Genomic DNA, 119,814 nt, shown 5'->3' with positions numbered 1-119,814 from the left:
TCCAAGATGTCCAATACAAACATTTATGCGAAGATTGGTTTTTAAAGATACGTGTTGATTGTGCGGTTGATTTACGAACATCTGAGCTTACAAACAGACATTTGCTCTCTGATAAAAATGTTTAATCAACATGAATGCTTACATGTGCACAACTGAAATATGTTTGCTTTCTAGTGGCAATTCTGAAAGTGCTCATCGATAAAATGAAGGTATTTTAGACATCTAAAGCATTTTGAGAAAATTGCATTGTAAAATTTGTTGGCTAGATGTTTGCTCAAAATAATTTTCAAGCAGAACGTATCCGAAATCTTGACCTCTTAGCTATGGACTAGGGTCACGTGCATGATACGTTATCAATAATGGTTACCAATTTAATCCAGTTAATTCAAGAACAATCCATAAATACCAGAGATTTAAGATTATCCTAGTTGTGACATTGATATTCCGCGAAACAAATCGTTTAGATTAACATATTTAATTTGCTTTGTACACTACGTTTGATATGCTAAATGGTCACATATATTATAATATATAGGTTTTATATTATAGTATGTTAAGAGGTAGATGACGTGTTATAAGAGAAAGAAATACCTGTCATGGCAATCAGAACGTCCGAGAGGAGAGTGCCAAGCTCAACAAGTTAAAGTTGGTCGTTGTGCGCATGTTAGCGTGTTTGTTTTTTTTTTTAATAAAGAAGCACGTGTACACGTAAACAAGCTCAACCGAAAGGAACACAATCACGTAGGTGGTGAGCAACACGATGAAAACAAAAATATCCTTCCATCTAGGCTCTAGTCCGTCTTCAAGACGTTTTCTTTCAGTGACTTTCCGTTCCGTAAAATGGTATGTTGCTCCCACTATCAGCATGTTTACATTTCTCGCGACACTACAGTTCAACGTTTTACATAAACATTTTAAATATTTCCAAATTTTAATCAATTCAAATGCACATTTTTGTAACTGGATGTGTTTCACTCAAACATTAATAAATTAACTGTATTTAATTGATACCATATGCATGCAATACTAAAATAGACATTTAAGCGATGATTTTATCATGTAGTTCATTGTTTGTATGTGTATGTGTGACAGGCTATCGTTTCAAAATATAATAAAAAACGAATTGTACACAATATAATTTTCTTAAGTGTACTCACCATACACTTAGCACCGGAGTCAACATATGACCTCAAGTAATCATGTCCAAGCGCAATGTCCAAGTCCAAACACCCATCCAATTAATTGATCTAAGGCCTCAGAGAATAACCCTCCGGAGGAAATCGACCATTGATTTCTCATCCTTCTAAGTGTTTTTTGACGATGCTGGAACAGCAGCGTCTAAGGTTTGATATCCAGTAAAAAAAAATCTTTACAATATCGACCTATGTAAAAGACCGAGCCAGTCCGATTGAGATAACTCGATTTTTCAGTTACTTCCCTTGGCATTCGCCACTGCGTAGGAGATTGCTCGTTGATTTTCATTGATAACATTCTCCTAGCAGAGTTGTCGTTCGTGTTGATAAAGGTAAATATTAATAGAACAGCATATCCTGGGGAAACAGATTCAATAAGTTTATCAGAACGTTAATTTCAAATTAGTAATTTTACATCCATTTTATTTTTATGGACCAATGAAACAACTATATATTTTCTCTATTTTGTTTGATATTTGTTCTCGATTTAGTAAATAAATTGCGAATAAAAACATGTAAAATTAACTTTTTACGTGATCACAAAACTAAAGAATGCGAACAATTTCGAACCTGCAAATTGTAAACGCTGCACTGCTATGATATATATAGATAAAACAACATTTCTTTGCGTTATTGTCCGTCTCGCTAGCGCAGTGGTAAGGCCGTCCGCTTTTTCACCTTTACGACACCGGTTCGATTCCCGCTCCCGGCGCAATGTTATATTTTGTATGTTTTGTGGTCACCATTCCGGACAGGTGTTTTTTTCCGGATAATATCATCCCCCCGCAGCATTTGACCATATAAAAAATTAAAAAGTATTGCAGTACAAAACAAATAGCTGGAAATTGCAGCTATCATTCAAAATTCGTCCCAACTGTCGTCAATCTAATCTTATTAGGTAGGACTGCTGGACACACTCCGGGTCCCAACATTATTCAGCCTCAGCGCGGAGATAACTCATTACCTTGGAAAAACACAAATAAACACACTGGGTGCAGCCTAGGCGCGTATAGACTCAAACAAGGCAACAAACTCAAGTGCGGGCACAATCATTTAAAATGTACATATTGAATACGATATTCTAACAGAAATTACACAACCACATAAGTGTACATACCATGTTTGATATTTCGTCCGATCGTTAGATTTCAGCATATACATGTATAAGGTCATTTCGCTATTAGTTAACTTATCCATATGTTCGTGGGCAAACTCGGATAGTCAAGTGCTCATACGATTGAGCTCACATGGTCCGGCTATGTGCTCATACCTACTTTCGAGAATCATCATGAAGGTATTGCCATACTTAATGAACACAATGTGACCCGCCTCCCAGTTTCGCTAAATGGGTCAAGTTACCCACAGGTACTACTTCCCCGTACCCCTAAACTTTTTTACGTACCAAAAATGTTTCGAACGCAAATTTTTTTCGCACCATTTTTTTTTCGTGCCCAAAATTTTCGTACCCAAATTTTTTATCGTACCCAAATGTTCGTATCAACAAACACAATTGTGGTGATATAGATAAACTTAAACTAATGTTTTATATCCATCCTCTTCAAAAGCATCGTCACACCAGTACTGCCAGTGCTTTGATTTTACTTGGAAATACACTCTTAATAAATTATTTAACGAATACATCAACATGTCTAATTCCAGTAACTTTACATCACTTCGTGATGTCTTTATATAGTATACATATACAATAATGACGGCAACAATTGTCATTCTGCAATTTTATTAAATAGGCACTAACACCCGCTTAACTACATAAGGATAAGCAAATTGGCATAAAAAGTCTGCGTCAAGGGTTTGCAGTATAATTATCTTCAGTGTCAACAGTTATTGGTGGTTTTACATCAGTCAGGCATAGTAAAGAAGAAGGTATAAAAGATTGGCAGGCGTTGTATCAGCTTAACAAGTCGAACTATCCCTTTAGGGAAGTTCATCTTTATTCAGTTAATCTATTTTAAACGAATAAGTATTGGACATTTTGGAATCATGAAGAGTTCCACTCTATTTATAAATCACGTGTGTGAAGTAAGCCGATTAAGCCTATTTAGCCGGTTTAGTCCATAGGTTGATACATATATTATTTTAGCCTATTTAGCCTATTGAGCTGAATTATTAAGCTTATTTAGCCTATGTAGCCTATGTAGAAATGTTTGATACATGAAAGAAGAATATATTTTCGAATTGTGCAATCGTCCCATGGCGAGTGGGTATGTACCTTTAAGGGCCCAAACAAGAGATATCCCCCGGAAGCCACCTAGTGCACGCTGAACTCCCGTCGGCTGCCTGTTGGGCTGATATAGTTTCGGCCCGGGGTTAAATTAGGGTCGGCGTCACCTGCGTCCTATTTAGCGTATTTTTTATGCACTATTTACATGGCGAGTGGGTATGCACATTTTAGGGCCCCTTTCGGACGAACAAGAGTTTTCCCGAGGAAGCTACCTAGTGCACACTGAACTCCCGTCAGCTGCCTATCGGGCTGATCTAGTTTCGGCCCGGGGTTTTAATTAGGGTCGGCGTCACCTACAGCCAAATTAGCGTATTATGCTATATTTACCTGCCTAGTTGGTATGCATCTTTAAGGGCCCCTTTCGGACAAGCAAAAATTATCCTCCGGAACCGACCAAGTGCAGGCTGAACTCCCGTTGGCTGCCTGTCGGGCTGATACAGTGCACTAGGTCGCTTCTGGGGTGTTACTTTGGTTTTTACGAAAGCGGCCCTTAAAGGTGCATATTCAATCGCAATGGTAATAGCTCCTTATACACTTAATAGGCTGTATATGACGCCGACCCTAATTCAAACCCGGGCAAAAACTAGGGTAGACCGATAGGCAGCCGACGTGAGTTCAGCGTGAATTCGTCGCTTCCGGGGGGTAACTCTTGTTTGTCTGCAAGGGGCCCTTAAAGAAACATACCCACTCTTCATATAAATAGCGCATAATACGCTAAATAAGCTATATGTGACGCCGACCCTAATTAAAACCCGGTCCGAAATTAGATCTGCCCGACCGGCTGCCGACGTGAGTTTAGCATGCACTAGGTCGCTTGGATGACTCTTTTTTCCTAAAGGGGCTCTTAAAGGTGCATATAAACTCGTTGTGGAAATAACGCAAATGGTTTGTAAATAGCCTGCTTAATAGGCTTTATATTTTATCCTATTTAAATTTTGCTAAAAATGCAAAATAGGTTGAGCATGAATTATGATACTATATAGCCTAAAAAGGTTTTATCTGATATGTGTTCTAACCTATTTAATAAACTTTCGAAAAGACCTATTAAGGCGCTATTCAATTAATTCGCTAAATAATCTGAATAGGCTGCTCAATAGGCTTAAAGTGAATAAAGTGAATAATATGTTGTTTGTCTCAACCTATTTAATAAGAGTTCTTTAAAACTAAGTGACTGAATAGGTTTCTTAATAGCCTAAATATGATGTATGTTTCAACCTATTTTTTATACTTGTTAAATAGACTAAATAAGCAGGAAATGCTTAATTGGATGTATTTTTAAAATATATGTACTGAACTTGCAAAAATGGCTTAACAGGCGGAAACTGCTAAATATGCTAATTAGAACGTATTTTTCAGCATATATACCAAATTTGCTTAATAGGTTAAATAGACTGAAAAGGCTGCTTAATATGCTAAATATTCTAAGAATGATGTATATTCCAACCTTAAATAGGCTTTATAGGCTGAAAGGGGCGCTAAATAGGCTATATAGGCTAAATAGGATGCATGTGTCAATCTTTGCACGAAACATGCTAAATAGGCTACATATGCTGAAAAGGGCGCTAAATAGGCTAAATAGGATGCATGTTTTAACCTACCGGTATGAACTAAACTTATAAAATTGGCCAAACTAGGCTGAAATGAGTGCTAAATAGGATATATACGCTAAAGAGGATGCATGTTTCAACCTATGCACTTAGCTTGTTAAATAGGCTGAAAAAGGTGCCAAATAGGCTAAATAGGCTAAATATGATGCATGCGTCAACCTGTGTACACAACTTGCTAAATAGGCTTAATATGCTGAAAATGGCGCCAAATATGCTAAATAGGATGCATGTTTCAACCAACCGGTATGTAATTAACTTGTAAAAAGGGCTAAATTGGCTTCTTAGGCTGCTAAATAGACTAAATAGGATGCATGTGTCAGCTATGTAAAAAAAACTTGTTAAATAGGCTAAAAAGGCAGAAAATGGTGTTAAATAGGCTAAATAGGCTTAATAGGATGCATTTGTCAACCGTTTCACTAAACCTACCGGTATGTACTAAACTTGTAAAATATGCTGAATAGGCTGAAAAGGATGCTTAATATGCTTAATAGGATGCATGAGTCAACCTATGTATTAAACTTGTTAAATAGGCTAAATAGGCAGAAAAGGGTGTTAAATAGGCTAAATGGATTCATGTGTCAACCTTTGTACTAAACATGCTAAATAGGCTAAATAGAAATGGTTGCTAAATAGGTTTAAAAGGCTAAATAGGATGCATTTGTCAACCTTTGTACTATACTTGTTCAATATGCTAAAAAGGCTGAAAAGGGTGCTAAATTGGCTAAATTCGTTAAATAGGATGCATGTATCAACCTATGTACTAAACTTGTTAAATAAGCTAAATAGGATGAAAATGGTGCTAAATAGGCTCGATAAGATGCATGTTTCAACCCATGTACTAAACTTGCTAAATAGGCTGAAGAAGGTGCTAAATAGACTTAAAAGGCTAAATATGATGAATGTGTCAACCTATTTACCGAACTTGTTAAATATGCTAAATAGGCTGAAAAGGGTGCTAAATTGACTAAATAGGCTAAATAGGATGCAATGTTTTAACCTATGTACTAAACTTGTGAAATAGGCTAAATACAAATAGGCTAAATATTGTGCTTAATAGGCTAAATAGGCTAAAAAGGATGCATGTGTAAACCTATGTACTAAACTTGTTAAATAGGCTAAATAGATTGAAAAGAGTGATAAATAGGCTAAATAGGCTGAATAGGCTAAATAGGATATGTCAACCTATGTACTAAACTTGCTAAATAGGCTTAATAGGCTGAAAAGAGTGCTAAATAGACTAACAAGGCTAAATGGGATGTATGTTTTAACCTATGTGCCAACCTTGCTGAAATGGCTAAATAGGCTAACTTCACACACGTCATTTTTGTTTGCATATAAACATTGTTCGTACTTAACTAGTTCGACACATTAAAGCGTATAAATAAAAGAATACATGGACATTCACCAGAAAAGTCTATACAGAAAACAAATCGCTTCAGATTTTTAATGTCGTGTCTACGATCCATCCATAGTCAGGACTTTATAGGGACTTGTTATATTTTTCGGTAAATGCATACTGTCAACACTAAGTCTTATCTAAGGCGAATGTTTGTTTACAATTACTACAGCAGACTGCGGACAGCCTCCTGGTGTTGCAAACGCTAGCTTATATTTGACGTCAACAAGGGACGGTGGAGTCGCCACATATACGTGTATGTACGACTTCATGGCTCTCCAGTGAAACAACAACCGCATGTGCCTGTCTTCTGTGCACTGGTCTGGAACACCACCAATTTGCATAGGTATGTCTCTGGTCCTTAGTAAGTTTATAAGTTGAAAAATAACTTTACACATGAATTATAATCGTTTTACTTATTTTGTGGAAGGAGAATCACCTATGATACAATTATACATATACTTAATTATTTCGACAAGTCATTCTTCAGGCCCTAAAAATTCTCACGCCAGTGTTTTGCACTTGTTCCAGCTGCTGTTATAATGGCAGATTTGAACTTTTTGGTGACTCGGTTGATATCTTGTCCCTGTAATTGTATAACTGTACAGCGGTCGTCAGTGAGTGCTTTGTTTTATTGTTCAGTCGTCATTCTTGTAATTTCATCGAGGGAGGTTTTATTCTGCATTGATGCTATATCTATCGAGGCGATGTTCACTGATCCCTAGTTGTTCTACTTCAGTCCTTGTGAAACAGCTGTTTGTGTATTGTGTTGAAGCCTCTGTCAAGAGCTGATGTTGTGCCAGTTCATGAAGCGAAAAGTTGGATGGTCGGCTGGATTATTTATCAGTAGGATGTTGTACTCGTCCTGCAAAGTCTCAACTTCTTCTCCACACTTGTCTAGATGATCTAGACAAGCGTGAAGAAGAAGAATATGGTAATATCTCCAGCCATGGGAATAACTTTTGAAGTTTCAAACAATAAGAAAGTATTAAATGCGAAATTTGAATAATTTTCAATGAGAGATATATGTCATTTTTGGTAGAAATATTGGTTGACAATGTGGATTACCTTATCATTCAGTCTGAGGCGCAGTGCCTGCTATTCGGAGTCTTCTTTATCGGTGCTGGTTCGGGTAACACAATTTGTTGTAATTCAGTGTCAGACTTCCTGCTTACCTTTTTTAAGCCACCAACAAAGTCTCTTACTATAACAAAAGTTATACTTCGGAAAGAGAGCTAACGGAGGCAGAAATTTGTTCCACGGCTTTCTCAACCAAAGTCGAAACCGGGTCTTGTGGGATCATGCACTTGACAACTTCGTCAAACAAAACGCTTGTCAATAATCTAAGGACCACATTTATTATCCAACCTTCATAAACTTGGTGAAAACTTTTTATCTCAATAATATCTCGGTAGAGCTTTTAACCGGATTTCAGATGGTTAAAAACTATGTCACTAGGTCAAATTAGAAACAGAAAGGCATGTTAACACATTAGAAGTCACATTTGTGTTAGTAATTTTCATTAAACGTGTTTAGAATATTTGTTGAAATGATTTCTCCGCCGAGTGAGATATGGAATTAGTCCATTTAAAAACATGGCTTCAAAATGGAACTTAAATGGCTATAGTAAAACCATTTGATCACTTAACAAATCACGTTTATGACGAAATTATAATCAAACTTTCTCAGTAAATATTAACATGATGCCCCTAGGATGTCGGGGCTGAGTTCGAGAATGATTGTGCTCTTTTTTAACTTAACTGCTAGGTTTTGGGACAGTTTTTATAACAAGCCATGTTTAACCATTTGATCACTACCTGTTCAGAACAGTTTAGTTCTGTATGTTCATATATATATATATATATATATATATATATATATATATATATATATATATATATATATATATATATCATACAGGTATTAGTACAACCTTTAAGTCTTAGCTACGACGAACGTTCAATTTCTACAGCTGACTGTCGGCAGCTGACTGTCGTTTGTAATGCTAACTTACTTGTGACGTCAACACGGGACGGTGGATTCGCTACGTATTCGTGTATGTACGACTTCTTGGTTCTTCAAGCCAACAGCCTCCTCATATGCCTTTCTTCAGGAAATTGGTCAAGCATACCACCCACATGCATAGGTAGTTCTCATTTTGTCCTTATTATTTTACATTCAATAGTATTTGAACATGTAATTATTTAGTCAATAGTTTTTTACTGAATGTGCTTAGGTGTGTTATGTGGTAAATTTGAAAACATATCGCTTACAAAGTCAATACTGTTGCAAATTTAAAAAAAAAATTAAATTGTCGCCTTTTACTCTTAACTAAGGCGAATTATTGTGTACACTTGATACAGCTGACTGCAGATCGCCTCCTCGAGTAATTAATGCAACCGTACACGTGACATCAACAAGGGATGGTGGAGTCGCCACATATACGAGTATGTACGCATACATGGTTCTCCAGGGAAACAACAACCGCACGTTCCTGTCTTCTGGGAATTTGTCTGGAACACCACCAATTTGCATAGGTATTTCTCATTTGGGCTTTAGTGATTTCACTATTGATTACTTAAAAAGAACTGTATATAAGACTTATAATTATACATTAACTGAAGTATTTCTGATAACAGATTAGTCATTCTGCAAGCCTTGCAACTCTTCACTCCAGTGTTTTTGTGTCTTTTCTAGCTAGTTTTATTATGGCGTATATGAACTTTTTAGTAACTCGGCTGATGGCTTGTTAATGTACTCTAATATTTTTTGCAGCGGTCATAAGTTAGGGATTTGTTTTTTATCCAGGCTGCACTCTTTTACTTCTATCGAGGAAGGTATGACTCTGATTGATGATCAACGGGACGATAGTCGAAGCCCCCTAATATCCTAGTCTGTTCCATCGAAACTTGTGACAAAGCTATTTTTTGTTTTCTTTGTCGAGTCAAGTGTCAAGAGCTGATTTTGAGTGAAAAAGCCTACAGTAAAACGTTGGGCAGTGGATAGGAATATTCGGATAATAATCAGTAGGATGTTGCGCTTGTTCTACCTCTTTTCCACGCTTGTCTAGAAGGTCTCATAGCCAGGTCTGACAACGACTATTAAAGCCCCAAACAATACGGATATTTGAATCTTCAGTTTAAATTGTGTTCAATGACAGAGATTTGACATTTTTGGAGTAAAGGTTGACAATATGCATCACCTTAACATTCTGTCTGATGCGCATTACTTGGTATTCGGAGTCCTTCTTACTTATCGTTGCTGGTTCAAGTAACATAAACGTTATTATTACCAGTGTCAGAATTTCTCCTATCCTTTTCATATATTCTCACAGCGAAAGCACAGGTAGTTACTTACCTTAAAGAATTTATCCTCCTGAAAGTGAGTTGTTAGTATGATGCATCCCGGGATGTCGACTTTGAGTATTATTGCCTATCTCTGTCTTCCTATTATAGAGTCATTTCTGTATTCCCATGCATAAATGTTAAATGTTCTTGTTTTGTTTCTTTGGAGTGTTTTATTACCATTAGAATTCCTCCAATGTCTTCTGTTTGCATGTCGAGGTAAGGGGAATCCAATAGCTTAGTGTAAGTTCTTTCGAGATTCAGAACCCAACGCTGTTTCTCCTGGGTCTTCAAAACAGCGCCACAAAGGAATGTTCTACACGAAAATGTACATATGGCGTTTGTAGATATTACTATTGTTGCTTTGGAAAGCGAGAAAGAGCACATCAACAGAATTAATATTGGTAACCGTATAAGTGTCACCACTAAGTCTTAACTCAGGCAAATGATTGTGTACACTTGATATAGCTGACTGCGGACAGCCTCCTGGTGTAATTAATGCAACCGTACATGTGACTTCCACAAGGGACGGTGGAGTCGCCACATATACCTGTATGCACGAATACATGGTTCTCCAGGGAAACAAAAACCTCACGTGCCTGTCTTCCGGGATATGGTCTAGAACAACACCTTTTTGTATAGGTAGGCGTCAATTTTATCTTATTTTTATATAATTTAAATTCAAATGAATATCCATTTTACTAATTAACTGAGTTAATGTAGATTAATTAACAATCGCGGTTATTAACTAATTATTCATGATAATACATGCACTTAGTACTTGCTATGCAAATGTCGGTGTATACTTGCTACAGCTGACTGCAGACAGCCTCCTAACGTTGAATATGCTAATGTAAATGTGACGTCCACACTGGCGGGCGGAGTCGTCATGTATATAAGCATGAACGACTATATGATGCTCAAGGGCGCAAAGAACCTTACATGTCAATATTCAGGAATATGGTCTGGAAGAGAACCTTCTTGCGGGTATAAGTTTTTTTTCTTCTTTGTATTGTATAATGTTTTTAACAAAGTAAAAAACATATATTTTGATTATTTTAAGTGTTGTTTTATTTTATATTATTTGTCTTTAAATCAATTTGATGTACATGTCCGTGATATGTACTACAACAAGTTTGTTACGCAATATTGGTGTTATTTTATTAACGTGTACATAAACATAAGTAAAATGCTGATAAACGTTCTGTTTTGCACTTGAACATGTGCAGTAGTCTACGTTAAGCTTTTTAAATATATATTTTTTCTTGTTGTTAATGAAAGGGCCTGGCGTGTTTTCATCGATCAAACAATCTTTATTCACAAGTTAACTGCTGTCACTGTTGTAAACTGTTGATAATTCTCGGATCTTTTAACTGCGATGAACATGTTTTGTATCTCCACTTTAAGCAAAAGTCATCATAAACGTCTATACATCGTTCCGTAGACAAAAACTTTACCGAAGAAATTAAATAATTTTCAATAATTTATATTGCTTCAAGTTTTGCATGTGCGATTTTTTATCATCCTACGTATAACAGAGGAAATGTTATGCCATTTTTTTAACTTCGAAATTTTATAGCATGATAATTAAAAATAAAGACTCATGAAGCAAAATATTAATAAAAAAAATCTCTTATGAAACCAAAAATTTCGCACTTGGTATGTAAATTGCATTGTGGTCCCCAAAATTTGTAAAAAATATTGCTCCTGGTGTAAAGTCACTGTAGGGTCGCATGATGTCCTTTAGGAATATGTTTTGGTTTACAACAATAAATAGTGATCCTCTACAGAGATGTTTTCAAACATGTCGCTTGGGTCAAATGTGGCAACGTCCGAGTGTTAAAATGGTTTTCTACACTTATTGAACAAACATAATCAGCCATTTGAACATCAACATCTTTAACCTGTGCACATTGATTTGCATTCGTTCATGATAATATTACAGTTCCTGAGTCAACAGCGTTCATTGTACTTGGTTCGTACGGACATGTCAGAAATAGAGGTCATTTTGTATCAATCTTGCTCAAAACGGAAGCTGGTGTAACAAACGTATTCAACGAACATTCATTTACGATCGGGTATGGTAACTTCATGGAACAACCCATGAGCATAGACATCGACTTTTATCGAAAGATTATGTATATCTTAAACAAATACACTGGATCTCTGCAAAGAATTGAATTTAACCCTGAAAACAGAACCGCAGGTGCAACCTTTGAACTTTTGCACTCCGGGATTTCAAGAAGCAATGTGAAGATTGCCGTGGATAGGATTTCAAACAATCTATACTGGACAGATTCGGAATTCCAATGGATAGGATTGCAATCTTTGAACAACATGAAACGGCACAAGATACTAATACAAACTAATGTAGTTATGCCAACTGGAATAGCCGTTGATCCCATTCACAAGTTGGTGTTTGGTATACCCACATCTTAAAGTGTATTATTTTATGTAACAATTGATATATTTTCTTCACAAAAGATGGTGTTATGCCCAGTTGGTTTAGACCTGGTTTAGACCTCACAATTCTTTCCAAAAGTTAAAAATGTAAATAATACACATTCGGAAAGATAATATGTTATAACTTGTAAAGTAAAAAATGCTTAAATACTTCATGCCATATAAATCGTTGTTATATTTGTTTTCACTAAAGCTACTTGTTTTGGAGTGACGTTGGGTCCTTTCCCAGAATCGAACGTTCCAGCCTCACCGGGACGTACCGAAAGACCATAATTACTCAAGGTATCGCTTATCCAGTAGCTTTAGACGTCGACATAAAAGTCTCCAAGCTGTATTGAGTGGACTCCGTTCGTGAAACTGTGGAACGGTCAAATTTGGATGGGACAGGCCGTCAGACCATTCGGAGAATCCTATATTCTGCTTTGGGTGACATACACGTGCATTCTGTAAGTATGTTTAAACATTCATAATAACCGTTTATGAAAATATATACTTAGACTATTCATAATAAATGAATATTTATTGATGTTAAAACTTTTGTTAAAGAAATAGTAATAATTGTTGTAATTGTGGTGTTCTTTGCTTGTGTCCTAGGACCTTGTTGCCGTAGTTTCCCGAGGAAAAGTAAAACTTATGAACAAAGAAACGGGACAAGATGATGGGAAATTGCCAGTTCTCAAATACAGTACTTCAGATCTGACTTGCTTAGCGTTTTATGGTCCTTCACAGACAACATTTGGTGTGGCAACTTAAGCAGTCTTTTTTGTTCTTTAGTAATGTATAGGACTGCATTATATTCAACTTGAAATCTCTAACCGCATATTTTTTCTTATTTAAAATAACTTAATTTGCTAAACTTGACAATTCTCGCTTTGATTATTCCTGCCGCTTCCCTGGATGACACAGAATCAAAACTATTTTTGGTCGCTTAAATACATAGTGTATCATAGTGTTACCCTATCATTAATAAGTAATACTTTTAGGGTTATAAGGAACAAGCATTAAAGTTTGTTATAGAATAAGTCATTTACCAGTTTGTCATGTATTTCTGTCCGCCCGCAAAACGTCATCATGCGAATGCTCTTAAAGAACTGATACTTTGAAAAAAACAAATATTTTCATCGGTGGTAAAATGTGAATGTTAAAACATTCGCAATATTGTTGTGACAAATGGGTATTGGACTTAATCATGTCAAAGGTTTAGACAAAGAACATTCTGACAATAATGACAAAACTGTATTTGATTTTTGTTTTCTTAGGAAAAAAGGCGTATGTATTGCTTGCAACACTTTGAAGATGAATATTATTGGTGTCATGTTTGTAATTTGTGCTGTTCATCCCCAGATCATTGTGCAAGCAGTCCATGCGAAAGCATCTGTGTAAGTCAGCAAACGGGTCCTGTCTGTTTCTGCAGTGAGGGGTTTGTGTTAAACTCAGACGGAACCACTTGTTCAGGTGAGTGTCAATACAACCATAGCGTTTGAAATAATATGATTGTACACGTATGGTGTTTGTTCAATTTATGTTCTGTTTTTGGATCAAGATATGGATGCACACAACAAATAACTAGACTTACACTCAGACATAAGAAACAAAGTAATAAAGAAGTGTCGTTCATGTAAATTGCAATATTGCAATCATGTGAACGTTTTGGTTTGTTCACAAAATATTTCAAATTTATATTTGCATACGTTAATGCATCTTAACTGTTATAGGGATCACAGGCGCTCTCGATCGCGCACTTGTATGGTCAACGTCAACCGACATATGTGCGGCTGATATTAGAGGTATCCATGACGAAATTGTATACATAATGGCAAACAAGACATGTTTTGCAAACATTGGGTCGCAAATAAAGTGGATTGCTGTTGGTGAGTTTTTTTTGTTAAATGTTTTTTTATGAAATGAACAGAGAGGCAGCATTTTGACAGAGAGGCCACCGATATACATCTACACCATGAGCATGGTTAGAGACATCGTTAATATGATTCGTCTTATACAGTTGACTTCGTTAACTATACGGACTTTTAGTTGTTCGTTTTTCTATAATAGTATATAAACGCATATTTATAATTAGTATTGACGTTTGGTTATGGAAATTCTGTCTTTTTCAATCATTATCTATACATTCGATAAAAAAGCTAAACTTCAATGCTGGTGATTATTTATATGTTGATTGTATTTTTAGAACTAATTATCACAAATCATAAGCATATACTTTTAAATAAATAGTTTCATTTACAATTTACAATCACGTTAGTATAAATGTGAGTTGTTTTTTAGATTCCAGAGATCGGAAAATATATTTTTCGGACGGAAGTGACGTCTTTAGTATGACCATCGACGGAGCCCATAACAAGCAGCGTGTCATGTCTACCACTGAACCAATTACTGGTATATACTTAACAAATTTGTAGTTTACAATGGGGCAACGATTAAGTCATTTGAATCAGTTTGAAGAACTAGTTATTGACAATTGTCTTATAATATATGCATATCAGTATTTGTATTTGTTCATTAAGTTTTCAGTAAAATTATTCAGCATGGTCACTTTTATTGTGTAGTATATGAAAGCATAACCAACATCATTACATTTTTATTGTCAATCGCTTCGTGAAATTATTTTTGAACTCTGTACACAAAAAGCGCTGAACCGTAACATGCCGGCGATTTTGTTATGGCCGGTGCAAGAGGCTCAGTAACTAATATTGTTGCTCGTTTTCTTAAGTTTCGTATAAAATTAAAATAAAATAGTGTCAGATTCTGTGCATGCATACAGGACTTGCAGTCGATTGGGGAGATGAAAATGTTTACTTGAGTCAAGGCAAGCAATCCAGATGGGGGAAGATTATCGTATTTTCGCCGTTTACAAAGAGCAGTTACACGCTGATTTCAGGGCTGGATTCTCCGAAGGCTCTAATCATTATTCCGCGGCAGAGGTTAGTAACGTTAATTAGAACTTAATAGACATATCATGCATTTTTTTCTCGTATGCAAACAAAGCTTTAAAATAAAATCCGCATCGTCACTCTCGATGTCGTCAATATCAATGTATTAATAGTAAAGTCGGATAGGATTAATTATGACGAGTGTTTCCTGTGTTGGTAAATCCCAATGGCCAGATTTGTAAAGTAAGTTTACGGTATTCTTAATTGTTGTATCGTTCATAAAACGTATACGTAAATAGTCTACTTATCATAAGTGTTTTGATAAATCATGCTCAATTAAACTGTTCATTTCTGGTCTCACGACTTCAGTCAAATGCGTAAAGCGCTGTTCAGATAAAATTGATTGTATCAAAACATTCCACAGACCTACTGGATACATTTTGTTTAAATAAAAAAACGTTTTCGTCATCCAATTTCATATAGATTATGGGGAGGTGTGACCTAAACGTTCAACTGCATTGTCAATTGTGGTATTAATGTGATATAATGATTTCAATACGTTTAGCATCATGGTGTTCATCAACGGAAATCAGATCCAAAAAGCGTCCATGCATGGTACCGGTATTACGACCATCGTAAACGCGACGTTCTTGTTGAACCCCAGTGACATAACTGTAGATATGCAAAACAACAGGTAAAGCAATAGGGAACAAGATGTCCATACTGTTTTAAGTTAGTGGTATGAGTGAATAAATATGTTAAACTGAAAAATGTTCAAATGATAGACAAGTATTTAAATCGTGTTTTATCTTAAAGGTTCATTTTCTCAAATAATAAAAATAATGACGATTATTATAATAATAACAATAATAATAATAATAAATCAATATCAACATTATAAGAATTATTACAATAACAATAATTTTTAGTAGTAGTAGTAGTTGTAGTAGTAGTAGTCGTAGTAGTAGTAGTAGTAATAGTAGTAGTAGTAGTAGTAGTAGTAGTAGTAGTAGTAGTAGTAACATTTTACGGCAACTAAATGGTACCGTTTCATAAAGTTGTTTTCATACAGAAATCCTTTTGTAGCTTGTAACATAAAACTAATGCTATTACATTCCAGGATATATATTATCGACAAGAATGGAATTAAAACAGTGGATTTAGATGGATCGAATTTAGCAACAATCGAAGTGTCAGGTTTTAACACGATTCTACCATTGAATATTCATGTGTACAAGGTAAAAAATACACTAATTTTAGCCAAATGGTATAAGGCTCTTTTGAATGTAATATAGTTTAAGTTGATACATTATTATTAAGTTAAGTTAACTGTGTGATAAACTTATCAAGGCCAATTCTTGAAGAATATTTTTTATATTAAATATCATAAGTTGTAACACATATAATACTGAGTGGCAAACAGTTATATACGAAAACATATGTTGGTTCGGATGCTCTGTCTTAACACATTGCTTACTTGTTGCCGAGGGTCGCTTTAATTTAGGACTAAATATGCTTTTGAAATTCCGTAACATACTTTTATGACAGAACAGTATTCCAACAACTTATACATATCGTTTTCAATTTAGCGGGTGAAGAAAAAAGTACAGCTAAATCTGAAAAATGCGTGTTTAAACAAATTAGAGAAAACGGCAAGAGTATTATAATTTCAGTGTATACAATATTTTGTTTCAGAATCACCTTTTTGTGTCCGACGAAGCAAAGGAAAAATTAATAGTTTCATTAACGGACTCGGGAAAGATCATCAATAAGCTAGATTCGCTCCGAGATGTGACGGATATCAGTACTGTTGATGACACAGATCAAGCAGATCAAAACGGTAATTAGCTTTCTTAACACAAAATTTCACTCCTCTTTGAATATGTCATAGAATATTATCGTATAGAAATTCCGAGTCGTTATTTAAAATTGATATTATTTACAGTTTATAAAACTAACATTTACGTCGCAACGCTGTGTATTTGTAATAACAACCCGTACATGTTCAATCATTTCAAATGCGTTTACAATCTCAGTAAAATGGAATCCTCTCGTCAACAAACATTCGCTGGATGGGAAAACCTGTTTTGTCTGCAATACTGCAATCAAAGTAGTGACAGTACTGGTGCGACGATGCTTTTGAAGAGGATTGATATAAAAGCATCTATTTAATTTTATCTACATCACCACAATTGTGTATGTGGGAACGAACATTTTGGGTAGGAAAAAAAATAGGTACGAACATTTTGGGTACACAAATTATGCAAAAAAAATGGGTGCGAAAAAAGATTTTGTTACGAAAAAAAATTTGGGTAGGAAAAAAAATTGGGTACGAAAAGAATTGAGTACGAGCAAAAATTAGGTACGAAAAAAATTGGGTACGAAAAATGTAGGGTACGAAAAAAATGGGGGTACGGGGAAGTAGTATCCGTGGTGAACTTGATCCATTCAGCGAAACTGGGAGGCGGGTTACATTCTCGATCAAATATAACAAGAAATATCTTTAAGATATTCGACGTGTATTTTCTGTACCACTTATCTTAAAAAAACGTTATGTTACAGTAAAACGTTTGTGGGTTATAACATAACGTTTCAGCATATAAATTCTAAACTTGACATGGTCTTTAATTACACCATGCTCTTTTATTTCACATGTTTATCATACCAAACTTTATATTTCGTTGTTTCCTTTCCTAAGTTAATGATGCTGTACGGACGTTATTTCACATGCCCATGTGCATGAACATATAATTTTTATCTTTTGATTATTATTTTTTCCTCTAATTCAATAAGCTTAGGCAGGTGTGTTCGTTAAGTACAGCAATAATTTCATGATGATTCCGTAAAGTAGGTATGAGCACATAGTCGTAAGAGCACTTGAATACGTGAGTTCGCCTATGAACACATGGTAAGGTTAACTTAATCTCCGCGATATGACCTAATATGTGTTTAAAACAGCAAACAATATCCAACAAACGAATGAATTATCAAACAAAGTATGTGCACTGATGTGGCTCTGTAATTTCTGTTTGAAAAGTTTATTAAATATGCAAAATGAAAAGCACGCATAAGAGCGAGTTTCTCAGATGTCACATGGCTATTATGCTGTGTATATACCATAGTCGCTACAACGTTTACAATTGGCAGGTTCGAAATAATTCGTTTTCTTTACACTCATGATCGCGTCTAAAGTTAATTATACACGTTTTAATTCGCAATTTATTTACTGAATCACGACAAATGTCAAATACAATACAGTAAATGCATAGTTATCTCATTGATCTACAAACATATAATGAATTGAATATAACTGATTAAAAATTAACGTTTTCAAACTATTATTAAATCTTTTTCCCAGAATATGCTGTTCTATTTATAGCTGAGCTTCCTATACCTTTATCAATGATAATGAGCGAGATATGCCGATTAGAAAAATCGAGCTATCTCAATCGGACTGGCTCGGTCTTTTACATAGGTCGTCATTGTGAATAATTTGTTCATGGTATGACACTTAGACGAGCTGCTTCGCAGCATCGTCAAAAAGCCGTGATCTTAAATGTTCAGCAATTTATGCATATCTTTTATTTAATATATGGACATGCATAATCTTCGCGTCTTTGATAAGGAGCATGTGACGTTAACAATGGCGGCTGTGAGCAAATCTGCAATCCTCTGGGACGAACCAGAATCTGCCAGTGTGGTTTTGGTTTCTCTATGGATGACAACAGGGAGACGTGTTCGAAGAGTAAGAAATTCATTTAATGCACGTTCTTCTAAAGAAGTCTTATAATTAAAAACGTATTTAGGTATCATTTAGGTATGTAGTCAGTGTAGTAAATATCGTTATGTTTTGGTACCTATAGCATTCACTACATCAGCTGATGACCGAGGATATCAGATGAGCTTTGTAATTTAACTCCATTAACTTATGTGATAAACTTAGTTCGGTTACATTTATTACATTCAGTTTAAGTATCAGCCACAAGGCTAAACATCTGACAATTAATATTAATTCTATGTTACAGGTCCCTTCTCGGACAACTTTATGTATGTCATAGACATAACACATTCGAAAATATATCAGATGTCGCTTCTTGACAGCGGCGTAAGGGCCTTTGATGTTGGAACTACCCTTTCGCCGACTGGTTTGGTCTATAATCCTCGTAGAAGAAAACTTATCTGGGGTGATTCAGACAGCATAATCTCTGCATATACTAACGGGTCAGGATATTCGGTTTTTATGAACCTCGGTAAGCAGAACATACCAAAAACGCTAATTTAGTACTTCATACTAGACAATTTTTATTTTCTTATTGTTCTATACCATATGATGTACGTAAAAATTCGGTCTAAGGCTTCTTGCTAAAAAGGTGAACATTTTAAGAAAACATAGTCACATAAATTTGTCTTTCAGGACGCAATTCCTCTAAATAACTGATGTGCACTTTCAACCTTATCTGGCAATTTTCGTGTCGCTTACAAACGTTTCATAGCTCTCTCGTTAGGTTATGCACTGAATTTAGGGCTTTATGGAATGATATTTATTATTTTGCCTCTGGTAGAAGTAGTTAATTTTTTATTAATGTATTGTTACGATTTATAAAAAAGTAACTATTAAATACATAAATAATAGTGTTTGTGATTTGCATACCATGGTGTTGTTTGTGTTTTATTAATTCGATTTCATAACCAATACTTATTGAAATTGTTTTCTTCCGATCGGAATGACTCCATTCTTATCAGTTTGATGGCCGTCCACATCAATCAGAGACATGTCAAACCGATCACAAGCGAAACCGGCCTAAAGGCGAAACCCTTCTTAAAATTTGAAACTGGCAACACAACCACATTGCACTTCACACTTTTATGGTTAACGTACTTTCTATAAATTTAAAAGATATATTTAAAAAGCATGGCCAGATTTCAATGTGAAGTTGAGATGTCAGGCTTGATGGGACTCCATTAAATATTCACTATAAATAGACATGACTTTAAAATGAGCAGATACTTTTAAATTTACAAAAATTTAATGATTATCGAAATGATTTTGAATTTGATTGTGTTTTTTCCGTTCTATTCATGGTATATAACCTCGCGGAAAATAACGCGATAACAGAATATTTCGTTACCTGATACATTGACACCAATACTCGAGTTTATACAGTTTTTCGAAATCTTGAAAAACGTTTTAACAGCATGCGATGTAATCTTTTCTTTACGGATTTGTCTATCCAATTTGTTTATTGACTTTAATTGCTTTTGTTTAAGTTGTTTCTAACGTCCTTTTAAAATGTCAGAGGATCGAAATCTATATTTGTGTCCATACCTGAAACTCTTCAGCCCCGTTACCCGTAAGGGGGTTTCGAATTAATTTTCGTATTTATGAAATATTGAAAATGTTTACCGCTTATTTGCATAGGATCAGAAATTGCACTCCATAATTTGCATGACATCCATTATGGTACATACATATGACTGATTTTTGCCACCACCACCTCCTCCCACCCCCTACTTTTTAAAATTTGCTTAAAACAGTCGATTGTTTGTCTTTGTGTCAACTTATTTCAAAGTTCATTATTTTAAAATTAATTGTAAAGTAACCAACCTCCACGCAGAGATTTGACTTGAGCCAGCATAGCTGGATAAAATCCCTGCCGATAACCAACCAAGTGATGATAGCCGAGCCACGTGGTACAATAACTTTTTCGTTTTTATTTGAACTTTTTTAATTTAGGTATTTTTTATCATGAACCTAAACGTATACACTATTTTCAAAATATAAAAGAATATGATACAACTTTCCATATTATACTACATAAACAAACATAATAACATCCTTCCAGATCTGGAAGTATTTTCTTGTGATGGTAGCGATTGTGTGTGAGAACATGGAACGTCAACACTGCGTGGAGATTGGTAAAGTGACATGTCGAGAGGCAATTAACACAACTAATATTGTTTAAGTACCTGTAAAATTGCGCACATTTTATGCATCGCATCAATGGATGACTTTATCGTATTAGCTTTGAATTCACATATTTTATAAACACAGGAGTTTTTAACTCACGCCCGGGCAGACTTATGCTAGACATGAGCACTGGAAACATTTACTATATTTCTTCTGCATCCATCGGCTTCACCGGAATAGCCGTTCTATCTCGCGATGGTCAGCATAGAAAATTGATATCCGAACTATCAACACCGAAGGCTTTAGCTATCGATCCCATGAAGGGGTGGGTCATGTCAATTAATATGCGTTGAGTATAAATGACCTCTTTTTTAATATTGGAAGTGTTTCTTTTTATTCGTTTATTATCAATTCTTACAATAGAGAAGGTTTGCTTGTTTGTATTTCTGTATTTATCGGTATAGTATTGGACTTTTTATATTGCAAAGAATACTGTATTAATTGCATGCACAAGTATGCAGTATCAAGATTTTGATTACAACACTTAGGTATCTGTTTTGGACGACTCAAAGCATATCCTCCTCCGTTTTGAAGCGGGCCAATATGGATGGAACGAATAGTGTTGTCCTGAAGAGAAACCTGGGATGGCCAAATGGAATTGCGATTGATACAGCGGGTGAGTTCGGATCAAAGGCCATGTTTGTTTATGAAAAATGCATCATATTCATGTTACAAATGCTGATTGGAATGTGAAATAATTTGATTGTTTCATCTCTGCATAAAATAAGATTAGATAAACGTCAACCTATATATTTGTATGCTGTTACACTCAAATGTGATTGCATTTGGCATCGAAATTGGGGTGATCAATTGCACAAATCTTCAAATTCAATGCCACCAAATACCGGTCAATCATTTCAATGAATGCGTTAGGTCTATACAAAAAAAATCTTAAGTGATTTTAAATGTTGGAAAGATGATAGCAATTCTTGATTTGGATGATTGCAAATATTTAACACCATGATGACACTTCCTTTCCAAAGATTTATATCCTGTTTACTCCATAAAGTAACACAGAAGTAGTTAGACATGCTACAATGCAATAAGTAGTGTGAGGTTGAGCGCTCTATAACCGGTTTAAACCCCCAATGCTTTGCATTGACCGTTCCAAGGCGGTGACCCCAGCTTTATTCTTATATGTGTTTATGTTGTTTTGTATTGTGCTGTTTTGTGCTGTTTGGGCAATCGGTCACTTGCCTTAAATAAAGGACCAACTAATTGTTTATAATAAGAATTAAATACTGCTCCAGCAGCTGGAGTTTAACTTCTTTATATTGAAGGAAAATTGATTTGGTTTGTTTGTTCGTTGAAACATAACTCAAAATTTAATAATAATAGTCTTTTCTTTTTATTTAATTCGCTGAAACATTTAATCATTTATTAGTTCAATTTATATCCTAAATACTGAACCAAGTGCATTAATATGGAAATGTTTCATAAAAATACGAAATAAAAAAATACTCCGCCTATTGTTATTATACATACCCAAACTCCGCTCAGAGAGTTTACTGGAACCAGCATAGCATTGTATGTGAGAGCAAGGAACGACTACTCTGCGTGGAGATTGATACATATCATACAAAATTACAATCTCTTGCACGACGGTTACATTACATTCACCTCTGTGCTCATTCTATAGATGGTGACGTCACTACGTTATTGTCAGTAATACCGTTGTGTGTACACAATGCCTCTGTGCTGGGCTCAGAACGGACTATTTTTATGAAAGCGTCTCATTCATGTCATGATCATTCCAAGCATTCGTCATTGAGGTTACAGTATACTAAACAATCTCTTGCACAACGGTTTCATTACATTCACTGCATTAAGGAAAACCATCTCATACCATAATATCTTATATAAGTATTGATTCATTACTATAAAATTGATGTTGTTTTTTTATGTTAACAAACCTACATACATACATACGTCGAAGCAATGCCTAACGTCACTCAATAAAAATTATGTCCAATTGTTTACATTTGTTAAGTGCGTGGAATGATTCGATCTGCGTAAATTCGCAATACAATAGTTCCAAATAGTTGCATTAAAACTCGCAAGTTTTTGCACGATGTATCGTAAATTTAAAATTCCTATTTCATTATTTTACGCCTCTTATCCTAAAAAAATCCAAATCTACTTTGAATGCGTTTGTTCGGTTTTGCCCAGTTTCTGGGCATTATGGCATGCCGAGTTGTATGTGAGAGCAAGGAACGACAACTCTGCGTGGAGATTGACAAAATTGTGTCGTGTTCTGAGAAAACTGGGCATAATGCATGTGCGTAAAGTGTCGTCCCAGGCTAATCAGCGACGACACTTTCCGCCTAAACTTGATTTTCGGTAAGGAGGGACTTCCTTGAAACTAAAAATACCATTAAATCGGAAAGTGTCGTCCCTGATTAGCCTGTGCGGACTGCACAGGCTAATCTGGGACGACACTTTACGCACATGCATTAAGCCCAGTTTTCTCAGAACGCGGCTCAATAAGTCAAACACCAAAGTTGGTTACACAATACTATAATTGTGATTGTTTATTTTCGTCTAAGTTTTATGCAATATAAATTTTATCAGAGAAATCATAGTATATGCTCTATATCATATGCATAGTTGTATATACTATACAGCAAACAAACTGTACGTCACTGACGGCCAAACGAACGTGATATACCGTTGTGGATATGACGTGGACACCTGCGTTCAGTACCATGAAGACCCAGATGCCCATCTGATGGACATTAAACTTCTTGGAGATTTTCTCTACTACTCTGCTTGGAACAAACTGTCGGTTATATTTTCGTTTAAAATCCAATAATTACTGTAATGTTCTGTCTAAAAAACAGCGTCCGTGATGAGCCGTTTAAGGTGAACGTGCTATTCATAGGATTGGCCAAATGTTCAGATATTGCCAAAGTAAACATCGCTAAATAGTGACAGAGTGCCTTACATGTATTTCTAATTGCATAACCTGTGCATATTAAGCCAAAAAGTCGTGCCTTTCAATAGTTTACATCTATGCATGCACATGTGTTCCGTTTTAGATACATCACAAAGTTACATAAGGCCAACAATAACGATGTTGCGAGTTTTGCTAGTCATCCAGAGTTGGGAAAACTTGATGCCATTGAGATATATAGTTCATTTCTGGTGCCTGTTAATGGTAATTATATATTTCGTTTGCCTTTTGTTGTTGTTTTGTTTCGTAAATTGTCATTTAGGTATTGTTTTTACAGGCTCAAATGTTGTTGTCGTAATGTAGTCTTTTCTTTTCTTTGTCTATGTACATCAAAATTTGTAAATGTGTTTCTCGTGAATTTATATTTGTGATAAATTTAAACATAGCTTTGAGTTTATTAATTTTGATGCTGAAACCCCATTCATGTATACGATAAGTAAGTGAAAATAAATTCTATACATATTTAATATAACAAAGGATCATTTTTTGTTAAATAAGTCTTTTAATAGTCATAGATTTCATATCTGAACAGAAACAATGTTATTTATTTTAAACAATCAATTATTTTCATGAACTGATTTTATGTTAAAAAAAATAAAGTCGAGACAGGCTGCAGTAGTAACAACGGGCGGGGAGCATGCAGCACGTTCTGTCACCCGACTCCTGGAGGCTACACATGCGGTTGCCCGGATGGAGAACAGCTGCTTTATGACGGAAAGACCTGCCCTAGTGGTGTGTGAAAGTATTCAGTATAACAGAATATTTTTAAAATACGTAATTTACGTCCATAACAGTTAATGATAATTAATATATTACAAATAAGTATACATTCAATAGAAATGTTGACGTTTCGATGGATGGATGAGAATTGTTTTATGTTTGTAGGAACTACAGCAGTGACAACTACGTCAACTACGATAACTACAACTCTACCACCGACAACTTCTAGTCCTACCACTGCACTTTCGACAACTACTCAACTTACCACTGTACCATCGACAACTACTAGACCTTCCACTGTACCACCGACAACTACTCAACTTACCACTGTACCACCGACAACTACTAGACCTACAACTGTTCCACCGAAAACTACGTCGACTACAAGACCTACCACAATACCACCGACAACTACTAAACGAACAACTGTTCCACCGACAACTTCGTCAACTAGTAGACCTACAACCATACTTCCTACAACAACTGGGCCTGCTACTGAACGCCCTAACACTACAACATCTTCTGAACCTACCGATGTTCAACCGACAACTGCAACAACTTCTAGACATACCACATCGAATACTGAAACAGTGTTTACCATTTCTAAATCAACAATCGGCTTGGAAAAGTCAAACAAAGCAGACGAATTGGAGAACAACATACCAGAACATTCTTCTTCTAAGGCTCAGTACATTGGAGCTGCTGTCGGTAGCGCCCTCGGGATCATCGCAATTGCTGTCTTTGTTCGCACTGTCTACACATGGTATGTCATGAGCATTTATGTTCATTTATTAAAATGCAAGAAATTAAGAAAATGTACGTTTTCGAGAATTGCATATCAATACACAGACTATTGTCAACTTAGACGCGTATGTTCTAAAGTGAAATAAAATGTAATTATTTTATCATCAATACGTTATACTAGAACATTCAACATTTTGTGATACAACAGCTCTTATTTCCTTCACGTCGTTAAAATGGTTGTGTGGGTAATACAGTCTTCAAATTTCAAAATTAATTATTTCAGATTTGTAATTTAATTCTTATATCAAATCTTTTTGCTAGGTTGAGGTGCAAAGTGAGATGGCAGATATGGCGAAACAACTACAGGGAATGGCAAGATTCGAGAACCAATCTCGCTTCCGATGAATATCAAAGTGATCAAAGTAGCTTCGAGGTAAAAACGTGTTTCCTCTAAAAGCTTGACTGTTCTGTTTTCGGTGATAGGATCATCACTTGATATTTAGGCATATCAGTTCCAGTATAAAACTTCGCTATGAAGTGAGACGTGTGCCATCTTATTTACATATACGTAATGCATTTAACAATTCAAAAGTTATATCTGATATAATATTTTTACATGAAAACAATGTTGATATTAAAGATGCATCTAATTCAAATGTGCAATCCGACACTTGTGTAAAATAAAAATAGACAATTTCTTCACTGAACAACTGTATACCGGGGTAGCTGTGATTCATTATATGAATAAGGTTTATTAAAATACATTCTCTGCTTGTGGAAAAAAAATACAAGCTTGCGACTAGACCCTTTACAATATAATGCATTTGTAGAATATTTTATTCTTCACAAGTTAAAGATATTTAAATATTACAAAATTATTTTCTTTAACAACTGCAAATTATTTGTCTGTATTTTTTACAAGTGGGGGGGAATTTCCTAATATATGTCACTGAGAAATCGATATAATAAAGATACTTTTGTCTGAGAACTTCAATCAGTCAAAGTTAATTACCAAGTTCTACTCTAACTGCATCAAATAAAAATGCAAGTTTATATTTTAGATAAGTGCATAGACTACAAACTAGCGATATATATCACACAAAAACAACGTGAATATTCCTGACTGGTGACTCTGACGCACATTAAGCTCGCGGGTGGATTGGCGGACATGCAGAGTGACTACGACAGCGAAGCGAATCGGAGCTCGTATGTTTAATGACATTTTAAAAGAAACTCAAACTGTGCCGAGCCAAGTTATAACTCACTATTGAAAAACTTATTTAGACACAGTGATCTTTAGTGTCAACATATTCATTAAAAACTCGATTCTACTAAAATACTTCGACACCGTTCTCGAGCCCGCGACTTTAGTAGACCAAGTACTTGGTGTCTTTGGTGAAGATTTCGGGGACGCTTCAATTTGTCCGTACGCCTGTTCTTACTGAATTCTTGCCGGATTAATTTGTTGTTTAGCATTCTTGAAACCTGATTTTTGAAAGAAAGTTTGACTTAGATTGTAAAGCAAGATTTGGACTCGAGTCCGATAGACACATGTACAACGCTTAGATTGTATCGAATTTCTTTGGACCATGGCCAGTTAATGATATTATATACCGAAAGTACTCGTTGATTTCATTAAATGCAATATACGAATCTCACATATTATGAACCTCCGGCAGTTGTTCATATATGAACTCAGATGCTCCTAGTATTCAGTTGTATATTTATATGCACAAAAAGTTCTATATGTATGTACAAAAATGATGAAAGAATTCCATTGTATATTTATGTACACGAATGCTCAAAATATTTAGTTGTATATTTATGTTCACAAAGCCAATTGTATATTTAGGTACACAAATACAGCTTTATATGTATGTACTCAGAGACAGATGTATATTTTATGTACCCAAAGACATTTGTAAGTTTCATACACAAAGACACTGGTATATTGATGTACACATATAAAGTTGTATGTTTACCTTCAAAAAGACTGTTGTATATTTATGTCCACGAAGACAGTCAGTGTATTTTGTGCAAACTAACAGTTTGTGTATTTATGTGCATACAGACAGTTGGTGTATTTATGTGCACACAAGCAGTTGGGTGTATTTATGTGCACACAAGCAGTTGGTGTATTTATGTGCACACAAGCAGTTGGTGTATTTATGTGCACACAAACGGTTTGTGTATTTATGTGCATACAGACAGTTGGTGTATTTATGTGCACACAAACAGTTTGTGTATTTATGCGCATACAGACAGTTGGTGTATTTATGTGCACACACACATGTGGTGTATTTATGTCAATAAATGTAAATATTCTGTGAAGCGCATATTGCAAATATTGTATAGGGTTTTCAGTCAATAGTTTCATGTATATATAACATTGTATACACTGCTTCTACCTGTATTTATACAATTATATTTTACATTATAGTAAGGTTATTCAAGTTGTTCTATTATAGTGATGTCCGGATTTATGCTTAGTTCAAATATCCAATAAGCAGTGTCCTTTTCTATCAGTTTATATAACAAGAAAATATAACATGATCGCATATTAGATGTTTTAACATCAAAATATAGAACTATTATTTTTATAGTTTGTGATGTGTGGCATAATGTATAAATACTTTTTTGTGAGATAGGCTTTCATACTTTTCTTTTTGACACTTTTGAAATAAAATAACATAACTCAAGACATACCTTCAAATTGTTTAATCAACAAACAATTTAAATTACACTACAAATCACATTGTATTCAATGAAAACGAATGACAGCTAAATTATTTGATAACATGCATACTGTCATATTTATACTGTTTTTGTACGCCTATTACACACTTATTACACTCAGTTTTGTATAATATTATAGCATGCATATATTCACGTTTTCATTGTTCATATTGATGTTTGTACTACCTTAGTTATCATATTGTATTATAATTGATCACTTGATGTGCCATGACAAAAGAGTATTTTCTGTAAATGACTTCTGAAAGTTACATTCTTTGGAGAATCTTACTTTCGGTAAATGACTTCTGATAGTTACATACTTTGGAGATTCTTACTTTTGGTAAATGACTTCTGAAAGTTACATTCTTTGGAGAATCTTACTTTCGGTAAATGACCTCTGAAAGTAACATACTTTGGAGATTCTTACTTTCGGTAAATGACTTCTGAAAGTTACATACTTTGGAGAATCTTACTTTCTGTAAATGACTTCTGTAAGTTACATACTTTGGAGAATCTCACTTTCTGTAAATGATTTTTGAAAGTTACATACTTTGGAGAATCTCACTTTCTGTAAATGATTTTTGAAAGTTACATACTTTGGAGAATCTCACTTTCTGTAAATGATTTTTGAAAGTTACATACTTTGGAGAATCTCACTTTCTGTAAATGATTTTTGAAAGTTACATACTTTGGAGAATCTCGCTTTCTGTAAATGATTTTTGAAAGTTACATACTTTGGAGAATCTCACTTTCTTTAAATGACTTCTGAAAGTTACATACTTTGGATAATCTTACTTTCGGTAAATGACTTCTAAAAGTTACATTCTTTGGAGAATCGGACTTTCTGTAAATGACTACTGAAAGTTACATACTTTGGAGAATCTTTCTTCCTGTTGAAATATGTTTTCATATTAAAAAATAATCTTTTTCTACATTTATGACTTGCATTATAAGCGTTATGAGCAAAAGATATGATCATGTTGATGAATCACTTATTATCGGAATTACTATATTATTATATTTTATATTCAAATATACTCGTATGAATGTACAGTATTGTTGTTTTACATTGTCAGTGGGTCAGTGTATTGTTTTTCTCTTTCCCTTTTATGTCACATTTACTGTTTATTTTCAGGAAAAGGAAAACAAGAGGGCCAAGATGGCCCTAGTTCGCTCACCTGAGAGGAGTCGGTTCATTCAATCTTTGCCAAATGTCAAACTTGACCTAGATATTGTCCAGACAAACATCCTGGTCAAGTTTCATCATTATTTCATCTGCGAGTCATGATCAATATACCTATGAAGTTTCATGATCCCAGGTGTAAGCATTCTTGAGTTATCATCCAGAAAACATTTTTCTAAGTTGAGTCACCGTGACCTTGACAGCCATTGTGTGAATACATTATTTGGCCCTGTGACCTTGACCTTTGACCTAGTGACCTGATAATCAATAGGGGTCATCTGCGAGTCATGATCAATATACCTATGAAGTTTCATGAACCTAGGCATAAGCGTTCTTGAATTATCATCCAGAAACTATTTTACTATTTCAGGTCACCATGACCTTGACCTTTGACCTAGTGACCTGAAATTCAATAGGGGTCATCTGCGAGTCATGATCATTGTACCTATGAAGTTTCATGATCCTAGGCATAAGCGTTCTTGAGTTATCATCTGGAAACCATTTTACTATTTCGGGTCACCGTGACCTTGACCTTTGACATAGTGACCTGAAAATCCATAGGGGTCATCTACGAGTCATGATCAATGTACCTATGAAGTTTCATGATCCTAGGCCTAAGCGTTCTTGAGTTATCCGGAAACCATTTTACTATTTTGGGTCATCGTGACCTTGACCTTTGACCTAGTGACCTGAAAATCAATAGGGGTTATCTGCAAGTCATGATCAAATTTCAGAGGTGTCAATTGGCCAAAATTTAAAATCCTGAAAATAGGCCTATCGTTATGGGGCCAGAGCAAAAAAGTGTTAATAATTCATGTAACTTTGTTTACTATAGTATATTACTTATGTAACTTTGTTTACTATTGTATATAACTTTGTAAACATTATGTCAAAGTAAAATAATTTGTGTTTAAGATGACATTTTGTGACAATAATCTTACAATTCCAGAAAAAAATCCTCTGATTTATACCAATATCAAAATTGGTCTTTAAGGGCCAAAATCCTGATTTCAGGCATAATCCTGAACTTTGACGCCTCTGTAATGTAGCTATGAAGTTTCATGATCCTAGGCATAAGTGTTCTTGAGTTATCATCCGGAAACCATTTTACTATTTCGGGTCATCGTGACCTTGACCTTTGACCTAGTGACCTAAAAATCAATAGGAGTCATCTGCGAGTCATGATCAATGTACCTATGAAGTTTCATGATCCTTGGCATAAGCGCTCTTGAGTTATCATCCGGAAACCATCTGGTGGACGGACAGACCGACATGAGCAAAACAATATACCCCCTCTTCTTCGAAAGGGGGGGGGGGGCATTATGAGAAAACTGCCCCCCTCCCAGCAGCCATGTTATTCAACTGACCGGAACCATTTTTGAACTCAACTCTTGTATCAAGGAAACAAATGTTCTGAGCAAATTTCATGAAAATTGGACCAAAAATGTGACTTCTACTATGTTCACATGTTTTCACTATATACATAAAGAGAAAAATGCCCCGCCCACTGGCAAACATGTTTTTTCACCAATCCCCACATTTTTCAAACTCATCCGAGATATCAATAAAACCAATGTTTTGAACAACTTTCATGATGATTGGGCAAAAATTGTGACTTCTAGAGTGTTTACAAGGTTTCTCTATAGCCAAATAGGGAAAACTGCCACTATAAACATATAGGGAAAAATGCCCCGCCCACTGGCGGCCATGTTTTTTCACCGATCTCGACCATTTTCGAACTTGTCCAAGACATCAATTGAACCAATGTTTTGACCAACTTTCATGATGATTGGGCAAAAATTGTGACTTCTAGAGTGTTTACAAGGTTTCGCTATAGCCAAATAAGGAAAACTGCCCCGCCCACTGACGGCCATACTGGCGGCCATGTTTTTCAACGGATCGGAACCACTTTTTAACCCAACCAAGATATCATTAAAACAAACATTTTGACAAAGTAACATGAAGATTGGGCATGAAATGTGACTTCTACAGTGTTTATAAGGTTTTTCTTTTTTTTGACCTAGTGGCCTAGTTTTTGACCCGGCACAACCCAGTTTCAAACTCTGCCGAGATTTCATTGGGACAAAGCTTCTGACCAAGTTTCATGAAGATGGGACAAGAAATGTGGCCTCTAGAGTGTTTACGAGCAAATGTTAACGGACGGACGGACATACGACGGTCACAAAAGCTCACCTGAGCAATCAGGTGAGCTAAAACTATATATAACAGTTCAACCAGCTTTTATTACTGACCACAGATATTAACATCTGGCATACAGCACAGTGAGAGGGTCAGTAAGCTGTGTGGTAAATAGTTACACACTGCAATGATCAATATCTGGGGTGTAACAAATTTTAGAGCAGAACTAAAAATAGATTGGGAAATATGACCCAGCAGGTTAAACAATGGAGATAGATACTGCAAAACTGTGTACATGTTGTCTTCATTTCAGCTTTCTCTTAGTTGATAGGCTTACCATAAGTAATAATGACTAAAACAGTTGTAAATTATGAAAATTCTGTGTTATGAAAAATTAAATAAAACAGTAAATGGTACATAATACTGACATAATAAAACCAAACTTTACTACACAGGACGCAAATGTTCTGACCAAATTTTATGAAGATTGGGCAACTGAATTAAATAAAACTAGAGTGTTAACAAGATTTTACTATAGCCGTATAAGGAAAAATGCCCCGCCCCATTTGAAGCCATGTTTTTCAAGCAAACATAATTATTTTCGAACTCATCCAAGATATCATTGAGACCAATCTTCTGACCAAATTTCATGAAGATTGGACAATAAATGTGGCCTCTAGAGTGTTAACAAGGTTTTACTAAAGCCATATACAGCCATATAAGGAATAATTCCCCCCCCCTCTGGTGGCAAGTTTTTTAAGGCAACAAAAACCATTTTTGCACTCATCCAAGATATCATTCGGACATATCTTCCGACCAAGTTTCATGATGATCGGAAAATAAATGTTACCTCTAGAGTGTTAACAAGGTCATACATTTCAATATAGTTTAAAATAAAACTTAAGAAGAACATGTGTTGAAAAATGCGAAATAAGCGAGGTATATAATTCTAAAATCGAAAATGTCTGTTCAGTCGAATTCGCCAGAATGTATATCATGCATGTACGATGTGAATCTTAATTTAGTTTAATGGTTGTTTTTAAATTCCTGCAGCGATGTCGATTCATTCGACACACAAACACTAACTCCAATCCTAATAAAAAGACGAATTCTGTGGTTATTGTAGGAAAACATGTACGAAATATCTTCGTCACCATCAGCTGGGGGCGCTAATTTGTCTTTGCTGCATTTTATGAAATTCATCTTCAATATCTTGCCTATTTTGTGTTATTGTAACATGTATTTATCAATATATTACAATTTAACACATATAAAAATCGTATAGTCTCGCTTTAATTGTTTGACAAAAGAATGCCATATTGTACAGAATCATCAAACAATAAAAAAAATATTCAAAAGTTTGCTATCTTCCAGAATGTAAAACTATCATTTATAATTAATTCCACTTAATCTTCTTGTGCTTAAAACAAATATTTTAAAAAGGGAGACAACTCTGTCAATTCAACAAAAAAATTCATTTGCAGTTACTTCCCTTGACATGATAAACTATATAGTGTTCAAAACCTGTTATTACTATATAAATATAAGGAAAATGACCCCCTCCCCCAGCGGCCATGCTTTTTTACCGATCCAAACAGTTTTCGAACTCAACTGTCATATCCAAAAAACACATGTTCTGACCAAATTTCATGAACATTGGACCAAAAATGTGACTTCTAGAGTGTTCCCATGTTTTCACAAAATACATATAGAGAAAACTGCCCCGCCCCCTGGCGGCCATGTTTTTTTACGGATCTGGACCATTTTCGAACTCGTCCAAGAAATCAATAAAACCAATGTTTTGACCAACTTTCATGATGATTGGGCAAAAATTGTGACTTCCAGAGTGTTTACAAGGTTTCTCTAAAGCCAAATAAGGAAAACTGCCCGGCCCACTGGCAGCCATGTTTGTCAACACACAGGAATCACTTTTGAACACAATCAAGATATCATTAAGACAAACATTTTGACAAAGTTACATGAAGATTGAATATAAAATGTGACTTCTACAGTGTTTACAAGGTTTTTCTTTTTTTTTACCTAGTGACCTAGTTTTTGACCGGGCACAACCCAGTTTCAAACTCGGCCGAGATTTTATTGGGGCAAAGCTTTTGACCAAGTTTCATGAAGATGGGACAAGAAATGTGGCCTCTAGAGTGTTTACGAGCAAATGTTTACGGACGGACGGACATACGACGGACAAAGACCAGTCAGAAAAGCTCACCTGATACAAAATAAAATTATAGTCAAATATACTATGTTTTAAAATTGTAATGTAAAGTGTAATATGCATACATTGTTGTTTAAGCGATACTATTTTACTACAATACATGAATATAACTCAATGTATTGTAAAACACAAAGTTGCAAATAAGTTTTAAACTTTATTTTCAAGAATCGTAACTTTTTGCTTACCAGCCAATATTACAATAAATATATATTTGGAGGTAAAAAATCTCGACTTAAGACTGTTTTGTTTTACTGTAAATTTAATTATGTTGCAACTGATATTGTTAGGCCAAATAAAATTACTATTGCCTTCTGGTCAAGGACGCTTCTTAGTCATGCCTCAGCTGACTGGTGACACAATATGAGAAGTTGACTGTACAGACACATAAAACTGACATTTCATCTAATGCCATCCGTTAAACCTGCTGACATCAATTGGGATCAATTACTGTGTACGCTATCAAGAAGATTGATCACTTTCGCCAACAAACTAGCTATTTATAAGGTTTTATTATAATTCAAAAGACAACATAAACACTCATTTAAGAACACTAAACATTATGCTAGTCATTAACAAAGTACACACAAATATTGCCATAACACTCATATCTGTCCCTTCACATTTGTAACTAAAGAATTTTAAGGTTTGTAAATATATCCATAACAATTTAAAGACATCATCATCTGAACAATAAAACAACCTAAGACATCTTGCCCCACTATTCTACAAAATGCTGCAATGTATGTTTCACCTAATTTAATGACAATGAAGACATGTTTGAAGCTGAAATTCTGTATCTGTAGATGTTCGATAGATAGTTATATGCAAAATTAAACCTGAACATTTGTGTCTTGTTCTGAGAAAACTGCACTTTAATGCTTGTGCGTAAAGTGCCGTCCCAGATTAGCCTGTGCAGTCCGCACAGGGACGACACTTTCCGCTTTTATGGTATTTTTAGTTTGAAGGAAGTCCCTTCTTACCGAAAATGAAGTTCAAGTGTCGTCCCTGATTAGTCTGTGCGGACTACACAGGCTTATCTGGGACGGCACTTTACGCACATGCATTATACCCAGTTTTGTCAGAACAAAACACATTAAGGTTATAGCCAGAAACATCCTCATGTCACAATAGTACAAGTTCATCATTTTACTTGTTAATTTATTTAACTATGCACTTCTAAGTCTGCATAAAAGCTCCCCATTAGCACACAAATTTCAACACAAATTCTTGATCAAAATTCGTGAGCAAAAACTGTTTTCCTATTTTTAGTAACAGACAAGCTCACCTTTATCCGACTGGCCCCTGATCCAATCCCAAGGTCAGTCTGCATGTATGGTAACTACAAACCGTATGGCAGCACAATAACTCGAAGCAAAATCAGGTGATAGAGCGCGTTTATGAACAGAAATTGTAATATTGACTGACCCGACTGGCAACAAATGCAAAACCCAGATAGGTCTGTATTGAAACAAAATTACAGCAAACTACCACAATGCAAACTAGTTATTGAAAAAAAAGTTTCCATTTTTCGGTACAGTAACCTTGGCCACATCGGCCCATAAATGCAAGCCCATGCTAGATCAGCATGTAAGCTACCTACACAAAAGTTCTTAAAAATATCTCCATCCTTACTGAAGTTGTATAAGAAAATAATCTTAAAATATTTTTAGCCAAAGCGACCATTAATAGTGCGTAAAAAGATAATCATTTGTAAACAAGCAACTTCTAGGACTAAGTGTCAAATAATGTATTAAATTGATATATTAAAAAGATCTAAATATAAAGAACTAAAAAACTAAACAAGATGGCCAAGATGGCCCTAGTTCGCTCACCTGAGAGGAGTCGGTTCATTCAATCTTTGCCAAATGTCAAACTTGACCAAGATATTGTCCAGACAAACATCCTGGTCAAGTTACATCATTATTTCATCTGCGAGTCATGATCAATATACCTATGAAGTTTCATGATCATGGGCGTAAGCATTCTTGAGTTATTATCCAGAAACCATTTTTCCAAGTTGAGTCACCGTGACCTTGACAGCCATTGTGTGAATACGTTATTTAGCAATGTGACCTTGATCTTTGACCTAGTGACCTGATAATCAATAGGGGTCATCTGCGAGTCATGATCAATATACCTATGAAGTTTCATGAATCTAGGCATAAGCCTTCTTGAGTAATCATCCAGAAACCATTTTACTATTTCAGGTCACCATGACCTTGACCTTTGACTTAGTGACCTGAAAATCAATAGGGGTCATCTGCGAGTCATGATCAATGTACCTATGAAGTTTCATGATCCTAGGCATAAGCGTTCTTGAGTTATCATCCAGAAACCATTTTACAATTTCAGGTCATCGTGACCTTGACCTTTGACGTAGTGTCCTGAAAATGAATAGGGGTCATCTTCGAGTCATGATCAATGTACCTATGAAGTTTCATGATCCTAGGCATAAGCGTTCTTGAGTTATCATCTGGAAACCATTTTACTATTTCTGGTCACCATGACCTTGACCTTTGACCTAGTGACCTGAAAATCAATAGGGGTCATCTACAAGACATGATCAATGTACCTATTAGGCTTCATGATCCTAGGCCAAAGCGTTCTTGAGTTATCATCCGGAAACCATTTTACTATTTTGGGTCATCGTGACCTTGACCTTTGACCTAGTGACCTGAAAATCAATAGGGGTCATCTACGAATTATGATCAATGTACCTATGAAGTTTCATGATCCTAGGCATAAGCGTTCTTCAGTTATCATCCAGAAACCATTTTACTATTTTGGGTCATCGTGACCTTGATCTTTGACCTAGTGACCTGAAAATCAATAGGGGTTATCTGCGAGTCATGATCAATGTAGCTATGAAGTTTCATGATCCTAGGCATAAGCGTTCTTGAGTTATCATCCTGAAACCATTTTACTGCTTTGGGTCACCGTGACCTTGACCTTTGACCTAGTGACCTGAAAATCAATAGGTGTCATCTGCGAGTCATGATCAATGTATCTATGAAGTTTCATGATCCTAGGCATAAGTGTTCTTGAGTTATCATCCGGAAACCATTTTTCTTTTTCGGGTCATCGTGACCTTGACCTTTGACCTTGTGACCTAAAAATCAATAGGAGTCATCTGCGAGTCATGATTAATGTACCTATGAAGTTTCATGATCCTTGGCATAAGCGCTCATGAGTTATCATCCGGAAACCATCTGGTGGACGGACGGACCGACATGAGCAAAACAATATACCCCCTCTTCTTCGAAAGGTGGGGTGGGGGTGCATAATGAGAAAACTGCCCCTCTCCCAGCAGCCATGTTATTCAACTGACCGGAACCATTTTTGAACTCAAATCTCGTATGAAGAAAACAAATGTTCTCAGCAAATTTCATGAAAATTGGGCCAAAAATGTGACTTCTACTGTGTTCACATGTTTTCACAATATACATATAGAGAAAAATGCCCCGCCCACTGGCGGCCATGTTTTTTCACCAATCCCGACCATTTTCAAACTCGTCCGAGATATCAATAAAACCAATGTTTTGACCAACTTTCATGATGATTGGGCAAAAATTGTGACTTCTAGAGTGTTTACAAGGTTTCTTTATAGCCAAATAGGGAAAACTGCCACTATATACATAAAGAGAAAAATGCCCAACCCACTGGCGGCCATGTTTTTTCACCGATCTCGACCATTTTCGAACTCGTCTGAGACATCAATTGAACCAATGTTTTGACCAACTTTCATGATGATTGGGCAAAAATTGTGACTTCTAGAGTGTTTACAAGGTTTCTCTATAGCCAAATAAGGAAAACTGCCCCGCCCACGGGGGCCATGTATTTCAACGAATCGGAACCACTTTTGAACTCAACCAAGATATCATTTGGACAAACATTTTGACAAAGTTACATGAAGATTGGGCATGAAATGTGACTTCTACAGTGTTTACAAGGTTTTTCTTTTTTTTGACCTAGTGACCTAGTTTTTGACCCGGCACAACCCAGTTTCGAACTCGGCCGAGATTTCATTGGGACAAAGCTTCTGACCAAGTTTCATGAAGATAGGACAAGAAATGTGGCCTCTAGAGTGTTTACGAGCAAATGTTTACGGACGGACGGACGGACGAACATACGACGTACAAAGACCGGTCACAAAAGCTCACCTGAGCAATATGGTGAGCTAAAAAACTAAAATAAACAAGAGCACCGCATAGCAGGTGCCAACGCGCGGCTCCAGGTGCAGTTTTTAATAAATGAAAGCTTGTCAGAAGATATTTTTTATATATATTAAAGGTCACAGTGAATTTGACCTTTGATCTAGTGACCCAAAAAATGGGTGTGGCGTGTAGATCTCATAAAGGTGCAGCTACATATGAAGTGTGGAAACACTTTGATTTTAGAGCCAATGTTAAGGTTTTAGCACTACGCGAACAGTGGACGAGCTGGTGATGACAATACCTCAGGTTTTCTCTGAAAACAGCTGAGCTAATAAAAAGAAGACCTTCAATGTTCTTGGCCTATCGGAGTGGCAGAATACCTGTTTCCTTGCATAAGCCTATATTTTGGTTGACAGGGACTGTCAGATTACCGTTAATGTTGAGCCCTTCAACCTAACCTAAATTTAACCTTGCTTTTCAAACCCTAAACAATTTTACAAGTACAAAATGGGTCATTATCCTGCTAAAAAGCTAGTCCCAGTTATAGTTCTTGGTCAGTGAATATTCATTAATACCCAGAACACATATGTAAAGTTTAATTTTAATATCTGTATGTCTTGAAATATGGAGTAGTTGTACACAAACATTAACCAGAATTGTTTACATACCAAACGACAATTACTTCTGCTAAAATGCAGGTTAGGGTATGAAACTTGGTCAGTGACGTACAACATTACCAAAAAAATCTTTAAAGTGTCAAATTAATACCTCTTTCCCACATTAGAAGCAACGTGCAAATGGCTTTGCAAACAGCATAAAACCAGAACAGCCTGCGAGTAACTCTCAGTCTGTTCAGGTTTTATGCTGTTTGCTGCTCCTCAGTATCAAAGGGTTGGAAATGAAGCCTTTAAAACTTGAATTAAGTAAGAACCGTCTTTAAATAAATTTAACTTTCTATGGGAATGCAAATGCTTACAAATGCGTATCTAAGTGGTAAAGGGATACATACAGAAGACACAGTGATGTGGAGATATTGCAGGTTTATCTTATGAAGAGCTGTACATGGAGAATGACACCAGCAAATGGGTAAATAGTGTAGCTAAGACTATTCCGTAAATGGTCAAGATAAAAGTATAAACCCGTAACAATTTATTAAAACTGCATGAACCTTAATAAATGACCTGTATTGTGTGCAAATGGATTGCAGTGTTAGATTGCCTTTGTTTTTTGTGTGAAAAATCTTTAATTTCACATAAACTTTTTTTAAAGAAAGACGATCAGAACACTTATTATAATTAGGATTTCATAACAGAAACCATCAGACATAAATAAAAAATAAATAAAGAGTATTAAAACAAATAGACTAACGTGTAGAAACAGAGATAATGTATGTCTGCGTCTATTTATGTAATGTCAAACATGATTGTGCCCATAGTTTCTATTGAACTGTTACAATCTTAACCCAATGGCATGTGTATTAAGCCATAACATATGACAGAAACCACATCATTTGAAGTTGAACTGCACTTTGAGGAGGTATTTCATCCTGATCTGCCTGGTGTCATACACTATGAACTCATTGTAGTTGAGTGTGTACCCACTGGGGTTCTTCACTCCCGTGTTCTTGGGCTTACCCCAGGGCACTAAGGCTCCTTCAGGCCTAAAAAGAGGAAATGGATGACATGCTCATATATGATATGATGTTAATGAAATTATAGTTGTTTATTCAACTCATACAGAAGGCTGTTAATTTTATTAAGGGATTGATTTTTCTGAACTCAGCTGAGATGTTAATACATAACTTCAGACAACCAACATACTTTGACATGTTTACATATCAACAGCTGCATAGAAAAATTAGTAATAATGCCCTTATACATACAAAGAAGTATCAACATTATTAAAAAATATATATATAAATCTAGGTATCTTAGCAATAATGGAAATACTTTTCTATAGCAATCAGTTTATCATTCTTAATAATAGAACCTATAAGATAAAACAATTATCAAACTTACAACTTAAAACACAGAGTGCAGACACAAAATCCATTATTGTAACTTATTTAATAAATATCACATACGTTTTAGTGGTGTGGCTAGGGTCTGGTCCGATGCTTCCTGCTCCCTTCACACTGTGCTTCCCAGCAGGCAACTTGTGAGCGCTGTAATCCGCCGCCAGCAGGTCATTTGTGTTGCCAAGGGCAACCTGGAAGACAAATAGAGATTATTACATATTGATTTAGCCAGGCAAATAGTAGCAAATCAAGATAAATTTCTCTTTATACAAAACTAATTATACTATTCTGTTCATCCCACTATTTCGATGATGTTCATCCTTCCTTTTAAATACTAAACCCTTCATAAATACCCAATAAAAGACCTTTACAACATAAACTGTCAAAATAAACACCAAAACGGACGCAATTGTACTGAACATGTATGTGTATAGATTCCCATTCAACATGTGGAAATATATCTATGATTATCTCAAGGGGCGTTATTTTCAATGTAATTGTAAAGATTGTGATAAAATATAATCTATGGTTGACAAATTAACATGTGTGACATATAAACCATAAACGCCCTAATATAAAACAAGTTTATACCAATGTTTAACCTGCACAATTTTTCCAGAAAGTAAAATGGTCAGTTTAGTTTTAATTTTCAAGTGAAAATCTTGCCTAATAATAACAACTGAAATGTTTTTAGACAACAAAATATTTAGGACTTTAAGAGTCTACATAATACATAATAGTATCAAAGCAATAATTATCTCACAGTTTCATCTTATTCATGCACTCACAGTTTTATCATATTCAAATGAACAAGAGCACAGCAAAAATAAACTTACATCACACAGTAACAGTAGTCCAACATTTTTGGTTTTTGTAGCGAAGCAGTAATTGGCACTTTTGCTGGACATATCTGCAAAGTACACTCCTTTCCCGAACTGTTAACATAGAATTTTTAAATGTATACAGGTGTATTTGGTTACTCAAAAAATGTATGACCAGTTAAGATAACCACCTTTTAAGTATAAACATCAATAAAATTCAAGCGCTTAGTTCATAGATTTTTGTATTTTGGACACATGTAATTAAATTAATAAGCTAACAAATATGTAATGTTTTTAATAGTACACTCAATCTTGTGCTTGCGACCACTTGAATGAAAGGGACTTTTGTCTTATGCGACCACTTTGAATCCCGCCCGAGCGTTTTTACTATATTTTCATATTGTATAAGCGACTTATGTCTTAAATGACCAGCGACCGTTGATTTTAGTGTATTTTGATGTCCAAGTCTTGAATTAAGCGACCACTTTGAGGTAAAAGTGTTAAATCTGTTGACCGTTCAGGGACAAATCAGTATTTATTGTTTATCTAAGCCGATAAAATGAACGATTACACCTTTGTTTTGATTTCGTGTTAATGCTGACTGTGCATCAATTTTGGTGTTGAATAATACAGTGAGGTATTGCCAACAGTCTACGGGTTAAAGAGTTTACTATCTGTGACGTAAAGTGACAAACTTGATCGCGGATTTTATTACAGGAACAATGCGCCGACGCCAGAAACATTTTCAAGGTGTTCTCGAGAAGTGTGAAAAATAAACTAATAATCTGTAACACGTGTCGAAATCTGTTCATTAAACAAGAGCACCGCATAACGGGTGCCACACTCCGCTGCGGGTGCAGTTTTGAATAAATGAAAGCTTGTCAGAATTTTTTTTTATTTTTAGAGGTCACAGTGACCTTGACATTTGACCTAGTGACCCAAAAATGGGTGTGCGGGTAGAACTCATCAAGGTGCAGCTACATATGAAGTTTGAAAGTTGTAGGTTGAAGCACTTTGATTTTAGAGCAAATGTTTAAAACCTTAACAAAATGCGAGCTGGCTACGACAATACCTTGGGTTTTCTCCGAAAACAGCCGAGCTGAAAATTGTATTTGTTATTATGCTAATTAGTTTGTGTTAGCAAATTTTCCAATCAGGCCTGTTTATTTAGTTTATTTAGTGACCCATATTTGAACTTGACCTACATATTATCTAGACACAACTTCTGACCAAATTTGGTGAAGATCAGATGAAAACTACTTCAATTAGAGAGCGGACAGCATGCTAAATGCTTGAAATGCACTAAGTGACCTCGTGATCTAGTTTTTGACCCAGCATGACCCATATTTGAACTTGACCTAGATATTGTCTAGACACAACTTCTGACCAAGTATGGTGATTATCGGATGAAAACTACTTCTATTACAGAGCGGACACCATGCTAAATGCTTGAAATGCATTAAGTGACCCCGTGACCGGGTTTTTGACCCCGCATGATCCATATTCAAACTTGACCTAGATATAGTCCAGATACAACTTCTGACCAAGTTTGGTGAAGATCGGATAAATAATACTTCAATTAGAGAAGGACACCATGCTAAATGCTTGAAATACACTAAGTGACCATGTGACCTAGTTTTTGATCCCGCATGACCCATATTCGAACTTGACCTAGATATTGTCTAGATAAAACTTCTGACCAAGTTTGGTGAAAAAAGGTCGGATAAAAACTATTTGAATTAGAGAGCGGACACTGCTGCTGTGGGCGCCGCCCACCCGCCACCAAGGTGAAACTATAATGTGTCTCGTTTTTTTAAAACGGGCGTATAAAAATGTGTCCCAGCAATGGAAGCTGCTGCTAAATGTCACTGCCCATGGACAGACAATACCTGGAATGTGAACAATAAATCAACTAGGCCAACATTTGCAGCACATCCATCCTTCGAGAGAACACCTTTAATGAATAGAAAAATGTGAGATTCCTACCATGTATCCTGTGACGGGAGCCTCTGGGGGCGCTATCCTCAGTCCCTGGCTGAGAATCCCCACCCAGTTGGTGAGCCGGGAGCCATGCCATAGCAGCAGCCTACAACACAAGGGCATGAAATGAGACAATGGTCAGAGCCGGGGCCATGCCATAGCAGCAGCCTAAAACACAAGGGCATGAAATGAGACAATGGTCAGAGCCGGGAGCCATGCCATAGCAGCAGCCTACAATACAAGGGCATGAAATGAGACAATGGTCAGAGCCGGGGGCCATGCCATAGCAGCAGCCTAAAACACAATGGCATACAATGATACAACTGTCTCGTATTCAGTAAACTATTAGATTTTGCAGTTTACTTTTGTACTTTGATATGTTTTAGTTGAGCATTTTAATATATTGATTCATATTATATATTGATATCCTAATAAAGTGCATTGATATGGCTGTATAAAAATTTTGTTTTTCTATCCCAATACAAATTTACCATTTTTATTTTGTGGTTAAATATTCAGGTACCAGTATTTGGATTTCCGAGAATACAACTGTGATATCCCAGCTGGCCTAGGTAGTATTAGGATTAAACTCTCTGATTATGCGTTAAACTAGGTAATCATAGATAGCCCAACTATGTTTTTATTGTGGTTGTAGTAACAATATTCCTTTTTTTTCCCATTCCATTACTTTCAACAATTTAAGAATGCCTGGGAATTTGTGAAAACAATATTTTCACACTGATAAAAATTATAGACAAACAAGACTATTGTCAAGCAATATGGTCCCCTACCTGTGAAACTCCACAGTTTTCAGCAATATTTCTAGTCTATTTGTTGCCATAGCAACCAGAATTCTTGATGTAGGAACAAAATGAAATGGCATGCATAATCTCAATATTGCCATCTAACCATGTTTCAAGTTTCATGAAAAAAATATGAAGAACTTTTTAATTTATCGCAGGATCCAGAAAATTGTGACAGACTCACACACAGAGCGCAAACAGTAAGTCCCCTCCGGTTTCACCGGTAGGGGACAAAAAGTATTATTTACTTTAATGTTTCAGGCATGGTATAATTAACAAATTCTTAACTTTTTTAGTAAATTAAGTAAAATACAATCTTAGTGTAATACATATTATGAGGGTGTATTAAAATTGAAATAATTGTAAATTAAGTATAATTAAAATTGGAATAATTTGAAAATTAAGTATCATTTTTTTATCCCATTTTCAACGCGACATTGACGGTATAACACCTTATGGAATATACTAGCCTGTACATGTATTCAACACTGTGGAATATACCTGTCACGTGCACAGGGCACGTGCACAGACTACTTTTTACTTTACCACTGAATGATTTTTCATAATTAATAAAGTCGAGAAAACTTTAGCTTCAAAATTATACCACCTTCAATCTTTAAATCTAGTCATATGACATAATTTTTTGCCATCCGTATAATGAATCAGCTGATTGATGGCGTCATAAAATGACACTTATTGCGTCATTTTCCAAAAAAAAATTGACCATTTATTATAAACGTGACTTATTTCATATGTACATGTACTGTATATGGACATACGATATTTGAATTGTTTATTAGTCACATTTTCCTTATTTCGTGTAATGTGCATTGTTTATAATCCATGCATATACTTTTGACATTTAAGAATGTACAACAAGCCATACAAATATCGCACAACTCATAAATAATCTGCAATATTTGCTATCCGATTTAATTCACGTTAAGCATAGAGCTGTGTAAAGTATAAGATGGTAAAAATAGCACCACACTGGAATTCGGAACGTCCCATTTTGTACACGGGTATTATCCATTAATTTATTTGTTGTGTAATGGAATGTTTTCCATTCTTTGTGTATTTATATATTAAATTATGTTCTTGTACACAATAAGGGCATTTATCATAGACAAATAACATTGTGCAAGTTTAAACATAATTATGTTTGTATGCAGAAATCTGCAAATGCATCCGAGTTTACCAACGGCTATTATTTGATAAACTGCTCCGGTTCATTTTAACAGCAGTAATTTTCATAGAGTACATGACGTAGCGTGTGACGAATAAGAAAGTTGAACGAATTCATTTGAAAATAGTGATAGGATGGCATAAGGGTCTTTATTTGACTATGCTAAAATAATTATTAAAGACCCTAGACGCAAAATCGCCAATTATTGAGTTAAATGGATTATTAGATGGATTTAAAAGGATAATTAAAGGTAAGATACTAGTTTGAACGTGTTTTGGTTTTTGTTTGTACTTTGTCGTTCCCTGTTCTCGGGGAAATGATTTTAACATGCATTGGATCACACTAGGCATACCCATAACATTATATGAACAAGAGCACCGCCTTGCGGGTGCAGACCGCTCATCTATTTTCTTTTTAAAGGTGAAGGGACTCTCAATTTCAATCACAAAGGATGGTGGGGTGGAGCGAAGAGGGGTGAATAGTGTGGGGATGTGGACATTTATAACATTATCTTCCAAAAATGCGGGAAAAAAAATGCAAAAAAAAATTCATTTCTTTTTGGGCGGGGATGGGGGGGGGGGTATAGTGTGAGGGTGTGGTGGTCATTTGTGAGATGATCTTAAAAAAAAATAGTGGGGTGGGGGGAGGGGATTCTTGGGTGCGCTGGTTTGACGGTATTTCAAAAATAAAATAATAAAAATAACAAGGGCTGTTTGTAAAACATGCATGCCCCCCCCATATGGGCTGTCCGTTGTAGTGGCAGCCATTGTGTGAATACGATTTTTGTCACTGTGACCTTGACCTTTGACCTAGTGACCTCAAAATCAATAGGGGTCATCTGCAAGTCATGATCAATCTACCCATGAAGTTTCATGATCCTAGGCATATGCGTTCTTGAGTTATCATTCAAAAACCATTTTACTATTTCTGGTCACCATGACCTTGACCTTTGACCTAGTGACCTCAAAATCAATAGGGGTCATCTGCGAGTCATGATCAATGTACCTATGAAGTTTCATGATCCTAGGCCCAAGCGTTCTTGAGTTATCGTCTTACAACCACCTGGTGGACGGACCGACAGACCGACCGACAGACCGACATGAGCAAAGCAATATACCCCCTCTTCTTCGAAGGGGGGCATAAATATTTGTGTTTTTCACCCGTTTCAAAAAAAAAAAATTGGGGGGGGGGGGGTAAAGAGTGAGGGTGTGGTGGTCATTTGCGAGATGATCTGAAAAAAAATTAAGGGGGGAGGGGGGAGGGCACGGGGGATGGTTTGGGTGGAGTCTATTGTGGTATGTCAGGTAAGAGTAGTCTTGTCAAAGTATCAATAAAATCTAATCATAAACAAGGGCTGTTTGTAAAACATGCATGCCCCCCATATGGGCTGTCCATTGTAGTGGCAGCCATTGTGTGAATACGATTTTTGTCACTGTGACCTTGACCTATTGACCTGAAAATCAATAAGGGTCATCTGCGAGTCACGATCAATGTACCTATGAAATTTCATGATCCTAGGCGTATGCGTTCTTGAGTTATCATCCGAAAACCATTTTACTATTTCCGGTCACCGTGACCTTGACCTTTGACCTAGTGACCTCAAAATCAATAGGGGTCATCTGCGAGTCATGATCAATCTACCCATGAAGTTACATGATCCTAGGCGTATGCGTTCTTGAGTTATCACCCGGAAACCATTTTACTATTTCGGGTCACCGTGACCTTGACCTTTGACCTAGTGACCTCAAAATCAATAGGGGTCATCTGCGAGTCATGATCAATCTACCCATGAAGTTTCATGATCCTAGGTGTATGCATTCTTGAGTTATCATCCGGAAACCATTTTACTATTTCGGCTCACTGTGACCTTGACCTTTGACCTAGTGACCTCAAAATCAATAGGGGTCATCTGCAAGTCATGATCAATGTACCTATGAAGTTTCATGATCCTAGCCCCAAGCGTTCTTGAGTTATCATCCGGAAACCACATGGTGAACGAACCAACCGACAGACCGACCGACCGACATGTGCAAAGCAATATACCCCTTTGAAGGGGGGCATAATAAAGAAGTTATGGCAATTTTAGCAAATTTTAATAATTTGACCTTGAGAGTCAAGGTCATTCAAAGGTCAAGGTAAAATTCAACTTGCCAGGTACAGTAACCTCATGATGGCAATTTTAGCAAAATTTAATAATTTGACCTTGAGAGTCAAGGTCATTCAAAGGTCAAGGTAAAATTCAACTTGCCAGGTACAGCAACCTCATGATAGCATGAAAGTATTTAAAGTTTGAAAGCAATAGCCTTGATACTTTAGAAGTAAAGTGGATCGAAACACAAAATTTAACCATATATTCAAAGTAAGTAAGCCAAAAAAGGGCCATAATTCCGTAAAAATGACAACCAGAGTTATGCAGCTTGTCCTTTTACTGTCCCCTTATGATAGTTTGCGAGTGTTCCTAGTATGAAAGCAATATCTATGATACTTTAGGGGTTAAGTGGACCAAAACACAACACTTAACCAAATTTTCAATTTTCTAAGTATAAAGGGCCCATAATTCCGTCCAAATGCCAGTCAGAGTTACATAACTTTGCCTGCACAGTCCCCATATGATAGTTAATAAGTGTTGCAAGTATGAAAGCAATAGCTTTGATACTGTAGGAATAAAGTGGACCTAAACACAAAACTTAACCAAATTTTCAATTTTCTAAGTATAAAAAGGGAACATAATTCTGTCAAAATGCCAGTCAGAGTTACATTACTTTGCCTGCACAGTCCCCTTATGATAGTTAGTAAGTGTTGCAAGTATGAAAGCAATAGCTTTGATACTTAAGGAATAAAATGGACCTAAACACAAAACTTAACCAAAATTTTCAATTTTCTAAGTATAAAAAGGGCACATAATTATGTCAAAATGCACACCAGAGTTATCTAACTTTGCCTGCCCAGTCCCCTCAATATAGTAAGTAAGTGTACCAAGTTTGAATGCAATAGCATTGATACTTTCTGAGAAAAGTGGACCTAAACGCAAAACTTAACCGGACGCCAACGCCAAGGTGATGACAATAGCTCATAATTTTTTTCAAAAAATAGATGAGCTAAAAAAAACCACGTTCTGCGCGTCCTTAAATTCGTCGTCCAAAGTCGGAAAACGTATTGCCCTGCATATTTTGTCAAATTAAGTGTCAGTCGCTGCAAGTGTATGTTTACTCGTCGATAGTGTACATGTAGAATCTATGTTGACATCGACATCATTCTGTCAGGAGCAATCGCCGCCATATTGGATTTTGATCATTTTCTTTCGAAAATAAAATGAATTATATTAAAGTAAAATCTTCTTTTCGCGGTCGTAATGTGTTACAATTCGCATGCTGCGTAAAATTGAATCAAGGCATATGGTGATATTTTTACTAGTTTTACAGTTTGTGTGTGAATTTTTTAAAGACTATTTTGTGTACCAAAACAAATACATTTATATCACTACGCATGGTTAAATTCGTTAGAGTTTAAGCGATTTTTAAGAATGAATTAAACTAATTGTTAGACTAAGGTTAGTTAAATGTCACGTTGAAAAAAATCAATTGGGATAAATAGAATACTAGAATTAGCGTTGAATACAGAGAAGTTTATGTTGCTCGGCTCGAACACCGAAAGCGCTTGCCAAGGCTCGCGCTCCCAGCGTTCTAAGCCTCGCAACATAAACTTCTCTGTATTCAACGCTAACCTAGTATTCTCTATATCTTCATATATATTGCAGTTTAAAATTTTAAAAGTAAAAAATAACACAAATGTACATAAAAACAAGAGATGTGTTTGTCAGAAACACAATGCCCCCTAAAGCACTGCTTTTTTGTTGAACTTTGACCTTGAAGGATGACCTTGACCTTTCACCACTTAAAATGTGCAGCTCCATGAGATACACATGCATGCCAAATATCAAGTTGCTATCTTCAATATTCCAAAAGTTATTCAATATTGCAAAACTTTAACCTAAAACTTTAACCTAGGTTAAAGTTTTGGGACAGAATGACAGACAGACAGACAAACAGAATGACAGACAGGCCAAAAACAATATACCCCCGATCATTCGATCCGGGGGCATAAAAAATGAATGGCCAAGTGATTTTTCATGTTTTTATCAAACTTGAGTGACTTCTTGACTGTTGATGGTGAAGTTGCATACAACAATAAGCAAAAATCGAAACTTTTTTTAGTTTCATACATAGAATTTATAAGCTAACACTTGTTAAAAAAAACAAGAGATGTGTTTGTCAAAAACACAATGCCCCCGTTTGCACCGCTTGGAAATAAAATTTCAATATATCATTTGGCAGGTTTAGAAATTAGCTCCCTTTTAAAGCTTATTACAGTCCACTCTCGTTATCTCGAAGTCGGCGGGAACAAGAAAAAATATCGAGATAACGAGAGTTCGAGATATTGATAAGGCGTTTTCAAAGAAAAAATGAGACGAACATTTAGCTTGTTTTTAACATCTAAATACCTGCTAAGTGGTCTAACTAAAGCAGTCACCGTGTGGCATTATACTCTCTACCTGATATATACGCGTTTTTACGAGGCACGATTAATTTTGCTATTTTAATGCTTAAAATGTCGTTTTAAGTATAACAGAATTGCAGGAACACATGCGGTTATAATTTTTCTAAACTGTCGAGTAAACATCCGGTAATTTTGCTATTTAAAGTTTTGATGCAATCGAGGTCCAATTTAGATGAGGGTTTTCCATCTGAACATGCGTAAATCACGTTCCGGAATACTGAACTTTACATGTACATTTTGAAGTTTGAAATGCAAAGTTCAATCGATTATTAGTAAAAATATAACTCAGTGCATTTTGAAATGTTGTTTGTTAAAACAATTAGTATTTCGGCCTTTCGACATGCTTTGTATTAATTGCAGTTAATTGATGTTAAAGTGACTGTAAAAGTGACAGGCCTTACTCAAGTGTGTACGGCTAACGACATTACACACGTTTGATTATTGATGCAATTAACGGATCAATTTCCTACCGCACAGTATCGGGAGCAGCCAGGCGAAGCGGGATGGTGAAGTATCAAAGAAAAAAATTCTCACCTTTTGCCGACACTGGAACAGTTATTCGCACTATGAGATAAACCACAGTAAATGCATGTAAAATCGGAACTCGGGACAAAATTTTATATCAACATAACAAATTATGCGACATAACGAAAATCGAGATATGCAATGTTTATTTATATAGATAAAGAAGGAAAAAAGTTGGGACATTGAGCTTTCTTTGACATATCGAGAATAGTGAGATATCCGATGTCGAGATAACGAGAGTGAACTGTACATCCCTTGGATTGTATTTTTTGACTTTTGACCTTGAAGGATGACATTGACCTTGACCTTTCACCGCTCAAAATGTGCAGATTCATGAGATGCACATGCATGCCAAATGTCAAGTTGCTTTCTTCAATATTGCAAAAGTTATCGCAAAACTTTAACCAAGGTTAAAGTTTTGGGACAGAATGACAGACAGACAGGCCAAAAACAATATGCCCCCTATCGTTCGATCTGGGGGCACAAAAATGATTTGATAGTGCTTTTTTTATTGTTGTCGTTTTAAAGTCACATTAAATTTTTGGTCTAACGTCATCTTTTTTCCATTTGTGACTCATTCTGTTTTGTTGTCGACAACAACTGACTCAGTGTTATTGCCTAAGTAGTACACAGTGGGTAGTGTCTCTAAAGAAGTAAATCACAACCAGTCAAATTTATGTTATTATGATCGTTCACAATAGACCAGTTTCACAATACTACTGCTGTTGCTATTTTTAAATATCACGTGACGCGTCGAATTTCAGAGTGAGGCTGAACGTGTATATATCTTTGGCGGAGCATATCGATGAATGTAAACCAGTAGATTTTTACTAATTACATTCAGAATTTTCATGAGCACTGACACTGGTTACAATTAGGGCAAATAAATGCAAACATGGATGTGTTGTTTAGTCAATAAATTGATGAGGGGATATGAAATAAACATTCTCACATCCAAGTAATATTTCAAAGCCATAGTATATAGTACCACTAGTGTATACGTGTATATACATTTTATTTAATCTTGATTCAAATTCAAGATACCCATTGTCATCAGAGCAAATGTGATCTGAAGTATAAACATTGATAATTGCACAAAACAAACATATACACAAGTCGTATAATACAAAAGGTTTTTATATAACTTAAATTCTCAAAGGTATTTTTGTTGGTCTGTAATATTTTTCACCAACGATTGAACGTCTAAAATGTGTGTACACTCAATCATACAAAAAGGCAATAGAAATTGCAAAGCACATGAACTATTTAAATGTTGTGTCATTTTTTGTTTAACTTTAATTTATGTTCTTTTACAGTGAAAGACAATATTGAAGAATTCTTTTATACATGTGAAAAAAGAACGTGGAGCAAACTGAACTATCTATGCATGCACCTTGATTTCTCTTAAAACGTGACTATGAGTTATAAATATATGTCACATCATGCCATAAATTTCTCTTGTGTGTGTGTGTGTGTCTTTATTATTCGGAAACATTCTTTAACCCCGGTGTGGTCAATGATAATGCTTGTTTTAATTGTTTTCTTCCATGCACTAACGAACACTCTTTATTAGACTATGTAATTACTGAGTTTTATTTTAGCGGTACCCGCTAAATAGGTTTCATGTTAAGCATAAAAGCTAATAAATAAAATTCTTTCAAAAGGAAAATCGTTGCTACGCTAATTTTTACAAGGCGGACATTAGTTCAATACGTTGTTTTAACTACCTGGACATTCATTCCGGACCACACTATTTAGACATCCCGGAAAATCGTTCCAATATTATTTTGACAGACCGGATGTTATATACTCCTACATAGTTTTAACGCCCTGATTTCTGTAACATTTTGGCAATTTACAAATCTCAGTGTAAGTCGATATATTCGATTATTTTTTAATGTTATCAGTCTCATCATCACGTTAAAATCTTACAACAATATAAAGTATAACACAAAATATGAGAAAATTATTTTTTTAACTATATTAATGACGACATATTAAAATACCGGATAAAATGTCCAGAGTGCCGTATTATTGTGACAAAAATGTGATAATACTGACCAGGATAGCAATTATTCTGGAACGAATCTCCGGGCTGTCCAAATACCGAAGGAACAAATGTCCGGGCTTTCAAAATTATGAAGGAATCATTATCCGCGTTGTCAAAACAACGAAGGCACTAATGTTCAGGTTGTCAAAAAACATAGGAGCAAATGTCCACCTGTGTGAAAAATAGGCTAGGACGAATGTCCAGCATTCACTGTTTTATTATGATTAAACCGGCTAATATCTATACAGTATTTAGTTTGAGTATACGGCGTTACATTAGTTTTATAAATGACTACGTTATACTTCTACCACGATAAGATATTGGGGTACCAAACATGGTGTTCAATGACCAGGCATCTACCACGGGTGGCTTTTGACACCATGCTGTTATTTAGTATTTGTCGGCACAGTATCTGATCATAACGAGATAATGGATTTATCCGGAACACAGGGGCTATTTAACCACAGATGTATCAATAATCAAGATAGATCTTTTTTCAAACAGCGCGATAAAAAAGCTCTAACAAAGCGTGTTAAAGTGTGAAAAAATGGCGAAAAACAAGTACTTTTATCAAGACAATTTATTTAACCTATTGACACTTATAAGGTGAATTACATATATATAACTTATTTTGACAATGTCATATTGTGATTTCTAGGTCGTTACATCGCCGAATGTTCAAAAGAATGAAAGGTTGCAATCAGATGCGGCGTTGCGCGGGAGTATTGGAAATTTATACAAGTTCAGCCTGGTTCTGGAGTTCTGTGAGTCACGTGACTTTGCGCTCTTATCAATTTTGGCCTATTGTGAAAAGGGTCTATTAATTAATTGGCATGATTTGATAAAACATGAAAATGTTCTCATACAATTTATTGTCAGACAATTTCGCTTTTTTGTAGCACTAAGTATAGGTTAAGTGGCCAGACGATACTTTGCCAGGTATATGAATAAAATAAGCAAATTTGTTGAACCCACGCCAACAATAAATTTTGTGACAGACGCATGGACAGACGGACAGACCGACTGACAGACAACGCCGATTCTATATCCCTCGGCCTTTAGCTCTGGATAAAACCTAGCAGAAGACATACATGAAAGAGTGTTAATATGCCATAATTGATTCAATTTCAGATCATCAACAAATTGTCTACAACTACAGTACCTGTTTCCAACGTCATTGAACTGTTTTGCCTCCCCATGCTTGTCTAGACAAAACATGTCAAGTATTTTCATACTGTATTGGTTGTGTGTAGTCGCATGGGTGTTCTGAAGGTACTGGTTTATCATCTGTGGAGATAATCAAATCATTCATCTGTCATTTATAAGAATTTTCTATAAAACGATAAAAATAAATAACGATTAATATTAATAAGTAATAAAACAACTAACATTCTAATGGTACAAGTGCATCGCATAACAGGTGCCAACGTTCGGCTGCCGGTGCAGTTTTGAATAAATGAAAGCTTGTCAGACATTTTTTTTTTTTTTTTAGAAATCTCAGTGATCTTGACCTTTGACCTAGTGACCCCTAGTGTGGCGTTTAGAAATCATCAAGGTGCATCCACATATGAAGTTTCAAAGTTGTGGGTGGAAGCACTTTGATTTTTGAGCCAATGTAAAGGTTTTAGCATGACGCCAGCGGACGGCGGATGACGAGCTGGCTATGACAATACCTGGGGTTTTCTCCAAAAACAGCCGAGCTAAAAAATTAACAAATTAAAAAAATAAAATTTTTAGGAAAAATAGGCAACATGTTCCCGAGTATACAATGGTGTTTAATAACACTACAGAGGCAAGCAGAAATCAAAACATTGCTTTTGGATGGCTAAGAATACAATGAACTTTTGACAATCCACAATTGCCAAATATATTAAATATTGAACAGTGCGATAATTTGTTTACACATTTTAACATGTTAAATGTTTGCCTAGGTTTAATGACAGGCTAGTAACAGCATTGCTTACCGTATATTCTTCTGATGTTGCATCAACCGGTTCCATATCACACTTCAGGGCATGGTAGTGTCGATCAACGGGGTTCTCTGACATGTCCCCTTCCTTCAACATCTTGATGGCAATCTCTATGTCATCCAAGGCCTGTCAAACATAGGAGATGCTGCAGTTTTTGCTTAATTGAACCCCATTTACTTGTGTGGGATTACATTGAGAGCCTCTGACCTATAGAGACCCTCTAAAGTTTACTTCCTGAAATATTGAGTCACACAAAACATCTCCAGGTGGCAAAATGAGTCGAGACCTTAAGGTTGCAAGACTGACAGCCTATCCAATAAACCATACTGACATATGTTGGAAGATGATTGGCTTACAAAAATAATTCATGCCATGACGGATAAAATGGATGAGAGAATTGTGTATTCATATCTTTAAAGTTTCACATTCCAATGTTTTTAGTGAATTTATACTCATATTTGAGGCTCTATATTGTTTATACATAAAAGTCTACTCAGAATACAATATCAAGACACAGATGGACTTTCAACATAAAATAAACACGCTGTTCATTTATAATCTGTGTTCTTATGTTACAGCTACAATTAACACCTTACCTTAACTATCAAAGTCAAGATTCTTTGACAGTGTATAAAAAGTCCATTTTATGAAGACTTTTGAATATTGGATTAATATTTAAGTCTAGATATCCAAAATATCTCTTGATGTAAACGCAATCAAATAGTATTGAATGCTTGAATACCTAGGCCATTTAGCATCAATTTAAAGATGGTGGTCATTTACATGTATATGAAGAACAGGAATGTGCATACGCCACATTTACATCTCGATATGATGACATAATTGAAGTTTCAATCAAAGTATTGTGGAATAAGTTTGCTACACAAGCTTACAACATTTTCTCAAGAGTGCCTGACAAACCAAGAGTGATTATAACATCCATTACTCTGTTTGAATTGTTTAAGAAAGCCAAAACAATGTTATTCCAGATCTACTCATGCTGGACCATCTTACTTCCAGGAGAGCTATTTTGTTCTTCACTTCCTGCTTTGTGGTGATTTTTGTTGGAGGTCTCATACTGAAAGAATACAACAGACTCAGTTTCAGCATCACAGAACAATATGGAGGGGGCAATGTGGATATTATTGAGCATACACATTGCTGGTGAGTTTATATAAATTGGCAAGTTTTGGCTAACACAATGATTCACTTTTATATTAAAATCTAACAAGAGCACCGCATAACGGATGCCAACGCTCGGCTATGGAAGCAGTTTTGAATAAATGAAAGCTTGTCAGATTTTTTTTAGAGGTCACAGTGACCTTTGACCTAATGACCCAAAAATGGGTGTGGCATGTAGAACTCATCAAGGTGCATCTACATATAAAGTTTCAATGTTGTAGGTGGAAGCACTTTGATTTTAGAGCCAATGTTTAGGTTTTATCATGGCGGATGGCAGACGACGAGCTGGCTATGACAAAACCTCGGGTTTTCTCCGAAAACAGCCGAGCTAAAAATTGACACATTGACATTATTGTTACCATTTTTTTGTAGAAAATATTCTATTTTTACATACTTAATTGATGCAACCTATTTAACTATAAAGCCATAATAAGGAAAACAAGACGAAATTTTATACCAAATCAACAACAAGAGGGCCAAGAAGGCCCTAGTTCGCTCACCTGAGAGGAGTCGGTTCATTTAATCTTTACCAAACGTCAAACTTGACCTAGATATTGTCCAGACAAAAATCCTGGTCAAGTTTCATCATAATTGAACCAAAACTCTGGCGTATGAAGTTTTTTGTTTTTGTCAGATTTTACCTGGTGACCTATATTTTGAGTTGACCCCCCCTTACCAAACATCAAACTTTGCTTACAAAAATAAATATTTTGACCAAGATTTATAAAATCTGAAACAAAATTGTGACCTCTAGAGTGTTTACAAGGATTTTGTATAATATAATGAAAATTTGGACAATCTAAGGGCAATAATTATGGCATTAATTATGTGATTTTGCTCATTATCAAACTTGACTGAGATCTTTCAGCAACTTTTATAAAGAATGCTTGAGAATTGTTAATGCTAGAGTGTTTACAAACCAAATGTGGACAAACAGACGGCGGACAACGACCAATCCTAAAACCTCACCTGAGCAATCAGGTGAGCTAAAAAGTGTGTTTCACCGATCTGAGCCATCGTCCAACTTGTCTGAGAAATCAATAAAACCAATGTATTGACTAAGTTTCGCGATGGTTAGGCAAAAAATGAGACTTCTATAGTGTTAGATCACAAGGTTTCTCTCTAGTCAAATAAGGAAAACTGCCCCCCCCTGGCTGCCATGTTTTTTGACCGATCGGGACCATTTGCCAACTCATTTGAGATATATATAAAACCAATCATTTCACCAAGTTTCATGATGATTGGGCAAAAAATGTGACTTCTAAAGTGTTCACAAGCTTTTTTTACTATATAAATATAAGAAAACTGCCCCCCGGCAGCCATGTTATTCAAAGGACCGGAACCATTTTTGAACTCAACTCTCATATCAAGAAAACAAATGTTCTGACCAAATTTCATGAAAATTGGGCCAAAAATGTGACTTCTAGAGTGTTCACATGTTTTCACTATATACATATAGAGAAAAATGCCCCGCCCACTGGCGGCCATGTTTTTTCACCAATCTGGACCATTTTCGACTCGTCTCAATAAAACCAATGTTTTGTCCAACTTTCATGATGATTGGGCAAAAATTGTGACTTCTAGTGTGTTTACAAGGTTTCTCTATAGCCAAAACTGCATCTCCCACTGGCATTTGTCTTTGGGACAAATCTTCTGACCAAGTTTCATGAAGATCGGACAAAAAATGTGGCCTCTAGAGTGTTTACAAGTTATCTCTATAGCCAAATAAGAAAAACTGCCACTCCCACTGCTGGCCATGTTTTTCAACAGACCAGAACCACTTTTGAACTCAACCATTATATCATTAAGACAAACATTTTGACAAAGTTTCATGAAGATTGGGCATGAAATGTGACTTCTACAGTGTTTACAAGGTTTTTCTTTTTTTTTACCTAGTGACCTAGTTTTTGACCCAGCATGACCCAGTTTCGAACTCGACCGAGATATCATTGGGACAAAGCTTCTGACCAAATTTCATGAAGATCGGAAAAGAAATGTGCCCTCTAGAAAATACACTGTATTATTATGAAAACATTAATAGTCAAAGGGGAGTAACTACTGTAAACTTAAATGCAATATTAAGAAGAGTTGTCTCGCATGTAACATGACCTTAGTTCATGATTGTTTACAAGCCTTTTTACTAAATAAATATAAGGAAAACTGCCTGTCCCCCTGGCAACCATGTTTTTCAACGGACCGGAACCATTTTCGAACTCAACTCTCATATCAAGGAAACAAATGTTCTGACCAAATTTCATGAAAATTGGGCCAAAAATGTGACTTCTAGAGTGTTCACAGTGATTTTTTTTGCTCAAATTTACAGCCGAATTTCGGCTGCTTCCCAATCGCAAAAATACACGTTTTTTCCCAAAATTCTGACCAAAATTTCCCCAAAAAAGCCCAACTTCCAAAAAAAAAAAAAAAAAAAAAAAATTTTTTTTTTTTTTTTTTTTTAGAAAGAAGTCTCATATAACTTAATTATGATTTCTTAAATCTAGGTCTCAACTTTATTTTTTAAACCTCTTACAAAATATATAACTTGAATTTAGTCATTTTTGTCCATATATCATTCCCAAACTTGCCACTTTTATTGATTAAAGAAAAAAAACAATTTGACCAGACTCCTTTTCTAGAAAACTCCCTGAACATGCACTTAAAAACAATATCACTTCTGTTACTTATAAACCTATTTATAATGGTTAATTTTTCCCAATATCATGGTTTATCGCGCTATTTTTCCCAATTTCACGGTTTATCGCGCTAATTTTCCCAATTCAAACGGCACAGGCTGTAACAAATTAAAGCAAAAAAAATCACTGGTTCACATGTTTTCACTATATACATAATAGAGAAAAATGCCCCGCCCACTGGCTGCCATGTTTTTTCACCAATCTGGACCCTTTTTCGAACTCGTCCGAGAAATTAATAAAACCAATCTTTTGACCAACTTTTATGATGATTAGGCAAAAATTGTGACTTCTAGAGTGTTTAAAAGGTTTCTCTATAGCCAAATAAGGAAAACTGCCCCGCCCACTGGTGGCCATGTTTTTCAACGGACCGGAACCACTTTTGATCTCAACCTCTCATTAAGACAAAAATTTTGACAAAATTACATTAAGATTGGGCATGAAATGTGACTTCTACAGTGTTTACAAGTTTTTTCCTTTTTTGACCTAGTGACCTAGTTTTTGACCCGGCACGACCCAGTTTCTAACTCGATCGAGATTTTATTGGGACGAAGCTTCTGACCAAGTTTCATGAAGATCGGACAATAAATGTGGCTTCTAGAGTGTTTACGAACAAATGTGGACAAACGGACAGACAACAGACAAAGACCGGTCATAAAAGCTCACCTGAGCAATCAGGTGAGCTAAAAACAAAAACTTAACAAGGGCTGATTGTAAAACACGCATGCCTCCATAATGGGCTGTCAGTTGTAGAGGCTTCAGGTCACTGTGACCTTGAACTTTGACCAAGAGTCCTGACCAATCTTTCCTGACCTAACCCTAAGCATTCGTGAGTTATCATCCGGAAACCATTTAACTGTTTCAAGTCACTGTGACCTTGACCTTTGACCTAGTGACCTGAAAATAAATAGGGGTCATCTGCCAGTCATGATCAATGTACCTATGAAGTTTCATGATCCTAGGCGTAAGCGTTCTTGAGTTATTATCCTGAAACCATTATACTGTTTCGAGTCACTGTGACCTTCACCTTTGACCTAGTGACCTGAAAATCAATAGTGGTCATCTGCCAGTCATGATCAATGTACTTATGAAGTGTCATGATCCTAGGCAAAAGCGTTCTTGAGTTATCATCCAGAAATCATTATACTGTTTTGAGTCACTGTGACCTTCACCTTTGACCTAGTGACCTGAAAATCAATAGGGGTCATCTGCCAGTCATGATTAATGTACCTATGAAGTTTCATGATCCTAGGCATGAGCATTCTTGAGTTATCATCCGGAAACCATTATACTGTTTCGAGTCACTGTGACCTTGACCTTTTACCTAGTGACCTGAACATCAATAGGGGTCATCTGTCAGTCATGATCAATGTACATATGAAGTTTCATGATCCTAGGTGTAAGCGTTCTTGAGTCATCATCCCGAAACCATTTTACTGTTTCGAGTCACTGTGACCTTGACCTTTGACCTAATGACCTGAAAATCTATAGCGGTCATCCGCCAGTCATGATCAATGTACCTATTAAGTTTCATGATCCTAGGCCTAAGCGTTCTTGAGTTATCCATTTGGTGAACGGACCGACTGACCGACCGACAGACCGACGTGCAAAACAATATACCCCCTTTTCTTTGAAGGGGGGCGTAAATATACACAAACAAATACCCAAAATCATGAGGAATCCTAGTATAGAACTCATCACAAGCCTGTGTGAGGGCTGAGCCAAAGTCCTTCTTCTCTACGCAGGCATCAATCTTCTTAAGTGCGGCATATCCAGCCTTGATCTGGTCCTTGGTGAGCTTGCCCAGTGGGGCCTTCTTGGCATCGTACTGCATCTCCAGCACAGCCTCCTCCATCGTCTTGATGTCACAGATCAGGTCTATCAGGGACTGAGAAAAAAGAGATCAGGTCTATCATGGACTGAGAAAAGAAAGATAAGGTCTATCAGGGACTGAGAAAAGAGAGATCAGGTCTATCAGGGAATGAGAGAAGAGAGATCAGGTCTATCAGGGACTGAGAAAAGAGAGATCATGTCTATCAGGGACTGAGAAAAGAGAGATCATGTATATCACGGACTGAAAAAAGAAAGATCATGTCTATCAGGGACTGAGAAAAGAAAGATCATGTTTATCAGGGACTGAGAAAAGAGAGATCAGGTCTATCAGGGACTGAGAAAAGAGAGATCAGGTCTAAAAGGGACTGAGAAAAGAGAGATCAGGTCTATCAGGGACTGAGAAAAGAGAGATCAGGTCCATCAGGGACTGAGAAAAGAAAGATCATGTCTATCAGAGACTGAGGAAAGAGAGATCATGTCTATCATGGACTGAGAAAAGAGAGATCAGGTCTATCAGAGACTGAGATAGGAGAGATCAGGTCTATCAAAGACTGAGAAAAGAGAGATCAGGTCTATCAGGGACTGAGAAAAGAGAGATCATATCTATCTGGGACTGAAAAAAGAGAGATCAGATCTATCAGGGACTAAAAAAAGAGAAATTAGGTCTATCAAGAGACTGACAAAAGAGAGATTAGGTCTATCAGGGACTGAAAAAAAAGAGATTATGTCTATAAGGGACTGAGAAAAGAGAGATCAGGTCTAACAGGGACTGAGAAAAGAGAGATCATGTCTATCAGGGTCTGAGAAAAGAGAGATCATGTCTATCAGGGACTGAGGAAAGAGAGATCATGTCTATCAGGGAATGAGTAAAGAGAGATCAGTCCTGTCAGGGACTGAGAAAAGAAAGATGAGTTCTATCAGGGACAGAGAAAAGAGAGATCAGGTCTATCAGGGACTGAGAAAAGAGAGATCGGGTCTATCAGGGACTGAGAAAAGAGAGATCATGTCTATCAGGGACTAAGAAAAGAGAGATCATATCTATCAGGGACTGAGAAAAGAGAGAGATCATGTCTATCAGGGACTGAGAAAAGAGAGATCAGGTCTATCAGGGACTGACAAAAGAGAGATCAGGTCTATCAGGGACTGAGAAAAGAGAGATCATGTCTATCAGGGACTAAGAAAAGAGAGATCATGTCTATAAGGGACTGAGAAAAGAGAGATCAGGTCTATAAGCAACTGAGAAAAGAGAGATCAGGTCTATCAGGGACTGAGAAAAGAAAGATCAGGTCTATAAGCGACTAAGAAAAGAGAGATCAGGTATATCAGGGACTGAGAAAAAAGAGATCAGATCTATCAGGGACTGAGGAAAAAGATATCAGGTCTATAAGGGACTGAGAAAAGAGAGATCATGTCTATCAGGAACTGAGAAAAGAGAGATCATGTCTATCAGGGACTAAGAAAAGAGAGATCAGGTCTATCAGGGACTGAGAAAAGAGAGATCATGTTTATCAGGGATTGAGAAAACAGAGATCATGTCTTTCAGGGACTGAGAAAAGAGAGATCAGGTCTATCAGGGACTGAGAAAAGAGAGATCAGGTCTATCAGGGACTGAGAAAAGAGAGATCAGGTCTATCAGGGACTGAGAAAAGAGAGATCAGGTCTATCAGGGACTGAGAAAAGAGAGAGATCAGGCCTATCAGGGACTGAGAAAAGAGAGATCATGTCTATCAGGGACTGAGAAAAGAGAGATCATGTCTATCAGGGACTGAGAAAAGAGAGATCATGTCTATCAGGGACTGAGAAAAGAGAGATCATGTCTATCAGGGACTGAGAAAAGAGAGATTATGTTTATCAGGGACTGAGAAAGGAGAGATCATGTCTATAAGGGACTGAGAAAAGAGAGATCAGGTTTATCATGGTCTGAGAAAAGAGAGATCAGGTCTATCAGGGACTGAGAAAAGAGAGATCAGGTCTATCATGGACTGAGAAAAGAGAGATCAGGTCTATCAGAGACTGAGAAAAGAGACTTCTGGTCTATCAGGGACTGAGAAAAGAGAGATCAGATCTATAAGGGACTGAGAAAAGAGAGATCAGGTCTATCAGGGACTGAGAAAAGAGAGATCAGGTCTATCAGGGACTGAGAATAGAGATCAAGTCTATCAGGGACGATGAAAACAGAGATCAGGCATATCAGGGACTGAGAAATGAGAGATCAAGTCTATCAGGGACTGAGAAAAGAGAGATCAGGTCCATCAGGAACTGAGAAAAGAGAAATAAGGTCCATCAGGGACTGAGAAAAGAGAGATCAGGTCTATCAGGGACTGAGAAAAGAGAGATCAGGTCTATCAGGGACTGAGAAAAGAGAGATCAGGTCCATCAGGGACTGAGAAAAGAGAGATAAGGTCCATCAGGGACTGAGAAAAAAGAGATCAGGTCTATCAGGGACTGAGAAAAGAGAGATCAGGTCTATCAGGGTCTGAGGAAAGAGAGATCATGTCTGTAAGGGACTGAGAAAAGAGAGATCAGGTCTATCAGGGACTGAGAAAAGAGAGATCAGGTCTATAAGGGACTGAGAAAAGAGAGATCAGGCCTATCAGGGACTGAGAAAAAAGAGATCATGTCTATCAGGGACTGAGAAAAGAGGGATCAGGTCTATAAGGGACTGAGAAAAGAGAGATCATGTCTATTAGGGTCTGAGGAAAGAGAGATCAGGTCTATCAGGGACTGAGAAAAGAGAGATCAGGTCTATCAGGGACTGAGAAAAGAGAGATCGGGTCTATCAGGGATTGAGAAAAGAGATATCAGGTCTATCAGGGACTGAGAAAAGAGAGATCAGGTCTATCAGAGACTGAGAAAAGAGAGATCAGGTCTATCAGGGTCTGAGAAAAGAGAGATCAGGTCTATCAGGGACTGAGTAAAGAGAGATCAGGTCTATCAGGGACTGAGAAAAGAGAGATCAGGTCTATCAGAGACTGAGAAAAGAGAGATCATGTCTATCAGGGACTGAGAAAAAAAAGATCAGGCCTATCAGGGACTGAGAAAAGAGAGATCAGGTCTATCAAGGTCTGGGAAAGAGAGATCATGTCTATCAGGGACTAAGAAAAGAGAGATCATGTCTATCAGGGACTGAGAAAAGAGAGATCAGGTCTATCAGGGACTAAGAAAAGAGAGATCAGGTCTATCAGAGACTGAGAAAAGAGAGATCAGGCCTATCAGGGACTGAGAAAAGAGAGATCAGGTCCATCGGGGTCTGAGAAAAGAGAGATCACGTCTATCAGGGACTGAGGAAAGAGAGATCAGGTCCATCGGGGTCTGAGAAAAGAGAGATCAGGTCTAGCAGGCACTGAGAAAAGAGAGATCAGGTCCATCGGGGTCTGAGAAAAGAGAGATCAGGTCTATCAGGGACTGAGAAAAGAGAGATCAGGTCCATCAGGGTCTGAGAAATAGAGAATACTAGGTTAGCGTTGAATACAGAGAAGTTTATGTTGCGAGGCTTAGAACGCCGGAAGCGCGAGCCTTGGCGAGCGCTTTCGGTGTTCGAGCCGAGCAACATAAACTTCTCTGTATTCAACGCTAATCCTAGTATTCTATTTATTCCATTTGATTTTTTCAACGTGACATTTAACATAAATAGATCTAATAACCTTAACAATAATTTTAATTCAGTCATAAAAGCGCTTAAAATCTAACAAATGTAACCATGCGTAGTGATATACATGTATTTGTTCTGGTGCGCAAAATAGTCTTTAAAAAATTCACACACAAACTGTAAAACAAGTAAAAAATATCACCATATGCCTACATTCAATTTTACGCAGTATGCGAATTTTAACACATTATGACCGCGAAAAGAAGATTTTACTTTACTATAATTCATTTTATTTTCGAAAGAAAATGATCAAATCCAATATGGCGGCGATTGCTCCTGACAAAATGCTGTCGATGTCAACATACATGTACACCATCGACGACCTAGTTCTGGCTACCATAACTTTAAATGTCGCTTTTTATGATTTTTGACTGGCGCGACTTTGTACAGGTCTTTCAATACTAAATAAACTGTACGCTGAAGTTTCTTTAGCTATCGAAGACCTTGACAATTTTGACGAGTAAACAGACAATTGCAGCGACTGACACTTTATTTGACAAAATATACAGGGCAATACGTTTTCCGACTTCGGACGACGAATTTAAGGACGCGCAGAACGTGTTTTTTATATAATGTTATGGGTATGCCATGTGTGATCCGATGCATCAATGGCGCCCATGTTAAAATCATTTCCCCGAGAACAGGGAACGACAAAATTACAAACAAAAATCAAAACACGTAAGAACTAGTATCTTACCTTTAATTATCCTTTAAAATCCATCTAATAATCCATTTAACTCAATAATTGACGATTTTGCATCTAGGGTCTTTAATAATTATTTTAGCATAGTTAAATAAAGACCCTTATGCCATTCTATCACTTTATTCAAATGAGTTTATGAACGCGATAAACTTTCTTCTTCGTCACACGCTACGTCATGTACTCTACATTACTGCTGTTCAAATGAACCGGAGCAGTTTATCTAATAATAGCCGTTGGTAAACTCGGTTGCATTTGCAGATTTCTGCATACAAACATAATTATGTTTAAACTTGCACAATGTTTTATTTATCTATGGTAAATGCCCTTATTGTACGAGAAAATAATTTAATATATAAATACACAAAGAATGGAAAACATTCCAGCACACAACAGATAAATAAGTAGAAAATACCCGTGTACAAAATGGGACGTTCCCAATTCCACTGTGGTGCTATTTTTACCATCTTATACTTTACACAGCTCTATGCCTAACGTGAATTAAATAGGAAAGCAAACATAGCAGATTATTCATGAACTGTGCGATATGTGTATGGCTTGTTGTACATTCTTAATATTTAAGTTAAATGTCAAAAGTATATGCTTTGGTTATAAACAATGCACATTACACGAAATAAGGAAAATGTGATCAATTGACAATTCAGATATGTCGACATACAGTAGATGTAGAAAAAATGTGAAATAAGTCGCGTTTATAATAAATCGTCAAAAAAATGGGGAAAATGACGCAATAAGTATGTCATTTTATGACGCCATCAATCAGCTGATTCATTATACGGATGGCGAAAAATTATGTCATATGACTAGTTTTAAAGGTTGAAGGTCGTATAATTTTGAAGCTTAAGTTTTGTCGACTTTGTTATAAATAAAAAAATAACAAAACAAAAATCGTGTAATTTCATATTTTATTTCAACATTTCTTTTGGTGAATATGTCAGATATATGTTTTCTGCAAAATATGCACATTTTCTTCTAATGGGTGACCTTAAAATTCGATCAATGAACCAAACAATATCGACCTAATTTTAGCGCATGACGTCATTTAAAAAGTAGTCCGTGCACGCGACAGGTATATTCCACAGTGTTGAATACAAGCAAGTATATCCCACAACGTGTTATACCGTCAATGTCGCGGTGAAAATGGGATAAAGAGAGATCAGGTCTATCAGGGATTGAGAAAAGAGAGATCAGGTCCATCGGGGTCTGAGAAAAGAGAGATCTGGTCTATCAGGGACTGATGTGAGTTTTATTCTTGGAAAACTGGGCTTAATGCATACAGTGTTCGACACAAATGGAAGTCAGAGACTCCTGGTAAAGAGATTTGGACTTAACAAGATTGCTTACAATATTAACATCGGCAAGGAAGCATTTGGAAAATTTGTCTGAAACTCTAACCGATAGGTTTAGTTTCTAATCATTAAAGCGCAAACAAACATATTTTTAAACTATCCTTCTGATGCATCCTCTGAACATGAAATGCATGAACACATGGCATGACATACCTGAAGACGCTTGTCCAGCTTAGAGTCAGGCACCTTCACATTGCTTTTGGTCTTCTTCAAGTCTGGGGCATCAGTTTCATCGAGTCCCTGCAAGACAGTATACAAATAGGGATTCAATCATATTACTCCATTGGAGGAAAAAGCTACCATGTGTCTTCTAATTTCAATGTCACTTGTTACCTTTTAGCACTATTGGGACGATATTGTAAAGGATGTATTGAGAAACTAACATCTAGCGGGATATACTAAACATAGGTGTAATCAAACATTGTGAATTATAGAAAATATAATAAAGCCTTGTAATGATGAAATGATGCAGATTTTTTTATTTAGTAAGTTTATGACCAAAATAAATGCAGTGATTGATGAGATTCATGACCATAATATAACTTGAGTACATGTTTTGTAATTATTGAATGGCGAATCAATTGCTTGATAAGAAAGAGGTTCTCTGCTTTGCATATTAAACTTGTGACATGGTGGATTAAAAATAATGTCATAAACTAGATTATTTCTTTCTTTTTTTTATTGTTGTGCTAAATGTCAGACTATTGATGTTCACAGTTCTTTTACCAATCTAAGTATGAAAGACACTATATGAATGGTTGCAAGAGAAACTCTTGTATCTGCTTAACATTCCTATAAGTGACGCACTAGTTACCAGTATGTTCTCACCCATTAATTACTATAATATCTCAACTTTAATTACTATAATATCTCAACTTTAACAAACAAAAGCAAACTGATCATCCAAACAAGTAATGCAAATCCATGAACAGAAGCTTCCACCTTTGCAGTGTAGTCCATTTCCAGCATGTCATACTTGCCAGGCACTTTCACAAACTTCTTACGATTGGCCCACTCATTTTTTGTCTTGTCTTGAAATCTAAAACCAAACATAATGTTCATAATTGTGGTTAAACCCAGAACAAAGAACATTTTTTGTAGCATAATAAAACAAACTACTGGTATATCAAGATATTTCTTGATTGATAATAACTTACTTTACCAGGATATAAACTAGGAATGTGCCATTGAAACTCATGCCCCCCTAATAACATGTTTCAACACGAACAAATTCACAATATATTCTACAGTGGACTCTTCAAAGGTCCATAGTTCTGCCAAAACTCCTTTCTGTACAAACGTCTACATTTTTCATCCAGCTATTAAATTTTTAGTAAAGTCTGCAAATCATTTAATTAAAGATTGAAAACCCAAAATTTTGGAACTACATATTCAATAATGGAAAAACAGACAAAACATCTGAGCCGAAATTTCTATCTTTAAGCACATCTACCCTTTCAGTTTCATACAGCGTTTGAGCAATATCAACCAGTTAGTTAAAGCAGAGTTGAAAATACTAGCTTTGGGATATTTGTACCAATGTATGTACAGACAGATCAGGGCACTCGTTTTGCACTGTTTACCACCAAATAGTTTTTTCCCCTATTTCAGCTAAAAATTCCACCCTTAAAAAAAATTATTTTTTTTAACTGTTATACCTATGTTGCCAGCTGGTATCGTGCTACTAACTTTTGATTAAATGTATATCTATGTAAATCACATTAAAATATAAAAACATAAAAGGTAATGGACGCGAAAATTCCCCCTCATGACAACTGTGGGTGACTTCCCCTGGCGGCAAGAGAGGGCCCTGCAGATGGACAGTACCATTCTTAATATTTTCAACTCAGTGGGGACATAAAAACAAGAGCACAAGTATGTTAACTAAACTCATCTCATCTTTTCCCCTAAATCAGATCTTTTCCATGAATTTTCATTAGGGCTGTAATGATACATTCTAATATTCGAATTACTCGAATACGGCTGTGGACGAATCGTATTCGTTATTCGCCACCTCCCGAACCGAATATTTGGCAAATACAAACAACGTGGTTTCGAGTTTGAAAGTTTAATCATCTTATCTTACCTTTCAAATGATGGTTCAAACAATAAACCCCTATATTTAAACAGGCATTTCCCCAAGATTTTGGTCAAGCACAGCGGCAAGACATGGCGGAATGGGGGTTGATTCAAAAGGGTGCCCATAAAGCTTTCTTTTTTTTCTACATTTTCTTAATCACAAAACACAATACTTAGGAGCTATTTAACCACTTTTTATCTACATGTTCCTATATAAAACACACACTAATTTGGAGCTATGAAAACATTAAAATTTATTTTATTGTTCATTTATTTTTCCTCAATTTATTATATTAAAGTCATATTTTATATTATAAAAAAACAAGAAAAATACCAGTAGGCATTAGAACGCACTAAAAATGATTGGAAAAAAACACCACAATAATAAAGTTACATTTTTTACCACACGTGTACATATATACAATTTTAAAATGTAAATGTTCTTCTCCTTATTCCGGCGTTTTTCATCATGTTTACCCCACCCACAGTGAGATTATCAACAATAATGGCGGGCACCGGTTGAATATTTACTACATTGATTTGAAAAATCTTTCAATGGTTGTTTAATGTTTATTTAGGCAAATACGAGTGCTTTGATGCTCAAACATACACACAAAGGATTAGCAGATGGAATTTCTTTTTTGTTTATCTTTACGCCAATGATCGTGCAACTTATCAACAAACATGGAGCCTAGCAAAGGGAATGCTATTGATATCGTTGACCTGCCTGCCAAATACACGTCGTTTGTTTGGCGCTGTGTTCAAAGTTTAAGCAGTTCTAGTCTGTGTTTTGTTATTTCAAAGTGTTATATTTCATATTTTCAGTATGCAATGATACTCAATTTATCAAATTGACAAATACTCATAGTTTCATACTATATAATGCCATGTCAAGTTGTCAGTATTACTTTTGTTCATTGAAATTCATATTCTTGAATAAATATGTGTATTCGCCACCCTGTATTTGTGATAGGTATCATATTCATTACCTAGTGTATTCGTTACATCCCTAATTTTCATTTCACTTGTAATTGAAGTGTCTCTCCCAAACGTCCAAGTATGCAAAACCCAAGAGCTACAATAAAGCCCTGTTATCAGTAAAAGTTGACCTACTTTTTCATGAACTGCTTTTTAGCTGCCTCGAGGTTGGGTCCACAGCGTACGAGATTGTTCTGTCCAGAGTAGCCCACCCGGCCCCAACGGAACCAAGTGTAGTAGTTCTTGCTGCTGTCTTCCTCCAACAACTGGATCAGGAAGTACTTGTTGTTGTTGTTGGAGACGTTTGTCTGCAATATAGGGGATGGGAATGCTGTACACCAACTGAGTAACATGAGCTTATGTACACCAGAGGTAGCCTGTGTAGGATAAAAGCAATCTCAGGAAAACATTTTGAAATAGATTGCAATTTCCTTTAAAGAGGGTCAACTTTAATAATACATAGCAAAATTATACAAACCAAATATGACATATCTGGATATAGTTTCAGAAATGTTTATTTTTGATTATAAGTCTATGAGTTACAAAAATAATGTTTCAGAAATTTAACTGTCATGTTTTCTAACACCAGTTCTGACCTGATTGAGCATGCAGTCATACACATCACTGCCCTCATAGAAGACATGAGCCTTCCCCAGCAGGGGGCACTCAGTGTCCACAGGCGCCTTGCCAGACATCACCATTGTTTTCACTGAAATCCGACACAATCAGAGATAAAGGATGGAGTTGATGAGCTTAACACATGTGCGTTAGGTGAGATAAAGGATGGGGCAGTTGAAAATCTGGGCGTTACATACATGCATAAAATGGCTGATCCTGCACGCCACTTTCTGCTTATTTGTATTTTTTGATGCTTGAAAACATCAGTACACTTCAGGTAAAAATTGACATCCTGGATAAGCCTGTGTGGAGTGTATAATCAATGAGAGAAATGTTTTATGAGTTTATGAATTGAAAACAATTTGATGAACATTCACTTGAGCTAACTACAGACACTATAAAACACATTTAATTAACAGCTCAATACAACTAATTGACATGCGATATTCTTTTTAAAAAATTATAAAGCGTCTTTGAAATTTCCCTTACCTGCTGGTCTTTCTTTGGCTCCAGATCTTCCCGACTTTCCCTTTCCTCCAGATTTAGCAGCTTTGGGTTTCTCTACTTCTTCCTCCTCTTGAGGCTCTTCCTTCACCTTGCCTGATTTACCGCGGCTACTAGTTTTGCGTGAGGTTGCTGGTGCGTCACTTTCTACACCACTGGATTCCGTGGGTTCCGGCCCACTTGGATCAGCTTTTATGGCATCTGACAACAATTTCAACGTAACCTTGTAATAAATGTGAAATATTCCAGTAATAAATGCCATGAAAAAAGAACTCAAGCTATTGCTTCAAAAAATAATTCATTTTTTTAAGACACAGTCTATTTTAAGACAAAGTCATCTTGATCTTGACCCAAATGGCTTCAACATGAAATCAGAAGCTGGCTATACATGTAATTTACCAATACAAACAATTTAAGCAGAATGACTCTTGCATTTTTTTATATTTAGTGAAAGTAATCTACCTCTTACAACAACTGACCCTCATAAACTCTCTTGCATTTAAGCATAGATCTTCATAAACAACCTACATGTATGTACAGTTTCAATTCAACAAATTCATGATCCTGAAGATATTCACTGCAAACCGATTTTCGATTTATAGGAACTTCCGAACAGTGACCTTGACCATAAACCCATTTTAAAATCCCTTTTAAAATGTAAAGCTAGGTCTCCATGCAACCTGGCATTAACCTAAATTTCATCAAGAGTGAAAAATGTAAGCTTACAGTATTTATTGGAAACACCTGTTTGATTTTATTCTGTTTAAAGTCACAGAGACCTCAAACCAACGTGCCTGAAATGCCATTCCAAGTTTGTCTTCATGTAAACTACCTATACAGAAAACTTCAATGAATTCATCACCTCCATGCGAGCTCAATTAATTAAGCTGAAACCACTGTTAAAAACCTGGTAATATTCTACGCAAATTAACTCCAGTGACAGAATTTTTATTTTAATATAAAACTTCAAAAAAAGGCCTCACCTGATTGTGTTCTTGAAATCTTCCTCACAACCCCTGTGTCCTTATTTTTCTGCTCTTTCTTGGGGATATCTACAAGATAACTGCGTCCAGCTGCTTGTATCTCAACCTCATCTGTGTTCTGTTGATATTTCTCCTCTAGCAACAAGGCATTCTCAACACTGTATGGATTATAGTTGCCCTTCTCATCCTCCCATTTCCAAACGTAAAAGGCTGCCAATAAAACTAGAACTGTCACTGTTATCATGAAATACTCCTCGAATGCCACTTTGTCATTGGCAGTTCAGCTTTATGAACTGGTTTTTCAACAAAGCAAAAATGCAAGCTTCCTACCTTGATACCGTATATTCTGGTCAATATATGCCCTTGACTAAATTTCACTATGACCATAAACTTGGGCAATAACAGTGATATTATAAAAGGAGTTATTTAAATAAAAACAACACGATTTTTCGCAATCCAATTCCCAAAATGGTGATAAGAATCTTATCATAAGACTGGATTACAAGTAGGTCTCTTTTATCTAACACATTAATTATTGAACATTTGAATGGAAAAAATTGCATTTAAATCGATTCAAAATCAAACTGTACCTCCATCAGAAGGGTCCTTGGCTGAAACTCTCACAGGTCTTTCCCAGCCCGTTTTCTTATTTTTTTGCACACTACTCTTGAGGTCTACACTCATCTCATGGCCATTATCAAGTTTGAAATCTACCTGTTAAATTGAGAAGCATTTTTAGACAAACCATAAATAATTCTATAATAAACGTTAGCTTTATTGTTGAAAAATTAAAAAAAATCAGTTTCCAAGAAATATCACAGTACAGTCTTTCTTGCGTAAAAGCTGGTTTAAAAGTCATTTAGAATACCTTAGCAGTTCCTTTTAAATGGGCATCCACCAATATCTTGTTCATAGATGTACCATACTGAGTCCATGTCCGTTTGTCCCCTTCAAATTCCCAGCAGAAGTCTACAGTGCTGGGTTCCAGCTTTGGCTTCTTGGTAGGGGTACCATTTTCTGTCTTTGCTGAAAGACAAAAAACAAGTACAAATCATTACAATCATAATCAAAATAAGCTTTATTGAACCAAATTTGACCATAATTGAGCATTATATATTTCATGATTTGTAGAAAAGTGATTGTTTAATTCTTATAACAAAGTAGAATATAAACATACAATCAGTGTTATCAAGAAGCACTGACAGCAGCCTATTTCACCGTTACTAACAATCTTGGCGCTGGCTACTTTTCCCAAAAATATCAATTCAAAACAGCGCAATAAAAACCTACTTCGAAAATATAACTGGCTACTCAAATTGTATGGAGAACACTGATATAATCATGCTCATTAACCCTTTTCCACTCAGAGGAAAGTTGAAAACTGCTCTGTGCAAACAGCATAAACACCAGAAGAGCCTGTGAGTAACTCGCAGTCTGTTCAGGTTTTATGCTGCTTGCTGCTCATCTGTATCTAAAGGTTGAAAATGAAACTTTAAAATTTGAATTTAGTAAGGAAAGTATTTAATTAAATTTAAATTTCTATGGGACTACAACTACATCAAAATACGTATCTTAGTGGCAGGGGACAAAAATTCCACTCGTCCGCTCGTTTTGACGAGTGAAATCTTGAAAGGACGAGTGTATTTCCCTAAAGCTCTCGTCCTACAGGACGAGTGAAAAAAGCTGATGTAAAAATGTTTTTTCTGACCAGTAAGACTCTTTTTCATTAATTAAAATCATTTTCTGAAAGCATATCTATTCCGAAAGTAGAACGTGAATAAACCGGAAATTGTAATTGTAAATTTCATAGAGCAGGTGCGCGTTGTTATGCGAGACAGTGTCCCGAGTAAATATTGACTTTTTGGTGTAAACTTTTTGCGTCCACGTTGACAGGGAACCATCCGACTGCATTGACTGTAAGTATTGATTTTTAAAGAATTATTTAACCGCAAAATACGTTTTTAAACCAGTCTGAATTTTGTCTGAAAAATGTCTGACATACGAGCGGTTTTTAAAGGGGACGGGGGCGATATTCAAACGCCCGTTCTTTTGTTATCAGCTGGCATGAATAAATGAGTAAGCAGCATTTTAGAAGTGATATAGGAAACTTTATTAGTAATATCAGTCCTTTGCAATCTTTATTTCATACATATTTGAAGGACGAGAGCATGTGTTTGCAGGACAAGTGAAAATGTTAATGCACTCTTCCTGCAGGACGAGTGCAGTTTAGAAATAGTTTTGTCCCCTGAGTGGTAAAGGGTTAAGTTAACATAAATTCCCCATCTGAAAGGCCCAGCTATCTTTCCCTCAAATGTTGAACAAACTCTGCAAAAGGTTTCTTTAAGACCCAGGAGGCGGGTATTTTCACCCTGCTATATATTCAACAAAATTTTGCCAACAGCAGTTTAATTGTTTGCGCTTATTTTTCCCAAATTGTTTGGTACTGGTTCTTTTCCCAATTGGGCACAAAATGTCGCTGATCTTGAGATTGAATTTGTGAATGGGACACTGATATGTTTGTCTGAATAAACTATTCAGATGCACTCTACTGATGGTTACAATATACTAAATACTCGTTTCATGTAGGGCTGTACTCTCTAAAAAAATATCATAAATAACATAGCTGACTCGAAGGCATGTTTTACATCTTAAACCATTGTTCGGGTTTATTCTTTCGGAGATAATGGTAGGGTATAAATAGGTGTTCACGACCAAATCCCTGAAATATGATAAACTTGGAGACTTTAGTAAAGGTTACAATATAGTAAAAATATTTTGGAGTGCAATGCTATACTCTCTAAAAACATGAACATCATTTATAAGAAGACACAATTCTCTGTAGGGGCACTCGCCATGGCTTTATTTTAGAATGATTCTTTGTGCATATGGTAGGGAAAACATTGATGTTTAACAGAAATTCACTCTTTTGCTTGAAGGTTGGAGACTACATGACTTTGACAGATGGCGGGAAATCCTTCTCAACTGGTACGAAGCCGGTAAATAGATGGCCATAAAACAGTGACCGCTGATTCGCGTCGAGTTCTTTCTTGCATAACGTATGACCCCCCTTTTTTATTGTTTAAATCATTGCGGCTTGGAATGCTCTTTAAGAAAAGGTATGGTTATGGGGATGTCTATGCGCAAAAGTTTGACTTTATTTTTAGTTAAAGTTATTGCTTTAACATTGAATTTGTGTAGGAAATCTTTTAGTATATTGTCACCTATACTAACTCTTGGTAAAAATGAAATATCACCTGCAAGTGCCAAATATGACTGGGAAAGCAGATTTTTGGTCATTTCTTAGCAAAAGAGAAGAATATAAGTGCATTTAATGCATGCATTTAGATTATTTGACCTGGAATAGTTGTTTTTCAAGTTGACCCCCCCACCCTTATATAGCCGAATAAGGGCTAAATTGCTTTCCGACATAAATTCAAAGGCATTTTGGTTGACCGTGAAGCGTTAATGTGCAACATTAAGTCAGAATTGAACGCCAGGGACTCGGTGATCCAGTAACGCAACAATAGCTTGTGCGTAAAGCATGAACATTCAAACAGAGCCCCATGTCACCGACATGGAATGGCGGACATTTTTACAGTTTGGACAGTGCAGCAGACGCTTAACTGAGCCAGCTTTCATATTTAGTTCAATCATGAACATAACAAGCTTTATTACTTGCTATTATTCATAGAAATACACATAAAATACATAAATGCATTTTCATTTTTCATTTTATACCTATTTCTATTGGGTATTTTGACCTTTTCCTATAGAGAAATGTCTGGGACTTAGCCGAGGGCAACTGGAGAAGGGTTGTTGATGGCAAAACAGGTAATAATACTAAATTATTATCATGTACACAAGCAAATAAGCATAGTTATGATGCTTAAGGTGTGAAATACTTTCATAATAAGGTTTGTGGTCACTCAAATCCTTGCCGTCGAACAATTCCCCGTGCAGTTTGTATAGATAGTTCCGCGTCCTGACACGTAAAGCTCGTGCTTTGTTGGCAGCGGAAGTTGGCACTTAACAGGTTTATCCTTGCTCCCAAGCATGTATGCAGAACATCTGAGTTGATATGCTACTTGTAACCCTACAATTAGCTTGTGTTTGGTATTGTTTTCTCACAATATGCTTACAGTCATGGTCCCGGCTTGAAAGGATGTGGCGTCCGACTTAAACATAGGATTGTTGTAGCAAGTGTCCCCTTCATCATTTACCTTAGAGGGATCTTTTTGCCAAAATTTGGCATTTCAGCAACCAGTTTTGTTTTTTTATTTGGTACATGCTTCTCTCATTCAGTGATTTAAGGGAAGTATTGACCTTATTCACTTGTCTTTGCATACAAAGGTGACATGGATCAATGATATGTGTTGTGTTGAGAATTCTGCGGGAAGCTGTGTCCCCAAAAGAAGTACCAGAAACCCCTTTTAGGAAGCTTGCACTGATCTGAGCTGCCTTTCTGCCCCTGTTACAACATGAAACCTCATTTCTAAGCTTATAAGGCTTTCCTACATGTGTGTGTCTTGTTCATTTTAACCTTTCCTTCCATTCTAAACCCCCATAATGAGCATTTTTGTCTTTGGCTCTGTTATGAAGCCCCATTTTGACCAGATTGCCACCATAAAAATAGTCAAAAGTACTTATTTTGTGCCCAAAATATGAAAATTTGTATTCTCTTTGACCTCTTAATGAGAGCTGGCAGTGAATATTGACCATCTTCTACAGTTTAAAGGCACCCATGACATTATATGCTAGAATATATCATTGGCAGCTGGTAAACAAATTGGCTCCTAGCACCAAGGCGCTTTGAAGATTTCACGCTTTTATTGGTGCGAAACAACAAGTTATTGGAAGCTTATTGATTTCTACACTTCAACGTATCTTTGATCTCTCATTTTCACCAATTTGCTTATTGTCTGTGATGAAATTGGATTTTTTTTGCTTTGAGTTGACATTTTTGGGATGATTTAAAAAAAATGAACAAAAAAGGCATTATCAAAATTGCTTTGAGGGAAAATATCTAACAAATTTATTCTTTCCCCACCCCGCATAAGCCTCACGTGCCTGTCCATTTGGTTTGTTTTGGTATTTTGTTGCATATATTGAACACAACAGCTTTAAATCTTAAAGGGACATTTAAGCTTTAACAGGCCTAAAATTGCCTTCTTCGGACCGAAATCACCCGCGTGTGAAAATATGATATAAAATGGCCAAATGGACAGATAATCCAGCCAAACTTAATATTTTGCTGCAATATGCATATGAAGATAATAATGTGCAAGAAAAACACATTTTAATCAGAATAAATTTCTCCTTTAGGTTACAATATAGTAAAAAAAATTTGGAGTGCAATGCTATACTCTCTAAAAACATGAACATCATTTATAAGAAGACACAATTCTATGTAGGGGCACTTGCCATGGCTTTATTTTAGAATGATTCTTTGTGCATGTGGTAGGGAAAACATTGATGTTTAACAGAAATTCACTCTTTTGCTTAAAGGTTGGAGACTACATGAGACTTTGACAGATGGCGGGAAATCCTTCTCAACTGGTACGAAGCCGGTAAATAGATGGCCATAAAACAGTGACCGCTGATTCGCGTCGAGTTCTTTCTTGCATAACGTATGACCCCCCTTTCTTATTGTTTAAATCATTGCGGCTTGGAATGCTCTTTAAGAAAAGGTATGGTTATGGGGATGTCTATGCGCAAAAGTTTGACTTTATTTTTTGTTAAAGTTATTGCTTTCACATTGAATTTGTGTAGGAAATCTTTTAGTATATTGTCACCTAAAGCCTTGCACTGAAAAAGGTTACATTCCACTAAGAAACGGACAAAAAAAAAGTTGCAAAAACAGTCGATTTTGATTAGCGTCAAGTTCTTTTTTGGTTTGAACATGACATATCTTTTTTATTGCATAAATCGATTCTGCTTAGAATGGCCTTTAAGAAAAGGTATGGTTATGGGGGTCTCTATGTGCAAAATGTTGCATTTATTTTTGCTCAAAGTTGTCGCTTTTACATTGAATTATATAAGGAAACTATTTCGTATATTGTGACCTAAACGCAAACCTGGCCTAGTCACAAAGGAGCTGTATTTACAGAAAATCATCATTTTTGGGGTGGGATATTACCTGTTTTGGAAAATTTCACGGAATAAATGCTTTTGTTTCATGAATTTAAGGAGCATTGGGAGTTTTTAAGAAAAAAAATGTGTTTTCAGAGGAAAATAAGAGAAAAACGGTACAAAAACTCGTCTTGAGCATTTCAAATCGCAACAATTTGTGCTGAAAGAACTCATGAACACATTTGAATACTTGTTTACTTCTTTTTCTTAATAGCTTGTAACACTATTCCAGTAATTTGACTGATTGTTATTATTTAGAGTAATCGTTTTACTCCTGAACGCCTGTTATAAATCAAAGCTCCGACAGCAAAAGCCAGATGGCTTATCAGGCATTATAATAAAATGCATTTTCATGCATTTCTACGTGAAAGATCGGTCTGAAATTTGGCATGCACATAGAAAATAGGTTTATAAGTTTGGAGAAGTGCTTATTTTTCGCGATGATAACAGTAAACGTTGTCTTATAGGTTACACTATACTAAATACTCGTTTCATGTAGGACTGTACTCTCTAAAAACATATCGTAGTTGACTTGAAGGCATGTTTTACATCTTAAACCATTGTTCGGGTTTTATCTTTCGGAGATAATGGTAGGGCATATTAAATAGGTGTTCACGACCAAATCCCTGAAAATTGATAAACTTGGAGGTTACATTCCACTAAGAAACGGCCGAAAAAAAGTTGCAAAAACAGTCGATTTTGATTAGCGTCAAGTTCTTTTTTGGTTTGAACATGACATATCTTTTTTATTGCATAAATCAATTCCGCTTAGAATGGCCTTTAAGAAATGGTATATGGTCCCAAACAAGAAGAACGTCTCGGTTATAATAGTAGAAACATATATAATTTCACATTATTGGTGACGAGGGAAAACTTTTAAGTAGTGAATTTGCAATTGGGGCTTTTCTGCACCAGGCAAATTTAGGAAAATTTTACACTCGTTATTCGGACGAGAAAGTCAACAAGAAAAACCACGAGGCACATGAGGTCATCGTTTTGAAGAATACTTCGGGGCTTCTTCTGTCCTGTACCTTTCTTCAACCAGTTGGCTGTCAAGATTGGGGCTTCACTGCACTAGACAGTTCACGGCAAGACACAGTCTTCATTTTTTAAGGTGAGGGGAAAGATGTGTTATTTTGCAAATTATTGTGCAGCTTTATGTAACATCTTTGTTTACTTAAGAGTAAATTGTTGTTAATGCTAAGCAAGATTTGGGCTTTCGTGATTATCAGATGAAAGAACGGGCATGTTAATTGTGCATTAAGGTCATGTGGGAGTTATATAAAGGAGGTAATTTCTGGTAGCCATTCAATGGTGTAAGGACGAAAAAAGGTTTGGTATCATTTACTGGATGAAAATTATTAAAAGGGTATAATTTCTTGTACTTGGTAGCCATTCGCGGTTTTTCGTACACATTAGAGTTGGTACCGGTAAAAGAATTTCTGGTAGCCATTCAATGGTGTAAGGACGAAAAAAGGTTTGGTATCATTTACTGGATGAAAATTATTAAAAGGGTATAATTTCTTGTACTTGGTAGCCATTCGCGGTTTTTCGTACACATTAGAGTTGGTACCGGTAAAAGAAGCTTTATTTAACTGTCCAATTGGGTTGGCCTTTTGAATGTATAATTGAACATATGAAATCTGATAGGGGATATGATAGTAGATTCATAAGGGACACTAAAGCCAAATTTTGGGTTAGATTATTAATAGTAAATATTCTTACAAGCAAGCATTAGGAAAGAATCTTAAGAGAGTCATTATTGACATAAAAAGGGCACAATTCCATTACAGGAAATTGTTGATATTTGTGTGATTGCATTTTGTCCGTCGAACGCCGTCCGTCGTACCTTGCATATTTCCAAATCCTTGTGTGATTGGATTTTGTCCGTCGTACGTCGTCCGTCGTACCTTGCATATTTCCAAATCCTTGTGTGATTGGATTTTGTCCGTCGTACGTCGTCCGTCGTACCTTGCATATTTCCAAATCCCTGTGTGATTGCATTTTGTCCGTCGTACGTCGTCCCACATAAATTGTGCGTCTACAAATCTATGGTGGGCCATTGATGTCATCATAGGACTTTACAAATCTATGGTGGGCTATTGGTGTCATCATAAGACTTTATAACTATATGGTGGGCTATTGAAGTCATCATAAGATTACAAATCTATGGTGGGCTATTGGTGTCATCATAAGACTTTATAACTATAAGGTGGGCTATTGAAGTCATCATAAGACTACAAATCTATGGTGGGCTATTGGTGTCATCATAAGACTTTATAACTATATGGTGGGCTATTGAAGTCATCATAAGACTACAAATCTATGGTGGGTTATTGTTGTCTACATTAGATTTTTCAAATCTATGGTGGGCTGTTGATGTAATATTAAGCCTTACAAATCTATGGTGGGCAATTTGTGTCATATATTGATTGTCACTTTTTTGTAGATGCATTTAGAATTATTCAAACTTTAATTTTAGTTTGTTTTGAGTTATTTTGAATAATTTTTTGTGTGCTGACAAATCTTTTTAGTACAAATCTTTCACAATTTAGAATTAATTCATTCATTCATAAAACATTTAGGGATTTTTGTAAATATTTTTGTACATATAATTGACTCATTTGTTTAAGTTTTTCATTTATTGAATTAAATCTAAATCTTACTAAATTGAGCATTTAAGTTTGACACAATGGCACATCTTGACCCAACGGACAGTAGGAAAAGGGCATCCTCAACAGCTTCACAAAGAACAATGAGAAGTCCGACTGGGGCTGAGTTGAGCGCCTGGATGAGACAATTGGATCATCAGCAGGCAGAACTGTATGCAAGAACAACCATGAGAAGTCCCACTGATGCTGATTTGAGTGCCTGGAGGACACAGTTGGATCGACAGCAGGAAGAACTCGACCTCGAGATTTCACGCCTTACTGATGTTATTTCAAGTGGGTTGAGAAGACCAGCACTCACTCCGTCAATCAAGAGGGGTAGACCAGATGTTGATGGATCCAAATCAGCAATCAGTGTTTCAAACCCTGCAGTAAGGTTGCAGTTTGAAGGGCCTACAAGGTTTAGAACCTCTAGTCCGAAGTCAGAAGAAGTCACTCCTGGGGCGTATCGTCCCAAACCAGAATTCTATACTGGGGCTTACAGCTCCAAAACAGAATTCAATACTGGGGCGTATTGTCCCAAACAAGAAGTCTATACTGGGGCGTATTGTCCCAAACCAGAAATCTATGCTGAGGCGAATCATGACCGAGCAGTTTATCCTGGGGCCTATTGTCCCAAACAACAAGTCTATACTGGGGCGTATTGTCCCAAACCAGAAGTCTATGCTGAGGCGAATCATCACCGAGCAGTTTATCCTGGGGCGTATTGTCCCAAACAACAAGTCTATACTGTGGCGTATTGTCCCAAACCAGAATTCTATACTGGGGCGTATTGTCCCAAACAAGAATTCTATACTGGGGCGTATTGTCCCAAACAAGAAGTCGTCGATGCGGGACATAGAAGAAAGGATCGATCTCCATCAAATGAAAGAAGCCCAGAGAGGAGAGGTAATCCTAAAGACTTGCCCAAAAACCTCAAGTATGATGGTTCCACCAGATGGCTATCCTTCAGACAGAAATTTGAGAGCTATCGCACTGTCAACAAATGGTCAGCCAGTGAAAGCTTGGACTACTTGAACTGGTGCTTAGAAGGAAAAGCATTGGACTTCTTCTCCATTCATCGGCAGCAAGGACCAAACATTACCTTAATTGACATGATGGCCAAGCTTGAGTGCCGTTTTGGGGCTAAAGAGTTACCAGAAACGAGCAAAGCCAAATTTCAACAGGCAACCCAGAATCAAAATGAATCGTTGGAAGACTGGGCAGATAGATTTCTCTCCTTGGCAATGCCAGCCTTTCGTGACCTTCCAGAACAATATTGTACGGAAGAGGTTATTTCAAGATTCTGCCAGGGATGTCTGGATAAAGAAGCAGGGAAACATGCGTGCTTAAATCGACCAAAATCGATGCAAGGGGCCATAGACCTGGTTCGCCACCATCAGTACATCAGTACAGCAGTTGACGGTAAGGTGTCGCGCCAGAAAAATAACTCCGTGAATGCAGTTAGCAGTTCAGAAGACAAGATTTCAAGATTGGAAAAGAAATTGGACCTTTTGATGGAAAAGTTGGTTAAAGCAGAACCATCTAACAGCTCCAAACCTAAAGAAGGGTTCAGAGGTTTTTGCTATTTCTGCAACAAACGAGGCCACATGCAGCGCGAGTGCATACACTTTAAAGAAGAACAAGCACAAGCTGGAAAAGAAGGAAAATTAAATGTTCCTAAAGAAAGAGGCTCACAGAACTTTAACTGGAAGAGGCAGGAGGCATCTAACCAGCCAACCCGCCAACATACTTTAAACTTAAAAGGGCAAGAGGTATCGAGCCAGCCACCCTGCCAAAAGTAGATCAAGGCTCACAATGTTCGAACCAAAGTATGGAAACACCATCAAGTACAATCCAAATGAATGAAATTGAACATGTACATGAAAGTGAAGTCTTAAAAACTACTCAAACATCAGATGCTGCGTGTGTCACTCCTTTAAAACAGGAAACACCATCAGAAATAAGCGAAGGTTCCATACGAATAGTAATAGGAGGGTCATCTGCAGTAAACATAATAGTTGGTAACATTCCGGTTTTGGCGAAAATAGACTCCGGTGCTGAAATAACTATTATATCAACCAATGTGTATGACAAATTGGAAAGAAAACCATCCAAAGTCAAAGATGTTCAAATGCAATTGGCTGATAAGGATTCAATCTTAAAGGGTTTTATAATCAAACCAATTGGACTTACATTAGGAAATCAGACTTTTAAAGAACGTGTCTATGTAGCTCCAATTAATGATGATATGCTACTAGGCCATGATATTTTACATCATTTGGGAATTCTTCATGACATGGCTTCTGATACTCTACTACTCAACGGTGAACGTATACCCGTTACTACTTCTTTTAAGGAAAGTACACCAAAGGTTGCCAGGGTAATCATTCCTCGAAGAACTGTAATACCACCTAATTCAGTACTGAGAGTTAAATGCACCTTGTCATCAGAAATGGATGCAGACTTTTACTTTCAAAAGAACGAGGAGTTGGAACTTTTAGCACCTAGGGTGGTACGATCAAAGGGACAAGAACCAGTCATCTGCCTTTGAATCCTTCAGAACATTATCAGACACTCAAGAAAGGCAAAATCATTGGCAATGTTTTTGAGTGTTGTGTTGTTGAAGAAGACCTTGGAGAAAAGAATGGGGTTTACAATCCCAGCGTTGATAGATCACAGAAGAATGGGGTTTACAATCCCAGCGTTGACAGATTACAGAAGAATGGGGTTTACAATCCCAGCGTTGACAGATAACCAGAGAATGGGGTTTATAATCCCAAGGTAAGCCAGTCACATGAAAAAACAGATAATACACCAACAGTTCCAGATCATCTGAAAGATGTGTATCAGGCGTCCATTTCCAAGCTGAACAGTGAAGAACAGAAACAACTTGCAGATCTTTTGATTGAGTACCAAGATGTTTTTGCAACGAATGAATTCGACTTGGGAAATTTCACAGAAATCGAGCACACTATTGACACTGGTGATGCTAAGCCTGTGAAGCAAAGAATACGCAGGACTCCAGCATGTTTTGCAGGGGAGGAGGAGGCACATCTTCAGAAGATGCTCGACGCAGGCGTGATACACGAGTGTACATCAGAGTGGGCATCTGCACCTGTTTTAATACGGAAGCGTGATGGAACTGTAAGGTGGTGTATTGATTACAGGGAATTGAACAACGTCACAGTCAAGGATACCTTTCCGTTGCCATTGGTTGAAAATTGTCTGGACACGCTCTCGGGAAACATCTGGTTTTCGAAGCTTGATGCAAATTCAGCATACTGGCAAGTAAAGGTTAAAGCAGAAGATCAAAAGAAAACCGCTTTCATTACCAAGTATGGTCTCTTTGAACATGTGAGGATGGGTTTTGGCCTTACGAACGCCCCCGCAACATTTTCAAGAGTTGTAAACTTAGTATTGAAAGGGTTGACCTGGAAAACTGTTCTGGCGTTCCTTGACGACATTCTGGTGATGGGAAAGTCATTCCTTGAACATCTTACACATCTAAGAGAAGTTTTTGACCGATTAAGGAAACATGGTTTGAAATTGAAACCAAAGAAATGTATCTTCTTTCAAGAAGAAGTAGAGTTCCTGGGCAGAATTGTCACTGGTAACACACTCTGTATGGCGTCGAAGGATACTGAAGTTGTTGCAAATTGGGCGATACCGACATGTTCAAAAGATGTAGAGCGCTTTTTGGGATTTGCCAATTACCATCGATCATTTGGTAAGGGTTTTGCAGACATGGCTCAACCTTTGTACAACCTTACCGGGAAGAATACATTCAAATGGAATGTAGAGCATCAGTTGGCGTTTGACGCATTGAAAGAGGCGCTGACGCAACCTCCGGTACTGTCACTTCCCAATGGCATTGATCACTTTATTCTTGATACAGATGCGTCTGATACAGGAATAGGAGGAGTGCTAAGTCAAGTGCAGGAAGGGAAAGAGAAAGTAATTTCCTACAGCAGCTTTACTTTGACTCCCGAACAGAGGAAATATTGCACCACTCGTAAAGAATTATTGGCAATAGTCCGTTTTACAAGACAGTATAAATACTACCTACTTGGAAGAGTGTTCACGGTGAGAACAGACCACTCAAGCCTTACCTGGTTGCTGCGTTTTAAAGATCCTCAGGGACAGATAGCTAGGTGGATAGAAGAACTATCGCAGTACCATATGGTGGTTTAGCATAGACCGGGGGCGAAACATGGGAATGTGGATGCACTTTCGCGGGTTCCAGATGGGTTATCGCCGTGTTCTTCGTATCTATCCGGGATAAAGCTAAGTGACTTACCCTGTGGAGGATGTCTTTATTGCACCAGGGCGGAAAAGCAGTGGGGTCAGTTCATTGAAGATGTGGATGAGGCAGTTACTCTTGCAACAGGTAGTTGGACAAACATACGTGTAAACAAAACGGTTGAGGGGAGTGCAAGTTTAGCGCCTAATCTAGAAGATGCAGTTGATCCTTTGCACAATGAAGACGCAGCAGATGGAGATGAACTATGTCAGGTTCAGGAAAGTCAGGAGTCACAGATGGACAGCTGCGCAGGGCTGCATGGTGAAACCGACAGGAAGGTTTGGGATCCAGGAGGAAAAGAAAAATTGGGGTTTATAGATCCCAGCGCTGAAAATAACTTTAGATTGGGGTTTTTATGCCCCAAGGAGTTAGATTTCGGTGGAATACAGAGCAAGGTCTGGGATCCAGGTGGCAATGAAGAAGCAAAATTGGGGTTTATCAATCCCAGCATTGAAGAAGAAAAATTGGGGTTTATCGATCCCAGCATTGAAGAAAAATTGGGGTTTATCGATCCCAGCATTGAAGAAAAATTGGGGTTTATTGATCCCAGCAGGGCAATAAAGAAGTAAGAGTGGGGTTTATTGATCCCAGCAGTAAAAAAAACTTAAACTGGGGCTTTTCTGTCCTAATAAGTTTCTTTTTTACTATAAAGTTTCAATTTAACTTATACTGGGGCTTATCCGGTCCCAATAAGTTTTTTTGAATTTTTAAGAATTTTTAACTTAAAGTGTGGTGCTTGGGGCTTTTCAGTCCTAAAGTGAATTGATTCCGTATAGAATGCCTAAATGTTTGAAGATAATCGTCTGTTTTAGTATACCGGTATCATCTCGTTACTAGTCATCTATCCTGTCCAGCGGCCTTCTTCAATAAAGTCGGGGGGAGTGTTGTGACTTTGCCCCCGATCCGTACCGAGTCGAGAGAAGACGGGACGTAGACCAGACGAGTGGTCAGGTTTTAGTGCGTACCGGTGGTGACATCAGACGATGCAGGTGGAACTCGTGCATTCGAAGGACCGAGACGAAGCGAACAACAGCTCTTGACTTTTAACTGTACATCTTGTAAATAAACTTGTATTTTAAAGAAGAACGTCTCGGTTATAATAGTAGAAACATATATAATTTCACATTAGTATGGTTATGGGGGTCTCTATGTGCAAAATTTTGCATTTATTTTCGCTCAAAGTTGTCGCTTTTACATTGAATTATATAGGGAAACTATTTAGTATATTGGGACCTGATATGTGATATATTAATCGGGTAAAATATTATACTCGCACCGACATGATACCACCCAGTAAACAAAAGCCAAAGCATGAGTAAAGTGAAACAAAACACACAAAATCTAAAACATACAGCTATGTTTAAAGAAAACCCGCTAAATCATATTGAATTTAATGTTAAACATGTGTTTACCGCTTCTTTTGGGCCCCATATTCAGTGTTAAAATTTTCCGCTATGTTTCGTTTGCGTTTTTCTTTGCTACTGTTTAGCTACTCCTATAAATATGAGGTCGATTTACATCGACCTCATATCGTTTAACGTTATTTTGCAATAGCATCGTTCCGACATGAATTCATGTCGGAAGCTTTAACGGCATCAAATTCATATAACAGCACAGAATAATCATGCAATAAATTATTAAACATAAAATATAAACATTATTTTACTAATTGCATTAGAAAAATGTTTATACAAACTTACAAGTAATGATAGTCCAGACCTTAAAACACTACCACTATTCAAATTCCATATTGTTGCCATATAGCACTGTGTAAATTGAAAGTTGCATATTGTTACCTCATTGGTCGGTTATAAATACATTGTTTCTCTATATATAGTATTCGATTTAGACGAAAATAATAATTTACGTGGAATGTCATATTAGTTTTCCATTAAAACTTTGATCTTGCTGTGTGTGTTTATGGACGTTATTAATTATGTTATACTTATTTTTGTATTTCATTAAGAATTAGAACGTGTAGCCCTTGTTGTTAACTGTTTTTAGCAAACGATTCGCGGCTTAATAAGACACGGAAAATAGTTAAAGCGACACTTTTATTTAAAGGTTTAATGTGAACAATATTAAATGAAACCTTTTTTGGTATTAATATATTTTATTGACATGTTAAATTCGATACTTGAAAAGGTGTTTAGTCTTTAAAAAGATGTCGCTGATATTGTTAATTTAAATAACTGTTAATATGCTTAATGTTGTGTAAGAAATTGAATAGTTTCACTGAGTTTTATTCCCGCCTAAAATCCGATATCGTAAAACGCGCAACGGTTAAGAATAAGGTCTAAATAAGTTTAAGTATTCAGATCTGAATATCAGCAGCTGTGCCAGCTGGGAGCCCCGTTTTGGCTTTAACAACCGCAAGCGAAACAACATACTTTTTTAAGTCTTGCACTTAGACTCCATGATCACAAGTATAGGTCCCTGCTGTGGCGTATGGCACCATAGTGTTATTTAGTATTGGTCGGCACAGTATCTGATCATAACGAGACAATTGGTTTGTGCTGAACACAGGGGCAATAAAACCACAGATCTATCAATAAACAAGATTATTGAGATATCTTTTATTGAACACCGCGATAAAAATGCTCAAACCACGGACTCTAGATTACACGGATAAGAAACATGGCAACATTCTCAGAATCATCACTGCTATATGTGTAATCACCTAACAATTCGTCTAAAAATAATTTATATATTTGAGTTAAAGACGATGCACTGTTGTATAAGTCTGAATAAACTATCTGTCTGCCTGTCTAAATCTAAGCCGTCATCGTCCCAGTGAAAAAAAAATCTGATTTTGATTAGTTGAACATGATGCCCTAATGTCAAAATACGAAATGACCCGCGTAACACCGACCGTGATTTTCAAGAATCTTTAATAAATTGATAATTTAAGGTAAATAACATTTCATATAATTATACATAATTCCCTCGTTGATAATTAACAGCAAACGATGAATGTTTTTAACACCCATTTTATTTCAAGTATGCATGCAAAGCCGAATAAAATCGAGAGGGTCCGCTATATACGCTGTTTCATCATAAATTTAACACCCTTTCTGTGTTATAAACAAGAGCTGAAATAGTTAATTTATTAAGATTTATTTATAATAAGCTTTATTGATATGTTTCGTGAACAAAATACTACAATATATCATAAAAAATATAATAATCATGGCAAAGGAAATTCAATGGCCGGTTTCTAAACAAAAGCATAATCGCCAAGACCGTAGCATCAGTTCAGTGCGTTAGGAACGCGCGCTACTTTCTTCCGCCTTCATTCCTTAATAACTTTCGTTTTTAAACAATTTTTTTTCTATCGTATACAGAATTCTATTCTCCTAAGCAAGATGTATTTTTTCGGCGTAAGCTGTATTAAGCCAGCTTTTCACCCTGACTTGACCTTTGTAAGTGTCCAATAATATTCAAATAAAATTTTCCGCGGCTAGGTACGAATGAATACACTTCATTTATTCCATTGGCTGATTTGAGTATAACACCAGAACATTGGAAACATATCCGCGTCTTTGTAACACTGTTTTACTGCATGAAACAATTTTATCTCCAATGAAAAGGCTCAATAGATAGAACAGTTTTACAATCAATTTTCGACATAAATACAGTTTGTGCGTTCACCTTTTATTTTCAGAGAATTACCAGCGCAAAAGCGTTTATACTAAAGGCTGTATTTTCATATTTAGTACTTACTTGCATTGCATTTCAACCCGCGAGTTTAAGGGTCAATTCGCGGCCAGTGTGTGAAAGTCAGAGTGTATATACAGTTCATCACCGGAGTTCGCAGAAGGAGTTGCGATCTTTTCATTGAAGGAAAAAATTGGAATCTATGCTATTTTTGTCTGATGGAGTAAATAGTTCGTTTAGTCGCTTTGTCGATATATAAATATTTTAGGCACAGCTGTTGCCTTGGTCGTGTACAGTTGGCGTAAACAAGCCGTCGTTTCAGCAGCAGAATTGTTACCTAACTTTAATGCATTGCATTCCAATCCGCAAGGTATCAAGGTCAGTTTGCGGTCAGTTGCAGAAATCTTTATATAAACGCCGTCTCGTAAACTTTGTGCACTTGAAGTCTGTTTTGATCAGAAAGATACTAAATAAAGATATTCGGCGATATTATTGTGGTATGTCAATCATCGATTTTTAATATGTTTTCAACATTTGCATGATAAGGACCAATTTTGATAAAATTAATTAGAAATATTTATCCATTAAGACCAGTTTATTAAGCATGAGCACAATAATTCACTATACTATAATTATGCAATTAAATCAGATTTGAGTATTGCCGGCTGACCTATATGCACTCGTTTATTTTCATGTTTCTTGTGTTTTTCTATTCTGTAAATATAGATATCAGAGTAATAATATCACATAAAGCAAAATAAGCCACAAAATCTGGCGCAACACCCCGTAATTGATTTGCTTGTGATGTAGCTAAGAACTGCGCAGAAAAAAGGCATCCGCTACTTTTTATCTCATTGCGATAACTTTTGATCGTTCATAAACATCGACCAAAATCAACGCCGTATATATTTTTTAAAGATATTTCTTGTTAAAACTGAACTCCAAATATAAACGCTACAAATTGGTATTAAGTACGAACATGTCAACCGTAAATCTAGATTCGAAAACTCCAAAACGGTATGATATTTGAAAAAGTTAAAGTTATAACTCGCCGGGCTGTCGAAATCAGAAGAAAAACTTAATATATATTTATATATCTGTTTACTACGTAACGTAAGCTTTCTAATGATATATAATTTGTCAAAATCTGCCGAGAAATGAAACAATAATTCAACAAAAGACGTGAGTGGGTACATCAAATTGTATAACCTCGGCGCTTCGCTGTACGCGAATTGTACAAAATCGATAGCCACAATATGGTAAAACGCGCGGTGGTAAAACATAAAATGTGTATTTCTTGTGTTTATCTCGCTATAAATCCATTAATAACAACGGGAATATACTAAAACGTATATTTTTGAAAGAGGAATTAATAAGCAACAAGATAACGTATAAACCAATAAAATCGGATGAATAGTTTTTGCATAAGATTGAGTTTACTACAGTAAGGGTCAAATACTCGATTCATCTCCTAACAATATACACTCCGTGATACAACTGGTAGTTTTTACACACACATATTGGTTCCATTTAATTAAAGAGTACAGAAAGTTAAAAAGTGATGTGGTTTGTTGTACAACAACAATTGGTTATGTGTAACCTATTCAAAAAATAATTTCGTTCAAGATAATTCAATGTAATTCTATAAACGACAAACACACGAAGACACACGAAGTGTGTTGTGTATGTTTATTTAAAAAAATGTACATAAGTGGTTTAAAAGCACAATTTTTACACATTTAAGAGGTAATCGCTCACATATATGTCTAATTAATGATAATTTTATGCATTAGCAAAGATTTAACGAGAAAAACTGAAGTTTTAGCTGAACTCAATTTGCTATAGGAAAACGACGGTAGCCGTTTAGACGTAAGCGGGGTAGCTTACGTCTAATTATTTGGACTACTGTTTAGCGGGTTTGAACGAAATTATTTGAAATTATATTAGGATTTTGTCTTGAATCAATGCATCAAAACGAACTTTATTTAAATATTTGTATTACAGTTTATAAAATATATACGATACTACAGGAATATCACGATATTTGTGTTTAAATATTAAATATTTTCCGTTTGCAAATTACAGCCAGTCACATTTTATGATCTCCCTTTTTAAATAGCTTGCCATTTGTATGTCCTGTGGTAAGTAATTTATATATTTTCATTAACCATTATTTCTCGTTAATATTATTTCATTTTTTAACTTTTTATCAATAGTCGTACATTGAATAATTATTTATTTGAAAGGATGATTTTGAATTTGAAAGTGTTGTACAAATCTACAAAGTTTATAATGATTTTTTATCAAACATATCACTTGCAATTAATTAACTCCTTTTTAGCTATTATTGTTATATCGTAGTATTGTAATACCGTAGTATGGGCAATAAATAAGCCAAGTATTATAACTCAGAAGGGATCTTGACATTTTTTATGATAAAAAGGTCTGTTGGACTATAAAGTTAAATGGCTAATAAAGTCAGTCTTGGTGAAATGCATTTACTATTTAGACGAGTCTAGGATAGGCCCCCCCCCCCTCCCCAGAAGTGCCCCCTCAAAGATTTTTCACTGGGAGGATATTAGCCCCCTCACTGTTTTTATTGCACTGAGAACTGCCCTCCAGGGCCCTCTCGAGGCCAGGGGAAGACACCCTCATCCCTCATGAGAGGGAATTTTTGCGCCGATTACCTTTGATGGGTGATTTTTGTCCCCTACCAGTTTCACCGGAGGGACTTGCGATGGTTTGCGCTCAGGGCATCTGTGAGTCTGTCTGTCTGTCTGTCTGTCTGGATCCTGCAATAACTTTAAAAGTTGTCCATATTTTTTCATGAAACTTAAAACATGGATAGATGGTAATATGGGCATTATGCACATCATTTCATTTTGTTCCTACGTCAAAAATTCTGGTTGCTATGGCAACAAATAGGCTAGAAATACTGTTGAAAAAGGTAGTTTTCTGGATCCTTTGATAACTTTGAAAGTTCTTCATATTTTTTCATGAAACTTGAAACATGGATAGATGGCAATATGGACATTATGCACGTAATTTCATTTGTTCCTACGTCAAAAATTCTGGTTTCTATGCAGGGCCCTCAATCTATCAAATCTGAGGCCGAAATTTGTCCCTCTCCTGAATAGTATATTTTTTTCCCTTTTTGGTGGGAAAAATTCCCCGATTTAAAAAAAAAAATAAAAAAAAATAAAGATGATTATTTCATCTCAATTCTATTTCAATTTAATCTTTTCAAACATACTTAATTATAAAAAAAGAAATTAATATAGTGCAAACATGTACAAAATTTATGTAATAATGAGAGTCTAAGTAAGTAAAAAAATTCCCCCAAAAAGGGAAATGCCGCGAAAATTCCCCCTCATGAGGGTAGCGACCCACTTCCCTAAATTGGATTAAGGGCCCTGCTATGACAACAAATATAAAAAAATCTGACAATGGTTGAATTTCTGACAATGGTTGAGCCGGTAGGAGACATATATTGCTTGGCAATAGTCTTGTTTTAACTCTCTCATTACTTCATTTTTGTGTACATGTTTGCACTTAATTCATTGTTTTTTTTATAATTTATTGTCCCCTACCAGTTTCACCGGTGGGACTTATGGTTTGCGCTCTGTGTGTCTGTCTGTCTGTCTGTGAGTCTGTCTGTCACACTTTTCTGGATCCTGCGATAACTTTAAAAGTTCTTAATATTTTTTCATGAAACTTGAAACATGGATAGATGGCTATATGGACATTATGCATGTCATTTCATTATGTTCCTACGTCAAAAATTCTGGTTGCTATGGCAACAAATGGACTAGAAATACTGCTGAAAAAGGTGGTTTTCTGGATCCTGCGATAACTTTAAAAGTTTTTAATATTTTTTCATGAAACTTGCAACATGGATAGATGGCAATATGGACATTATGCACGTCATTTCATTTTGTTCTTAAGTCAAAAATTGTGGTTGCTATGGCAACCAAAAACACAAAAAAAATCTGAAAATGGTGGAATTTCTGACAATGGTGGAGCCGGTAGAGGACCATATTGCTTGACAATAGCCTTGTTATATTTGATACTCATATAAACCTATACTGTAATGATGTACTATAAAGTGAATGTCAATATAATGAGGAGATGAAACTTCTGTTGTTCCAGCAGTATTTCTCCTGTATTACCCACATACATGGTCCTTTATTAATGGCAAGTCACAATTATCAGTGCTCAAATAATTATTGAAAAAACACATCTGATCGCAGTCGCCAATGCATTCGTGTGACAGTCTGTTTCATGATTTTGCAGAGACTCTTGTTCATACTTGTTCATCTTCAATTTCAATTGACTTGTCATTTGATGACTCGGTCGTAAAAAGAAAATTCTTTTTAAGCAGGAAGAAATTGTTTTGTTCGTAATCTTTTTTCGGTATGACTTTTTATTATCCGGAAACGGTGTAGATGTATAAATCATGCTGGTGCGCGAAACGTTTTATTTCCCGTCTACAGCAGTATCAATGAGGCTAGAAAACACTAACAATATCTGCTAAGCGTTACAGGTTTTTCATTTGTTTTTTCGTTTGTTTTTCAAGGGGGAATTTTTTTCACAAAATAAGGGAAAAAAGTATACTTTTTTCATGGGGGAAGCCGCCAATATTTGGCGGTAAAAAATGCAAATCGAGGGCCCTGCCCTCTTGCTAAAAAATATGGGGCGGAGAAGTGCCCTCTTGTCAGAATTGATAACCTGGATAAGTGCCCCCTAAATGATGAAAGCTATGTTACAAAAGTGTCTCCTTCTGTCCTTCACCAAGAAAAAGGAAAACAAGTAGACGATTCAATGGGAATTTTCCCAGCGACAAAGCTAGAATTGCAAGGGAACCGTCACTACGGACATAAAATAAATAAATTGATTGCAAATTTGACTACACTTTTTTCTTCAAGTCCTAAATATTGCAAAACATGGCAAAATGGATGCCTATATATACTGTAGACAATTGTCTGCTAACTTAAATATAGGCATCCATTTTACCAATTTAATTTAATTTATTATTTGTAAATTTACGCATTTTTTTATATTTTAATGGGTTACTACTATCTTATTGTGTGTATTATTTCTGATTTATTTTTTCATTCATAAGTACTACATGTACTACATGTAATGAGTTTCAAGTCTATATTTAGTTACGACACATGGTCTGTTTTAACACGCATGCTTCTCCTGCGTGGAACTAGACTATGTTTTGCGCTCTTATTAAAACGCGACGTTTACATGGCATTCATGTATAGTGAATGGTGCAGATGCGTACAAAGGGACTTAAATTATATTATCACGTGGCTGAAAAAAAATTCTGTTATTCAGTTTGATAACTGGAAATATACTTGTACTGAAATTAAATTGTTGCCACATAAAATGTGTAACGGGTTTTGTTTTCACTACTTACTTGCCATAAGTAATTGATTGCTCACCATTTGCATTGATCTTCTTATGAGAAACAATTGTTGTTTGAGTAACTGTTTATGGTAAAAAGGTGTGATGATGATGCCTGACGTTTCATGGTTCTTGAAGCTGACCAGACACAGGGGGGGCTGCTTATCCGCCCCTTGAATTATTGTGAGGGGGGGGGGGCAGATAGCCGCCTACTTAATTCTGACAGGGGGGGCACTTATCCGCCCCTCCAGATTTGATGGGAGAGCACTTCTCCGCCCCTTTTAAAATAAGGGGACACCTCTCTTCTCTGGAACGACACTTTACGCACATGCATTATGCCCAGTTTTCTCAGAATGCGGCTCAAATATTTATTTCATAAAGTACTTTTACTTTTCTGAACTCCACAATCTCAGAATACTTTCATTTAGATCTCAGATGTGCCCTTTAGGGCCAATGGCCCTTTTGTTATAACAAATTTATAAAAAATACTATGATGGAAGCCAAACTATATTTAACGACTTCATGGCTGTTTACTTGTTAAGGAAATGATAAGGCATGGTAAAACAATAATTGTACTGAATAATTAAGTGATGACAGAAATTACTTAGACACTTTTATAGTTCTTTAAATTCTGTTTGATACTCTCAAACAAATAGCATTCATGAATTAGTAAGCTCCCGGTATTGCAAATTTATGTTTTTCATATATAGCATTAGGACATTTCAGTGAGTGAATTCCTTATATTTTTACTTTTATTAAGTGCTGCAATAAGGAGTTTGTTGTTTTTAGCTGTCTATATATATAGCAGTCTGCACAGGCTAATCAGGGTCGACACTTTCCGACTAAACATAAGTTTTGTTAATTAGAGTTTCTTTAAAATAAAAATAACATAAAAGCGGAAAGTGATGTCCCTGATAAGCCTGCACAGACTACTCTGGGACGACACTTTACGCACATGCATTAAACCCCCTGTTCACAGAGCATGGCCCATATATATACCAAATAGTTCAAAAAGTCAGAGCTTTGCTACTCATCCAAATGTCAGCATCTGCGTAGTGCTCTTGTTAAGGTAAATGTACAACATCTCAATATCCCTGTTTCTACTACATGGTCATGAATCAAAGTGAACAACAAAGATACAAATATGGTTTCAATCTTTATTAACATCATTTTAATACAATGATTTTTTTAAGCATAAAATGATTGCAAAATTGTGATTCATGTAGACTACATGTACCACAGGATATTTTTGTAATTTACATATTTAGGCTGTATATTATTTTTTAAGTTGTGATTAATTGTAAATTGTTCTTTTCATACTTTTATTATCTTTTTTCTTCAGAGATGGATGTATTGACACTTGTCATTTGAAGTTAAGTACGAGGCTGTTTGATCAGTGGTGTGTAACCAGCTATGAAGTGGCCATAACCAACGTCACTTACCATCGATATTATGTACTTACAAGGTATAATTATGTTTTGGGAGATATAATACATCTTTTGCTGGGTTTGTTAGATTATTTGAATATTGCGTTCTGATGGATTGCATTGGAGCGAAACAAGGAAATTGTAAGGCAACTGTGTGTACGCCTTCTGGAAATAGATTACAAGTTTTATTTAAACACATAAAATACAGGGGGTAAAAATTGTTAATAATGTTTCTTTAATTGAAAGATGTTAAAGCATGTTATAGCAAATAAAAGGGAGTTTTATTGCCTATAACATCAACATTAATGTTAAAAATGGTGTGTGTCTTCTTGTAAAGATACTATCTAGATGGATATAAATGGATTTTACTGACTTTGTGTATCATTTGTTACATAAGAAGGTACACTAATATTGTTTTTTGCATTAACTGGTTCAATGTTCTAGCAATTTACTTATTTGCTAAATGCAAAGGTAGTGCATTTTAAAAGGTATTCAACTATTCATGAAAACATTTTATATCCAGACTGCTTTTAAATATTTTAATCCTGCAGAAAAGGAATTGCTATGATTTTTTAATAAATAAGTATTTGTTAACCCTTTCAGTGCGGGAACCGAATTTTAAATGCCTTTGCAAACAGTTTGGATGCAGATGAGACGCCACAGAACGTGGTGTCTCATCAGGATCCAAACTGTTTGCTATTCTGATAGTATTCTTTGAAAAAAAATAGAAGAAAATGCTAATTTTAGAAATTCTGCAGACGACATTTCCCAGCATGCAAAGGGTTAAATACTAATTACTGTTTTAGTTGTTATCGAAAATTATATGGAACTTTATAGCAGTAAATATAATTTTCAATAAATCAATCACCACATTTTATCATACAGTATTATATATACCATTATTAGGCTTTGAATTTTTGGGCATTGTCTCTTTTGAGCCCAAATGTTTGTTTTTTATCGCGTTTTTTTTCTTCGAAAAGCCAGATTTTCAAAAATAAATGAGTCTGAATAATATTAGTTCATAAATAATGATGGTCTATAATTGTTATATTTATGTTAGATGTTATCATACAGGTACTCTGTATTAGATAACTACAAGTCTTGATTGATACTTTTTCATATCCGTGCATGTTTGCAAGTTTTAATTGAAAAAAGATATTTATGAAGATACATGTATTCTGATAACGTTATATCGTTTTATAATAAATTATAAACTGGTCACTTTGTTTTTCTCAAATGAATAAATATAATATTAAAAAATTTGATTCAAGGTCACTGGAAATTATTTTTCTGCATTTGTATCCAGTGATTACAAAAACAAATTGCATTATTTTTGTATAACAAAATCTCATCCTTTCAAATATCTTGTCATAGTGTAGAATTTCCTTGTCACAAATTACACCTTGATCTATGTGAAAAAAAAAAAGATCTTTCCATGTAGTTTTGCATTAAAAGGGACACTTTTTTCTAAGTATTGAATGTTATGTGTATTTTTAGAGATAATGAAAAACAGTGATGACATTGTGTTAAGTAAACAGAGAAGTTGAATCAGGGATAAAGTGAGGTACATGTTGAAATCTTACTTCAAAGCATACTTTTGTAAAGTAAACATGCATTGTGTCATGAGTGGTATTTGGTTTGATAAACTGGTTGGATAGGATTTATCAGTTTTGATAATGCTGACATATCAGGTGACAAAATAAAGCATTTGGTGAAGGATTAGCGTAACTGTGAGTAATAAAAAGTTAAAACACATGAGTCTCTGTTTGGGATAACGGGGCTTAAATCATATCCTTTAAGTTCTGACCAAAATAATTCCTGATTAGTTGGTGCAGACTGCACAGGCTAATCTGAATGACACTTTATGCACATGCATAAAAACTTGTGTACCCAGAGAGAGGCTCAGTTTTTTACATGTGTTGTGTTCTGAGAAAACTGGGCATAATACATGTGCGTAAAGTGTCGTCCCAGATTAGCCTGTGCAGTCTGCACAGGATAATCAGGGACGGCACTTTCCGCCTAAACTTGATTTTAGGTAAATAGGGACTTCCTTGAAACTAAAAGTACCATTAAAGCGGAAAGTGTCGTCCCTGATTAGCCTGTGCAGACTGCACAGGCTAATCTGGGACGACACTTTACGCACATGAATTTAGCCCAGTTTTCTCAGAACAAGACACAATAACAATTCAAGGCTTTCACATTTTTGCATTCCATACTTGGTTAATGAGGCAGTATATAATTTGGGAAGATGAGTAGTAATTTTTCAAGTATTTTCATGTCAGCAAATATTGTATTTCTTCCTTGAATTAGCCAATAAAGTATGCATATATTTTTATCATTTCCATATAGACCACACAAACTGACACATCATTTGAAATGGCCCTGAAATTGATGTCATTTTTAATGTTGAGCAAGTTTTCTGTTTTTAAATGAAATGATAGTTTTTAGGATAAGGATGAAAAGTAATTTTTGACTGCAGTGGCTTTTATTATGTCTGGGTTTTGATACATCTTGTCATATGTCATTGTCACACGCTGTTAAGCTCATATTGTTATGCCATCATTAATATATAAATTGGAAGAGTTTGATTCCATCAATAAATAAGTCTTTGAGATTGAAACTTTAATTGGCTTAAATCAGAGGTGTCAAAGTTCAGGATTATTCCTGAAATCAGGATTTAGGCCCTTAAGGACAAATTTTGATATTGATATAAATCAGAGGATTTTTTTCTGGAATTTAAAGATTATTGTCACAAAATGTCATCTTAAACAAATTAATATACTTTGACATATTGTTTACAAAGTTAAAAACAATAGTTTACAAAATTACATGAATAATTAACCCTTTTTTTGCTCTGGCCCCCAAACTATAAGCTTATTTTCAGGAGTTTAGATTCTGGCCAATTGACACCCCTGTTAAATAAATTGATACTTTGTCATTGTAACTGCCCTTAAAACCTTCAGAACTAATTAAAGTTTAAAACTAACTTTAACTTTAGTGCACTAGTAAATTGTATTACACACCTTAATATCCTATTGATTTATAACCGCTAAAAGATGAATATGTTATATGTCATCGCCGCACACTGTTAAGCTATAGACGAGTTAACGCGTGACGTCACACGCACCTGCAAAGTTTAGACTCTGCCCACTGGTTGGCAAAAAGAGGTGGAATTCATATAAGCGCATATAGACAAGGTTGACATAATCATCGTTTTTATTGATAATCATGAACTGTATCAAATATAATGTTACTATTTATGTCTGAATAAAACATAAGCATGCGTGGAAATTCATTTTTGGAACGATTATATTGTTGTTATTATTTGTTTTTACTAAAATCGAGCTCCAGAGTGGAACACTATCTACGAGCTCTGTATGTGGTTACCACAAAAATCTCTACTAAACGCATCTTCACGTCCTTTTAAGATACAAAATTTCAGGACTAGAAATTCTTTTAGAATAAATTAAATTTAATGAAAGAACACAAATAAGGATGAAAACAAACAACAAATAGATCGCTATTTGTTCGCAACATATAGTAACTGATTTTAACCTTAATATATCTGTACAAACTTAAATTGTTACACAACAAATAAATTCATAAATCTAATTGTTTTATTTAATGGTGCACACCAAATTTGTCACTTTTGTTTCAGCATTTCTAACCGTGTTCAATTGCACCGTTGTTCGTCACAAGCATATTATCTCGTTATGATCGGAGACTGCCCAGACAATTACACAGAAAACATGCCGGTGTCAATAACATAGGGACCTATACTTTAATTGGGTCCCTGCATAGACCACATGTGGCAGACTTTATGATACCTCCATGTCATCTCTTGGCATATTGAGCAGTCATATTGAGCAAGCCAAATATTAAAGCGAAAATACGTAACATTTGCTTTAATAAATAATTTAACATATTAAAAAAAGAAGATATTTGTCCGAAACGGATTAACGGGAACATGTGTATCTATATGTTAGCCAGTTTAATCATAATAATACAGTGCTTTATAACTTTAAATTTAAAATATTCTGCAATATTACTGCTACACAATTGATGTATTTAACGCGGGTATCGGCAAATGTCAACTCGGCAATTTAGTGTAAAGATTGTACGTTCTTGCAGTGCACGTAACACCATCATGAAACCAAGCAATCACAATGGATAAACAATATTTGCGTAAAATAAATTAAATAAATATATATATATTTATCATAAAATGCTAGATTGTTACATGCATCACTCCTTATTACTTGTTAAGAGATTTCAATATACATGCAAAGACAGTTCAATTTGCACAAGATGCAGGTTTTATTTCCATTTGTATATTAAAATTTATTAATATTGTAATTCAATGGAAACGAAACGGAAATTCATTCTATGGAAAAGAAAATTACCACAACATTTAACGATTGTAATGTATTCTGTTTTTATGGCTTTGTTTTATAATTGATTAAATGCGCCTCTTATAATACACTTTCGGTCGCTGATGAACAATAACAATATCCACACCGTTTATAGTTATAATCAAATTAATATATGTTTAATAAGTTTTGAAATATCATTTTTTAAAGTCTTACTTTACAAAAGAATACGGCTAATTTATTGTTTTGTTGTGTGGTATTGTCAGTATTTAGTCTTCCGACCACGCTTACTCTGATGCTAATAACTAATTTGTATTTTATAAAGAGGAAATTATATATATGAATATACATTTATTGGTACTAAATATGATATATTCGCACTATTGTTTAAGAGTTGTAATGTTTATTTCGGATTTTTTATCGTTTAATTGACTAAACAAAAGCTCTTTATACATGTTTTACGCGACTGTAACTAGTGTTTTTGTCAACCAGTCAGTGCGCATGCGCGGAAAATCCCAAATGTAAACAATAACAATTAACTCGTCTATAATAATTATGTTATGCCATCATTTATATATAAATTGGAAATGTTTGATTCCATCAATCTTCAGTGTACTTGTCAATTGTATTACACATCTAACTGTCCTTGATCTGTAACATGTAAAAGATTAAAATATAAATAAGAATTATTTAAATATTAATAAAATTAATAATCAATAACATTTACTCCTTGAACCTCCCAAAAAAATCAATCACCATTACTTCTTTACCAAAATTTTATTGTAGTAAAGAATGTTTCATGTCTTGCTTAGCATTCTTACTAACATCTTTAGAATGTATGTCTTAATTAAGCATTCAATAGTTTATCACAGCCCTTTACAATATCTAACCTGAGCAATGAAACTAAGTTAACTGCTATGGACACTTGAAAGCAGTTAGGGCACTCTCACACCCACCCATTGACATGGTGTTTATCCATACCAATATTTATCAGCTCCTAACACTGTTAGCCAGGTAGACATTTTAATGGTCATCCTAGCTATTATCATCAGGTACCGATGGGGAATAATTGTATCTTTATGGCCATTTGTCTACATTAGTGGCCAGAGTAAACATCGAAACTGCAGAGCAGTGGCCAAAATGTGACCAGTATAAATAATGTGGTTAGTGGATACCTAAGCCCAGCGTATGACACACTGGATTACCAAAAGTATTCCAAATATTTATGTTTACAGAAGATTAAAGGATTTTAAAGCGAAAATCACTTGTGGTTGTTATTATAGCTGCTTTATGTGTGGTCTTAGTGTGTGTTTAAATCTAAAAATCAAAAGTGATTTCTGTATTAAATATAAGGTAACACAGGTGTTAGCTAGGTGGGAAGGCTACTTGGTGTTTAACTGGCTTTGAAGTGCTATGTTACATTAATTGGATTTTAATAGTTTTTTCTCAGATCATGGTGTGGAAATATAAAGTGCTGAATAGTAAGGTGGGTTTATGATTAGTTTAAACCAGTATAGGAATTTGTTGCCATTCTCTTTTTTTTAATAAAAATATGTAATATTCAGACCATTTTTATTGTAATCCATTTTAAAATCAATTCCTTTTCTGTAACCATGCTATGGACAATGTGTTTTTGATTGTAATTTCAGTTGTTCTCCAAAGTATTTTAAATGATACATTAACGTCAAATCTACTGGAAACAGATGTTATCAATTATTTTGGAATTTGGCAAGGTATTAAGCCATGATGCTGCTGTCAGTAAAAATTCATCAAAATGCAGTTTGTGCACTTGGTACTTTGTAAATAAAACAGTCAATTTGTTTAAGCCAAAAGGTAACAAACAGCTAAGCATGAACTGACGATCATTATGGATCATCCATCAGAATTCATTGTTTAAAGCTGTGGAGTTTTTAGCTTATCTGAGCACATCCTGCTCATTGTTATACAGCTTTCGCGATCGCTTTTTATCAGTTGTTCTTTTTGCTATGTACGTTGTTAACATCTGCCTATGAACATTCAAGAAGCCATATTTATAGCCCTTTAATCGTCCTGAAACTTGCTCAAAACATTTGTCCTAAGGATATCTCAACTGAGTTCAAAACACACACAAAAAGTTCAAAAATAGAAAAAAAAACAATCATGTTTGATTCATGTTAGTGGATATGTGTAGAATCAGATTTAATGTATACTCGGCTTGTTATGTTTTTCATGCGACATTGTTTTCTGTAAAAGATTCCAAACAATTGTGACATGGTTACCCTGAGGAAGGGCAGTTTTCCTTATCTGGCTATAGTAAAACAATGTTGACAGTTATTTTGGTTTGTTAAAAAATCATTCCAGGTGTTGGGATGTTTTTGTTGTGAGACCCAGTAAACACTACCTGCTAACTTAGTGCTCAGCAAAGTTAAGTTACGTTGGGTCTCAGGTGAGGGCCTTGGGAACTTTGGCCCTCTTGTTAAAATTTGTGGCATGAACATACATAATTTTTGTGGTTAACAATTACATCTAAATAATATTTTGATCACAGTTTTGAACTAGGAGTCTGCTATGTATGTTAAAATATTTTAGCTTGTCTCTTAGAAAGAATGAACCGTTTAAAATATTGTCTAAGGTTAGACTGTGCTGTTTGCACAGGCTAATTAGGGTTGATTCTTTCTGCTTTTATGGAAATTTTCATTCCAAGGAAGTCTCTTCTTAATGAAAATGCAGTCTAGATGGAAAGTGTCCTTTTTGGCTATTCTGGCTTATCTGTGACCATGCTTTAGGCACATGCAAATGCATTAAGCCTTTACCACTTAGGTACGTATTTTTACGCATTTGTAGTCCCTTAGAAAGTTTAATTTATTTAAAGACCTTTCGCATTAGATTCAAGTTTGTAAGGCTTCATCTCCAATCCTTAGATACCGATGAGCAGCAAATAGCATAAAACCTGAACAGACTGCGTGTGACTCGCAGGCTGTTCTTGTTTTATGCTGTATGCACATAGCCATTTCCACTTTGCCTCTGCGTGGGAAAGGGTCAAGCCTAGCTTTCACACAAACCAACTCATAAATTGCAATTTCTTACTGTCACAGAGAACACCAATCATATTAACATGAACAATTTAAGGTCTATTATTTGTTGTAGCAATTAATTTTTATCTATAAAAATGAATACTAATGTTGAATGATAACTTGGATTGAATTAATGGATACACATTAAATTGCCTAAACTAACTTGTATTTACAGTATTGAACAAGTTATGTTACATTTTTAACAAGCTAAAGGAAGGCAAGGAGACATTAAATTGCAATTTAATGTTCATTTATGTAGAATATCTACTAGTGTTGTACTTGTAAATAGCTACTTTGATGTTGATTATCCTGTGAAACCATATTTTGCGCTATTATTAGACACTAATTTTAATGGTTTTGTGTGGGTCAGCTAAACCAGGAACTCTTATATTGAACTAACGCTTGTGTCCAAAATTTTGTAACAGACATTATTAAAACATTCAAGAAGTTAAGATCTATTGAATATGCCCTGTTTTAGAAACAAAGCTATTCCATCACAACGAAATTGAGTAAATCCGCTGGGCTTAACTCTTTCAGTGCTGGAACCGAATGTTGAAGGCCTTTGCAAACAGTTTGGATCCAGATGAGACGCCACAAAACATGGCGTCTCATCAGGATCCAAACTGTTTGCTATTCTGATAGTATTCTTTGAAAAAAATCAAAGAAAATGCTAATTTTATAAATTTTGCAGACAACATTTTAGCAGACGACAAATTTCCCAGCATGCAAAGGGTTAATTATAAACGAGTGGATATTTGCGGTAGGTCATTTGAATGCATATATTATGCAATTTCAAAGTTAAATATCATTTGAGAGACTTTTTAATTGATTATTTTATTGCTTTTTAATTGGTAATGCAGTTTATAATTTACAGTTGTGTCAATGTTCTTTTTAAATATGTGACTAAATGTTACAGGATTTGCAATCTGTTCACATAATTTCCGTATAATGCAGCAGTGTTTTTTCAAAATTTGGAAATTGGGCCGGGTCCCTTTGGATTGGATAAAATCATGGCGTTTTGACCAAAATTGGGAAGTTAGTGTTTTTGTTTTTTGCTAACAAATGCTTCAAAAATGAGAATTAAAGTGTTTTAAATATTAAATTTAATAAAGTGTAACTTGTAGAGCTAGATGGGAGATTGACTAAATGATGATAAAAAATAATTTTATTTTTATTTGTTTTATTTTTTCTAAACCTTCAATTGGGAATGTTTAGGTCCCATTTGGAAAAAATATATACTGGGAATGGGACCATATACTGGCTCGATTTTTAATCAACAAAAAAACACTGAAGGCATGTTGTGAAATACAATCATGGTCCATAGTGTTATGGGATGATGAAAGCATCTGTGACTGTTTATCTATCACTATTATTCAAGATTATGCACGAGCATTGAGGAAAATACCATGCATTCCTTTAGACATGAAAACTGAACAGGTGAAATATTATTTTATTACTAAACACAAATTAATACGAGCAGAGAAAAAAATATTAAAAATCCTATTGACACTTTTTATACCCCCACAAACGAAGTTTAGGGGGGTATATAGGAGTGAACTTGTCTGTCGGTGTGTCTGTCTGTTGGTCGGTCGGTCCATGTAAAGTGTCTTCTCTCTAATTCAAGTTGTTTTCATCCAATATTCACCAAACTTGGTCAGAAGTTGTACCTAGATGATGCCTAAGTCAAGTTTGAATGTGGGTCATGCCGCTTCAAAAACTAGGTCATGGGGTGCATTTTAAACATTCAGCATGTTGTTCGCTCTCTTATTCAAGTAGTCTTTATCCAATCTTCACAAAACTGGGTCAGAAGTTTTATTCAGATGATCTCTAGGCCAAGTTTGAACATGGGCCTTGCCGGACCCAAAACTAGGTCAATGGGGCACTTAGTGCGTTTTAAACATTGAGCATGGTGTCAGCTCTCTAATTGAAGTAGTTTACTTCTGATCTTCACCAAACTTGGTCAGAAGTTGTATATAGATGATCTCTAGGCCATGTTCGAACATGGGCCATGCCGGGCCAAAAACTAGGCGATGGGGCTACTTAGTTTGTTTACACATTCAGCATGGTGTTCCCTATTTTAAGAATTTTTTATATGCTGTTCATGTGGGGGTATTTGTCATGTCTGTGACAAAGCTCTAGTAAATATTTAACGTATTTTTAAAATAAATGCAAAAAATAATTTCTTGTTTGCATGTAATTTGTTCACAGATTTTATTTTATTTTATATAATAGGGAAAAATCTTGTTTACCTAACACCAATTCAAATATTTTATAAAATATTTGGATACATATATATTGGCAATAACAGATACTCCTGAGTTACGGCCCTTGAATCATCGTAAAATTGTTTTTTTTTCTCGTTTCCGCTCAATACCTCGAGCAAATGTCATAGGATCTTCAACAAACTTCATGAAAATGTGAAAGGCAATAACATCTAGGTCAAGATCGATAATCGGCCGAATTAACCCAGACACTTATGAGTGACAGCCCTTGAATCATAAAAGAAAATAGCGTTTTTTATCGTTTCCGCTCAATAACTGAAGCAAATGTCAAAGGATCTATGCCACACTTAATGAAAATGTGTAAGGTCATTAGATCAAGGTCAAGTTTGAAAATCAGCCAAATTTACACTCCTGAGTTACAGCTCTTGAATCATCGAAAAATTGAGTTATTTTTGTTTCCGCTCAATTACTTCAGCAATTGTCATCAGATCTTCACCAAACTTCATAAACATGTGTAAGGCAATAAAATCTAGATTAAGTTCCATAATCAGCCAAATTTACCCAGGCACTTCTGAGTTACGGCCCTTGAATCATCAAAAAAATAGCGTTTCCACTAGAAAAATGCTCATAACTTTTATGTTGCTTCAGATGTCACCTTCATAATTGGTATGCATGTTTATATGGACAAGGCCTTTCCATACGCTCACAAATTTTGACCCCTTTGACCTTTACCTTGAACTTAGGTTTCGAAATATACGTTTAGGTTTCGAAAAAGCGTTTTTAGGGGGCATATGTCTTCCGATGGAGACAGCTCTTGTTGAGTCCATTATATATCATAAGATGTTGTTTTTAATGTGTATATGGTGAGCTTTTGTGATCATCTTTTTTAGATGATCATGGAGTGTAATCAATAGTTCCCTTTTAAATACTCCTGATGTGACATTTCTTGCCCAATCTTCATAAAATATGGTCAGAACAATTTTCACTTCATAGTATCTCGGCTGAGTTTGAAGAAAGGTCATCTTGGGTAAATTACTAGGTCACGAGGTCAGTTGCAGAGAAAAGCTTCTGGAAAACCTAAAGGTAATCTTTTAAGCTCAATCTCCATAAAACAAAATTATTTTGTCCCAATGATATCCTGGCTAAGTTCGAAACTGGTTTGAGTGGGTTGAAATACAAGAACACTAAGTAAGTTTAGTTTAAACCTGTTTATTTTCCATAGAAAGCCTAAGGCTTATTTGAATCGCTCTCGAGTCCGTTTTCTGGGACTAGAACCAGTACTTGGTGTCTATGGGGGAAATCTAAAGAACGCTCACATATTCGGGATCGAACCCATGACCTCCGGATCGCCAGGCGGACACCATATCCACTACACCACTGCGACCTCAAACACTTAGTTGAAATGAAGAAGTCTTGTAAACACTCAAGAGGTCACATTTATTGTCCAATCATCATGAAAATTGGTCAAACCAATCATTCCAGTGCTTAGTAATCTAAGCTGCGTTGGCAGCCGTGTGTGTGTTCCAAAAACATGGTTTACTATCATAATAATGTTATTAGAAACTTCCAATGACAAACACAGGTGAATGTTCACTGCATATGCAAACATGTCACATTAAAACATCATTAAAGAAAAAACTAGGAAATGTCTTTTGTAGCTGAATAAGTAGATGACTGTAAGTAATTTGTCAGACCTGTTTTTCTAATTAATACTTATGTATTACATGACATCCTGACGTAAACAAACATTCTTTGTTTCTAAATTCAGCACCAGAGGTATAAATATAGAAGTCATACATCTGGAAAACTGCAGTACACCTAAATAAAGATGTAAAATCAGGTGATCTATGCAATATTTGTGCATATAAATCTTTGAACTCTAACATCAGCTTTTAATCTGAATTTTGTTGTGTTTTTTCCACTTAAATTATTCAAAGATAAAAGTTCATAAATCAAAAAACCAACTAGTGGAATAATTTGAATTGAATTGCATTTTTATGTCCCCCACCACTATAGTGGGGGACATATTGTTTTTGCCCTGTTTGTTGGTTTGTGTGTTTGTTTGTTTGCGTCAAACTTTAACATTTGCCATAACTTTTGCAATATTGAAGATAGCAACTTGATATTTGGCACACATGTAGATCTCATGGAGCTGCACATTTTGAGTTGTGAAAGGTCAAGGTCATCCTTCAAGGTCAAAGGTCAAATATATAGCTTCAAAGCGGCTCAGAAGGGACTAAGTGTTTCTGACAAACACATATCTTGTTCAAAGTCCGTGTTTTAAGCCAGTGAAAAGAATTATAGTCTGTTGATAAACATTGCTATAACTTTAATAGTTTTACTGTAGTTGGTATACAAAGGCAAAAATGTTAATTGTTGTTAAATGAAGACAGTTATCTCTTCATCATCAAATATTCAAAAAATGTTGCTTAAAATGTTTTAAGTCAAGTCGTACATTACATATTAATTGACATCTCTTGCACCTTGTGACCTTGTGAAATGTCATTTGTATAGCAATCTGACAAAAGTGTAATTGCAAACCTGGGTTTAATGTGCATCCTATTGTAAATAATTGCCTGAAATGATACCTTGCTATGTAAGCAGGTTTTTCAGTGCACAATAAGCCAATAGTTTCACAAGCATGCCTTAATAATGTGGAAATGTCTTCTATCCAGTTTGACTGTTGTATTAACATTTATTATTTCAATGTCTATGTTGTGTATTTATGCTGTTGTACATTTATTGAGGTAATAAATTGTTATGTTTATTATGTACACATCAAGGGTAAAGGTTTTAACTGCCATGCACAGTTTATTTCAGTCTATTTAATTCATACAGGTAATTAATTGCTATTTTTTCCAAGACAAATGCATAAAATTCCTGCAAATGAAAGTTTACAATTAGTGTTTTTTTAATCTTTTAATCTTACTTAACCTTGTTTTGTTTAGTGTACTATGAACAAAAAAGCATAAAACATTGATACCATGATTTTCAGGCAAATATTTCGGACTCTGCGTTTAAATTGTTGGAGCATTTGACCTTGTGGCAGGACCCCTAAATCGATCTTTAATTTCCATCAGTAAAGAATGCTTTATATAATAACACAAACCTTTTGCATTTTTATCTGTTTTTAACTATGTTGAACACAATGTCTCTGTTACTTTTAATAAATAGAAAAACTGTTTTGTGCTCAATAACTTGAGTCAGGATCAAAGAACATGTATTGTGTTTACATTTTCTGTGTAGGTAGCATTCAGGCAGAACTAGATTTGGGTGGCAATTTTTTTTTAACTAAAACATTAAAAAGCTGGTTTCATGGCTTTACCCTGTTTCTTGTTAAGATAAAATTCTGCCCAAAATTGCCAATACAATTTTTATACAATGTATACAAATGTAAGCCATTTTTCGAAAAAAACACATATCCGAGTGAATTTAGGGATATGTTTCTTTTTGCTATTGAAAGATTTGTAATTTGTTGACATCCAATCAGGATGTTGACATTACTATTTAACATGCTTCAACTCATAACAAGACTGCGTCCATCTGGCACTATTCATAATTAACTCTAACAATGAACCAATAGAAAAGTTCTTTGTTTTAAAATTAAAGCAATACTCTTTTAATGGGGAAAGGATGATATTGTGTCTGAAAACCACAATTTGCAACATTCTAGCACTACTTTAATACTTTGATACACTGAACTGGTCATAACAAGTCATCGCAGTGACTCTCTTGTCTTTCCAATATAAATGTTTTTGAAAAATGAACCGTTCATCACTTTAATTTAATGATTGTTGACTGTTAGTAACAAGTCAATGAGCAAATAGATTTCACAAGATAATAAGCAGAGTTAAACAAGTATTGCATATCATATAACATCAAACCAGCCTGGCCCTCTGTACATATCACATATCGTGTCCAACAAGTATTCAAACATTGTACTGATATGATAAAACCCCAGTGAAAACAATTCAATTGATTGGTTTCAGTCACTTGTACACACAGTGGGTATCCAAGCATTTCTTTTAGTTCAACAAGTGCTTTAACAATCCAATAGGTGTGATTCATCCCTTTAACAATCCCAATAGGTGTGACTCATCCCTTAAACCACCCATTAGGTGTGATTCATCTATAGGCCACCCAATATTTGTGATTCATCCCTTTACCACCCAATAGGTGTGATTTTTCTATTAACAACCCAATAGGTGTGATTCATCTATCAACCACCTGATAGGTGTGATTGATCTATTAACCACCCAATATGTGTGATTGATCTATTAACCATCCAATAGGTGTGATTGATCTATTAACCACCCAATAAGTGTGATTGATCTATTAACCACCCGATAGGTGTTATTCTTCTATTAACCACCCAATAGGTGTGATTCATCTTTCAACCACCCGATAGGTGTGATTCATCTTTAAACCACCAGTGATAGGTGTTATTAATCTATTAAGCACCCAATAGGTTTGATTAATCCTTTTAACACCCAATAGATGTGAATCATCTTAACTATCCAAAGTTTAATGTGGCCAGCCCAGGAATCGAACTTTCCTTGATCCATAAAAAGGTTTCAATGGGTCAACTGTCAAAAATAATGTAAAAGGTGTCTTTCATCAGTAAAATCACTGATTGTTGCAAGATAGATCAGAATGCTCTGGTGTTAAGTATCATCAGATAACTGCCTGAAATACAAATATCAAATGAGACACTTGCAAAAACATGGCTGTTACAAACATTAAAAAGAAAAAGCTTTCAGAGAGTTTGAAACCACATAAAAGAGGTCCTGTGTTGTGAAACAATCTTGTTTACATGTTTGGCAAGTAATTAGGGAGTGTAAAACCAGCTAATCTGTCTAATTATGTATATGCCCTCAATGGAAACTTCAGGAGTACCGGTAGATACTAATTGCATTTTCCATCTATGTGTATGTCATGCTCCATGTGAAGGGCATTACTACCTTTGTATTGAATAGATTCAGGTAAAATTTCATTGTAAGATACTAGAACATGGAAAGAAAGTGCCTAGTACAAGGACCATACAATGAAGTTATGCTGTGCATAGTGTAATTCCATGAGAAAGAAAGAACTTTTACTGATAGGGACAATAAAAGGAAGTGCTGAGTGTACATTGTATAACCAATTGATCAAACATTTAGTCAGTAATTGCCCTTTGTTGTTTTGTCTGTGCAAATTTCCACTTGTATTTAAGGGCTGAAAACAAAACTTCATTGTAATAATTCAAGACATTAGTATTTCTTATGGAGTTTTAAAAGAAAAATTATGTTTCTCAATGATGACTCTATCAACTCGCCTGTTAACTTGGTAACCTGCGTATAGACTATTCCAACATTTCTGTTGACTACTGACCAACATGCCTGTTGACTATTGACCAGCATGTCTGCTGACTATTGATCAACATGCCTGTTGACTATTGACCAACTTACCTGTTGACTATTGATCAACATGCCTGTTGACTATTGACCAACATGCCTGTTGACTACTGACCAACATGCCTGTTGACTATTGACCAACATGTCTGCTGACTATTGATCAACATGCCTGTTGACTATTGACCAACATGCCTGTTGACTATTGACCAACATGTCTGCTGACTATTGATCAACATGCCTGTTGACTATTGACCAACTTACCTGTTGACTATTGATCAACATGCCTGTTGACTATTGACCAACATGCCTGTTGACTATTGGCCAACATATCTGCTGACTATTGACCAACATGCCTGTTGACTATTGACCAACATATCTGTTGACTATTGACCAACATGCCTGTTGACTATTGACCAACAATCCTGTTGACTGTTGACCAACATGCCTGTTGACTATAGACAAACATGCCCGTTGACTATTGACCAACATTCCTGTTGACCAACATACCTGTTGACTATAAACCAACATTCCAGTTGACTATTGACGAACATTCCTGTTGAATATTGACCATCATGCCTGTGTACTATTAACCAATATGACTGTTGACTATTGACCATCATGCCTGTTGACTATATACCAACATTCCTGTTGACTATTGACCAACATGTCTGCTGACTATTGACCAACATTCTTGTTGACTGTTGATCGACATGATTGGTTAGTATAGACCAACAGTCCTGTTGTTCATTGACAAATATGTCTGCTGACTATTTACCAACATACCTGTTGACTATTGACCAACATGCCTGTTGACAATTGAACAACATGCCTGTTAAATATTGACCAACATTCGTGACCAACATGCCTGTTGACTATTGACCAACATGCATGTTGACTATTGACAAACATGCCTGTTGACTATTGACTAACATGCCTGTTGACTATTGACCAACATGCCTGCTGACCATTGACCAACATGCCTGTTGACTATAGACCCACATACCTTTTGACGATTGACCAACATGCCTAATTACTATTGGCAAACATGCCAATAGACTATTTACCAACACGCCTATTGACTATGGACCAACAAGCCCGTTGACCATTGACCAACACGCCTGTTGACCATTGACCAACAAGCCTGTTGACCATTGACCAACTTGCATGTTGACTGTTAAATATGCCTTTTGACTATTGATTAACATGACTTTTGACAAACTTGCTTGTTGACTGTTAGGCCTTGTTGGCCAAACTTCCTGTAAGATATGAACCAAAATACCTCTTTATTATTGATTAATATACCTGTTGACTATTGACCAGCATGTGTGTTGAGCATGGACCAATATGCCTGTTTTCGATTGAGCAACATGCCTGTTTAAAATTGACCAGCATGCCTGTTGACTGTTAAAACACTTATATACTCAAATAAACTATTTAGCATGATGCCAGTCAGTCAAATGCAAGATTGATTGACATGGGCACAGTGAATTGAAGCTTAGCAATTACTACTTGTAGAGTGCAATAGTTGGCTAAATAAATTAAGTATTTCATTATGCCAATGAATGCAACATTCTGTTCATGACAGGCCATGAAAAACAATGTCCATTATTATCTTCTATTAACGCTACTATTTGACTTTTCAATAAGACATCAAATTTGGAAATGGAACAACATCTCCAACAAAAATGTTTATTTCATGTATTGTTTATAATGTATTTTGAAATATTCTGTCAATACTTGAGTATAAAAGTTTTTTTCTATAGCCTGTTAATTAACAGTGATGTTTTTTATGATACTGACTGTATATTTATGCCCCCTCTTCGAAGAAGAAGGGGTATATTGTTTTGCTGGAGGTCAAATGGTCTGTCTGTCGGTCGGTCTGTTGGAAGAACAGTTTGTTTTCAATCAATAACTCGTTAACAAATTGACTGATAGGCTTGATACTTCACATGTGCATTGGCATTGGACAGTAGATGGCCCCTATTGAAATTAGGTTCTATGTCAAAGGTCAAGGTCACTATCACAATAAGTGTGCAAATCGTTTTCAATCAATAACTCGTCAACAAGTTGAGTGATTGGCTTGATACTTCACATTAGCATTGACCTTGGACAGTAGATGACCCTAAGGGGTCACTAGATCAAATATCAAGGTCAATATCACAAAAAGTGTGAAAACAATTTCCGATCAATAACGCATCAACGAATTTACTGATTGGCTTAATACTTCACATATGAATTGGCCTTGGACAGTAGATTACCCTTATTGAAATTTGGGTTACTAGGTCAAAGGTCAAGGTCACTGTCACACTAAGAGTGAAATAGTTTTCGATCAATAACTCGTCAACTGATTCATCGATTGGCTTGATACTTCCCGTGTGCGTTGGCCTTGGACAGAAGATGACCCCTATTGAAATTGAGTTCAAAGTCACTGTCACACATTAAGAGTGAAATCTTTTATGATCAATAACTCATCAATTGATTCACTGATCACCTCGATACTTCACATGTGCATTGGCTATGGACAGTAAATGACCTCTATTGAAATTGGGGTCACTTGGTCAAAGGTTAAAGGTCACTGTCACAATTAGTGTGAAAATGATTACAGATCAATAACTCATCAACGAATTGACCGATGGGCTTGATACTTCACATGTGCATTGGCCTTGGACAGTAGATAAACCCTATTGAAATTGGGGTCACTAGGTCAAAGGTCAAGATCACTGTCACAATAAGTGGGAAAATCGATTCTGATCAATAACTCATCAACAAATTGAACTATTCTTTTGATACTTCCCAAGTGCTTTGATCTTAGACAGTAGATGACCACTATTAAAATTGGAGTCACTAGTTCAAAGTCCTGTTTGGGGGGCATAATTGTCTTCGACCACTGAACTCTTGTTTACTGTGTTAATTGTGTTGAAATCCAACTTTTAATCCAGTTATGAAGAATAATCTATTGATAAACTGCAATTTTATTTGCACATGTCTATTTTACTTATAATTTTTCAAAATTAATAAAAACAAGCGGTAAAACTTCATATAATACATAAAAAAAAATATATAAAAATATTCTAAGGTGCCCGTGGGGTAATGGTGTCGGCCTAGGGACATTGATGCCACAGATTGGATTCTCACTGTGTTAACACTTTTTAGATCCCCCACAGACAATGAGTACCAGAGCAGCCAAGGAAACGGACTTTTCAATAAGGCTTTTGATGCAATCAAAATAAATAGGTTTAAACTAAAAACTAAAATGAATTGATAACTGTTTCAACATCTCATGTAAATAATTGCGTATACAGTCAAACCTACGAACAGCGGTCAGTTAAGGGAAATGACCAAAGTGACCGTTGTCCACAGGTGACCGTTGAATTCGGATCACAATTTTAGGATGGTTTGTCAGTTGGTAGTATTGCTACGTCGTTACCCTACCCAGTTGTTTGCATATAGTGTAAAACAAAGGCTCATTGCCGTTAACTAAGCATAATAACAGAAATAACTTACTTGTGTACATTGAATAATACAGAATAATATCTTATAGATTTATTTAATTTCATCTTGTTAAACTGAAGCGATGACTTTATCAACGCTGATATAATTGTTTACTCATGCATCTCGTTCATTCATTAATTAAAGTTCGTCACGTGTCATTGACGTCACGTCCGTACAAGTCTAAAAAGCGGATTTGCTGTCATAAACCGATAGTACGGTGTAATTGTACCGTTCAAAGTACCATGTACTAATTAGTGGTCATTGAATTAGCGATAATTACTTTAAACGTGTCACAAACTCTGACATATTTTCTTTTGAAGATGCTCCCACAATTATCACCGGAAAAAAAACCATCTCAACACCTTATTATTTGTTTACTCGCAGCGGGCCGCTTTTATAATATCAAAGACAATTACCGCTTTCAGACGCTTTGACCGCAAAATAGACGGACAAATGATGTGCTGTGTTTTTAATTTTCGCGACTCGAGACGACTGACGTGTGACCTTTAATTTTAGGTCAAACATGAATTTCGGAGTGGAATATGGTGGCCGTTGGCCGTTATGACCAGGTGACCGTTAAATTCAAGTGTAATATAGAGTGTTTGTCGTCGGGGGGATTCCAGACTGACCGTTGTTTGCAGGTGACCGGTAAATTCAGGTGGCCGTTAGGTCAGTTTCGACTGTAGTAAAATCCTAAATGCATGCAACAGTCATTGTTCTACATCAAATGAATTGTAAGTTTGCTTTCTCTTGAATAAAAAAAAAGCAATTTTGTAGTATTGAATTTCCCCGCTGCATAATTTTTATGCCCCCCTTCGGTCGGTCGGTCTGTCGGTTGGTCCGTCCACCAGGTGGTTGTCAGACGATAACTCAAGAACGCTTGGGCCTAGGATCATGAAACTTCATAGGTACATTTATCATGACTCGCAGATGACCCCTATTGATTTTGAGGTCACTAGGTCAAAGGTCAAGGTCACGGTGACCAGAAATAGTAAAATGGTTTTTGAATGATAACTCAAGAACGCATACGCCTAGGATCATGAAACTTCATGGGTAGATTGATCATGACTTGCAGATGACCCCTATTGATTTTGAGGTCACTAGGTCAAAGGTCAAGGTCACAGTGACCCGAAATAGTAAAATGGTTTCCGGATGATAACTCAAGAACGCATACGCCTAGGATCATGAAACTTCATGGGTAGATTGATCATGACTCGCAGATGACCCCTATTGATTTTGAGGTCACTAGGTCAAAGGTCAAGGTCACGGTGACCGAAATAGTAAAATGGTTTTCGGATAACTCAAGAACTCATACACCTAGGATCATGAAACTTCATAGGTAGATTGATCATGACTCGCAGATTACCCCTATTGATTTTGAGGTCACAAGGTCAAAGATCAAGGTCACGGTGACCTGAAATAGTAAAATGATTTTTGGGTGATAACTCAAGAACACTTTTGCCTAAGATCATGACACTTCATAGGTACATTGATCGTGACCCGCAGATGACCCCTATTGATTTTCAGGTCACTAGGTCAGAGGTCAAGGTCACCGTGACAAAAATCGTATTCACACAATGGCTGCCACTAAAACGGACAGCCCATATGGGGGGCATGCATGTTTTACAAACAGCCCTTGTCTTAATTTATCTAAGTAAAAAGTGATCTTGGTCAGCTATGCAAACAAAACAACATTTTTTTTGTTAACTGTTGGACAACTGTTAGTAAATTCACTTGAAAGTCTTCACAAATAATCTAGATTTTAAGTATTTAGCAATGTGTAAGGCTCAGTTTTTCATACCATTGTAAATAATCTATAAATGAATAAATTTTCTTCAATTTTATTTTTAATGTTTAATTTGAGTGATGGATATGAATACATTGATATGTTTCATAATGCATCACCAAATGTTTCATATGAATCTGTTTGTCCTTTTTAATCTTACAAAAACTCATTACTTTATCTTGATTTTGATTTGTGGAAATATCATTAAATTTCATTTATTTCTTATTCTTATTTAACTTCGTTAAATCCATCATTTCTTAGTTGTGTGACTCATTTACATACCTGAGGTTCAGTAAAGTTCTACTGTTCAAATAAATGAGGCGTTGTCTGAAAAAAAGGGGGATTAATGCATGTGCATAGAGTGTTGTCCCAGATTAGCCTGTGCAGTCTGCACGGGCTAATCAGGGACGAAACTTTCCGCTTTTATGATATTTATTGCCTCAAAAAAGTCTCTTTGTAGCAAAATTCAAGTTTAGGCGGAAAGTGTTGTCGCTGATAAGCTTGTGCGGGCTGCACAGGCTAATCTTGGACGACACTTTACGCACATGTATTAAACCCCCTTTTCACATAGGATGGCTAAAATGTTAAAATAAATCATACTGGTCTGAAACATCTGATGTCTACACTGATTAGATCAATATGTTTACCTCGACTTAATGTTTACCTTGCACAGGATTTCAAATAAAATGTGATCGATTTCTACTACTGGTAAAACAGCTCAAGACTTAAAAATATATGTTTTTATATACCCTGTTATGGTAAAACTGATAAGAATGGTAGTTTGCTTTTGAGTCACTGATAAGAAAATCGAATGTTTTAGTTGTTCAATGCAGTTTATTCAAATATTGAGCTTGTTTGTAATTGGAGTTGTTTGCTGTAAAATATGGCTGTGAACTTCTGAAAGACTAAGGTAGGTGAAAAAAGCTTGTGAAATGGTTTAGAATTTATCTGGAGTTAACTGTCAGTGCTTGTTATCGAATTTGAATGCGTTAATGCAAGACCATGTTTGGCTATGGAGCTATTTTAATTTGTATTTTGTAACCTTAGACCTGGTAATTGTTTTTGGTTAAACACCGCATTAAACACATTCCTGGGCTGCAATGCTTCCCGAGTGACTGTCAATACATTTTGGTTTACAGACTGTGTCAAATGCTATCATAGAATATTGTGCTATGGAGTTATTGAAATAGGTTTTAATCTTAAATGCATGTTTGTAAGTATTTAATACATCATAAACTATTTTGAATGATACTTTTTTAGTGTTGAACAAATAGATGTTGTTTTTTTAATATGAAAAATATATATCAGTATTTAGAATATAATAAGGTTACAGTGTGTGTTTTTTGCAGCAAATGGAAGTTATTGTTGTATTTACTTTGTTACTGTTTAAAGCTGCCTCCAAGGAGTAAATGCTAATGCAATCATGCTTAGTTTAAGTTATGGAAACACTTAAATGCAATGGTAAGACAGGTTTGGATTTAGTTAGATTTTTTTTGTTGTAGTGTTCTTAAATTATTTAAGTTCGACAAGTTCTTTTGTAGATAATATCTGACTCAACTTCTAAGGAAAAAAGTTCAATTTTATTACCAATTAAAATAAAGAATAATTATCATCAATCTGATTAGAAAACTTTACATAACTAAGTTCAGTTAATTTTATAGTTTTAAATTAATAATATCTTAATTCCAACTTCTAAAGAACTTCTAATAGTTTCTTCTAAAGAACTTCTATTAGTTTAAAATAAAAACATTACAATTTATTAAGAAGGAAAATGATTAAGAAGGAAATATTGTTTAAGTCAAAACAGTATTTAAATGCTTGATAAAACTAAATGTTAATCAAAATTGTAAGTAAAAACAAAATGCGTAAGTCATATGATAACATGCAAACTTTATTTGGTAACTGCACCATATTTTTAAAGATGTTATTATTTTCCTCTATAATTAATTTGTCACTGTGTTCTATGCTTAATGCCAACTATAAATGTGTGGATTATTTCAATTTAAATGTAAGATTATTTGGATTTCATATGTAAACGTGGTTATGAAAATTAAAACTGACTGTATGTTTATTTCATATTGAATCAATAATCTTAAAATCCAAATTAGCCCTGCACTGTGAAAAGGGGTTTAACCCTTACAGTGCGGGAACCGAGTTGTGAAGGCCTTTGCAAACAGTTTGGATCCAGATGAGACGCCACAGAACGTGGCGTCTCATCTGGATCCAAACTGTTTGCTATTCTGATAGTATTCTTTGAATAAAAATCGAAGAAAATGCTAATTTTAGAAATTCAGCAGACGACATTTTTGCAGACGACAAATTTCCCAGCATGCAAAGGGTTAAATGCATGTGCCTAAAGAGTCATCATAAAAGTGGAAAGTATCGACCCTGATAAGCCTGTGTGGACTGCACAGTCTAATCTTGGATGACACTTTACGCACATTCTTTAAACCCCCTTTTCGCAGAGCACGGTCCAAATATGCTTCATGATAATATCAATAAAATCTTGAAGGTGAAAAAAACTATTAGCAGTAAAGCCTTTATAAATATTGAATTGTATTTAAGTATTATACCTATTGAAATAAACAGGATATGACATTTTGATAACTGATCGGAAAGCTGATTTGTAGCTCATTTCTTTACATAGAAATTGACAGCACAAAATGTTTAGATGTACCATATTATTCAATAACAATGGATGTCCTGTTCTTGCATGTTTGATTGATTTAGCTACCATTGACAGGGGGGGGGGTTCAGGTTATTTCAAGTGTACACCACACTGGGGAGTGATCAATTGAAATAGAACGTTTTGAAAAGAGTGCATGTAAAATCTACGGTGACAGAGATTTAAATGCGTATTGGGCTAATCCCATCTTAGGAGGTGCCCAGTGTTCACATGCTGAGCCTTCATGGTGGAGGCAAAGTGACTCACTGAAGCATGCCCAAACACTGTCAGGCCACCTATGACCTAAAGTTGTTAATTCATTAGTTCATGTACTGGCAGTTGTCATTTTAAGATAACAAACATTTTAGCATAAGCTTTTGCTATTATTATTATACCCCCACAAACGAAGTTTAGGGGGGTATATAGGAGTGAGCTTGTCTGTTGGTCTGTCGGTCGGTCTGTCGGTCCATATTAAGTGTCCGCTCTCTAATTCAAGTTGTTTTTATCCAATCTTCACCAAACTTGGTCAGATGTTGTATTAAGATGATGTCTAGGTCAAATTCGAATATGGCTCATGACGGGTCAAAAACTATGTCACGGGGTCACTTAGTGCATTTTAAACATTGAGCAATTGGTGTCTGCTCTCTAATTATACCCCAAATACCATGGGTAATGGGGGCTAGGTGTAAAAGAAAATATTTTTTGTTTCCGGTGGCCCGACCCTTCCTAATCTTTTTTGAGCCCAAAATTTGAAAAAAAAATCGGAACGTGTATTTTTAGGCGCCGCTCAATAAACTTTCAAACGTTATCCGCATATTTTTTTGGCGCCGTACATTAAACTTTCAACATAAACAAGCGCCCAGCACCAGCTCGTTGTTCGCTGCATTTGCGAAAATATTGAGAATTTGGCTCAAGCAAAATCTGATTTGCGAAAATGCTTAAATCTCGTAAAATTTCATTAAAACATCCCCCATTTAAATCCAGACTGGTTTTCTATATTTTTCTCTTTGTTTCAATGAGTTTCAAGTGTTTGCAATTCGAACAGTGATCGAAACCCGGTCTGTACCAGAACATGAGACATCGATTGACCTTATTGTTATTGAAGCGCACGCGGTAACTGGCCAATCAACATTGAGTTCGCTCACTCATAATAATTGGTCATTCATGCGTATACACTGTATTCTTGGAATACATAGTTGATATTGTCGTCTGCCAACATTTTAACTCTGATGGCTAACGTCGTATTTTAGGATAAACAAATGAAAAGAAGTGTTACAATAAATAAATTATTTCTAAGTTGATCACTTAACACCTTTCTAGCGACTATCGATTTGCCGATTATCATTTGAAATTAAAGGTGATAATTATGTTGTTTTTTAACCCACAAACTATGCTATTGTAAAGCAATATGTCAAACAAATTGTATATTAAGTACGTATTTGCTAGGTAACTTGTTTTCATTTTCTGCAGTCAGACAATATGCACATTTTATTTAATGTGCAAAACGCTTACAATTTTTCGGACTGTCGTTTTCAGATACATTATTTTTTGTCAATTATAATTTCATGAATTTATTTTCAAGTTCTTTATAGAAGAAATAAAACGAATACACATGCAGTGATACGGACGGTGTGGTTTATAACATTTTGAATTGTATTCACATGAAATTGCAATTGGAAAGACTATAATAAATAACAATTAGTAAGGGCTCTGGTGGGGTGGGGGGCTCTGCCCTTTATTCCTGTTGGGTTCCTGTGGCTGCGGTTCCAAGAAGGTCCCGGCCTTATTATGCCCCCCTTCGAAGAAGAGGGGGTATATTGCTTTGCTCATGTCGGTCGGTCTGTCGGTCTGTCCACCAGGTGGTTGTCAGACAATAACTCAAGAACCTTGGGCCTAGGATCATGAAACTTCATAGGTACATTGATCATGACTCGCAGATGACCCCTATTGATTTTGAGGTCACTAGGTCAAAGGTCAAGGTCACGGTGACCCGAAATAGTAAAATGGTTTCCGGATGATAAACTCAAGAACGCACACGCCTAGGATCATGAAACTTCATGGGTAGATTGATCATGACTCGCAGATGACCCCTATTGATTTTGAGGTCACTAGGTCAAAGGTCAAGGTCACGGTGACCCGAAATAGTAAATGGTTTTTGGATGATAACTCAAGAACGCATACGCCTAGGATCATGAAACTTCATAGGTAGATTTCAGATCATGACTTATAGATGACCCCTATTGATTTTGAGGTCACAAGGTCAAAGGTCAAGGTCACGGTGACCAGAAATAGTAATATGATTTTCAGATGATAACTCAAGAACGCTTTTGCCTAGGATCATGACACTTCATAGGTACATTGATCGTGACCCGCAGATGACCCCTATTGATTTCAGGTCACTAGGTCAAAGGGTCAAGGTCACAGTGACAAAAATCGTATTCACACAATGGCTGCCACTACAACAGACAGCCCATATGGGGGGCATGCATGTTTTACAAACAGCCCTTGTTTTAAGAATTTCAAATTTGGGACAATCAGGCTTACTTGTAATAGTTATGCCTTTAATTGGTCATAAAATGGACTATTAAAACTGTTGCAAGAAGTCAACATTAAACTCGGAAACAAGGAAAGCAACAAATGCAATATTAATGAACAGCAAGTTTTATTTCATAACATTATTTAAATACAGCCATATAGCATTACAAACATAATCAAATTTATTGTACATACAGCTGTACACAATAAATGAGAAGATGCACCATAAACAAATTTTTATAAAAAAAAAAAAATTATTTGCATACCTAC

General features: G+C 35.8%; 1 protein-coding gene across 2 annotated transcripts; it reads right to left on the bottom strand.

The window, feature by feature from the left end:
• Positions 1 to 28,221: 28,221 nt before the first annotated feature.
• LOC127844148 (poly [ADP-ribose] polymerase 2-like) lies at positions 28,222 to 85,022 on the bottom strand. 2 transcript variants are annotated; one of them, XR_008032582.1, is made up of 18 exons: positions 84,945 to 85,022; positions 71,321 to 71,478; positions 71,043 to 71,166; positions 70,453 to 70,662; positions 69,455 to 69,670; positions 68,944 to 69,056; positions 68,483 to 68,655; positions 66,233 to 66,329; positions 65,444 to 65,530; positions 59,403 to 59,626; positions 54,884 to 54,947; positions 53,864 to 53,995; positions 53,062 to 53,186; positions 42,785 to 42,884; positions 40,814 to 40,912; positions 40,044 to 40,168; positions 36,916 to 39,620; positions 28,222 to 30,588 (listed from the first exon to the last, which is right to left on the bottom strand). XR_008032582.1 is itself a non-coding variant. In XM_052374160.1 (17 exons), exons 1-17 carry the CDS (start codon positions 84,961 to 84,963, stop codon positions 39,467 to 39,469), a joined length of 2,220 nt encoding a protein of 739 aa, XP_052230120.1. In that variant the 5' UTR covers positions 84,964 to 85,022; the 3' UTR covers positions 34,301 to 39,466. The 2 variants fall into 2 exon arrangements, 1 of the variants encoding a protein (XP_052230120.1); XM_052374160.1 differs by lacking the exon at positions 28,222 to 30,588 and having other exon boundaries at positions 34,301 to 39,620.
• Between the last annotated feature and the right edge of the window lie 34,792 nt (positions 85,023 to 119,814).

Source organism: Dreissena polymorpha, chromosome 9 (genome assembly GCF_020536995.1).
Source record: "Dreissena polymorpha isolate Duluth1 chromosome 9, UMN_Dpol_1.0, whole genome shotgun sequence".
NCBI lineage: Eukaryota > Metazoa > Mollusca > Bivalvia > Myida > Dreissenidae > Dreissena > Dreissena polymorpha.
Note: the sequence above shows the minus strand (reverse complement) of the source record. Positions and strands in the feature narration are given on the sequence as shown.

Bases quoted from the DNA above. Each gene is read 5' to 3' on its own strand.
- LOC127844148 (XM_052374160.1), bottom strand. The intron at 68,656-68,943 runs GTCAGAACTGGT...CCTATATTGCAG, and splicing joins ATGACTGCATGCTCAATCAG to ACAAACGTCTCCAACAACAA. The intron at 42,885-53,061 runs GTACTGTAGTTG...CTTGTGTTGTAG, and splicing joins TTCAATGACGTTGGAAACAG to GCTGCTGCTATGGCATGGCT.